This window comes from Heterodontus francisci, chromosome 26 (genome assembly GCF_036365525.1).
Source record: "Heterodontus francisci isolate sHetFra1 chromosome 26, sHetFra1.hap1, whole genome shotgun sequence".
Taxonomy (NCBI): domain Eukaryota; kingdom Metazoa; phylum Chordata; class Chondrichthyes; order Heterodontiformes; family Heterodontidae; genus Heterodontus; species Heterodontus francisci.
Window position 1 is genome coordinate 38,567,849 of NC_090396.1, and position 123,536 is coordinate 38,691,384.

The 123,536-nt window shown below is 43.6% G+C and overlaps 1 protein-coding gene across 2 annotated transcripts; it reads right to left on the minus strand.

The window, feature by feature from the left end:
* Positions 1-23,003: 23,003 nt before the first annotated feature.
* Positions 23,004-90,706, minus strand: LOC137384270 (bMERB domain-containing protein 1-like). 2 transcript variants are annotated; one of them, XM_068058049.1, is made up of 8 exons: positions 90,569-90,706; positions 90,345-90,423; positions 89,717-89,797; positions 78,457-78,577; positions 44,467-44,540; positions 39,723-39,837; positions 39,484-39,557; positions 23,004-30,602 (listed from the first exon to the last, which is right to left on the minus strand). In XM_068058049.1, exons 2-8 carry the CDS (start codon positions 90,376-90,378, stop codon positions 30,484-30,486), a joined length of 618 nt encoding a protein of 205 aa, XP_067914150.1. In that variant the 5' UTR covers positions 90,379-90,423; positions 90,569-90,706; the 3' UTR covers positions 23,004-30,483. The 2 variants fall into 2 exon arrangements, with proteins under 2 accessions (XP_067914150.1, XP_067914149.1); XM_068058048.1 differs by lacking the exon at positions 23,004-30,602 and having other exon boundaries at positions 38,996-39,557; positions 90,569-90,704.
* Positions 90,707-123,536: the final 32,830 nt, after the last annotated feature.

Below are 123,536 nucleotides of genomic sequence, written 5' to 3' on the forward strand. Positions count from 1 at the left end.
TAGGAAAATACATCAGATGATTGCGTGGCTGGAGAGATGGTGTAGGAGGGAGGGCTTCAGATTTCTGGGGCATTGTGACCAGTTCTGGGGAAGGTGGGACCTGTACAAGCCGGATGGTCTACACCTGAACAGGACTGGGACAAATATCCTTGCAGGAAGGTTTGCTAGTGCTGTTGGAGATGGTTTAAACTAGTCTGGCAGAAGGATGGGAACCTGAGTGCTGTCTCAGATAGGACAATTTCAGAGCAGGGAACGGGAGGTAGAATATTAGCGAGTGACTCTGAAAGACAGAAGAGGCATAGGTTAAAAAGTGCGCAGCACAGGAATTTGGCACTGGTAAAGGGTATTTATTTAACTGCAAGGAGTATAGTAACTAAAGCCAATGAGCTGAGGACACAGATAGACGCATAGCAACACAAGGGCATTGCTATCACGGAAACTTGACTTAAAGAGGGGCAAGAATGGCAGCTCAACATCTCTGGATATGGAGTTTTCAGGCGGGATGAGAGGGGGATAAAAAAGGAGGGGGGTCTAGCATTATTAGTTAAGGAATCAGTAACAGCTTTGAGGAGTGATGATATGCTAAATGAATCATCAAATGAGGTCATATGGGTGGAGCTCAGAAATAGAAAAGGGGCAGCCACACTACTAGGAGTGTACTATAGACCCCCAAATAGTGAGAGAGAGATAGAAGAACAAATATGTAGGCACATTTCTGAGTTCAAAAGCTATAGGGCAATAACAGGTGGGTATTTCACCCTAATATCAACTGGGATACAAACATTGTGAAGGGCACGGAGGGCACAAAATTCTTGAACTGCATTCAAGAGAACTGTTTTGGCCAGCACGTAACAAGCCCAACGAGAGGGGGCGCAATTCTAGATTTTGTCTTTGGTAATGAAGCTGGGCAAGTGGATGAAGTAACAGTGGGTCACCATTTTGGAGATAGTGACCATAATACAGTTAGTTTTAGCATAATCATGGAAAAGGACAAAGATAAAACAGGAGTAAAAGTTCTAAATTGGGAGAAGGCAAATTTTACAAAACTGAGAGGAGACCTGGCGAAAGTGGACTGGATACAGCTACTTGAAGGAAAATCAGTGGGAGGCATTCAAAAGCGAGATGCTACAGGCATAGTGTAGGCATGTCCCCACAATGATAAAGGGTGGTACTGCCGAATCTAGAGCCCCTGGTTATCTAGATGCTTACAGGATAAGTTAAAGCAGAAAAAGAAAGCTTATGACGATCACAAAAAACTTAATACTTTAGAAAGCCTAGAGGAGTATAGAAAGTGCAGGGGTGAAGTAAAAAAGGAAATTAGAAAAGCAAAGAGAGGACATGAAAAATTATTGGCAGGTAAAAATCAAGGAAAACCCGAAGATGTTTTATCAGCACATTAAGAGCAAGTGGATAACTAGGGAAAGGGTAGGTCCTATCAGAGATGTACAAGGGAACTTATGCATGGATGTAGAAGATGTGGGCAGGGTTCTTAATGAGTTTTTTGTCTCCGTCTTCACAAAGGAGAGGGATGATGCAGACATTGTAGTTAAAGAGGAGTGTGACATATTAGATATGATAAGCAAAATGAGAGAGAAGGTACTCGAGGGTCTGACATCCTTGAAAGTGGATAAATCGACAGGGCTGAATGGATTGCATCCCAGGTTGTTAAAGGAAGCCAGAGAGGAAATAACGGATGCGCTGAGGATCATCTTCAAATCCTCACTGGATACGGACGAGGTGCCAGAGGATTGGAGGTCTTCAAATGTTATACCATTGTTTAAAAAGGGTCCGAGGGACAGGCAAAATAATTATAGACCGGTCAGTCTAACCTTGGTGGTGGGTAAATTATTAGAATCAATTCTGAGGAACAGGATAAACTGTCACTTAGTCACGGATTAATCAGGGATAATCAGCATGGATTTGTTAAGGGAAGGTCATGTCTTACTTACTTGATTGAGTTTTTTTGAGGAAGTAACAAGGAGGATTGATGAGGGTTTATGTGGTCTACATGGATTTCAGTAAGGCATTTGACAAGGTCCTGCATGGCAGACTGGTCAGTAAATTGAAAGCCCATGGGATACAAGGGAATGTGGCAGGTTGGATCCAAAATTGGCTCAGTAACAGGAAACAAAGGGTAGTAGTCGACGGATGTTTTTGCAAATGGAAAGCGGTTTCCAGTGGCGTTCCAGAGGGCTCAGTGTTGGGTCCCTTACTGTTTGTGGTATATATTAATGATTTGGACTTAAATGTGGGGGGCGTGGTTAGGAAATTTGCTGATGACACAATAATTGGCCTTGTAGTTGATAGTGAAGAGGATCGCTATAGACTCCAGAATGATATCAATGGCTTGGTTGAATGGGCGGAAAAGTGGCAAATGGAATTCAATCCAGAGAAGTGTGAGGTAATGCATTTGGGGAGGGCAAAGAAAGTGAGGAAATACACAATAAACGGGAGGATATTGAGATGGGTAGAAGAAGTGAGAGACCTTAGAGTGCATGACTACAGGTCCCTGAAGTTGGCAGGACAGGTAGATAGAGTGGTGACGAAGGCATATGGAATGCTTTCCTTTATTGGCCGAGATATAGAATACAAAAGCAGGGAAGTAATGCTGGAACTGTATAAAACGCTGGTTAGGCCCCAGCTGGAGTACTGTGCACAGTTCTGGTCACCACATTACAGAAAGGACATAATTGCTCTGGAGAGAGTACAGAGGAGATTTACAAGAATGTTGCCAGGGCGTGAAAGTTGCAGCTATGAGGAAAGATTGGATAGGCTAGGGTTGTTTTCCTTAGAACAGAGGAGACTGAGGGGTGACTTAATTGTGGTGTACAAAATTATGAGGGGCCTAGATAGAATAGACAGGACCTGTTTTCCCTAGCGGAGAGGTCAATTATCAGGCGGCACAGATTTAAGGTGATTAGTAGAAGGATTAGAGGGGACACTTTTCACCCAGTGGATTGGTGGGTGTCTTGAATTCACTGCCAGGAATGGTGGTAGAGGCAGAAAACCTAAACTCATTTAAAAGGTGCCTGGACATGCACCTGAAGTGCTGTAACCTGCAAGGCTATGGACCAGGTGCAGGAACGTAGGATTAGATTGGGTGGCTAGTTTTTTTGGCTGGCACGGACACAGTGGACTGAATGGACTCCTTCTGTGCCGTAATTTTTCTATGGTTCTATGGTTCAGTGGCTGCAGGGCATTAGCATGTGCCTCTGGATTACTGGTTCAATGACATTACCACTAAATCACTGTCTACCCTAAGCCAACATAGCAGCCACGTTGTACACAGTAAGATCTTACAAACAACAAATGAATCATTGACCAGATAACTTACGTTTGGTTATGTTAGTTGAGGAACACTGGAAAAACTGCCTATTCTTCTTTGAATAATACCTTATGATTTTTTACATCCACCTGAGCAGGTGGATGGGGCCTCAGTTTAATTTCTCATCTGAAAGATGGTACCTTCAATCATACATTACTCCCTTAGCACTAAACTGAAATGTAAAACTAGATTATACGTTCAAGTTCATAGTGGAGCATGAGTGATATTCAGAGGAAAGAGTGCTGCTAATTGTGCCAAGCTGATACTATAAAATATTCCTCAGCAATTTACAAAGTACACATTATATTTTAAATCCACCAAAAAGATTCTACCATTAACTAATTAGTATTAAAAAGGCTGCTTTCTGAGCATCAGGAATTTTAACTCTAATCTAGTGCCATATGGAAAATAGACTTATAAAAATACGTCTTTCTGTTGTGCCAAGTCATTTGGTTTCTTGAAGAATTTGACAGTGTCTGCTGATGAATGAAACTCCCAACTGAACCAGTTAAGGAGCAGAACCAATTAATTTTTGACAGTTAGTGAATTGCATTCTGATGACAGTGTTACAACTAGGTGAGAAAGAGGTCTAGGGTTCCCCCTCAACCTTCACCTGTTCTTACTGTAACAGGGTTTAATTTTAAACGCACCATGTTTTTAGCTCCCTTTTGGTGAATCCTTGTTCACTGCTTTCCAATTATAAGACAAACAGACCAGCACAAACAGATTTTCTTAGGTTTAAAGAAGAAAAGTTGAAATTTATTAAACTTAAACTCTAATTCAGTTAACGCCTATGAATACATGATGCACCCCATGCCAGCATGCATATGCAATGCACACATGCAAATGGAGACAGAAAAGAGCAGAAGAAAAATAAAGTGGAAAGGTTTGAGGCAATATCTGAAGAATCTTTGTTACAGTTCTTCAAGCTCACTGGAGAGTCCTTGATTGTAGGTAGATCTTGCTTTCTGTTGGGGCCCAGTTTTCTTAAACCTTGTTCGCTGTAGGAGACGTTTCTCTCTTGGGGTTCATGTGTCTTCAGTAGATTCAGTGGCTTGTCAGAAAGAGATGGGAGCAGACAGACAGAGAGATCTTCTCAGTCCAGGAGCAAAGCAGCTTTCTACAGGCTCTCAGTTCAAACTGTACAATTCAGAAACACCCAGGATGCCAAGCAGGTTAATCATGTGACTAACTGGTCTGACCACGTCTTGGCTCTGTGTATTGTATCATCTTAGCAGGGAATGGAATGTGCTTCCCTGCCTTCAATGTCTGTTAGTATGTAAATGTTTTTCTTCCGCCAAGGTCTGGCAATCCTTGTAACAGGCCTTCTCTTCTTCCCAGCAACAATTTGAAATTTAATGTCCCTGTGGTGAAATTAATATGCCTCATTCTTGGCACGTGGGGGCCTGCATGACAACAGTTCAATAGTATCACGGGAGGAATCTAAGCACTGTCCCCACAAAATAAACAACGCAGTATCCTGTGTCGCAGGAATGGACCTGCCAAAAGAGAATGTGTGGGAAAATGTGATGTGCAAATGGAGGAAGAGAGTCACAAGCAACTGTGGTAAGATCCATGGTCCAACAATTCAATTACTTAAAAGTGTCAGAAAAGTGATGCATCAGATGCTTGGAGTTCAGCAGGAAGATAATGCTAGAGCCTCATCGACCGATGCTGCCTTAGGTGGAGGCCCCTTAGTACAATCTAATGGAATACATGAACAGAAAGAGTCCCATCAATGGGTAGCTGTTCGTTGATCACCCAACCTGTAGGTCAAGCCTGCATCCCATGCAACAGCCATAATGTTTTCATTTTTAGACAATTGTCCTTGCGAGCTTATTTGAAAGCAAAGGCAGACTGGAAGGATGGGTCCTCAGAGAACAATGCTACACTCTGCAGCTCTGCCCAATGGTACAGTCACACCTCCCACAGACAGAAACAAAGTGCAGAGACAATGAGGTCCATGCAGCTGCTAGGATCATTATAGAGTAGGGTCTTGAAAATGCGAGGGCTGCAATCCCCTCAGCTTCTCTAATCATGTCTGCTGGTCCCAAAAGAATTTGCACCCTTCCACCTTCCATAGCAGCAATATACACAGCAGCAATAGTGGCTGAAAGAGAAATGGCTGAGTACCTCTTGAAAAATGCAAGCTTCAGCATAACATAGAGGCAAATTAAAATGTGTCACAATAGTTGGTTAACAAAAAGGCCTCAAAAATCACCAGCTACAATCCAACAACAAGGAGCTTTAAGGAAATCTCAATACAAATCAGGGCCATTTCTAACTGATGTACCAATTTAATATGTGCATGAAGCACACCATGGTCGGGATCTTATCTGGTCGACGGCAGTCTCAACCAACAGCAAAAGCGCCAACTAGAGCCCCATGTCGCCTCTGCTGGGGAAGACACATACATACTTAAATGGACAGCCACGGGCCTTCCCCAGGATCAAGGACCCCGGCGACGGACGTCCTGCATGCTAAGAGCTGCCAGCCAATCAGAGACTGGCAGCTCTTTAACTGAGCAGTGCCACCATGGAGGCAGTGACTGCTCCTGGCATTGGACTCACCCGAGGCCCTGGTCCCAGGCCACAGATGAGTCATGGCGCGAGGGGTTTTGCAGAGTGGGGGTTATGGGGGGAGTGTCAGAGGGTCGGCAGCAAGGGCAGGGGGAGTGGCTCTCAGAAGGCCCCCTCCTTCCTGATGCTGGGTCCCTCGTACAGGCACTAAGTGGCTTTTAACAAAGGACCTCCCCTACCACCCCAGAGCCAGTAAGTAATCTGCACAGGTTTGCTTGTCGTGCTCCCCATGTGGCGACAGGCCCACTAGCCACTGGACTAATTCTGGCAGCAGGGTATGAGGCCTTTAATTGGGCATTAATTGCCCACTTAAGCGTCTCAATTGGTGGCAGGGTGGGAAGGCTGTTCCCTCCCTGGATGTAATTTGGCTGTTCACAGGTCTCCTGTCCTGGACTTAATTTGGGTGGAGCTGGGAAGGTGGAGGTGGGAAGGTGGAGGGGTCCCCCCCCCACCACCATCCCACTTATTATGTGCTCTCCCCACCTCCAAACCCAATGCAGGAGACAGCATAAAATTTCTCGCCATGGGTGAAACCTCATCTCAAGTTGAGATTTCCAATGTGGAACCTAATTACCATAATTAAAACATTAAAAGGAGGGTAAATAATGCCCTGCAATGAGGTCTGCTTTTTGCTACCAAAACTGTGCCTCAGAAAATCATAGACAACACGAACCAGGCATCTGTGTCCACTGGTCCTATTCCCTCAACCTTACTCACTGTCACTCACACTCCATGCTGCCTGCACAACATTGTTGAATGATCCAATGTAACCCAGCCTGACAATGGCCTTATAATAAATAGTTTTAGTGCTTCATTTGGGTGTCAGCTTTGGCTCAGAGGCTGCACTCATCCCTCTGAGTCAGAAGATCTTGCATTCAAGAATTACAGGAATTTAGGTACTCAATCTAGGCTAATACTTCATTACTGTACTGAAGGATTGCTGCCTTTCAGACAGGATGTTAAACCTAGTCTGCTTACTCGGATGGATGTAAAAGATCGGGTGACATTGTTGAGAGAAGAACAGGGAAGTTCTCCTGCTGCCCTGGTCAATATTCCTTCATCAATTACCATCACTACAAACAGATTATCTTACTAAAAATAAAAACCGAAAGTGCTGGACAAACTCAGCAGGTCTGGCAGCATCTGTGGAGAGAGAAGCAGCGTTTAACGTTTCAGGTCAGAAGGGTCACTGACCTGACACGTTAAACTCTGCTTCTCTCTCCACAGAGGCTGCCAGACCTGCTGAGTTTTTCCAGCACTTTCGGTTTTTATTTCAGATTTCCAGCATCCACAGTATTTTGCTTTTAGATTATCTTTTTGCTGTTTGTGGGAACTTGCTGTGTGCAATTTGACTATCGTGTTTCCTAGACCTTCAAAAAGTACTTCATTGTCTCTGATCCACTTTGCAGCACCCTGAAGTCATGAAAGGCACGAGACAAATCTAAGTTATTTCTTAATTTATGGTGTTTTTCTTTCTCTTGTCATCATCTCAGCTCAACCAAACATATTAGAGTGATTCTAATAAGGGGTAGTGACGTGACTGTAAAATTTCCATTCAAAAGAAGGTTTTGTAGCTCATTTCATGGCCTAATAATCAGGTTCTGTCAAAGGTACATACCATTGGGAAAAAATATTCTCCGTAACATGCATTTATTTACAATGCAAGTTTATTCTAATACTGGGCAATTCTCTAATGAGTCACGAGAGTGCCAGTTATTATGATTTATTCAAATATTTACCAGTATGCTGACATTAACATATGACAGTATAACATTCACAATACAGCTTAGAACTCAGGAAAATGCTCGTCTGAAGAATGATTAACACCCTATACAGTTTATACCTATCCCCAGTGCACTGATTTTACGTGGGATAAATTAACCGTCAAAGTAATTGTCAATCTAATTTGTCTGAATGAGGATAACTATAATTAGTATTTTATTCCTATCTATAATTACAGGAATAAACTCAAGTTAGCAGCTTTAGAGCTTCCTTTGATAAACCATGTATAATTTGTATGTTCAGGGGATTTGCAAATTGTTTAATTTGGGAAAACTAAGAGGGTTATAATAATTAATGTAATTGCACTAGGGTTTTACGCAATAAAGTCCTAACTCAGGGACTTGGAGTAGCTTGAAAGTGTCGAATCACATATTCCAAAATTGCAAAGTTACAAATGGTCACATACAAGCTGTTTGTTTTGAGGTAAGGATGAGAACAAGGGTTAGCTTTAGGTTTTGAACTGGCAGTTCCATTTAATAATGGGTCAGTGTTCATAATGATCAAACTGGATATCTGCAGATTTTCTTTTAAGATGCTGAAGAATCTGGATGAACAGAGATACATTTGGGGTCATTACATAGAAATATCTATAACATGGCTGATGTATTTTGAAGTGATTCTTTTTGCAACTAAATAATATTAATGTGAGGAAAAGTTACAATATTCAAATGAAATCCCATTATTGGCACTTCAATTTCATCTTGACAAAATGAAAGTGGGAAAACTAACATGGAAATGGTGAAGATTGAATCCTAAATCTGTAGAGTCCTCAGCTAAACCCATCTCAAACAGGAGACAACCCAACCATCTCCCCTTAACCTACATTGCTGAATCCCTGGCTACTAGCATCTTGGGAGGGTGGGGGAGCATGGGGGTGGGGAGAGGGGTCACCAATGGCAAGAAGATAATTGGACTGGCCATAACAATACTGTGCCTACAAGGACAGGGGTGAGCCTGGGCACACAGTTATGAGACGCTCATTTCCTGGCTGCTCAAAGCTTCTCCACGCTTTACAAGGCTCAAGTCAGGAATGTGATGGATACTCACCACTCGTCTGGGTGGGTGCAGCCACAAACAATCAAAAATCTCAACACAATCCAGGAGACATGAATCCACTTGATCAGCGTCTTCACTACTGAAATCAAGTTTCAGCACCCCTATCACTGATACACTGTGGCTGCAGTATTTACAGTCGTCAGGATGCACTGCAGCAATTCACCAAGGTTACTTTGACAACCATTGCGACCTCACCATTGAAAACATCATGAGCAACAATGTCAAGGGAACACTATCATCTCCAACAAAAACAAGAAATGCTGGATTCACTCAGCAGGTCTGGCAGCATCTGTGGAAAGAGAAGCAGAGTTAACGTTTCGGGTCAGTGACCCTTCTTCGGAACGGTTCCGAGTTCCGAAGAAGGGTCACTGACCCGAAACGTTAACTCTGCTTCTCTTTCCACAGATGCTGCCAGACCTGCTGAGTGAATCCAGCATTTCTTGTTTTTGTTTCAGATTTCCAGCATTCGCAGTATTTTGCTTTTACTATCATCTCCAAGTTCCCTTCCACAACCCATATCTACCAGATTTGGACATATATTGTCATTCCTTCATAATCGCTGGATCAATATCCTGGAATTCCCTACCTCACACCATTGTGAGAGCACTATCACCAAAAGGACTACAGCAGATCAAGGAGAATTTATTGACCATTACCACCATTTTAGGTCAATAAATGCACCTTGCTAGTGTAAACCATTTCCCATGAAGAAAAATACAAGTAATGTATACCTTGACAATTCTAACAAATTGATCATGCATTAAATACATCAATGTTTTTGAGTATATCACACATTTTTAAATCATTTTTCATATTAAAGCCCCATTAAATGGTATTGACTATTTTTTCTTTGGCCTCCTTATCTCGAGAGACAATGGATAAGCGCCTGGAGGTGGTCAGTAGTTTGTGAAGCAGCGCCTGGAGTGGCTATAAAGGCCAATTCTAGAGTGACAGGCCCTTCCACAGGTGCTGCAGAGAAATTTGTTTGTCGGGGCTGTTACACAGTTGGCTCTCCCCTTGCGCCTCTGTCTTTTTTCCTGCCAACTACTAAGTCTCTTCGACTCGCCACACTTTAGCCCCGCATTTATGGCTGCCCGCCAGCTCTGGCGGACGCTGGCAACTGACTCCCATGACTTGTGATCAATGTCACAGGATTTCATGTCGCGTTTGCAGACGTCTTTAAAGCGGAGACATGGACGGCCGGTGGGTCTGATACCAGTGGCGAGCTCGCTGTACAATGTGTCTTTGGGGATCCTGCCATCTTCCATGCGGCTCACATGGCCAAGCCATCTCAAGCGCCGCTGACTCAGTAGTGTGTATAAGCTGGGGATGTTGGCCGCCTCGAGGGCTTCTGTGTTGGAGGTACGGTCCTGCCACCTGATGCCAAGTATTCTCCGGAGGCAGCGAAGATGGAATGAATTGAGACGTCGCTCTTGGCTGACATACGTTGTCCAGGCCTCGCTGCCATAGAGCAAGGTACTGAGGACACAGGCCTGATTGACTTGGACTTTTGTGTTCCGTGTCAGTGCGCCATTTTCCCACACTCTCTTGGCCAGTCTGGACATAGCAGTGGAAGCCTTTCCCATGCGCTTGTTGATTTCTGCATCGAGAGACAGGTTACTGGTGATAGTTGAGCCTAGGTAGGTGAACTCTTGAACCACTTCCAGAGCGTGGTCGCCAATATTGATGGATGGAGCATTCCTGACGTCCTGCCCCATGATGTTCGTTTTCTTGAGGCTGATGGTTAGGCCAAATTCATTGCAGGCAGCTGCAAACCTGTCGATGAGACTCTGCAGGCACTCTTCAGTGTGAGATGTTAAAGCAGCATCGTCAGCAAAGAGGAGTTCCCTGATGAGGACTTTCTGTACTTTGGACTTCGCTCTTAGACGGACAAGGTTGAACAACCTGCCCCCTGATCTTGTGTGGAGGAAAATTCCTTCTTCAGAGGACTTGAACGCATGTGAAAGCAGCAGGGAGAAGAAAATCCCAAAAAGGGTGGGTGCGAGAACACAGCCCTGTTTCACGCCACTCAGGATAGGAAAGGGCTCTGATGAGGAGCCACCGTGTTGAATTGTGCCTTTCATATTGTCATGGAATGAGGTGATGATACTTAGTAGCTTTGGTGGGCATCCAATCTTTTCTAGTAGTCTGAAGAGACCACGTCTGCTGACGAGGTCAAAGGCTTTGGTGAGATCAATGAAAGCAATGTAGAGGGGCATCTGTTGTTCACGGCATTTCTCCTGTATCTGACGAAAGGAGAACAGCATGTCAACGGTCGATCTCTCTGCACGAAAGCCACACTGTGCCTCAGGGTAGAAGTGCTCGGTCAGCTTCTGGAGCCTGTTTAGAGCGACTCGAGCAAAGACTTTCCCCACTATGCTGAGCAGGGAGATTCCACGGTAGTTGTTGCAGTCACCGCGATCACCTTTGTTTTTATAGAGGGTGATGATATTGGCATCGCGCATGTCCTGAGGTACTGCTCCCTCGTCCCAGCACAGGCATAGCAGTTCATGTAGTGCTGAGAGTATAGCAGGCTTGGCGCTCTTGATTATTTCAGGGGTAATGCTGTTCATCCCAGGGGCTTTTCCGCTGGCTAGAGAATCAATGGCATCACTGAGTTCCGATTTTGTTGGCTGTATGTCCAGCTCATCCATGACTGGTAGAGGCTGGGCTGCATCGAGGGCAGTCTCAGTGACAACATTCTCCCTGGAGTACAGTTCTAGGTAGTGCTCAACCCAGCGGTCCATTTGTTTGCATTGGTCAGTGATTATGTCCCCTGATTTAGATTTGAGGGGGGCGATCTTCTTGAAGGTTGGCCCAAGAGCTCTCTTAATGCCATCATACATTCCTCTGATGTTTCCGGTGTCTGAAGCCAGCTGAATATGACTGCATAGGTGTTGCCAGTAGTCGTTTGCGCAGCGCCTGGCTGTTCTTTGTGCAGTACTTCTGGCTGCTTTAAGTGCTGCGGATGTTAAATCGCTGGGGGCTTTCTTGTAGTTCAGCAGTGCAATGCGCTTAGCGGCTATGACAGGTTCCAGCTCTTCATTATGAGATTGAAACCAGTCTGCATTTCTCTTTGCACTTTTGCCGTAGATGGTCAAAGCTGACTCATAGATGGCGTCTCTGATGTGGGCCCACTTGGTCTCAGCATCCCCTGTGGGAGTGTATTGACAAGATAAATGATGCTGAATAGTTTCACTGTAGCCTCTAACATTCTTCCAGCGATTTTCCTAAGTATTTAACGCGACTTCACAACAAATAGATCCATGACAATAGAATAAAATTATTTGATCTTAGGTGTTTAAAATCAGCAAGAATCCAGTGAGTGCCAGGTCTGGAGCCCCAGGTGGGACCCACATCACCATTTGGCAACCTGGTACTGCCACTGATATTCTGCCAGTCATCACAGAGACTGGGTATGTGGGAACTCCGAGCATTGGATGTCCCAACTCCAGTTCTCCCACCACTGTTGGTACTGTTGTTCAGGGTAGGCAGAGACCCTTTTTTATTCATTCATGGGATGTGGGCGTCGCTGGCCAGGCCAGCATTTATTGCTCATCCCTAATTGCCCTTGAGAAGGTGGTGGTGGGCTGCCTTCTTGAACCGCTGCAGTCCATGTGGGGTAGGTACACCCACAGTGCTGTTAGGAAGGGAGTTCCAGGATTTTGACCCAGCGACAGTGAAGGAACGGCGATATAGTTCAAGTCAGGATGGTGTGTGACTTGGAGGGGAACCTGCAGGTGGTGGTGTTCCCATGCATTTACTGCCCTTGTCCTTCCAGTTGGTAGAGGTTGCAGGTTTGGAAGGTGCTGTCTAAGGAGCCTTGGTGCATTGCTGCAGTGCATCTTGTAGATGGTACACACTGCTGCCACTGTGCATCGGTGATGGAGGGAGTGAATGTTTGTAGATGGGGTGCCAATCAAGCGAGCTGCTTTGTTCTGGATGGTGTCGAGCTTCTTGAGTGTTGTTGGAGCTGCACCCATCCAGGCAAGTGGAGAGTATTCCATCACACTCCTGACTTGTGACTTGTAGATGGTGGACAGGCTTTGGGGAGTCAGGAGGTGAGTTACTCACCGCAGGATTCCTCGCCTCTGTCCTGCTCTTGTAGCCACGGTATTTATATGGCTACTCCAGTTCAGTTTCTGGTCAATGGTAGCCCCTAGGATGTTGATCGTGAGGGATTCAACGATGGTAATGCCATTGAATGTCAAGGGGAGATGGGTAGATTCTCTCTTGTTGGAGATGGTCATTGCCTGGCACTTGTGTGGCGTGAATGTTACTTGCCACTTATCAGCCCAAGCCTGGATATTGTCTAGGTCTTGCTGCATTTCTATACAGACTGCTTCAGTATCTGAGGAGTCACGAATGGTGCTGAACATTGTGCAATCATCAGTGAACATCCCCACTTCTGACCTTATGATAGAAGGAAGGTCATTGATGAAGCAGCTGAAGATGGTTGGGCTTAGGACACTGCCCTGAGGAACTCCTGCAGTGATGTCCTGGATCTCAGATGATTGACCTCCAACAACCACAAGCATCTTCCTTTGCACTAGGTATGACTCCAGCCAGCAGAGGGGTTTCCCCCTGATTCCCATTGACCTTAGTTTTGCTCGGACTCCTTGATGCCATATTTGGTCAAATGCTGCCTTGATGTCAAGGGCAGTCAGTCTCTGAGCTCTTTTGTCCATGTTTAAACCAAGGCTGTAATGAGGTCAGCAGCTGAATGGCCCTGGCGGAACCCAAACTGAGCGTCACTGAGCAGGTTATTGCTAAGCAAGTGTCGCTTGATGGCACTGTTGATGACACCTTCCATGAGAGTAGACTGATAGAGCGGTCATTGGCCGGGTTGGACTTGTCCTTCATTTTGGGCACAGGACATACCTGGGCAATTTTCCACATTGCAGGGTAGATGCCAGTGTTGTAGCTGTACTGGAACAGCTTGGCTAGGGGCACGGCAAGTTCTGGAGCGCAGGTCTTCAGTACTATTGCCCGAATATTGTCAGGGCCCATAGCCTTTGCAGTATCCAGTGCCTTCAATCATTTCTTGATTTGGAGTGATTCGAATTGGCTGAAGTCTGGCATCTGTGATGCTGGGGACTTCAGGAGGAGGCCGAGGTGGATCATCAATTCGGTACTTCTGTCACTCCTGCTGTTTACAAAACCTAACTGATGATGTGATGCTCATGGCTCCATTTTCAGCCCTTCCAGTGCACTTCCTGAATTATAGCAACAGTGCACTAGAATGGTGATCATGGGCTTTGTGCCCCTCTCTGTCCCAGTTACCAGTAGAGACTGTGCTGCCTAACACACCTCTCCCACTTCATCAGTTAATGTAACAATTAAGAAAATTCCTGTTCAACAGATACATTTGCCGAAGTGTTCAGCTGTACCTTCATTGAATTAACTCCAGCTCATTAAGCGAGCAAATTCCCATGAGGCCATTTTGATTTTTCCAAATAAAACACGATCATTTCATTCCCTGAAAGCTCATTAACAAGGCCTTAACAAGCAACAATGTTCAACAAGCAGGAAATCAGTTACCAATTTCACTCCTTTCTATCTCAGATGGTAAATAGTAGTGTCATCACTAAGACTGTCTATTTCCAACTCGGTAACATCGCCCGACTTCATCCCCGTCTCAGCTTACTGCTGCTGAAACCCTCATTCATGCCTTTGTTACCTCTAGACTTGACTATTCCAATGCACTCCTGGCTGGTCTCCCAAATTCTACTCTCTGTAAACTTGAGGTCATCCAAACCTCTGCTGCCTGTGTCTTAACTCACACAGAGTCCCATTTCCCTATCTCTGCTGTGCTTGCTGACCTACACTGGCTCCCAGTCAAGCAACATCTTGATTTTGAAATTCTCATCCTTGTTTTCAAATCCCTCCTTGGCCTCGCCCCTCCCTATCTCTGTAATCTCCTCCAGCCCCACAACCCTCCAAGATATTTGTGTTCCTCTAAATTTCTGGCCTCTTGTGCATTCTTGATTTTAACAGCTCCACCATTTGTGGCCATGCCTTCAATTTCCTAGGCCCCACGCTCTTGAATACCCTCCCTACACTTCTCCATCTCTCCACCTCACTTTCCTCCTTTAAGACATTCCTTAAAACCTATGTCTCTGACCAAGCTTTTGGTCATCTGACTTAATATCTCCTTTTGTGCTCAGTGTCACACTTTGTTTTATAATGCGCCTGTAAAACACCTTGGGACATGTTATTACATTAAAGGCGCTATATGAATATAAGTTGTCGTTGTTGAAAAACATGGAGGTTTCTGTTTCTCATGGTTTTCTCCCAGTTTTAACATTTGATCTTGTCGCAGCTGTGGTTAAAGAGCAGCAGCAACCATCCCTGTTTTGCTCCTGACAGATCAGATCTAAAACATCAGGTCAGGGAAGTGGTTAATGTCATATGTAGTCAGTGTTGCATGATTCACACAGACGCAATCAGTAAATCTGTAAGATACGTTCTTTTATTGAAGTACAAATGTTCACAGCAACACTGGGAAGTTTCTTTACTTGGATGTTATTGCTTTAGTTGCTTGCAGTGAATGCTCAGAGGTCACAAGGGTCTGTGCATCATATCCAGTCTGGGTGATAGACAGCCATTTAAGGTATGCCGCTTAAAGCAACACTAACATTTAAAGTAATATCACAATGCCCCCTTTTTTCCAATTCAAAATGTGTCATGAAATAATCGGATCAATTTACAATACAGCAATGAGTCATACAGTTATACACCACAGAAACAAGTCCTTCGGCCCATCGTGTCCGCGCTGGCCATCAAGCACCTATCTATTCTAATCCTATTTTCCAGCACTTGGCCCGTAGCCTTGTATGTTATGGCATTTCAAGTGCTCATCTAAATACTTCTTAAATGTTGTGAGGGTTCCTTCCTCTACCAACCCTTCAGGCAGTCTGTTCCAAATTCTAACCACCCTCTAGGTGAAAACATTTTTCCTCAAATCCCCTCTAAACCTCCTGCCCCTTACCTTAAATCTGTGCCCCCTGATTACTGATCCCTCCGCTAAGGGAAAAAGTTTCTTCCTATCTATGCCCTCACAATTTTGTATACCTCAATCAGGTCCCCCCTCAGCCTTCTCTGCTCTTAAGGAAAACAACCCTCGCTTATCCAGTCTCTCTTCTTAGCTGGAATGCTCCAGCCCAGACAACATCCAGGTGAATCTCCTCTGCACCCTCTCCAGTGCAATCACATCCTTCCTATAGTGTGGCGACCAGAACTGTACACAGTTCTCCAGCTGTGATCTATCTAGCATTTTATACAGCTCCACTATAACCTTCCTGCTCTTATATTCTATGCTTTGGCTAATAAAGGCAAGTATCCCATATGCCTTCCTAACCACCTTATCTATCTGTGCTGCTGCCTTCAGAGAAAGTCATTAAATACTAACAGCAAATAGTAATAAAGTTATGAGTCTCTGTACTATGTTGGGGGTTTGACGATATGCCCCAACCTGGTCAGTGTAGGTTTGGTTTGTGCTTACTGTATGGTCTCATGGTCTTGACTGTCAGTTGGAATGTTCAGTTTGGGTGGGGTTTTTCATTTTCCCTTGCCTGTCAAGCAATTTTTCTCCGCTCAACATTGCTGGTTACTTCTGGTTTGGTTCCGTGTTTCAAGTTCCAACATTGGTTGTTTGACTTCCTTCAGCTCAATCTGCAATTCAGTTCCTCTAAGGCGCACTGCCATCAGTTCGTTCTGTAGCTTGCTTATAACATTCTTCCATGATGGATCTTCCCATCTGCCAATAGTTCTAGGTGGATGGCGCTGCCAATAATCTTCTAAGTCTTTGACTTGCTGCCGAAATTCTTTTGAACCCATTAGTGCTTTTGCTTCTCTTGACCTTGTCTGCACTAGCTTCTACTCCAGTTGCAGAACAGAATTGTCACTGCAGCATGGGTAGTCTTTGAGCTGTATCACCAGGGCTGCAATTTTCTGTTGTAGCTCAACCACAGCTGCTATGGTACCTGCTTCTCGGAATCTCAGCGTCATCACATCTTCTTTGCAGTCCATCTCAGCTACTATTCATCCAGCCTCATTTAACTGAGCGAGTAGTCCCTTACTCTGGGCTGTCCCCTACCCTGGAGATATTACACCTTCTTGCATACGCCATTGCACTCTTCTCGATCGTCAGATCAGTTTCCAGCTGGACTCTGCACTGCCTTGTGGGCTGCTTGGATTTTCTGGATTTTAAGTGTGTAGCCCAGCACCTATGGTGCCTGCTCTTGCTGATTACAGACTGTCTGCATTTGCCTTTGCAGAGGCCCTTTACTGGTTGTTCTTGCTTTAGCTACTTGCAGTGAATGCTCAGAGGTCACAAGGGTATGTGCATCATATCCTGTCTGTCTGATGGACAGTAGTTTAAGGGACGCCCCTTAAAAGCAACACTGTAACATTTAACGCAATACTACAACTGTCGGTATCACTTGTGAGAGGGATATGGTGATCATCCAGCATCTGCAGTGTTTGCCAGAGAAGTAATTCAATATCAATTCTACCTCCTCAGATTCAGAGCGTCTACCTTGTAAAGCATGTCAAACAAACACAAGAGCCTCTCTCCAAGATCATAATGGGGTGGATAATAAAATGATGGGTGTCCAATATGCTTCAGCTCATCTGCTGCTCATTCTCAACATTATTCAATATTGTAGGTCCATTTGGTGCCTGAGGTGTCCAAATTGCCCCAATGTGGGCAGTGAGTGCAAGAGGTTTGTAATCCTGTGTCCAAGCTGTGTGGTATACATTACGCTCTTCATGCAAATTAGGCAGCCACTTCATAATGCAACTGGAACACCTGAGTATTTGACTAGATGCTGAAGGGAGTGAGGGGCAGGGGCTGCCGTTCAAAGCAGAAGAAAATTTGCCATCCTGCTCCTTGACAACCAGTCTCTTTGCTTGCTGCCCCCCCTCTGCTGAATCATGGCCAAATGTCCAGCACAAAAGTAGCATCCAGCAACCGTTCAATAGCTGCTGGTACCTAATATTGTTCATGACCACCTGGGTTGCAATGTGTCCAGAATGCCAGAAAATTATGTGAAAAAGCTTATTCTTCATAAGCAGTTCCTTGGGATCGAGGATGACTTGCTTCCACTCTGGTTCGATGGGTGCTGAGATGACTGATAAGTCCAATGTGTGATCTGCAGTCTGCTACAAGAGGGTCAGGTGGTGCTTTAAGCTGACCTTGCATTGTGTAGCAAGGTTGTTTTGCTTGTGCACAGGTCACATTACTGGTCCCAATCAGAGCTTCTATGTGGTGTGTGGATTGAGGTAACAAAGGAGGACCTGGAATAGATGACATCAGAGCTGCCTGGAATAAGACACTGTCAACAGATGATAGTAATGGCGCCTGTGGAATACAAGCAAGTGTTTTCTTTTAAAGAAAGCCCAAAAATATTACTTTAATTCATACAGTGAGTTAAGAAGCTGTTGCCTTCTTGTCATAATTTGCTAATCCAATTTATTTCAATTGGACAAGTCTACATTTAATTTTACAGAATATGATCCTGACCAAGTAAATTTAAAAGCCAACAGCGCTTAAGATTTTACCTTCTTTTGATCAAACAAAAACATTCTAACCTTAAATCTAATTGTGTACCTATCTCTGATGTACACAGTGAATACAGTACACAACCTCACTTCAGTGAGGACAAAAATCTGTCCTTGAAGATTTTTCAATAGAATATCATGGTTTGGAATAAAAACATTTCCAGCTTGGTTTGATTCAATTTCAATTTGATATCAGCATACTGACCTGTACTACTCCCAATTAATACTACTGTTTTTTTCCTCCGATACAATGCTTCTTTGAGGCAATCTATTCTCCCTGGAGTCCCGCATCAAAGCAGTCATCTTGTTTCTGAGGAGACTGCTTCTTTCTCCAATTATGCTCACACAAAATATGGCTAATCAGTTGTACAACATGATTATTACTGCTTCTGCAGCTGAATATAACTCTCAAGATCAGTATTACTTACAAAACTAAAAAATAATGGTCACAGTGTGTCCTTTGTATACTACATACTGAATCATGTATAGCCTGCTCTCTTATTAAATCTTGCAGTGCAACAGGGCTTATTATATGAGACTGAACTCCCCTTCAGGGATTCTGCAGCTTTTTGATCAACATCAAATTGGCTCAACTGAGAACTGCAGTAATGGCAAACGTTACTTTTAAATGAGGCTTCAGGGCTAATTCTGAACTTACTGCTACAGTGTAAATCTAGCACTGCAGATTAGGCAACCGTTACAGAAACCACCCGATGATAGGAAAACTGGACATTTTCTATAACCGGCAACTAACCTGAAATGCAGTTTTATGCTCCAGTGGCAAGTTGAAATTTACCTCCCCCAATATTCTTTTTATTTAGCCGGATTTCCTCTGTGTACTTTGTGCAACAAAATCATAATTCTGTTCTTTATAAACGGATTTTAAGATTAAAATCTTAAATTTTGCAACACAAGGAACATAGAGGAAAGCTTCACCATAGTTTTTGATGTTATCAGAGTGACTGAATTGCACTCCCAGGAATCAATTCCCAAACATTTAGACAAAATAAAGATAATTTTGTAGCAGATAGTTGTTGGAACAGGGAATGTTTCCCCACAGGAAATAGGGGAGGCAGACACTGTTACTTCTTTTGCAGGAAAATTGGATAAATTTTGAAGGACAGTTCAGAGAGAGCAGTGCAGCGGAACCAGTTTTGGATTGCTGCAGCAATGAGCCAGCATGAATATGATGGGGCGAGTAGCCTCCTTCTGCACTGTAAATTTCACTGGTTCTAAAATAGAGCATATACAGTAATTGACCACTGCAAATAATATTCATCATACTGTTCTTTCATCCAGGGGTAGGCTCCAACATGTTGCACCACAGATATTTGACAAAATGAATGACTCAGCTATGCACACAGGGGTGATTAATCTGTATATAAAGTATATATCTGATCTAATGCCATTGAAACACATTCCAATTTAAAACACATTTCTCCCTATAAATAAAGTAGCGAAGCATACAAATATCAATGGAGAGCAGCACAATTGTATTAGCTAGCTAGCTAGCTAGCAAAATAGTATGCAATGCCAATGTGAATTACTTTTGCTGCTAGGTTATTTTAACACAAGGTTAAAGACTTGAAGCAGGGGTGCCCAGCATTTTCACATGGGAAGCCACATTACAATTTCTGTCTCACATTGGGGGCCGGTGAGACAATTTCAGAAAGATAAAGGCATTCAAAATTTATCTTACTATTACTCAAAACAACAAAGGTGCATTTTTGTGAAGAAGCTTTAAATGAGAAGACTAATTTATTGACTTCCAGTTTGGTCACTATGTTGGACACTGATTTAGTGAGAGACCTGGCATTTTTTGTTTGCACAAGTAGTGAATATTTGCCTGTGATGCGGAGTATTCCGGATAGAAGTCTATTGTCAGGAGTGATCTTGAATACTCTCTCTCCCACTCTCTCTGTCGATCTCTCCACTTCCCTCTCTCTCCTTTATCCTCTTTCCCCCCCTCGCTCTGATAGTTGCAGTGAGCGGGAACTCTCAGCTTTGTGATTGGTCCGTTTAAAAAAAAAATCTCAGCTGTCACTTTCCCAGCTGACGAGTTTAGAGCGGGACTAGCGCTTCCAATTCGGACGTGTTTGGGGTTTTCCGGCAGGCTTTTTAATAAAATCAGAACCCGCTGGAAAACCCTGAACTTGTCTAAGTTGGAAGCGCTGGTCCTGCTCTAAACACGTCAGCTGTGAAAGTGACAGCTGAGTTTTAAAAAACTGACTGGTTGAAAGAAGAAGTCATTGGGAAATTTCCCATCCCTGAAATTATCAGTCACGGCCAGATTCCAAAATTTTTAACATGAACACTGGTGTCTGTGTACAGACACGTTGCTGGCCCCTGCTTTCATCTTTCTATTCCGAAGAAGGGTCACTGACCCGAAACGTTAACTCTGCTTCTCTTTTTACAGATGCTGCCAGACCTGCTGAGTGGTTCCAGCATTTCTTGTTTTTATTTCATCTTTCTATTGGTCAGTCCGGCACAGGCAATTGTAACCAAAGGGACCTCAATTTAAACATGGGCAAATCAAATTTATTGAGAATGCATTAAGTAGTTTACAGTTTCCTGATATGGATTTTACATTCCATGTAGACATCCCCACTTACCTAAGGCCAGAGAAAGGAACTGCAGGTTGTAAGATCTCAAGATCTAGTGATCCTCAATTATTTTAAGTTTAACTGCTAAAACTGGGGAGCTTATCATCACAGATCCCTCATAAGATTCCTACGGGCACACCATTCATTTAGCACTTCAGCCAGCACAAAAGAATTGGATTGCATGGTTAGCTGGAAGCAAGTGGGAAGAATCTCATCCTCCAGAAACAAACCTAAACACAAATTCCCATGAATAAAGCAGATTAGCTGATCCACAGTATGGAAAGAATGTTGCAGAGCTGCTTGGCTTAAGTGTCAGATTACGAAATCTGCCAGAGGATCAGCTTAGTTTCCGTTTCCCATTACCATCATGTTACCGAGCGCGTCTACCCTGAGGCACAGCGTGGCTTTCGTGCAGAGAGATCGACTATTGACATGCTGTTCTCCCTTCGTCAGATACAGGAGAAATGCCGTGAACAACAGATGCCCCTCTACATTGCTTTCATTGATCTCACCAAAGCCTTTGACCTCGTCAGCAGACGTGGTCTCTTCAGACTACTAGAAAAGATCGGATGTCCACCAAAGCTACTAAGTATCATCACCTCATTCCATGACAATATGAAAGGCACAATTCAACATGGTGGCTCCTCATCAGAGCCCTTTCCTATCCTGAGTGGTGTGAAACAGGGCTGTGTTCTCGCACCCACACTTTTTGGGATTTTCTTCTCCCTGCTGCTTTCACATGCGTTCAAATCCTCTGAAGAAGGAATTTTCCTCCACACAAGATCAGGGGGCAGGTTGTTCAACCTTGCCCGTCTAAGAGCGAAGTCCAAAGTACGGAAAGTCCTCATCAGAGAACTCCTCTTTGCTGACGATGCTGCTTTAACATCTCACACTGAAGAATGCCTGCAGAGTCTCATCGACAGGTTTGCATCTGCCTGCAATGAATTTGGCCTAACCATCAGCCTCAAGAAAACGAACATCATGGGGCAGGATGTCAGAAATGCTCCATCCATCAATATTGGCGACCACGCTCTGGAAGTGGTTCAAGAGTTCACCTACCTAGGCTCAACTATCACCAGTAACCTGTCTCTAGATGCAGAAATCAACAAGCGCATGGGTAAGGCTTCCACTGCTATGTCCAGACTGGCCAAGAGAGTGTGGGAAAATGGCGCACTGACACGGAACACAAAAGTCCGAGTGTATCAGGCCTGTGTCCTCAGTACCTTGCTCTACGGCAGCGAGGCCTGGACAACGTATGCCAGCCAAGAGCGACGTCTCAATTCATTCCATCTTCGCTGCCTTCGGAGAATACTTGGCATCAGGTGGCAGGACTATATCTCCAACACAGAAGTCCTTGAAGCGGCCAACACCCCCAGCTTATACACACTACTGAGTCAGCGGCGCTTGAGATGGCTTGGCCATGTGAGCCGCATGGAAGGTGGCAGGATCCCCAAAGACACATTGTACAGCGAGCTCGCCACTGGTATCAGACCCACCGGCCGTCCATGTCTCCGTTATAAAGACGTCTGCAAACGCGACATGAAATCGTGTGACATTGATCACAAGTCGTGGGAGTCAGTTGCCAGCATTCGCCAGAGCTGGCGGGCAGCCATAAAGACAGGGCTAAATTGTGGCGAGTCGAAGAGACTTAGTAGTTGGCAGGAAAAAAATCAGAGGCGCAAGGGGAGAGCCAACTGTGCAACAGCCGCAACAAACAAATTTCTCTGCAGCACCTGTGGAAGAGCCTGTCACTCCAGAATTGGCCTTTATAGCCACTCCAGGCGCTGCTTCACAAACCACTGACCACCTCCAGGCGCGTATCCATTGTCTCTCGAGATAAGGAGGCCCAAAAGAAAGAAAGAAAGAAAAAGAAACACCACTGCAGTTTGTATTTCAAAGTGGTAGCAAAGCTGTTATACGGCAGATTCAAGATCATTTTCTGAATGCACATTCTCAACAGACAGCACACAACTGAAAACTTCCTCCTGTAGTTCTTCTGACGTGAAGCATATAACCCATCTCTTCTGCAACAATTTTCTTTACCCGCACTTACTTTTCCACAGTTTATTTTAAAAAAGGAACCTGACATAGTACTTTTAGTTCAAAACTATTTATTACTCACTAACAGTAAGAATTACATCAAGGATCAAACACAGAACGATTCTTACATTGCTAATGTAATAATCACCAAGGGTTTGGTACATATTAGGCAAAAGATTATGGAATTGATTTTCCTGTGTTTTGTGTCAGGAATAATTTAATTCCCCAGGAACAAAGTGTAGAAAAAAAGGGCAGAGGTCTGTGATGCTGGGTCTCCATCCTCTTTCTGTTGCCCTGGGAGATCCCCCAAGCTGGAGAGGAATACCAGCACCTGCAATTACTGCACCCTAGAGACACAGTAGTGAGACAGAAGGTGGCATTCCCAGCTTTACAATCTCATTTTACTCCCCCAGTGCGGGAAAGATACCAACCTTCAGCAATATCCAGAAGTAAAGGGCTTTAGAGCCAAACTCTACTTGATGAGGGAGTAGGAAACTAAGCCAATAGGACCAAAGATAAGCTCCTCTTTTCTTCCAGGGAACAGATGGGTGATGGAAACCTACTGGTTACTACTTTGGTTACAGTGGCCATTCCCAATGTTGCAGGCCTGAGGGGCCTATAACAGCTCTGACCGTCCTCCCCAGTAGTCAGCTGTTGGGCCACGTCGGCGTCTAGGTCTGGCCTATGTAAATAGTCAGAAATACAAGCAAATTCAAATCCTTTCAGATGGAATACACATCAGATATGCATTACCTCATGAGCACCCAAGCACAAGGAGGACAAGAAAATCAGCCCCTACATCGCCACAGTTTTTTTTACTCAGGAGATGTTTAATGGATGGACAAGGTGGAATTTATGTGATGAAAGGCAATTTTATCATTTTGAGCATATTACTACAAAAACAATTGCACATCAGGTACCCAACCCCAAGTCATTAAAATTATGCTGAATTCATTACAATCATTTTTGCTCTTTGCTTCTCATTCTGTGTCTTGGCAGCCTGCTGTATATTCCTTTAAATTGTACGGGTGGTGATTAATTCCTTTGTAATTCACTATCAGAATCCATCAGGTGTTCTGTGAAGTCCTGCATTTCTTTGTATCGTTAATATGACATTTTGTGAAATCTTGTATCTTTTGCCTCATCACCCAAGGTGGCAGTGGTGTGGAAACAACATCAGCAGCAAATATAGTGACAGCAGCAGCAAGGGAAGAAATATCCAAGCAATATAAAATATACCGGATGGGGTAACAGATAATTTCAGGCAAGGAAGCAATCTTGGGGTTCAGGTAGCTAACATATCATTTCAAATTTGTCTTAATGGTTTATAGCATCACCTGAACCCCTCAGCTGGATCACTGCCATGTATACCACTGAAAGCCATCCAATAGTTTCTGCGGATACAGCATTCCATTCCTGAATAAAAACAATCTTTGCATTGCAAATGATCCCACTGAAGAACTCCTGCAAGATCAAGGCACTATCACATTATAATACTCTGGAGGTTGGTTTAAACAATGTACAATATATTTCACACACTTAACAATACATCTACACAAAACACTACTGGAATGCACTAGCTTTATTTCCTGTGTATAGGAAACATATGATTTTGAACAAGACCAAGCTGCACAGCAGGCATAATACTGTAATGTCTTACAATGTTTAGAACATTTAAAACACTTTTAAATACAGAACACATTTACAAGGGAATGCTATTGGGTAAATCTGCTTTTGAGTCAGCTATACTGAATGTCATATTGAATTGCACCTAATATAAGAGAGGAATGCAGTCTGTAGCTAGCATGAATCAACAATAACAGAGGTATTAATGGTATCTCATGCAGTTGGGAGAAAAGGAAGGGTGGAATCTACTACAATGCTAAAATGAATATATCGATGACATAATTATGAATATAGAAAATAAAAACATGTCTTTTTGTACAGTTTGATACTACTGATACAACACCCATGACAGATGGAACCAAAAGAATCTTAGCAATAGTGTATGAATCATAATATAAGAAAACTACGTGGGATACCATGCCATAAAATGCCCACACTCAAACTTGAAATTAAAATATACATGAAGGGAAACAAACTTTATTTGATATTATGCATCTTGGGAATCCAACTGAATAGAACAAGCGCCCAAATATACCACTGGTAATAATATGCACTCACATTATTTGCATTACACAGGTCATTCTCTATTAACTGGTAAAGGTTGCACAACAGATACTACCCTGAGGCCAAAGAACTGTAGAAATGAGCAGTCAGTCCTTAAGTGAAGTACTTATTCCTCATAATATGTTAATAACACATCTTTTGTGCACTTTTCATAACACTTATTAAATGGGGACTTCATTATTGGTTTTACAACAAGTGGTAAAACAGGCTCTTACAGAAACCAGTTGCTTCATTGTTGAAGTCTGCATTGTACAGCATACATAGCTTTACACAGTATGGTGTGAATTTATTCTATCCCACTTATTTAACATGGATTAGAATAATTTACCCAAATACCGATTGAACTATGTCACAAAAAATTGGGGGTCAGGAGTTGGGGGCGGGTTGTGGTTTATCAAGTTAAACAACTTACCCATGAAATATAGTGATTATAACACCGAAGGAACAGTGGACACTCCCTTACAGTATTGGATAATCATTATGTGCAAAGAGGATACACTTATCCCCAGAATTAACAGCATGCATCTCTGAGCTGGTTAGGTAGTCTTGCTCATGGGTCACCAATATTGCATCCTATTGTGTTGTGAGCAGTAGGACTAACTAAATTGCTCTTTGAAAGAGCTGCCACAGATTTGATGGGCCAAATGGCCTCATTCTGTCCTCAGCAACCTAACAAACCATAAAATGCTATAAAGTTGCAACGATTAGTTAGGATTTGGAATGCATTGCCTGATAGGCTGGTAGAAACAGTTTCATTTGCAGCTTTGAAAGGGGAAATGGGCAAATACTTGAAGGAGAAAAAATTCCAGGAACATGGGAAAAGAGCCGGCAGTGGGACTAACTGGATTGTTCTTCGAAAGAGCCAGTGCAGACTTGATGGGCTGAATGGCCTCCTTCTGTGATGTACTATTCTATAAAAATCCATATTGGAAATAGTGAGTAAATGCTTTCATAGCCCTAGTACAGTGCACAAGGTAAATGGGTGCATTCACATTTCTCATGTCTACATGAATATTATGATGTTAAATGTGATATATTTTGTTGTAAGTAATTTTATTCTGGAGATTGGATTTTCTTAAAAGAGATGTTAACTCTAAGTAAATACCACCAGTTGTACGAACGCACCCATAGGTCATTTTTATATTTGCAGATTTAAAAAAAAATCTTCATAGCTTCTCAGTATACTTATTCAGCAGTACAACTGAAGTAGATACACTAAAATATAACAAATACTGGATAGAAATGAGATGGTCTTTAAGCATTGATACCGAGCAGACACACTGAGTGCTACACAGCAAAGAGGTACCCTTGCAAAGTGTCTGCTCTGGTGCTGCTGTCTGAAGTAAGCACCGAGGAACCCTGGAAATGCAAATATTCCTATAAGTAAATCTTACCTACACTGTTTCCCTATTACTTTAAATAGATGAAGGTACCCAAAGCTCTTTACAATTAGGTGAGAATGTCCCTGTGAGGCACATGAAGAAATGTGGGAGCCCAAGAGGGGAGATGCCAAATTCTTTTATCCACACAGATGACGTGACATTTGGAAAAAAAAGTTAGATCAAAATCATGTGCAAACACAAGATGCTCTTCAAGCACAGCAGAAACGCATGCTGTATGTGCACAACTTATGAATGATGAGTGTAGGACCTAATTTAACACAAGGGTATAAAACAATATAATTAAATAAGACCAGTTAAAGCCAAGGACGCTCAGGCTTGGATTTTCACCTTATTGGTAATTAAAGACCGGTGAGCCTGACGTCAGTGGTAGGGAAGCTGCTGGAGAAGATACTGAGGGATAGGATCTATTCCCATTTGGAAGAAAATGGGCTTATCAGTGATAGGCGACATGGTCTTGTGCAGGGAAGGTCATGTCTTACCAACTTAATAGAATTCTTTGAGGAAGTGACAAAGTTGATTGATGAGGGAAGGGCTGTAGATGTCATATACATGGACTTCAGAAAGGCGTTTGATAAGGTTCCCCATGGTAGGCTGATGGAGAAAGTGAAGTCGCATGGGGTCCAGGGTGTACTAGCTAGATGGATAAAGAACTGGCTGGGCAACAGGAGACAGAGAGTAGCAGTGGAAGGGAGTTTCTCAAAATGGAGACGTGTGACCAGTGGTGTTCCACAGGGATCCGTGCTGGGACCACTGTTGTTTGTGATATACATAAATGATTTGGAGGAAAGTATAGGTGGTCTGATTAGCAAGTTTGCAGATGACACTAAGATTGGTGGAGTAGCAGATAGTGAAGGGGACTGTCAGAGAATACAGCAGAATATAGATAGATTGGAGAGTTGGGCAGAGAAATGGCAGATGGAGTTCAATCCGGGCAAATGCGAGGTGATACATTTTGGAAGATCCAATTCAAGAGTGAACTATACAATAAATGGAAAAGTCCTGGGGAAAATTGATGTACAGAGAGATTTGGGTGTTCAGGTCCATTGTTCCCTGAAGGTGGCAACGCAGGTCAATAGAGTGGTCAAGAAGGCATACGCCATGCTTTCCTTCATCGGACGGGGTATTGAGTACAAGAGTTGGCAGGTCATGTTACAGTTGTATAAGACTTTGGTTCGGCCACATTTGGAATACTGCGTGCAGTTCTGGTCGCCACATTACCAAAAGGATGTAGATGCTTTGGAGAGGGTGCAGAGGAGGTTCACCAGGATGTTGCCTGGTATGGAGGGCACTAGCTATGAAGAGAGGTTGAGTAGATTAGGATTATTTTCATTAGAAAGACGGAGGTTGAGGGGGGACCTGATTGAGGTGTACAAAATCATGAGAGGTATAGACAGGGTGGATAGCAGGAAGCTTTTTCCCCAGAGTGGGGGATTCAATTACTAGGGGTCACGAGTTCAAAGTGAGAGGGGAAAAGTTTAGGGGGGATATGCGTGGAAAGTTCTTTACGCAGAGGGTGGTGGGTGCCTGGAACGCGTTGCCAGCGGAGGTGGCAGACGCGGGCATGATAGCGTCTTTTAAGATGTATCTAGACAGATACATGAATGGGCAGGAAGCAAAGAGATACAGACCCTTAGAAAATAGGCGACAGGTTTAGATAGAGGATCTGGATCGGCGCAGGCTTGGAGGGCCGAAGGGCCTGTTCCTGTGCTGTAATTTTCTTTGTTCTTTGTTCTTTGGTGGGGGAGCAGCAGGGCAAGACTTCTGCCTGCCACTTTGATCCAGTTGTAATCATGCTACTTTTTCCTAGTTTGGAGTTCACCAGGCATGCAGCAAGACTGCAGCACCTGGAGAGCAGGAAGGGATTTAAAGGGGGCAGAAGAGCACTGAAGAGGAAATTTCTTTGTAGGCTTTGACCAAGTGCAAAAGTGCACCCCCCACCAATGGTTGTAGTCTAAAAGGAAAGATTAGGAGGCCATTTGTAGCCCCTCTACTTCTGCCCAATGATTTATAGCCCACACTGCCACGATACTAGAGATTACCTCCCACCCTTCTTCTACGGCGACATGGCTTAGTAATTGCTTAGGAGATAGGAGTCAGATAGCAAAGATAAATGAATGTACTCTGATTAGTGGGATGTGACATGTAGTATTCACCAGGGATCTCTACTGGGGCCTCAGCTTTTCACCAGATACATCAATGACATTGATGAAGGAATATTCAAGTTTACAGATTTAGGAGACACAATAAGTTGTGTATATGGGAGCAGTAAGTTACAAAAGGACATAAACAATTAAGTGAGTGGGCAAAAGTGTGACAGAATGACTTGGAGCTGCATTTTGAGAGTCCGCCGCCGAAGTAGGGGGGGCGGGCGCGCTGTCGCCGGCAATGGCGTCTGGCGCTAATGCGCAGGCGCCATTTTTAAAGGGTGTACAGCCCTCAATAGATATTTAAAAATTAAACGGCCAGGTAAGTGCAACAAAACAGAATTACATGATCTTTGAATGCATTTTCCCCACCTCCCACCAATGGCATTTCCGGCCATTCATGCTCTTTCCTCCCCCAAGAAAGCAAATACTGATAATTTGCCTTTTCCCCTTTTCCCCCCTCCAAAGTTTGGCAACTTTGCCCTTTACCCCTTCCCATCACCCCAGCCCCCCGACCAATCCGCATCCTTTTAACATCGCTCCCCCCACACCCACGCAGAGAGAAAATCCTCCTCCTTCCTCACCCCTCCCCACAGGTGTCACGCCACGTTTCCTCGAATGGGCATTCGAAGGCGCGGCACTGTCGACCGCCTGAATGAATATCGGTTCGATGATTTAGGAGGCAACGGGACCTTAATTAAATCAGGTATGTAAATTAGTTTACATATTTAAATAGGGGTCCCGTCGCCAAGTGGCAGGGTGGCCGCTACAAGGCCTCACCACCGCCGCTGCCGAGATCAGCACATCGGAGTCGTTGGTGGGCTTCTGCCGCACCAGTCTTCATTGACCCCCATCAACGTCCCTGACAGCGGAGGGGTTTTAAAATCCAGCCCTTAATTTGGGGAAGAGATGAGGAACTATTTTGGAGCAAAGGGATTTGAGTCCCCAGGTACACAATTCACGAAAATCTAGTGCACAGATATAAAAAGTAACACAAAGGTGAATGAAATGTGGGCGTTTATCTCAAGGGGGTTGCAATACAAAGTGGAGGAAGTTATGCTTCTATTGTACAGAGCTATGGCCAGACCTTATCTGAAGTACTGCATTTGGTTTTGAGCACTGGTCCTCATGAAAGATATATTTGCTTTATAAGGGATTCACCCGAATGATACCAGGGCTTAAAAGGTTAAAATATGACGACAGATTGTATAAACTTTGCTTTTATTCTTTCGACTTTAGACGGTTGAGGGGTGATCTAATTGAAGTGTTTGAAATGATAAATGATAGAGTAGATACAGATAAGGTATTTCCTCTGGTGGGAGAATCCAAAACAAGAGGGCACCACATCAACATTAGAAGTCGGCCATTTAAGAGTGAAATCAGAAAGCACTTTTTCAAACAAAGGGCAGTAGAAATCTGGAATTTTCACCACCAATAGGCTGTGGATGCTGGGTCATTTGAAATGTCCAAAATTGAGATCAACAGATTTTTATTCGGTAAGGGCAGCAAGGGATATGGATTAAAGGCATGTAAATGGAGTTTAGGTACAGATCAGCCATGATCTAACTGAATGGCAGAACAGGCTTGAAGGGCTGAATGGCCTACTCCTGTTCCTAGGTCACTGACTGCTAATCCCATAAATACATTACATTGCTGTACTTGAATAGAACAGAACTTTATACAAACATCTTTAATTCATCAGTTGGGGAATGATATATCACCGAAATGTTTATAATCCCACGCATACCACTGCAGAGATTCTTGCAAAACATTCAGTTTTTTTTAAACCTTTGACTTTTACATGATGGAGCAGGTGAATCCACAGCATTCCTTCAGCAGGGTCAGCCCAGTCTTTGCCATCAATGGGGTAGATGTCTGCTGTGCTCTGGATGTCATTTTCCTTTCTTTTGCAACATCTGTGATGAGACGATAACACTATTGGTGATCTGTTGTAACGGAACATTGTACTGCAATATTCACACACACATGATTAACCTCTCCTTTTTCACATAAACAAATAATGGATTCCAATAATAATCATTTGAGAAAGTGGCAATTAAATCCAAGTTGCAAATATAACTTTGCAACCAAAGTCATAATAGCAGGGAGAAACCAGGAAATGCTGCAAATACTCAGCAGGTCTGCAGTATCTGTGGAGAGAGAAACAGAGATGTTGCCTACTGATTATGTCCAGCACTTTTTTTTTCAGATTTCCAGCATCTGCAGTATTTTGCTTTTATCACAATAATAGGTTTGAGGAGTTTCTTCCACTCTCCCCTGAAATACACTTCCTCAAATCCATCGTAGGCAATAAAGTTAGATAAAATGAGATGCAAAGTATTATGAAATTTCATTTAGGTCAAGTCCCAAATGTCTGACCAAGATACCAGATTGTTAATAAGAAGAAATTAAAATCCTTAGATAGGAATTCTAAAATTAAATCGCCATCAGTTTCAAACCATCCCTGGTAAAATAATTTCCTGTGTCAGTTTTGTCAAATGAAACTAATGTTATACCCTGGCGATCTGATTTGAACAATTTCTCATTAAAGCAGAGCAATTAACTTTTACCACCATTTTTATCCGTTAGCTTTGATTCCACTCGGCACATTATGCTTGAAGATGCTCTATTACTATGTGCAGTTTTAGTCCCCTTACCTTAGGAAGGATATTATTGCCATAGAGGGAGTGCAACACAGATTCACCAGACTTGTTCCTGGGATGGCGGGACTGTCCTATGAAGAGAGATTGGGGAAACTGGGCCTGTATTCTCTAGAGTTTTCGAAGAATGAAAGATGATCTCATTGAAAACTACAAAATACTTAAAGGGATTGACAGGGTAGATGCAACTGAGATGTTTCCCCTGGTTGGAGAGTCCACAACCAGGATGAGGAGAAATTACTTTACTCAGAGGGTTGTGAATCTTTGGAATTCTCTACCCCAGAGGGCTGTGGAAGCTCAGTCATCGAGTATATTTAAAGCAGAGATTGACAGATTTCTAAATACAAATGACATAAGAGATTATGGGGATAGTGTGGGAAAAAGGCATTGAAGTGAATGATCAGCCATGATCATATAGAATGGCAGGGCAGGCTCAATGGGCTGAATGGCCTACTCTTGCTCCTATGTTCCTATTACATCATTGCATTTCAAAAATGCAAATTGCTGTTCAGTTTAAATTGATGTGATGAAGGAGGAAAATGATTAAAGAAGGAGAAATCAGCTATGGTGGATCTCAATAGACACATTTTGTTCCAAAGAACCAATTATCCCACTTGAGAAACTTAGAATTTACATAAATTTCATCTGTGCTGTACAACACAATACTATATAACATTTTAAGACAATGTTAAAATGTTAAAAGAAGAAAGGAGCACTTTGATAATTTTAAAAATTGCACTGTTTTAAAAATGAACAATTCTATGATGTTGCTTTGTTTGGATTTCAAAATACCAATAGGCCATTTAATACTTTCTATTTCAAACAGCTTTTCTCAGTCATCATAAAACTGTTTAATCAGCTCCACTTCATACTACCAGACAGAGAAGGCATAAAACCAGCTGTGGTATCAGGAGAGAATTAGATTCAATCCCATTATCATCCTTATCTCCTTCCATCTTGATTTTTTTTTAAAGCAGCTGCCACAGCCTCTTCATTTGTCAGCTCTTGAACAGTAGGATTGGCAGAGTAATTCCTGAAAATCTGCAACGGTCTTAAACACAGTTTGAGGGACATCAGCCAATAAATTGATTTCACCTAAAATAGCCTTTTTGTTACAGTTCTGCAGTGTGTATGGTTTCACTGGGTTCCGAATATAGTGCATTGCATCCAGTAAGATAACTTTTCTGGCAATCTTAACAGGCTTTTTATATTTTGGGTTTTGGGAGTGTGGTTAGTATTGGGTCCTCCATTCTAAGGGGGTTTAAAAACAACAGAAAAGGTGCAGGTACTTTCAATAGGACATTATAGGGATGTACAGTTATGAAGAGGGATCTGAGAAGTTGAGGCTTTCTTCATGGGACCGGAGAAGGTTAAGAAATGGCCTGATAGAAATCTTCAAGATTATAAAGAGGCGCGACAAAATAAATAGGTCAGTCCACTGGATAACAAGGTGAAAATAAGATGGCACAAATTTACAATAATCACTAAAAGAATTAAAGGGAAGTTTGGAAAAAGTTAAGAATTCTCTGCAACAAACCATTACTGAAGAAGAGTCCATGAAAAGAGAATTAGATTGTTTATTGAAAAAGAACATTAAAGGATATGGGGAATTTCTGTTGTATAATAGACTCTGCTAAAATGATGCTAACTGATCTTTGTGCATTGATCTCCCCCATGTTATGTGCTATCTGCGCATCTGTCCTACGACAGCCAATTTGAGGCAGATTCAGAAAGACCTAGCCTTCTACTTAAGTATTTATTTTCCAAATTGGTCTCTAATATGGCTATAGAACATGGGAGATAAGTATGTATAATTGGAATCCTCTTGTGGAATCAGATTAACTGAATTGTTAAAAAAATTCATAGACATACTGATACAAAAGGAAAATACTGCAAATTCTCTGTTTCCCACTCCACGGGTGCTGCCTGACCTGCTGAGCACTTCCAGCATTTTTTGTTTTTATATTTATGTACTGAACTGGCTCAGCAAATTCACAAAGCCATCTGTGGGAGGCAATAGTAGCCAGGAAAAAATATGGGTCTGTCGTACTGTCACTGAATGGAAGCAAGTAAGGTTATATTGCCGGTATTGTTGCCTTTGAGAGATCGGCACATCAGGAGTCAATGACAATTGAGTAAAGTGATTTCTGCGACATATCGCAAAGCAGCAACTAGGGCTCTGAATTTACTAATCGGCATTCATCATGTTGGGCGGAAGGGCAGAAACATGAGCAGATTGCACTTTAAAATCTTGAAAATCTAGAGGATGATTCAGAATTTTAATGTACATCAGATATAGCTGGTGACCTGGCAGATTCCAGCTGAACATTTTCACACCTCCACCAGCATGAATAGAAATGTCGACTGGGAGTAATTAAAGCCCATTGTCCAAGGCCTGACAGTTTTCACAGTTCTGCCGGAAGGATTGATCACACAGTTTAAACACAAATAAAACTCATCAATCCCTAACTGTTAATTGTCTTGTCTTACCAGAAGCGTGTAAATTAAGGTATTTTATACTGTGGCAACATTGCCAACTCCCAAGATATTGGTTCCACTCATTCGAGGGCAAAACAGGAGACCCAAATTTGTACTGCTGCCTGGGTTAGAGCTTCTGCTTTGGGCATAATCAGGAATCAGGGCACAAACTGTGTGACTCTCCTGACTCTCCAAAGTCTTTCCATCACCTGCAATGCACAAGTCAGGTGCATAATGCAAAAATCTCCACTTGCCTGGATGAGTGCAGCTCCAACACTCAAGAAGTTCAACACCATCTGCTTGACTGGCACTGCCTCCACACCTTAAACATTTATTACCTCCACCACCAGTGCAACATGCCTGAAGCGTGTACCACTGCAGCAACTTGCTAAGGCTTCTTCACTAGTAACTCCCAATGCCATGACCTCGAACACCTAGAAAGACAGGGCAGCAGATGCATGTGAACATCACCACCTGCAAGTCACACATCTGGTTTTCTCTCCTCAGCTAAGAAAAGATAGAAGGTAGTTCCACTGGAGAAGGCAGAAGTTGATGACATGGAGGTCAAGGAAGGGGTGAGTGCATGGTCACTTAACATGGAGTATCCCCAGCAGGAGATAGAGGGAGAAGTTTCAGGCTTCAGAAGACAGCTCGTGTCTTATGATGAGCGACTGATGGGAAGCCAGGGGACATCGTCAATGCTCCTTCCAAGGGGTGAACCCTCAACCCCACTCTTAGGCGACCCCCAAACAGCAACAGAGTCAACCAAGTCTCATCAGCTTTGCACCAGTATGGACATACACGATTGTGCTCAAAGAGTAATTCTGTGCCATGACAGCTCCCAGGCATCTGACACCAGCAGCACTGTGGTGCAGGAACACCTGGGGGAGGTAAAGAATGTGTCTGCTTCTCCAGTTAGACTGGCTAGAAGGCAGACATGGAACAGAAAGTCAGTGGAGCCTGAAATGTAGAAGCACTTGGTGTTGGAGCACCAGAGGAGCATCAGTTCCCTGGCCTTCATCGACGTCACATTGGGCAACCTTGCTGGCTTGGTCTTTGTTGCATAGGTCTGCATAACATTGGACAGGCAGCAGCTGTCGTCCAGGAGCCCATCCAGCAGTTGACTCACCAGTTGATTGCTGTCTTGGGTCATCCAACAAGGGGACAATAAAGTAGAAGTCAGGGTTTTCAAAGCAATGGAAGTTCAGGTTTCTGCAGTGCAAAACTTAGAAGACAACTGGATATCATTATAAGAGAGGGCTTACTGCCAGTCAATTAGACCTTGCGGGGCATTGCAGCTGCCATTGCTCCACCCATCACGGTAGCCGGTGAGATCATCGGCAAAATCCACACTGGTGAGTTGGCTTGGAGGGTTCATGTGGCTGATGCTTCCACCTCCAGGTGTGACAGTACCATCCTGAACTCCAACCTGTCAGCAACAGGCCCATTGCAAGCTGCACACAGCAGGCTGCGTGAAGAAGCTCATGACCTCAATCCTAGGCTGCAGGCAGCAGCATCTCTGCTGCAGGCCATAAAAGTCAGCAATTGTCAGGTCCTTGGTTCATCGGACATACATTCTTGCATCACACTGTAGGTAGATGCACCAGCCACAGCAGGCAGCCAGCAGATAGAAGCTCACCTGGGCATGGGAGCTAAGCAAGGTGTCTTGAGAGAGTGGGGGTATTTTTTTCTGCCTCTACTGCCTCCACTTTCTCCTCCTGGTTGGCCAAAGGAGGAGTTGACAGAACATTGATTGCACTATCACTAATTATTTATTTGCACGTTTCTAAGTTTTTGGAATAATTGTTTGCACTTCCTAAATGTTAAAATTTTGTAAATTTCTTAATAAATATTCCCACTCTTGTTTTTAAAAATATTTATAAAATGTAAGAAATATGAACAAGGAACAATTTTATCTATCTTTTTGAAATTATATTGGGCTGAATTTTACCAAGCCCGCGATGTCATGATCTGTGGGGGGAGGGCTTGAAGATGACTCCGGATGAGGCTGCCATGGACTCTGAAGGCGGCGGGACCTGGCTCGATCCTCCTGGTGGCGGCAGGGCTCCGTAGGAGTCCCCCGCCACTGGGCGACGGTAAAACAATTTAAATATGCAAATCAATAAAATTAATACATTTAAATATATTTCTCTCCAATCTTGAGGGCCCACCGCAATCTTCGGCCTGGTGGCTGGCATTCCCGCAACCTCAGATCCCCATCCGGGGAAAAGCAGCATCACACTGGTGAGGACGGATGTGGGGGGAGGTAAGTTTGTCAGTGCTGGGGCGGGGGTGGTGGAAACAGGGTCAAATACATATACTGGGTCTAGGGGATGGTGGGAGGGTTTGACCTTTAAACTTTGTGCATTTTGTTTTGTTGGGGGTGGGGGGGGGAGAGGGAGGTCAGATATGAAAGGTAAGTGCTTTGGGTGGGGGGGGGGGGGGTGTGGACAGGGCAAAGAGTTATTGTAACTGTTTTCTGAGGAGGGTGCGGTGGGAAAGGGGCATAAGAAATTTATTTATTTATTTTTGGAGGAATTCTTCTATAAAAATTTAAATATGCCGGCAGGGCTTGATAGCAACATAAAAAATAGGAGCAAGAGTAGGCCATTCGAGCCTGCACCATAGCTTAATCCATTGCCGATGACGGACAGCCTGCCCCTTCCAATGTGATTGGGTGGGGGGGGGGGGGAGCTGGGCCGCCCTGGCTCCTTAAATGAGCTGCCACCGTAAGACCGCGGTGGCTCTTTGGCGTGTGGCCCACGCGGGCGGGCCGCCATTGTTTGAGCTCGCCGTCGAGAACGGCAGCAGGCTCTTAAAATCCAGCCCATTCATTTAATGTTACTAGTTAACAATTACTCTCGAACTTTGATACTGAACCTTTCAGGCTGAACAATTGAACCATATGATTGTCTTCATTTCAACACAGAAACAGCTCAATAATCAAATCTGGTAGTGGTCAGTTCTTCTGCCCAGTTTTGTTAAAAACACTTCTACATGAATCATATCAGATTGAAGTCAGGCACAGTGACTCAGCTTTCTCCTCAAATTACACAACACCTTCATTGCAAAAGCCTGGCTTCACTTAACATGGCTTCAATAGAACCAACAGTATAGCCTCCTGTGCAATAGGAATTGGACATTTAATGGGGTAGATTTTAACTATTGCATGGCTGACTGGCAGAGTATGCCAGTCATTCTGAGGGCACGTTGTAGGTACCAAACAGGCTCCCTGCTGCATCTTGCCTGCAATATCAGGCAGTCTGGAAGCCAACCTGACCTTTAACAAGGTAGATCTCGGGGTGGGAGAGGCTGACAATCATGGAGGGGAGAAATGTGGGCTGCCGCAGACCACGTTATTCTTGCGGAGTCACAGGAGCATTCCTGTCCCTACAAAAGGAATTTTCAGTTTACTGTTGTTATTCTTGATCGGCCATACTGCTACTGGACGGAGTGTTCACGGCATATGCTCCACTCAATTGTCTGCTAAAATGGCGATTGGGTTCTTGCATATGTCATCGGACTCTAAGAGTTACATATTAAAAAGGCCTACTGCTTGAAACAGGCAGGCATTCCAGGCACTCAGAATGGTGTCATGGAATGGATCAGAATCGGGGACAGGTGGTAAGTTTTCACCAACTGATTTTCGGCATGATACTGCCCTTTATACTGCACGGTGAAGTCTGTGAAAATCTCTCCCAATATTTCCGATCTTTATTTAATCAACTTCAGTTCTGGTTGACCAACATGCTTCACAAACCACTGACCACCTCCAGGCGCGTATCCATTGTCTCTCGAGATAAGGAGGCCCAAAAGAAACTGCCCTTTATACTGCACGGTGAAGCCTGTGAAAATCTCTCCCAATATTTCCGATCTTTATTTAATCAACTTCAGTTCTGGTTGACCAACATGCATTTCCAAGTTCTTTCTGCTTTGACCCCATTGAAATAGTTTGTCTCTTGCATCTTTCTAATGTCAATCAGCGAATTACTTCACATAATTATATTGGGGTACCCATTACGTGACACATCAGAAGATCAAAGCCATTGCTTTCAGCCCCTATGAAACATTCTTTTCCCATTCCCAGCTACATCTTGTATAATGTACATAAGCTATTGCTGGGTAGATTATGTATACAGACATTACGCATCATCACAGGATGTGATGTCACGAGTCTGTACCTCATGCTGATCAGTGTTAATGTGGAGACCCTAGTAAGAAGACCCCTGTAAATAAACTCCTGTTACTTTGATCCAGAGTCTACTTTCCTTATTCAATACTAATAGCACACTGACAAGATAATACACTACTCATTCATGCTGAACAATGCTCAAAAACCTTGGTGTCCTGTTCAACTCACAGGTGATTGTCAAATCCCATATTCTATCCATTATGAAGGCTGCTTACCTACACGTACATAACACAGCATGCCTTTGCTCTTAATTCAGCTTATCCCCACTAATATCCTTATCCAGATTTTTTGTTACTGCCAACCTCAATTTTTCCCAGTGTCTTCCTTGCTGACTTCCAACCCAGCACTGTCCATATACAGAAACTTGTCCAAAACTCAGCAGCCCATATCCAATCCCACACGAAATCCTGCTTACCTATTACCCCTGTCCTCATTGATCATGTTGGCTCATCTCCATCTTTAAATAGCTCCATGGGCTTACTCCATGCTCTCTCCGCAACCTCCTTCATCCTTATATCCCACATTGCTTCCTTCAGCCCTCCAACTCTGGCCATTGCTGTATCTCTGGTTCCCATCACCCCATTTGTGAAAGGGAGGTTTGAGCCACTTCAGCCCTTCTTTCTGGAATTCTTACCGCAAGCCCCTCCACTTCTCCCTTACCTTTTAAAAAAAAAACCTTCTCAAAACTTGGGGTAGAATTCCCTGTGATGATGTCATTGGAAAGTTATTCCTGAAATTGTGCCCCATTCATGCAACCATTTTGGGATGTTAATTTACACCTAAATTTCCTGTCATTCTCATTAACATATGCCAGAACATAAAAATCGCCATAAACAAGCAGAAACCAGCTCAACAGTCTAAGCAAAGTGCAGAAGTTGAACCATATGTTTCTTCTTTAAATACAAAAACTTCAGTTTCAAGCTGCTTTGCCATCATTCACGCACTTTAGACACATGTTTAAAACATTTAATTTTGGGAGCATTTCAATTTTTAATATGATTCACACAGATGCCATAAAACTGCATTCAAAGTAACAGAAAATACAATGCAAGTCCCAGTGAGGAAATATACTTTAAGATGTCACTTTAATATAAGAAAAATCACAATTCGACACCAGAACAATGATATTGTTTCCTGCTGTGTCTACAATTCTGGGCATAATTTTACACCCTTGCAAACTAGTATAATTGCAGGAAATTTGCCTGTACAGGTCTTTAGCCTAGGGTGGAGCCATAATGATGAGCACAGATGCCTTCAGAAGTGGCGATTGATTTACAGGTTTATTAGATGCAGTACACTTGAGCCCAAGTTAACTGGGACAAAAAACACAAAGGTTTGATGGTGGGGTTGGGCAGGAGAGAACAGGGAAATCGGAGATGTGCAGAGAAAGTTTCTTTTTCCACAGCAACGTGAGATGTACAGTGATGATCAGGAAAGGAATCAGCAGCTTGACAATCAAACACCTACTTGTTCTTTTAGAGCTGGCCTTTGATAACTTTGCCTGCAGGAAATCAGCCATTTCTTTGTCTTCCTCTCTTTCTCTGTGATAAAAGCAATAAAATTCAGTGGTCACTAATTAAACACTGTTAGTGATTTATTCAACACATCTGCAACTATATCAACCAGCATTTGATAACTCAAGCCTCGAATCCTTCAATCCATGTCTGAATTTATTTCAAAAGCTCACTTAAATGAAGCTGATGTACCTCAGTCGTTCAAATTCAACATCATCTACAAGAAAGTCTCTTGTCTCCACCAGCTTGTGGATCTGTTGCAATAATTCTTCTTCCTTCTGCTTATCTTCATTTGATTTGTCCTTATCTAGATTTATAAATGAGAATGCCTGTTAGGTCCAGTTCCTTCATAGTATTTATAAAGTCATATGTAATGTCTCCAAGACACTCTACTGGTGACAATGAGCTGTTCAATATGTAGCTGAGTCACACAGACCAATAATGTCTCAATTTTAATGCTTGGTCTGCATAGAGTTAGCTGACCTAGTGTGGCAAAAGAAGTGCTACAATTAAGTATCTTTAGGATAGGTTGTGGCTGTGGCTCAGTTGGTAGATTTTTGCCTCTGATTTAGAAGGTTGTAGGTTCAAGTTCCTCTCCAGAGTCTCGAGTCCAAAAGTCTAGGCTGACACACAGTTCAGAACTCAGAAGTGCTGTCTTTAGGGTGAGATGTTAAAACGAGGCCCCATCTGCTCTGTCAAGTGGACATCAAATGTCCTACAGCACTATTTCCAAGAACAGCAGAGAAGTTATTCCTGATGTCCTGGCCAATGTTGATCACTGAAACAGATTAATTGGCCATTGTCACATTGCTGTTTGTGGGAACTTGCTGTGTGCAATTTAGCTGTTGTGTTTCCGACATTATAATAGTGACTACACTTCATGAAAGTACTTAATTGCCTGTAAAGTGCTTTAGGATATCCTGAGGTTATGAAATGCACTATAAAAATGGCAATCTTTCTTTAGTATCAGAAAGAGTTTAAAAGGCTGTGTTTGCTGACAACGCAGCCATTAGGTGGCGCAGTACTGGCACATGTGCAAATGCAGCCTCAGACAGAAATATCACTGTCTACGACGTCTCAGGCAGCTGCCAGTAATAGAAATGGTGCTGCTCAATTTGACACAAAAGAACAAATTGAACCCAAACCCCCTCGCCCCTCAAGGGTCATGATCGCCACATCCATACCTTCCCCCTCCCCCCCCAATAGTACCCCGCTCCCTCCCACAATCACTGCTCCTCAACCCTACGATCGGCACCTCAATCGACATATTCAGTTTCCCGCTCCCTCCCACAATCGCCACTTTTCTTCTCGCTGCTCCCGAATGCTCACCGCTCCATCCTGCCGTTCTTCCCCGCATCCGTCTGCTCGCTGTCCCCTCCCACCACTCGCTCCCCATCTCACTGCCCGTAGAAGCGATGGGGAGGAGAGAGCGGGGTGTGAACGGTGATGGGGGGGGCGGGGGAAGCAGAGAGGTGGGAAGTGAGCAGAGAGTTGTAGGGAGCGGCGAAATTGAGCGGTAAGCAAGCGGGCACGGGAGAGAGCGGGAAGAGAAATGGTGATTGAGGCGGGGCAGCGGGGTACTTGGGGAGGGAGAATGGAGGTGGCGATCGCAGCTTTTGAAGGGTGGGGTAACACCTGGAAGTCATAACGTCATTACGTGGTGACGTCGCCATGCGCATGCACAGAGAGGCAAGCTGGCAAATGTTCGGACGCACTGATGACATCAGCGATCGCTCTGCGCATGCTCTGCATTGTCAGGAGACTCTCCATTTAAATTATGGTAGCTATCTTGTTACTCCTGCGAAAAGTGCATTATGAAACAGGATCTAGTTATGTTGTGCTGAGATCATTAGCCTGCCTATGATCACTCTTGAGGTTCACACACAAGGACTTAGGTTGCCGACCCTCTAGAAATGTCCTAGAGTAATCTCCTGCACACTGCTGAGAAATCCAGGAGAAAAATCATAGGGCATTAAAAAGCGCGTTTTTTGCAAATTTTCTTTGAACACTTTAGTTATAAATATATTGGAAACGGAAAACAAAAGGCTGTTTGATTGGCAGGGTCGTTGGAGGTGGGTAATCATGTGATGAAACCTCCAGGAATATGTCCTTTGAGTTGGCAACCCTAATGAGTATTGGTCATTTGGATGAGGTATCAGCTAATAGTAGCTCTTATCGAACTGTACACAGCAAGGAATCAAAAAGAAGAGGAAGGGAGAAGGTAAACACTAGTGAGTAAAAAAAAAAGGCTGAATTTTACGAGAGGAGCTAGGACCCGGATGTCGGGTTAAAAAGCAGGTCCCGAGCCCGCACATGCCGGCAGCAGGACCGACTCAGCAATTTTACCACAGGGCAGCCTCCTAATTTGCTACTTGCGGGCGTGCCATCCAATTAAGGATAGTGGGTGGTCTCCTGATGCTGCTGGCCCAGAGGGCCGGCAGCTCTGAAGCCTCAGCAGTGCCACCGGGAGAGATGACTCTCCTAAGGAATGCAGGAGCCCCGGGGCCTACTCCAGGTATTAAAGAAATTTAAAAAAAAATCATGGGAGCCAAGGTCAGTGGGGAAACCCCTCCGGGAAAACCACTGGGGCTGTGGGAGCTGGCTTTCCTACCGACAGCCCTCTCCTTGTTCAATTAAAGCTTCCTTCCCGGCTGCTGTTGAGAGGCTGCCTCTATTTAGTCTCCCTACATGGCATGGGGGGGTGGGGGGGAGTCGCTGCCATCAGCTAAATGCTGATGGCACCATAAAATGGCCCTTAATTGGGGCTTTAATTATGGAAATTGAAAGCAAAAATTACAATCGTGAAACCCAAATTAAGGACCAGTAATAATGTTGATCCTTTCAATAGTATGAACAGGACTTGGCTGTCTGTTACTCAATCCATTTTCTCTTGTAGTGCTGTTGGCATGGTCAACATATTTAAATTAAGTAATCATGTGAGGAGACTGGGACATACTTGGGATTGAAATCAATCCAGTCTGATAGGACGGAAGGCCCCGACAGGCATAAAGGTTCTGTGTGAACGGAGTTTGGGCCAACTCAGCTCAGTTCCTGAAACCTTACAACATTATACATAAATTCAAAACTAGACTGTCTTGCAAGATGGCTGGTGTGGGTTGTGGAAAACAAGTTACCCAGATTGACTGGACACATACTTGAAAATACCCTGAACGCAAGTTAGCTAATTAATTAGTACACTGTAAAATTATTTTATGTGCTTTTGTAACTGTTAATAACCTATTTAAATAAAATGGCTTAATCTCTTTGTTAAAATACTAATAGGAATTTTGTACAAATTCATTAACCAAGATATTAAAAACAGAGCTCAGAGTGATTCCCAATTCATTGCTGGGCTAGAGTAAATAGTTATCCTACAACTAGGATGTTCATTATCTGTTCTGAGGGTCTTGGTACTGATTTTGCTCAATACTGATAATCATGAAAAAAAATCCAAAAAGAGAAACCAATTTTTCTGCTCCAAAAAAAAAGGCCTAAAGGTATGTTTTCGAAAAGGAACACAATGCTCCTTGTCTCCAAACTATGAATGCAAAATTTAGACTTATTTTTTGGCTGCTTTAATGGAAAACATGGCAGAAACATTGGAGGAAAATTAGAAAAGTACATTTTTTTTTAAAGGTTAGAGACTGGGGAATGTCCGTATTTAGAGGGACCTGGGTGTCCTTGTACACAAATCACAGAAAGCAAGTACATCAAGCAATTATGAAAGCAAATTGTACATTAGCCTTTATTATAAAGGGATCGGAGTTTAAGGGTAAAGAAGTCTTATTACATTTATATAGGGCTTTGGTGAGATCACAACTAGTGTACTGTGTACAGTTTTGCTCTCTTACCTAGAGGGAGTGCAACCAAGGTTCACTAGACTGATTCTTGGGAATGAGGGGATTGTCCTATGAGGGAAGATTGAGTAGACTAGGCCTATATTCCCTAGAATTTAGAAGAATGAGAAATGATCTCATTGAAGCATATAAAATTCTTAAGGGGTTTGACAGAGTAGATGCTGGAAGGATATTTCCACTGGTTGGGAAGCCTAGAAATAATGGTCACAATCTCAGAATAAGGGATCTGTCATTTAGAACTGAGATGAGGAGCATTTTCTTCACTGAGAGGGTTGTGAATCTTTGGAATAAGTCTACCCCAGAGGGCTGTGGATGCTCAGTCTGAGTATATTGAAGATAAATATCGATAGATTTTTGGATACTGATGGAATCAAGGAATATGGGGATAGTGCAGGAAGGTGAATTGGAGGTAGATCAGCAGGCTCGAAGTCTGAATGGTGTATTCCTGCTCCTATTTCTTGTGTTCTTATGTTCTAATTGCTCTTCTTGTCTGTTTTATTTATGCTGAGAACACAGTTCTACATTTATAGGTCATTTGTAACTGGTGAAGCAAAAATCAGAGAACCCACAAGCTAAACTGGTTTCATTCACTTTGCTGCATGATGCACAACAGGCTTCATTTCTAACTCTTGCTATCAGGAAAATAACATCAAAGCCTGTGCTGGAGCACATTTGTTTCACCATTCCGTCCAAGAGCAAATTATAGTTATTGCAAGCGTTAAAGCAATGCATTAAAAGGACAAGTTGCTAGTTTTTCATTTAGGGTGATAAAATTTCATTTTTAAAATCACTTCATTTGACAGGCAGTCCATAATTCTGTGACACTCACTGGAATAATGAATACTGTGATGAGTATATGTCCATTTCAGGAATGTGGAGGCGGAAACAATCATTGATGTAATCAGTCCAAATTTTGTGTGTAGCGGAAATAGCATTTGTATGTGGGAATGTGAAAATGCTTAATCACTGTACAGTAACTGTTATCGATGCTGGGTTCCTGATTTGCACTGAAAACACGGTTGGTTGGTTGTTCTATCTTTTCATGTCTAACTACACAAGACTTAGGCAGATTCACTCACCTGGTATTGATACCAGTTTCTGCAGCTCTTTCTTAAGTCGGGTTATTTCTTTACACAGTTGTATATCATCCATCCTAGAAAAAATGTCAGAATAACCATAATACATGATTCTACATTGGTAATATGATAATTCACAGAAATGTAGTATGAAAGAAGAATATTTTCTTCAGAGTGTTATCATCCCTACAAATAGACAATACTGAACTCTGGTAGACAGCTTTTCCTTTCAAATGTAAATAGGATAGGAAAATCCAATGAGGAAATCTTTGAGACAATATAATGCATAGAAAATTAACTAATTAGTTCCACAAGGTATTAATAATAAAGGCAATCAAAACTGTGGGCAACATTACTTCAAAAGGTAAGCAACATTTTCCTCACCATAATTTACATTTTGTATTTCTTAACAGTGGATTCAATGCTCTCATGAACATTCTCCCATTTATCTTATTGTTTTTATAAGATCATTTTACCTTTAACTGGTGGGCCTCCTCATTACTGATTTTCTTAAATAGAATGTGTTGCTTCACTAATCACCACCACTTTGGCTACAGAATCTTACTACTTGGTGTTACATGACATAACCATAAAGTACATATAGCTTTGTAGGGAATGAATGTTACTGGACTCGTAATCCAGAGGCCTGGACTGATCATCCGACAACATGACTTCAAATCCCACTCATGGGAGATGGGGAATTTAAATTCAGTCAATAAATAAATCTGGAATTAAAAAGCTAGTATCAGTAACGGTTATCATGAAACTACCAGATTGTGATAAAAACCCATCTGATTCACTAATTAGAATGTCCTTTAGTGAAGGAAATCTGCTGTCCTTACCCAGTCTCTGGTTCGGCCACAACTGGAGTATTGCATCTAGTTCAGGTCACCACACTTAAGGAGGATTTGAGGGTCCTTGAGAGGGTGCAGAGGAGATTTACCAGAATGATTCCAGGGATGGGGGATTTTAGTTGCAAGGTTAGGTTGGAAAAACTGGGGTTGTTCTCCCTGGAGCAAAGATTGAGGGGAGATTTAATAGAAGTGTACAAGATTATGACAGGCTTAGAGAAGTTAGACAAGAAAAAATTATTTCCATTAACAAATGGTACAAGGACTGGGGGACACAGATTGAAAGTTTTGGGCAAGAGATGCAGGGGAAATAGGAGGAAGAACTTTTTTTACGCAGCAGGTAGTAATGACCTGGAACTCGCTGCCCACAAGGGTGGTAGAAGTGGAGACAATCAATGACTTCAAGGGGAAATTGGATGGCCACTTGAAGGAAATAGACTTGCAGGGCTACGGGGACCGAGCCAGGAAGTGGGACTGACTGAGTAGCTTCGTGGAGAGCTGGCATGGACCCAATGGGCCAAATGGCCTCCTTTTGTGCCGTAAATGGCATCAGGTCTCTATGACTCTGGCCTATATATGACTTCAGACCACAGCAATGTGGTTGACTGTTAACCTCTATGAATGAATAAAAAATAAGCAATATACTGAAAATGATTTTAAAGTCCCCTCTATAATCAGCTCCCATTATCTGACTACTGTAGGATATTGAGCAAAGAAGTGGAAAAAAGATCAGCAACATACAAAATAAAATTGCAACATTAAATAACTAGTTAATGGATAGCTTTTAAAAATTCCCTCTAAAGTTCATATATTTCTCATGAAGAATTTAATCTAATAAATTATTTTGCACATAAACCGGGACGTGCTTTATTGCTGAACTATAACCAACAGTCGTGTTCCATTTAAAGGACAATTTTCGAGTCCCATGAATTACAGTGCAAAAAATTGACAATTTTCTAATCTGGTACCATTTCTAAAATTGTACTTTCCATTACGAAATTGTTTGCTCATTGCATTGATGCCACTATACTGGAAGTGGTATTGGTCTTACTCTGACAAAAATAACAGCCCGAATTTTGCGGTCAGCGGTGGTGATGGCACTTGCTGCTGACCTCAAAGGAAACTGCCCACAATGATCTAGTGATCTATGTGGCATGGATTTCCGCTTTCCTGACATTAGTTTGATTTTGGCGCCGTCAAGGGGATCTCCAGGTGTTCAGCAATAGTGATGTGATCAACCAGGCTAAGCAGCCAACCACTTTGAAGAATTCTCAAAGACAGCAAACCAGGAAGTAAAATGCACTGATTATTCTTTACTTCTTATAAATCTTACAAAGGGTGAAATAAAGATTGTGATATACAATAGGAATGTTAGAAACTGAAATATCAATAATTAAAAAGCTTTGAAATTATCATGTGAAAATTAGACATTCTACAAATATAAAACTAGTTTTTCAGAGCTAGAAAGGTTGTTCAGTTATGACTTAATACATAGTTAAAAACCAAGTTATATCTCATTCACCTAGACTTAACAATATCCTTTTTTGTAGCGATATTATAGCATAAAAGGGGAACTTCACGTTGGTTCAAGAGATTTCTACAGATTGCTGACTGTAGGGACTTCAACAGCGTCCTCTATGAAGGAGCAGGGAATCATTGGCAGCAACTTCTGGATTTCCACATTTAACTGTGCATGCGTGGATGCCAGAAGCTGCCGTCAGTTTCACAGTTGTAAAGACAGTGAAATCTGACACTTTTGTCATCATTACAACTGCAAAATCTGGGCCAATGTTTTTGGATATTTTCAAGCTAAAAAAAATTATGGAAAAAGAACTGGAAAAATTTAATGTGTCGTCTTTCAGAAAATGTCAGCTGATACAACCAGACACTTTTATTGCTCAAATGACCCTGCCATCCCTCTGCACATGCATCTATTCTCCTCCCTTGAGGGGGAGGAGAGGGGCGGGAGGAGAAAAATACTCAATGCACACAATCATCATTAAAATTCTCTTTCGGGTAAAGAGAAGCATCAACCAAATGTTTGCAGGGACTCCCAGCTTTTGACTCCAGCTTCTAACTCAATTAAAGAGTCTCAACTTCAGTAATGAAGCACAGTGGGAAAAGAAACAGATCCAAATCATAGCAGAAGGGGCCTCTGAGAGGTGTTCAATTATAGTTGCTGGAAATTATTACATAGCTGTAATCCAGCCATGTTGTGATATCTGTTTTATACTGCTTCAGTTTCACTCTTGTGGTTTTATGTCATCTAAACGCCTCTATTAGAATAATGTGTTGTAATTAAACCCAACAAAAAAGTGATGGGCTGAGAGTGGGTTCACAGGAGCTATTCAATTCAATATTATGAAATACAATAGTAGGAGAGAATCCAAAAGACCTAGTAGTTCTGGATAATATTTTGGAACACTGGAGTTTTGCGTTTATGGTTTATTTTCTTAGTCAAATCCCTCAAGTATTTGTAGACTCATATTATATACAAAGGGGACTCAAACCAGCCTGCATCAACATTCCCAGATAAAAACAAGATATGAAAAGAATTCTCCTCCTTGTTCAGCAGAAATAAATTCCTCTGAAATATTACAGAATGGGAACAAGCAATTATCTAATATGTGCTTCTGTCATGTGTCAAAGCAGAAAATCTCCACTTAAGTTATGAGCAGTTTAGAGCTCCAGCCATGGAAGGTAATTGAAAATACATTTTATCAGGGTTCTACATCACTGCTAGGCTGGATGTCTCTTCCTTTGCTGTTTGCTAGTGGTTTCCATCATTTCAGTAATTATGGATGAAATGCCCATTACAACAAAAATGGATAATCACCTATTTTTCTTTACAAGCGAAGACCCACTAATGAAGTTGGCAATCTTACTTTCATGGAATCTTCCTGTACAGAAGGAAGCCATTTGGCCCATTGTGTCTATGCCAGCTCTTTGAAGGAGCAATCCAGTTAGTCCCACTCCACCCACCCCCTCTTTCCCCATAGGCCTGTAAATTTTTCATTTTCAAGTATTTATCCAATTCACTTTTTTAAGTTGAAACTACTTCTACCACCTTTTCAGGCAGTGCATTCCAAATCATAACACACTGAATAAGAAACAATTTCTCCCTCACTTCCTCCACTTCTTTTTGCCAACTATCTTAAATCTGTGTCCCTTAGTTATTGATGATCCTGCCAGTGAAAACAGTTTAACCTTATTTACTCTATCAAAACCCCTCAATTTTGAATGCATCTATTAACTCTCCCCATAACCTTCTCTATTCTAAGAATCATCTCGACTTCTCTCGTCCCTCCTCATAACTGAAATCACTCAACCCTTTCAAAGACAAATATTCTGCAATTATGGAGGAATCAGGCAGTCTCCCATGTTTCAGGATGTAAATTTCTGTTTACCACTGAAAAGAAATGCATAAAAATCCTGTTCACTGCACTGGGTACCATTTATCTACATATTTACATTATAGAGAGTAATATATGCATTTTGAGGCAGTAACAAATATTGGGGTGTAGCCGAGAATGGTTTGACCCTGGCTATTAAAGTTAACAATATCAAATAGACCACTCCTTGTCCTTCCTAACACATTGCCATGTATGAGGTGTTCTCCATGAAACACAATTCCACTTCTGTGCTATACTCCGTTAAAAACAGGTTAAAGAGATGGATTTCATACAGAATTGTTAAGCATTCATAGACTCATATCCTGTTGTGTAACTCCAAAGGCTATAATATCTAATTATTAAGGTATCTAATAGAGGGAATCTAGTCCCAGAGGTACTGCTGCAATTCATTTAGTAAATTCCGAGATGAGGTGTAGAGAATCAAGAAGAAATAATATACCAGTTGAAACATAGATCTCACAAAGATAATTATGGATGTGGAATGTGATTCAGCCCAGCTAAATTCATTCATCCAGAAGGATCCTAAATTGTCTCAATATTAGCATCCAATTGTTTCAAAGGATTCCAGGTTTGTTGCCTCCACTACTCTTCCTGGAAGACCATTTCATGTCTTGATCACTGTGTGAAAAAGAATTCAGTACTAAATTTACCTTTCACTAGTTTGAAACTGTATCCCCTTGTCGTACTCTCAATTTAATTTCAAGTAAAACTCTGGATTTTTAACATTTTCATTCTCTGTAGTATCTTATATACTCCTAACGGATCATCTCTCAGATGCCTCCTTTCCAGGATGTAAAACTCAACATTTCCAGTTTTTCCTCATAACTCAGATCTTTAACAATAGATATCAACCTTAAGGCTCTTCTTTGTACTGCCCCCAACACCTCAATATCTCCCTTACATTTTGATGACCAGAACTGGACACTATAGTGAAGATGTGATCGAAAATAGTTGGGTCAAGATTTCTTTTGACTTTGACTCTGCTGTTTTGGCAGTGTAGTTTTATGTTCTATTGGCCAGGTTGATTGCTGCTCTGTATTCATTGAAGACATGAAGTGTCACTAAGATTCCTGAGTATCTTTAGCTTAATTCTTAGCTCCTTGAAGAGCATTGAGTACATAGGGCAGTTATTTATTCTTCTGATATGTAGTACTCTACACTTGCGCCATTAAATTTTCTCTGACATTTTTCTGAGCTTTTACATATTTTGTCCAACTCATTTTGTAAGTTGAGAAGCTTCTTCTGATTCTACTGTCCCCTTGTTTACTATCATTTGCAAATTTGACCAATCTGCATTGAGTTTCTGGGCTGTATTTTACCAGCCCCTCGATGCCTTGGGTTGTGGAAGGGGGTGGGGAGGCCCGTAGAACGGTGTGGGGAAAGGCCCGCCTCGACCCCCGACACATATTACCAGCAGCAGGGGGACATCAGTGGGGCCTCCCCACTGCTAGGTGGCGGGGCCTTGATCTAAATATTTAAATGAACATAAAATAGATGTAAATGAATTTACCTGCTAGCAGCAGCCATCCCACGCCGATTTTAGGGCCGCCGATCGCACCTCGCGTACTGTCGGAACTCCATACGGAGTTCCAAGGCGAGAACCTGGTGGGGAGGGGGGAGGAATAAAATTTTCAGGGTGGGAGGGGTGGGGGAGCAGGGAAAACAATTTTTATTATCTGTGGGGGATGGTGGGAAGGGGTTGAGGGTCAAAGGGAACATATTTCGTGGGGGGTGGGGGGAGTTCAGGATATCAATAAGTTTATTATGGGAGGCGAGAGTAATTTATGAAAATTATCCATTGGGGGTGGGAGACGGGATTTAGAGTTGAAATAAAATTTTATTTTTATTTCCTGCAGACCGGGTCCTTTAAATATTAAAATGTTACTGAAGGGCTTGAAGCCCTTTAAAAATGGGACTGGCGCTTGTGTGGTGGTGCCAGATGCTGTTGCTGGGGACATGGTGGCCAGCCCCCGATGATGTCATCGGGGCGGCCGCTCCACCCCCTCCATTTAAATGTGCCCCCGCGCATAATATCACGGGGGCTCGGCGGTGGCACTTCAGTGTCGGAAAGCCACCGAGCTCAAAGCGCGCCGCCGCAGAGCTCGGTGCGCTAATAAAATTCAGCCCTCTGAATCCAGGACTAGTCCTACCACAAAGCCTTGTGGCACTCCACTCAGCATCTCTCCCACCCCACTGTGACTCTAATAAGTATTCATTGTACTTTTCCCTTCAGCCAGTTTTTTATCCATTCCCATGGTTTTGGCATTGACTGATAGCTTTTTATATGTGACTGCTGTCAAATCGATTCTGTGCTCTCAGTGTGGAGCACTGCACAGCAAGACACATACTGCAATATTGGGCACAGGGTGGAGCTTGCCTACTATGCAACCTTCCCCTGGGTGACTGTACTGATTCAGTTCGCAATCAACCTCTATGCACCTCAGCTATGGGTAGCTTTCAGCCCTAAATAGGAGATCTTCTTTCCGGTGCTTTTCCTATAATTCTTCAGTATCAAAAGAAGCAATTTTGCCAATATTTCTACTTGTAATGTGCCATTCTGAACAACTACACACCACAACCTTCCATTTAAAGGTGGAGAAATTTTAGGAGAGAGTGCCAGTGGACAAGAGTGTGTTTGCAGTTGGAGCAAGTTTTGATTCACCCAATGCTTGAGGATAGATGTTTACCTTTACCACATTTTGAAAACATGGCTGTTGTAAAAATAATGATGGAATAATAGGTATAGCATCTTCATACCAATCTGACCCCAGCATCTATCAGAATAATCATCCAGCTTAGTCCATGCTGTTGTTATTCGACCTTCTCCACACTACCTCGAGGCTATTAACAGTTTTATTTAGTTTTTTAAATTTCTGATTACTTTTGTTTTTAATACCACTTTGGCTGATTTTAGTAAGGAATTATTTGGAGATCATTTTTGACCAGAGGTCTTTTTAAAGGTTCCATATGATCTTAGATCACTAGAGTTATTGACATTATTAGAAAACACCTTTTTTGTCTCCATGTCTCACACACAATGATAAATAACATAAGTGCTGTATCTCTAATCAAGAAACTGATGAAATGTAAAAAATGCATTCATGAATACAAGGTTATCCGGATGTGAAAGCACTGGGGATGGGTTGTCTCTTTTGATACACCATCCATTTATCATTTTCCACTGTACTACCATAAACATCTGCTTGCAGATGCTAAGCCAATCCTCTAGTGGAGAGAACAAGGTTATGAACTCCACATATTCCTATGTCACATGCTGTACGGATCAGTCAGTTATGTTAAGTCAGGAATAGATTCAGGACAAGTCATAGAGTGGAATAGTTCACCTGCTCCCTCATAAACCAATTTTATTTACACCTGCTTTGTTAGGTATATTGAAGATTTGTTTTCCAGTGGAAGTGAAACTTGGACCAGAATTTAATGTCCCCCCCCACTCCGGGAGCGGGCTAGGAGGCGTTGGGGGGGGGGGGGGGTGGCGGGGGCTCCGTGCCTGTTACTTACCCAACCCACAGCAGCCAGGGTTGGGGGGGCAGTGGGGGGGGGTGACAAATGGTCTGTCCGTCCTCAGGCCAATTGAGGCCCTTAAGTGGCCAATTAATTGCCACCTAAGAGCGTTTTCCTGCCACCGCTGGTATTTGACCAGTGGTGGACGGGCACTTCGGCACCTAAGGCGACTGCTTGTTAATACATGGCAGCTTCCTTGTGGGCTGGAGTGGAGGGGGACCCTCCTGTTCAGGCATCCTGTGCCCCATGGAGAGCACCCCCAACAGCATGAGCTGCTCCTGCTAAAACAATCCCCCGTCCTACAGTCCAACACCAACCCCCCAACTTTGCTGTGGCAAAGCCGATTGTACCCGGCGGGGCCTGACCCCCACTTACCTTTTTGGAGGCCAACATCCATGCTCCTCTTCTTGCTGGTTTCAGTCCCAGCAATGGCCACCAGTCCCGGTGGCGCTGCTGGGACGGAAGAGCTCTGATTGGCCATCAGCTCTTGGAGGTGGGACTTTCTGCCTCAGAGGGGTGGAAGCCCTGACTGAAGCCAATTAAAAGTCTGAATCATGCAAAATAGCAACGTGGCTTTCAGGCCTGGCTGAGGCAGGCTTGCCCTCAGCTTTCCAGCTGGTGGGTGGGTCCACCACCTCACCATTCAATTCCAGCCTTGGAGTCATTAGGTTTAAAGTCAGTTCTTCTAATTATTTTAAATAATTGTATAAGGGAACAAAACTGCTTTACTTCCCTTCTCACCTCACATCTTCCGACCCGCAGATCTTGCTAGGCCATAGGCCTCCTGTAGACAGGAAGGCAGATGGGCAACCTGGTGCCAGGATTCAACCAATCCTGTTCAGCTACCCACTAAGAGAAATGCAATAGCAGCCAATTGGCAACTTAATTATTCCTGCTCTTTCCCTTGGAGTGGAGAATTAGGTTGTCTGTGCTCACCATCTCCCTACCACCAAAACTGAGAAATCAGTACAACAGGGAGATTGAACCCATGTCTCTTCACTCTACACTGTAGAGATATGTATGATTTTGGAGAACTCAATGGCTCAGAGTTTGCTGTTGTAGTGACGGCGAAACTGTTAACGGGAATCCAAAAGTTGTCGTCAGTGATTCCCTGCGCCTCCATGGGGTGCGCTATTGATGTCACCGCAGATAGAAATCTTTAGAAGTCACTTGAATTGACATCAACTTCCACCTTTTGCGCGCTAATCTTGCTGTAAAAGCACCCAAAGTTATGTCCTGTTGACTGTGGTGTAATTGGGGTTTTAATGGCATACCAAGTCATACCTATTGCTGAACAATCTCTCTGGCCCTGAAAAAGTAATTCTATATTTGTGGAATGTCAAATTTCTCCATTATGATAAAATTCCATAGTTATTAATAATTTTTTTGATGTTTATATTTCAGCTTCTACCTTCATCTCATGTTTATCCAATCTTTATTTAACTCTCTGTAAAATGATTAAAAGGTGCAAGATAATCAGTGCCTTTTACTTGCTAGTTTGCTGTCTGAGAATTGTTCAATGTGATTGACTGCTTGGCCTGCTTGATGGCAGCTTTGTTGTTGGTCATCAGACCTCCCCTATAGTTGGTGCTAGAATTAAATTAATGTTGGAAAAGGTGAAATCCACACCACATAGATCGCTAGATCTTTGTGGGCAAATTTCTTCAAGGTCAGAAGCGAATGCTATCACTTCGTTACTGACCGCAAAATCCAAGCCAATTTGTTTAAAAAACACCGATTTGATTTTATGCTTGGCTAAAGTGAAGAGGGCAACAATAGCAGGAAGACAATACTCAAGTAATGGGAAGAATTTTCTTCTTGCAGTCAAATATTCTTGATTCTGGAATGTTGGCCTTTAGCTAACACCTCACAAAAGTGAGGAAGTGATACTTCAATTACTGAGCCTTGATTTGACACCATCTGGAGTACTGTGCTGAGCTTTGGCCACCAAACCTCAGGAATGATATATTGGCCTTGGAAAAGCTACAACTCAGTTTCACCAGAATGATAAATGGGCTTAAAGAATTAAATTATGAGGACAGATTTAGATTTTAGATTTAGATTTAGAGATACAGCACTGAAACAGGCCCTTCGGCCCACCGAGTCTGTGCCGACCATTAACCACCCATTTATACTAATCCTACACTAATCCCATATTCCTACCACATCCTCACCTGTCCCTATATTCCCCTGCCACCTACCTATACTAGGGGCAATTTATAATGGCCAATTTACCTATCAACCTGCAAGTCTTTTGGCTGTGGGAGGAAACCGGAGCACCCGAAGGAAACCCACGCAGACACAGGGAGAACTTGCAAACTCCACACAGGCAGTACCCAGAATTGAACCCGGGTTGCTGGAGCTGTGAGGCTGCGGTGCTAACCACTGAGCCACTGTGCCGCCCATATTTGCATAAATTTGCTTTGTATTCCCTTGACTTTAGAAGGCTGAGGGATGATCTAATCAAGGTCCTTAAAATGCTAAAAGGATTTGATAAGGTAGATGTGGAGAAGCTATTTCCACTGTGGGGAAATCCAAAACAAGGGGCCTTCATTTTAAAATTAGAGAAAGCTCATTTAGGAGAGAAATTAGGATGTATTTTTCCCACACAAAGGGTAGTGAAAATCTGGAACCTGTTTGCCCAAAAGACTTTTGATGCTAGGTCAATTGAAATTTCAAGACAGGTCTTTGTTACACAAGAGTATCAAGGGATATGGAGCAAAGGCAGATAAATGGAGTTGAGGTACAGATCAGACATAATAGACTGGCAGATGAGGCTCAAGAGTCTGAATGGCCTACTCCTATTGCTATATGTTGCTATGTTTCTCTCTATTTAGACCATAGGTCTTAGGTGTCCAAAAATTCTTCAGTTAATTCCTGATCATCTAGTCATGTCATACGTGATGTGTACAAAAGGATGTGTTCAATTTCGTTATCTTGGATTTACTCTTATTAAAGCTAACAAAGTTTTATAATTGAATATAATGCTTTACATTTCATTAACATTTAAAAGCTTTGACTTTTTCCACAATGATTTCATATTTCCCCCAACACAGAGTGTGGGTTTCAAAGCATTTTTACAATAACGTCAGGAAATGTCATAAATGGTTTTCTTTTTCAGAGGCTGCTTCAAGAACAAGATGTTCATTGGACAACTGTACACTTCTTTCTCACCCATTCTAGGTTATAAGTACACGATGTTCTTTCCAAATCAGAAAATTAGCTTGTTTGAAAAAAAAAGACATAACCTCTTCCCTCGAACATTTTCTAAAACTAATGTAAATCTTTTTCACACAGCAACACATGGCAAATAAAACGTAATAGCACCATACATTACAACCAAGATACAACAACAATGGGGCAGTATCAGAGTATAAAATATTGTCTGAGCGCAGCACAGAGAGGAACACCGGGTGGGATTCCATGCTCATAATGGAGCTCACCCAACATTCCTTTCAATTAAATTAATAAAAAGAAAATTGTATGGGTTCTGTTATGGCTGCGATCTTCTTTGCCCACTTCTCTTTGTGCTGTGCTCAGGTGAGGCTTTGCTGTCAAATAGTGAACTCTTTAATTAAAGCACCGCTTATATGTCCTATATCTGCAGTTTAACAGTTAACCTCTAATCACAGAATATTACTCATGGAGAATCACAGAAGATATCCACCATGCCCTCCTGTCTCTTCCAAAAGACAGGAAATAACATGCAATAGACCAATGGATACAGGTTAAAACCACCTTAGTTGGGTGTATTTACAGGTTTAGTACACAGAAGATAAATGATACAAGATTTTGAAAAAGTACAAAATTAATAAAATGTAAATAATTTAGCGAAGTATCATGTCCCATTTGGAGCACATTTCTAAGTAGAAATTTAGCGAAGTATCATGTCCCATTTGGAGCACATTTCTAAGTCTGAGGGGAGCAAATACAAGTGTATCCCAGATCAACTGGCAGAACCTTCAATCACCAGATCCGGCCTGACCATATGCTTCCACCAACATGCTTCGTTTTGCTAAGCCAAAATAACCAACTATTCCAGGAATATCCTGCAGGGCAAAAATAGGCTGATATCACATTTAACTATGAGCCTTTACTCTCATCCACTTGTTTCACTTAACTGCAAATAGCTCATGGATTATTTTTTTTATCACCATCTTTGCAGCTACCTCTGCTGCCACCACCACTTCCTCATGGTCCTGTGCCCCGGCCTTCTCTGAGGCTCCCTTTTTCTCTCGACCTGAACACCCTTCTCTCTGCAGTTTTGTTCTCAACACCCCTCCTGTTTTTCCATCCAAGAAACTCAGCTGTTCCCTCAATCCCTTTACCAGTGAACTCCTATCCTGATGCCATGCTAGCTGATATTTTGAATGAATCCCTTTCTCCACTTCAGAACCATTATCTTTACCCATTCTTAAAAAAAAACACCCTTGGCCCTCAAGTTCTTGCCAATTACCACCCAATCCCCAACTTCCCATTTCTTTCTAAAGTCCTTAAATTTGTCATTACCTTCTAATTCCATGCTCATCTCTCCTGTAACTATGTTCAAGTTCTTCCATTCTGGCTTCTGCCTTCTCGTAGCACTGAAACAATCCTAACAAACTACAGAATTGACATCCTCTGTGCCTGTGATAATACAAACCCTCATCATTCTCAGTGCCTCTATAGCATTTAATGATTCAATGTTTTTCCTCCATTGCCAACTCTGGAACAGTGCTTGCATTGCTCCGTTCCTATCACTGCCAACATGTCCACAGTGATTATTTCTCTTCCCTCCACCACACTTACTCCCCGTGTCCCAAAATATCTATCTTTGCTACCTCGTCATTATCTACATGCTGTTTCTCAGTGACATCATTTGCAGACACAGTATCTGTTTCCACAGTTACGCTAATGACACCAAGCTCTACATTTCCTCATGTCTCCACAGCTATGTCCCACCTTTACTATGCAACCTGTTTATTCCTACAACCTCTTTCCGAACGTTTTGTTCATCTCACTCAATACTTTTTTGCATTCCCCCACCCCTTCACTTCAATATTGGTGGAAATACCAACAGCTGCCTGGGACCAACACTTTGGAATTCCCTCCCTAAACTCATCTATTATTTTCCGCCTCTATCTTAAAAAAAAAAATTTCTCAAGACTTTCATTATTTTGCCCGAACCTTGGACACCCCTGCCACTTCTTGGCTTGTTTTTCATTTTCTTCACACCTATCTGTGAATTGCTATGGGGCAATTTTTATGTTTAAGTTGCTATATAAATGTAATTTACTGTTATTGTTAACTTTTGAATAAAATTAGAATTAGAATTAGAACATTACAGCGCAGTACAGGCCCTTCGGCCCTCGATGTTGCGCCGACCTGTGAAACCATCTGACCTACACTATTCCATTTTCATCCATGTGTCTATCCAATGTCCACTTAAATGCCCTTAAAGTTGGCGAATCTACTCCCATCTCTCTCTCTCTCTATCTATCTCTCCCTCAGCCCATCTCTCTCTCTCTCTCTCTATCTCTATCTCTCCCTCAGCCCATCTCTGTATCTTTCTCTCTCTCTCGCTCTCTCTCCCTCAGCCCATCCGTCTCTCTCTCCCTCACCCCATCTCTCTCTCTCTCTTTCTCTCTCCCTCAGCCCATCTCTCTCTCTCTCTCTCTATCTCTCCCTCAGCCCATATCTCTCTCTCTCTCCCTCAGCCCATATCTCTCTCTCTCTATCTCTCCCTCAGCCCATCTCTGTATCTTTCTCTCTCTCTCTCCCTCAGCCCATCCGTCTCTCTCTCCCTCAGCCCATCTCTCTCTCTCTCTCTCTCAGCCCATCTCTCTCTCTCTCTCTCCCTCAGCCCATCTCTGTATCTTTCTCTCTCTCTCTCGCTCTCTCTCCCTCAGCCCATCCGTCTCTCTCTCCCTCACCCCATCTCTGTAATAATAAGGGTTGTCTTATTATATGTGGACAATGAGAATCTTGGTTCATCAACACAAGTCAGAATTCTTATCAGAACAACAGCTGAGCAATTAGAGCTGTGATTTATACCATGGGATGTTTTTCACGTTATTGTCATTCCTTGATGTAAACAAATAGACTGAAAGTTTGACAGATCTCAGACCCTGTGAAGTGAGGTGTTAAATGTTAATTCCTGACATCCTTCATTTGGCATGGTGTTAAATATTGCCTTCTCCATAATTATTTTCTTAATAGTTCAACATTAGGGAGATTACAATTGTCAGTTCCATCATCTGCCAAAGTGTAGAAATTAGCATCTGAAATAGGCTGTTGTAGCCACCAAGCAATTTTTTGAGTTTTCAAACAAAAGCAATGAAACAAATAATGAAATTTCATTTAGCACAGAAGTTTCCCACTGAATATCTTATCAGAACCTGAGGGCTGGATTTTGTGTTGGAGGAGGGGCTACCAGCACCAGGCTGAAAAGACGGGGGAAAGCCTGCCTCTGTCTTTTCATGACCCCCACCCCCAACATTTTTAAATCAAAGTTTCGGGAGCCCCATTCCTTTAAAGACGAGGATCCTGCCTCCAAGAGCTGCCGGCCAATCAGAGGGCTCAAACCCAGGCCCAGTGCTGGAACCCCAGATCCAAGGTCAGTGAGGCGGGGTTACTGGGGCCAGTCTGGAAGGCCTCAGGGAAGGGAGGTGGGGGGTGGTTATGCAGTCCGGGGGGGGGTGAAGAGAGATCCCGGGGTGCAAACTGGTTCCCGGCAAGGCTCCTCCATGGGCTACAGATTGCCCACAGAGGAGGGACACCCCCTACGCCCACAGGGAGGGTGCCTTGTTTTACAAGGCATCCTCCCTGAATGGCAGAGGCATCCCCGCCGCTGGTATAATCCCAGCAGTGGCAGGAAGAGGCCCTTAATTGGTCACTTAAGGGCCTCAGTTGGCCTCTGGGCGGGAAGGCCGTCATTGGCCTATCCCACCCCCAGGAAGATAGCTTGGCAACGGGAAGGTGATGGGCCCTCCGACCCCCACCCATCGTGATACTGCGTGCCCTCTGCCTCCTCACATAAAATCCGAGCCTCATATGCAGCTCCAGAAGAATAAGTCCATTCAGAGACACAACCAACTGAAGGCAAATCCTAAACTGAATTTAACATAACCATATGACATAGCATAAAATACAAACTTTGTTCAGGAAAAAAGAAAGCCTTCAGGACTTGTACAAGCAGAAAATCTTACTTATACAGTGTAGTCTAGTAATCCCTGGAGCTATTACTTATTGGAAAAAGAGGCACTCAGTTTTTTTTTATTAACAGAGATATTTATTTCATGAACAAATGAATAAGAAAAGTGATCAACACTGCAAATTACCAGAAGATACAAGTTAGGAACAACAGAGGATATGAAAATTGAATAGCTTTAGGTTTGAACAGTGCCTTCTCAAAAGTGTAAGAGGTTATAGTTCCCTCTAAGCTGTGCGGACAACTTGTCGGTTCCTGTGCAGGCTGTTATGGTCAGGCGAGGAGGGGACGAAGGGCTTCCGTCTTTGCCCTCTCCTTGTTTGACCACAACAGGTTTGATTCTTTTTTAAAGTGGATGTAGTGGCCAATTCAGTAGGTGTTTGATTACTTACTTGCTATGATCATAACTAGAACCAAATGGACATATTTTCATGAGGTTAACAAAGAAAGAGATTGACTTTATTGTACTTAAATCAAACTAATTAAAATAATAAACCATCCGTCAACTTGCACACACGCACTCAGGTTAGTCGGGAAGGGTAGATTGGTTGAGTTAGAGTCCATAGTAAAAAGGGTACGAAATCTGTGAAGTTTGGTGATTCGGCTGGCGTCTCGCTGAATTCGGTGGTCGTGAGGCTTTTAGCTTGAAGAGGTAGATGACTGATTTTGTAGGTCTCTTGGAGATAACGATGCTGATGATTTCCTCCAAAGGAGTTTCTGATTGTAGCCGGAGTATGCAAAGGTGGTCAAACAACAGGCAGGGTTCGCAACTTGCGAGCTGGAATGGAGGGAGAGGAGGGACCCCCACTTGGGTCTGCACATGTCAGAGTCAAGATGCATCTCCTTGCTGCTGTAGAGAAAACACCAGCTTAAAACCAGAGACCACGAGGCGGGGGGTGGGGGGGGGGGGGGCAGGGTGGAGAATGGGGGGCTGTCACATGACAGTCACCCCATGATTCAAGCATGGTAGTTAGCAGTGTATTTCTTCTTGATGAAAAGAACAGGCAATTCCCTTAAACTTCCTAGGTCTTAGTTCGTGCTGGGATAAGCAGTCATTTCGTCTCCACCTCACAGGCCTTGTAATGTAGGGTACAGTGTTGCAAAGTCATCTTTTATCTGCTCCTTTTTAAAATTTCTTTAAAAAATATAAATTCAGATCTTCAGTCAGGGGATTAAAGAAAATCATCATTCAACAAAGCACATTGGTGTGACACCTCCCCACCACGCGAAATGAAATGTGACAACAGGGTATCAATTCATACTCTTTGCCACTCTGTATGGGCCACTGAACCGGGTTTTCAATGGTTCACCTTGTATTGATAGTAATCCTAACACATGGTCTCCGGGCTGAAACGTTCTGGCCTTGGCATGTTTATCCTCCTCCTTTTTCATAGCTAGGTGGTTTTGTAGGTGTTCCTGAGCAACTGCACAGGCTCTCATGAGCCGTAACCTGGAGATGTAGTTTAACAGGGAAGGTTCGTCCCTGTGTCCGAAAAACCCCTCCTTGATTAGTTTTGAGAGGACCTCTTACCACATGTCTATAAACTAACTCAAAGAGTGACTAACTAAAGCCAGTGGACTCATTGGGTGAGTCCTTGGTAACAAACAGAAGAAATCCCAGCCTTTTGTCCCAGTCATGGGGTTACTCATAGCAGTATGCTCTGATTATTGCCTTTAGGATCTGGTAGTACCACTCCAAAACCTCATGAGTGTGGGTGGTAGGTTGAGGACTTTAGCTGGGTTATGCTCATATTACCCATAACCTTTTGAAAACTACTGGACATACAATTCGTGCCCTGATCCGACTGGATCTCAGCAGGCAGCTCATACTGGGTGAAGAATTGGGTTAGCCCTTCAACCACAGTAATCATGTGTGCACAGCCAGGTAAAAAAAAATTTAGAGGGACAGCACACTTAAATGAATAGGCCGTGCACAACCAAAAAAAATAGAGGGAACAGCGATTAGAGTTCAGGTTGGCATTCAACGTCGTATTGTATTTGTGTACACTATATGACAACTTAACCTGCCACTTAAGACCTTCCTCTTCAGACTGAAATTATTAAAAAAGGCTGGATTTAAGGTTAATGTTTCCATATCTATTGAATCAGCAGCTATATTCTCAAACTAAAGTTCAGAAGAATTACCACAAATGTAAGTCTGTAATACTTTAAGTTATTCTTGATGAAATTCCAAAGTTACTCCTATCCAGAGGGATCCATGAATCAAGAAGAAATTGTAGACCCTCCACACTCAGCTGTGGACTGTTGGAATTACAGTGAGTGTGCCTCAGAACTAATCCAACCTTTAGATTTAATTCAGATTAATCTACTCCATTCCACTGATCAGCAAAAATAGTAGATAGAACATCTTGTAATTTCAGGCCTATCAACCTCAGCTGGAAGGGAAAATATAACCAAACCAGTTAGGGATCTGTCTCATTTTCATTTAGCATAGCTGTTATTGCCCAATAACATTAAACAGTGCACTAGAGAACTATGTAATGTGCATTATTCAGTGCTGCTCAATCAAAAAGAATGGTTTTGAGCTTTGAATCCAACGATAAAGTAACAAAAGAGAGTAAATGTATTCTTTTAGATTGTACAAATGATTGCAAAATTAAATTGTTGCCTTATTGTCAGAGTTAGAGTTTGTCTCAGTAGAAGTCTGGTAATTAAAGTCTCCAATTTCTGGCCCATCTGCTTCAGGAGAAGGGGAAATATAACCAAACTCGGAGCTTGTTCTGATAAGGAGACTGGCATTCTGGTCACCACACCCAGTGTGTCGCTGTACCTTATGCTCACCTTATTTTTCAATCTATGAAGTAAGGGACAGGCACCTAATATTATTTGCAAATACTGCTTGCATCAGCAATAAAATCTGGAGACTTTATTATACTATAGGTTTTTCATAAAGTGTGACTTAATAACGTTGCATTATTTCACTCATGCCACATGATGACAGGAACTATACAAGACCATTACAAAATTATATGGCAATTGTGTTATTGCAATCGCAGACATTGGGTTATGAATATTAAAACATGAAATTTAGCAATCATAGAAGAAGCAAGCATTGCAAATGTCTTGAGGAACATTGACATACACTTACAGTTACAAATCTAATAAACATTTATCTAAACATCTATCTAACTGGCAGGTATAATCACTGGATATTAGAAAACATCTGACTACAGCAATCATACCTATAGTGTAACATAGTGTGCTGTAGATTTTCAATAAACCCAAGATTTTTCAGTTCAATATAACAGTGATGGCCTTTCATTCTAAATAGTGCTAACTCCACACAATTCTGTGGACTATTCGTTTTCACCTTGTTTTTTTCTAATCCAACAGCATGCATTTCTAATAATCATTATAGTTGGCAAGAAAAAGTGTGTCATTTTAATTTTTTTTTTCAGTCTCATTTCAGTTTATCACAAAATCAGCGATTTTTAATTGCATAAGACAATAAATTCTGTGCGAAGAGTATGGGATAGTGGGTCAGTCCATGAGCATCATGCAGAGTCTGTGGTCTAGTAGCTTTCCCCCTCAGATCATAGAATTATGCAGAACAGAAGACGACTGTTCCAGCTCTTTGAAAGAGCTGTCCAATTAGTCCCATTCCTCTACTCTTTCCCATAGCCCTACAAATGTTTCCTTTTCAAGTTGCTATCCAATTCCCTTTTGAAAGCTACTATTGAAACTTTCCATCATTTTTTCAGCTAGCGTATTCCAGATCATAATAACTTGCTGCATTAAAAAAACTAATTTCTGTTCTCTTTCTTTTGCCAATTACCTGAAATCTGTGGTCTCTGGTTACCAGCACACCCACCTGTAAGATTTCATGAATGGAGGCAGTGAAGCAGTGCGATAGGACACTGTTCCGCATTCACTCCTTTCACATTTGGAGTTCAATATCTCATGTAGACCATCGCATGAATGTAAATCTCTTTGCTTTTGAGATATTTATGCTCAGATTGAGCATTACAACTTGGGCTCAACATTTCCATTTTTTAAACCACCACTCTCCTCCCCTGTAGCCTTGCTCTCGCTAAATCTCAGTGGAGCTATCCCATTGTTACAACTGGACAGTTGACAGAAAACTAAACTGCAATTATTTCATCTCCCTATTGCCAGTTCCCATCTTCCCTCCCATTGTTAATCTTTGGTATTAAGCAGCATTTGCAGAGACTTTTTTTAAAAAAAGTAAAGGTATCTATATTCATGTTAGAGATAGCAAGCAAGTATGGGATGGCAGCAATAGAGTTGGGAAATTGAGTACTGAATCCAGTTTCTATTTTCACTTGTATTTCATACGTTTGCAAATTACCAGAAATACTGCTGATGAAATTTTATATGTTGTATTATATACATTGGAAAAAAGAATTAGAGAAATAAAAAGTGGTGTTGGACTAGCTAGAGTAGAGGCTTAAACAGATCTGGGACGAATGTTAGGCTTGAGGCATACAGTCTTTGTGGCGTAGCAAGGTATCAAGCAAACAGAAAGCTGTATAATTTTAAAATTGTATCTGTCAGGCTGTGCTCTGTGTACTGCATTGAGTTTTTATCGAAATGTGTGAACCAATCATGGAGTATTGTGGGAGAGGGAGAGTCACAATTTGACCAGGACTCAGCAAACAGTCAGACAGTCTTCGCAGGAACTGATCCCTGCTGCAAATTGGCCAAAATCTCATAGAACCCATGATGTACCCAGTGATGGCAGGTTGACTATGGCAGAGAGTAACAGACTGGTTTGAATGCGAGAATGTTACTAGTTATTTGTGACAGACTATTTTTCAAGATCATAAAGGAATTGAATGATACAATGCACAAAGAGACCATTCGGGCCATTGTGTTTGTGCTCTTTAAAAGAGCTATTGGTCATGAGCTCGTGCTATTCTGAATAATGATTTTTTAAATCCAAAAAATTTAATCTGAAAAGAGATTAAGGGCTGCATTTTAAGAGTCTGCCGCCGAAGTAGGCAGCGGGCGTTAAAAAAAAGGGGCACCCGCATGGGCACCGTGTCACGGAGCCGCTGCGATTTCAAATATGGCAGTTCATTAGCATGGGCGCGGTGCCCGCCCTCACAATGACGTGATGGGGGCGGGCAAGCCATCGCCGGCAACCGTGTCCGCTGCCAAAGTGCAGGCACCGGCACCATTTTTAAAGAGCTTACAGCCTTTAATGGAGATTTTAAAATTAAAGAGCTAGGTCAGTTCAATGACCAAAAAAAAGGACGAAAAATACCATTACATTCATTTTCCACCCCCCAACCCCCACAATGGCATTTCAAAACATTCCTGCCCTTTCCCCGCCGGAATTTGTTTATTAAGAATTTGACCTAACCCAGACAAAGCTCGGCACCTTTGCCCTTTACCCCTTCCCATCACCAACAACCCCCCTAACCCCCCGGCAGCAATGTCACCCCACTCCCACATTGAGAAACAATCCTCCTTCAACCCCCCCCACCCCCCCGCCCCCCACAGGTGTCGTGGCCACATTTCCTCGAATGGGATTTGAATGGGCAGCATTGTCGGCCGCCTGAAGGAAGATCGATGCGGTGATCAAGGAGGCGACAGGACCCACATTAAATCAGGTATGTAAATTAGTTTCCATATTGAAATGGGGGTCCTGTCGCCGAGTGGCTGGGCAGTCATCATCAGGCCTAGTCACCGCAGAGATCGGCACGGGGCCTGTCGCTTTCGGGGTTGGTGGCGGGCCTCCGCCACAACGATCTTCATTGCCCACTGCCAACGTTCTCAATGGCGGAGGGGCTTTAAAATCCAGCCTACAAGTATGGAAACGGTCAGCAGTGAGCTGAATGAATGAACAGAGATAGGGAAAGTATGCATTTCCCTCACAAAGAAAGTGATTGATAAAAATAGGCAATGTTAAAAGCAAGTTTTAGAGAAATTTCTGTTACGACCAGGTGAGGCGGGGTCTAGGGCTTTCCTCTCAGCCTTTTCCTGGTTTGGCCGTAACAGGGTTTAATTTTCTAAAATACCATGTTTTTAGCTTCCCCTCAGTGAATCCTTGCTCATTACTCTCTAATTGTGATAGCAAAGAAATCAACCAGACAGGTTTTCTTAGATTTAATCAAGAAAGGTGTAAGTTTATTAACCTTAAAACTCTAATTCAGTTAAAACTATTAAATATACACGACGCAACCATGCTAGCGATAAACACATGCGAATAGAGACAGAGGAGGAGAAAGAAGGAGGAAGGTTTGAAGTGGTAGCTGGAGCTCAATTACTGGTTTTGGATTGGATGCAAAGTCTTTGATTGAAGTTAAGTCTTGTAGTTCTCATTGGGACCCAGTGCACACTTTCAAACTTGTTTCACTGGTCTTCTGTCTTGAGACTTAAGTTACTTCCATGGGTCCCTGGAACTTTGCAAGAGGCAGAGAGATAGGGAGTCACTCTCTTCTTGAAGTTTATTTGCAGTCGCCTTCCAAACTTCTGTGTCAGGCACAATTTAAAAAAAAAACCCAGGTTGCCCAGGTTAGTCATGTGACTAGCTCCTTGTTTAGAGCAACCTCACTTGCGAGATTTGTGGATTCCTTCAAGCTCACCAGACACACTCAGTGGGGTGGGGGGGGGGGGGGGTGCGGGTGTGGTATGCTAGCTCAATGACTCTCAATGTCTCTTGATCACTATGGATAAAATCCATCTGTCTAATTGGATCAGGGAGTACTCCCATTGTCTTCTTCATGCAACTGTCTTTCAGAATGCAAATGTGCAGCCATGTTTACAGCCACTGTTGTGGTATGTTTAAACAAGTTATTTCAAGTCCAGTAACAGTTCAAAAATAATGTTCCATATGACGAAATTAATGTGTCTCATTTTGGCAGGTGGGGTTTCCGTCATACCTCCATATCCAGTGGAATGAAATGCGATATTAGGAGAGCATTTCATTATAAAAGTAGAAAGGAGAAAGTACAGGAAAACACACATGCATTCCTCCCATTCATTCAGAAATCCTAAAAATTGTTACAGTCTGTCTTTCCTTTATAGCAGTGCTGTTTTAAACCGTCCCTTTTCCCTCGAGGTTGGTCTCAGATAGTTAAGTGTTGCTCAAAGGGGTATGACGTTTCTTCAAAAGCAGACTGCAATACGCTGGGAATGGGCATCCCAATAAACATGTGATTTTTGGCAGAGGTTTGCAGTTTGCACATTTTCATGACTACCTTTGTTCCTGTTGAGGTCTGCAGGGCAAGGGTTAGATTTAATTAGCCCTGGTTTAGAGTTCTACTCACGAGAGTCGGCAGTGTGTAGATCCAGTCAGATCCCTCTTTCAGTGTTTTAATGAGTCATACAAGGGCTTTTCACTTCAGGGTATGGTCGGTTCCCTTTTCTCCTGACTGTGGGGGGAGATTCTTTCCTAATCTTCCCTTTGTTCTCGGGGACGCTCCTGCTTGCAGGTATTTGTCCAGATTCTACCGCACTCCCCTGTGGCACTTCAACTAGATGAGGCATCACCCTCACAGTTTCTCTGCACTTTTGAGGACTCTCTTTGTCCCTGCAGGTTTCGTTAAATGCTGTTAGCAACTCGGGTGGGGTACATCTAGTGTCTGCATTTACATAGGAAGATGTGGGGTCTAATTTTTCCAACATTTTGTGATTGGAAGACTGATCAGTAGGGGATATAATTTGGGAATCCTCTCGCATCTCCTTTAACCTGTCCTTTTTGTCCCTTTTTCTCCTTTCCTCTCTAACTTCTTGCCAGCCCTCTGCCTGTCTGTCCCCTTTTGTTCCCGGCAGTGGTCCCTTACAATTTACCAGCCCTCTGCTGGAGGATTTCCCAAAAGCCGATACAGGAATTAGGGGTGCAGATTTCACTGCAGGTTAGGGTTTTCCATCAAACTGGCACATGTGGCAACTCCTACAGTACCCCACCACATCTTTGTGGAGTTTTGGCCAGTCAAACTGCTGTCTTATGCGGGCTTTGGTTTTTCGTACACTGACGTGTACAGCCTTTGTAATCTCATAGGCCCTTCTTAATATTTCTCTCCAGAACCTCTGCTTTATTACAATGGCACCACTAACTGGTGAACCACTGTCCACTCTTTGCCCTCAAGTCTGTGAGGAGAACTCTATTTCTTCATCGGTACCTCATTCTTTAAATAATAGCAGCCAGGGACTCCCTCTGCTTCAATTTCAGACTGGGCAACTTGTGCTAACTCTCTCAGTACTTGGTCGACTCACTGAGCTTCAGCTGGGGAAGATTCATTTAATCTATTCCCTGAGTCCTCTAACTTTCCAAAGAAAGTTTCAGACAAACAGACCTCATGGTCATCTGCCTGCGGTGCCAATTCAGTCTCTCTGGGGGAGCTAGTTTGATCATGGCTTGATTGACTGTACATTCAGGGGAATAGCAGGGGACCATCTACGGCCACTGCCCTGTCTCTCTGACCTTCTGCAGTCTTTCTTTCACTACTGGGAAAGCTACCACCTTCGCCCTCACCAGATTACTGAGGAGCAGGTCAACCCCATCCACAGGCAAACTAGGGACAATCCCTATGGTCACCGGGTCGCACTCCAAGTGCACCCGGTGTAAAGGTACAGGCGTACACTGCCCTCCAATACCATTCACCACCATTCTGGTATTTACTGCACTCTCTGGGGAAAAGGTCAGGCCATTTCCCAGTAAAAGGGATCTCTTGGCCCCCGTGCCTCTGAGGATTACTATGGGCTTGCTTGCCCCACTCAAGGGTTATGGGGTTATTCTCCCTTCAGACACAAAATCCTGATAACCTTCAGGAATCCTATTAAATTTTCCTGCACCTACAGCAGTATGTTTTCTGGGCCTTACTATTGCTGCAGTTAAAGTCACAGCTTGTTCAGCTGTGCTTTCCATCAGGGTCCCTTCTCCGTCACTGAACGGGCGTGCCCTGATTAACCCAGCAGGTTTTCCTTTTAGTTTCCAACAGTCAGCTCTTAGATGACCTGCTTTATTACAATGGAAGCACACAGGTCTCCGGGTCACACTTCTACTTACATCATCTTCCTTTTTGGCTGGAGGACACCCTGTCTCTACCAGGACTGCTTGGGCTCCAATCACCTTCTCACCCTTTCCCCTTTTTGGATTTGTGGGGGTGACTAATTAAGGTTTTCGCCTGAAGAACTGACTTGTAAATTAGAGCAAACTCATCAGCCAGAACTGCGGCTTGCCTTGCTCTATTAACTTTTTGTTCCTCTACATGGGACTTTACGGAGAGGGGAAGAGAGTTTTTAAATTCCTCTAGCAAAATTACCTCTCTGAGGTTTTCATAGCTGGGCTGCACTTTAAAGAGGCCTCAACCACTGGTCAAAAGCCAGCTGCTTACTTAGAGTCATACAACATAGAAACAGGCCCTTCGGCCCACCACGTCCATGCCGACCATAATGCCTACCTATACTAATCCCACCTGCCTGCATTAATTCCATATCCCTCTATGCCTTGCTCATTCAAGTACCTGTCTAGATGCCTCTTAAGTGTTGCTACTGTTCCTGCCTCCACCACCTCCTCAGGCAGCTCATTCCAGATACCCACTATTCTTTGTGTGAAAATGTACCCCTTTGATCCCCTTTAAACCTCCTTCCTCTCACCTTAAATCTATGCCCTCTAGTTTTAGTCACCCCTGCCATGGGAAACAGACTCTGGCTCTCTACCCTATCTATGCCTCTCATAATTTTATATACCTCTATCATGTCCCCTCTCAGCCTCCTTTGCTCCAGGGAAAACAGACCCAGCCTATCCAATCTCTCTTTATAACTCAAGCCCTCCAGACCAGGCAACATCCTTGTGAATCTTTTCTGCACCCTCTCTAGCTTAATCACATCTTTCCTATAGTGCGATGACCAGAACTGCACACAGTACTCCAAATGCAGCCTAACCAACGTTATGTACAACTGTAACATGACGTCCCAACTCTTGTACTCAATGCCTCGGCCGCTGAAGGCAAGCATGCCATATGCCTTCTTCACCACCCTGTCTACCTGTGTTGCCACTTTCAGGGAACTATGTACTTGCACCCCAAGGTCTCTCTGCTCAACAACACTCCCCAGAGCCCTGCCATTCACTGTATATGTCCTGCCCTGGTTTAACTTACCAAAATGCATCACTTCACACTTGTCTGCGTTAAATTCCATTTGCCAATCCCTTGCCCACTTTCCCAGTTGATCTGTATCCTGTTGTAACCTTAGACAACCTTCTTCACTGTCCACTATACCACCAATTTTGCTGTCATTTGCAAACTTACTAATCATGCCTCCACATTCACATCCAAGTCATTAATATATATGACAAACAACGGAGGGCCCAGCACCGATCCCTGCGGCACACCACTGGTCACCGGCCTCCAAACTGAAAAACAACCCTCCACTACCACCTGCCTCCTATCACCAACCCAATTTTGTATCCAATTTGCTAGCTCACCCTGGATCCCCATGTGTTCAAACCTTCTGGACCAGCCTACCATGCAGGACCTTGTCAAAGGCTTTGCTAAAGTTCATGTAGACAATGTCCATCGCCCTGCCCTCGTCAATCTTCTTGGTCACCTCCTCGAAAAACTCAATCAAATTCATGAGACATGATTTCCCACGCACAAAGCGATGCTGACTATCCCGAATCAGACCATGCCTTTCCAAATGCATATAAATATTGTCTCAGAATCCCTTCCAATAACTTTCCCACCACTGATGTAAGGCTCACCGGCCTGTAGTTCCCTGGCTTATCCCTGCTGCCCTTCTTAAATAAAAGGTACAACATTAGCTATCCTCCAGTCTTCCGGTACCTCACCCGTGGCTAACGATGATACAAAAATCTCTGCCAGGGCCCCAGAAATCTCCTCCCTTGCTTCCCATAGCATCCTAGGATACATCTGGTCAGGCCCTGGGGATTTATCCACATTAATGTGCTTCAAAACCTCCAACACCTCCTTCCTTTGTAATGTTGATATGCTCCAGGATATCGTTGTTCCCTCCCTTGAACTCACTAGCTTCCATGACCTTCTCCATGGTAAATACGGATGAGAAATATTCATTTAAGACCCCGCCCATTTCCCGTGGCTCCACACATAGATTGCCACACTGATCCTTAAGGGGACTTAATCTCTCCCTAGCTACCCTTTTACTCTTAATATATTTATAGAATCATTTAGGATTCTCCTTTATCTTATCTGCAAGGGAAATCTCATGGCCCCTTTTCACCCTCCTAATTTCCTGCTTAAGTGTAGTCCTACATCACCTATACTCCTCGAGGGACTCGCTTGATCCCAGCTGCTTATACCTGACATATGCCTCCTTCTTTAGACCCTCAATGTCCCTCGTCAACCAAGGTTCCCTAAACTTGCCAGCCTTGCCCTTCCATCTAACAGGAACATGCTGGCCCTGAACTCTTCCTATCTCACTTTTAAAAGCCTCCCACTTGCCAGATGTCCCTTTACCTGTAAACAACTTCTCCCATTCAACTTTTGCGAGTTCCTGTCTGATGCCATCGAAATTAGCCTTCCCCCAATTTAGGACTTCAACCTGAGGACCAGTCCTATCCTTTTCCATAACTATCTTGAAGCTAATAGAATTATGGTCACTGGTCCCAAAGTGCTCCCCCACTGACACATCAACCACCTGACCATCCTCATTTCCTCAGGAGGAGGTCGAGTGTAGCCCCTTCTCTAGTAGGGCCATCCAAGTAAGTTTGATCAGCTCCTGAGGGGTCGAAACTTCTGGCAATAGGCTTCCGGTACTAGCTCATATGCCCCAAGGATAGCATTTTTTATCAGTTCATAATTGGATGAACTCTTACCTGGCAACAGGGAATAAACCTTTTCCTGTTAGTTCTTATAAAGTAAGCTAGGAGCAGGAGTAGGCAATTCAGCCCCTCGAGCCTGCTCCGCCATTCAATACGATCATGGCTGACCTCATCTCGGCCTCAACTTCACTTTCCTGCTCGTGCTCCATAACCCTTCAACCAAAATCTGTCTAACTCCTCCTTAAATTTACTCAATGTCCCGGCATCCACCGCACTCTAGGGTAGTGAATTCCACAGACTCACGACCATTTGAGAGAAGGAATTTCTCCTCACCTCTGTTTTAAATCTGCTACCCCTTATCCTAAAACTATGACCTCTTGTTCTAGATTGCCCCACCAGAGGAAACATCCTCTCTATGTCTACCTTGTCAATCCCCTTAATCATCTTATGTACCTCAATTAGATCTCCTCTCATTCTTCTAAACTCCAGAGAGTAAAGACCTAAACTGCTCAATCTCTCTTCATAAGACAAACCCCTCATCCCTGGAACCAATCAAAGGAGTTAACCTCCTTTGAACTGCCTCCAATGCAACTACATCCCTCCTCAAGTAAGGGGACCAAAACTGTACGTAATACTCCAGGTGCCGTCTCACTGATGCCTTGTACAGTTGCAGCAACACTTCCCTACTTTTATATTATATTCCTTTAGCAATAAATGCCAAAATTCCATTTGCTTTCCTTATTACCTGCTGTACCTGCATACTCGCTTTCTGCAATTCATGCACGAGGACACCCAGATCCCTCTGCACCGAAGCATTCCAAAGTTTCTCTCCATTTAGATAATAATTTGCCTTTCTATTCTGCTAACCAAAGTGGATAACCTCACACTTATCCACGTTAAACTCCATCTGCCAAATTTTGGCCCATTCACCTAACCTATCCATATCAATTTGTAAATTTCTTTATTGCAGCTTACTATCCCACCTATTTTATAGTGTAATCTGCAAATTTGGCTATAGTACCTTCTATCCCTGCATCCAAGTCATTAATATATATTGTAAATAGTTGGGGCCCAAGGACCCAACAGAGCCAATCCTCTATCCAAGCTAATAAATTGCCCCCAACCCCATGTGATTTTACCTGGTGTATTAACCTTTTGTGGCACCTTATCAAATGCCTTCTGGAAATCCAGATATACTACATCTACAGGATCACCATTATCTACTTTGCTTGTTACAGCTTCAAAGAACTTTGCACCAGAAGAGTCCAGTTCTCAGCTGGCCATTTTAACTGCCTTGCCAGTTTCTCAAAAGATACAAAAATTGCTTCCACGTCTCCCTCATTGAATTTTGGAATCAATTGGGAAAAATTTAGCAATTCAGTATACAGCCCTGAATTACTATTCTCCATATTGGTCATGCTTTCACTGGGCATACTTTGTCGCCCCCTAGTTAACTCAAGCCACCTCAGCTGTCTTTCCTCGCGTTCCTTCTGGAAATTTCTTTCTCTCTCTCTCTCTCTCTTCTAGGTCAAGCTTCCTCTGTTCCAATTGTATCGTTGCTAGCAATACCCTGTCAGAGTCTATTTCTAACCCTGTTTCTGATTCTTCAGGTTCGAGGGAAAAATGGTTGGCCACTAGTCTTAGGAGTTCCGATTTCCTAGCCTTGGCACGGAAAGTGACCCCACACTGCTCAGCCATATTTCTCAACTCTTCCATAGACAGTGCCTTTAACTTATCCCAAGTTACTTCAACCTGGCTTGGGAGTTACTGGCTTCAGTCACAGACATGTTAGTATTCCAGCACACACAACCACAAGAAAACCTGTATTGAAATCTTTTCTCTTTTTGATTGGATCAATTTGACTTCCCACTTCCAATTTCTCGTTTGTGTTTGGGTCCCATCCCGGACACTTGCCCCCAAATTTCTGTTATGACCAGGTGAGGCAGGGGTCTAGGGCTCCGCTCTCAGCTTTTTCCTAGTTTGGCCGTAACAGGGTTTAATTTTTAAAACATCGCGTTTTTAGCTTCCCTCTCAGTGAATCCTTACTCGCTGCTCTGTAATTGTGATAGCAAAGAAATCAACCAGACAGGTTTTCTCAGATTTAAAGGAGTAATTTTATTAAACCTTAGAACTCTAATTCAGTTAAAACTACTAAAAATATGTGATGCTACTACACTAGCATGCATACATGATAAACATACACACAAATAGAGACAAAGGAGGAGAAAGAAGGGGAAAGGATAGAAGTAATAGCTGGAGTTTAGTTACTGGTTTTGAACTGGATGTAAAGTCTTTGATTGAAGTTAAGTCTTGTAGTTCTCATTGGGGCCCAGTGCACACTTTCAGACTTGTTTCGCTGGTCTTCAGTCTTGAGGTTTAAGTTACTTCCATGGGTCCCTGGAACAGTGAGTGACTGAGTGGTGCTATCTTCTTGAAGTTCACTTGCAGTCTCCTTCCAAACTGTTCGGTGTCAGGCACAATTAAAAAAAAACCAAGGTTGCCCAGCAGGTTAGTCATGTGACTAGCTCCTTGTTTAGAGCAGCCTCACCTGCGAGATTTGTGGATTCCTTCAAGCTCACCAGACACTCTCAGTGGGCGGGGGGGGGGGGGGGCATGTGGGATGTTGGCTGAATTACTCTCAATGTCTGTTGATCATCAGTATTGATAAAATCCATCTGGCTAATTGAATCAGGGAGTACTCCCATTGTCTTCTTCATGCAACAGTCTTTTAGAATGCAAATGTGCAGCCATGCTTACAGTCACTGTTGTGGTATTTTTAAACAAGTTATTTCAAGTCTAGTAACAGTTCAAAAATAATGTTCCATATGACGAAATTAATATGTCTCATTTTGGCAGGTATAGTTTCCGTCACAATACAATTAATTCAATACTTGCCCGTTTTTAAAAGCAGAGGACAAATGTACAGGAAACAGCAAATACAGCATGGGGGGTGGGGGGGGGGGCAGGGATGGGAAAATGTTTATGTATCAAAAACAATTGGGTTGCTGAGGATATTTCTGGTGATTGGAGAAAGATTACAGAGGGAAACATAGCAGTTTAAGTTTTTTAAAAAAGGATACTTCATGGTGTACCCAATTCTGGGACTCATAGATTGGACTTTCCATTTACAAATGAGGATATACACCCTGTAATTATTTTTGGCCAACCACTTGAAAGCTTCTCGCAGACGCCCCCCCCCCCCCCCAACCCCCGCCACTTGAGAACCCCTGATCTGCAACATAGCACAAACTGGCCACCTGGCTTTAATCCTCAAAAAACATCATAAAACAGATTATCTGTTTATTACCACATTGCTGTTTGTGGGATCTAGCTATGCTTATTTTGGCTGCATGCAAGTCTTACATTACAACAGTGACTTCAAAAGTACTTAACTGGCTGTAAAGCATTTGGGGCATCCTGACACCACGATAGGTGGGCAATAAATGCAAGTTCTTTCTTTAATGCACATCTTCAAACCTTACAGACTTTAAACCTATGAAAATTTACTGTTTTAAACACACAAAAAATCCTGAAATTTGATGGTACCCTTGCTCAAACTGTATACTGTTCATTGGCCACTCTGTCCAGCTCAGATTATTGAAACATCGCATTTTTCATAAATATGCGTACAAAACATTCCCTACCAGCGTCAAAGCAATCCTCACTCTATTGTTCCAAATGTCACATCTGGGCTGCATAACCTTATGTTAGAAACTGTGAAATCTTGCTATGATGGGCCATGGTGATTCACATATAAAGAAGGAAGCAGGTAACATGCATCTGCTTCTAATATGTTATCAGATTGGCTAGGATTTGTCCCAGAAAATTCTAAGTAATTAGTTCCTGAGAGCAAGAATTGCCAGAAGCCACCAGAGCACAGAATGGTCCATCAAGTGTGGGTATGGAAAGTAGATGTAATACTCCTTTACAAGTTCAATTAATCAAGGCATCCTATTTTATGGAAAATACTCTGGTGTCAGGTCAAATGACTGCCTCACAGAGAGCTTTAAGTTTTAATACTAGTAAATTCCAGCAGCTGACAAATGTGCAAGCAATTGAACAATGATGTCCCTACGTCTGATAGGAGAGGGTATTGCTGAAACCCGTGTGTAATTTCTCTCATAACATCACACACAAGTGACATTTTTATGCCCCAATGAAGCTTTTTAGTGTTATTTTTATATTTTACAATTAATGTTGTAGTCATAAACCTTAAACATGAACATTTAAGTAGATCTATTACGGCAATATCAGTGTTTGTTTCAACATCATCACAGCACGTATTTCAATGGCTGTGAAGTGCTTTGAGACGTACAGTGGTCATGAAAAGCGCTATATAAATGTAAGTCTTTCTTTCTAATGAGCTAAAAGCTTTAAAAAAAAACTGAGATGCTAATCTCCCTGGACATGTCCACAACTTAATTGTTAAACTCAGGTTTAAGCTTCTATTGTTAGTCGTCTTTCAGTTAGAAACAAATTGATTTACAGTTCTCCATTAATTCCTGACCCCTCATATAGATAAAGGGACATCACCACCACCAGTCCACCAGATGTGTGAGGAATTAGCAGGACATGCTGGCTCCTCAGCTTTGTATTGTGAACTTTATAGGGTCTTGTATGAGGTTATAGCCTCCACCCAATCCAAACAAAGTCAGTGGCATTAGACCATTGATGTCAGTGTAATAAGCATTTGAATTAGCAGATGTTGGTCACACACCTGGAAAAGTCTGGCCATGAGTCATAGCCTGGACTACTCAATGATTGAAAGAAACTAAATTCCTGTAATTGCCCCGAACAGAAAAGGCTGAAGGGGGCTTTTTTTTTTTATAAAGATTTTTTTGAGGAATACCCATCACCATGCCCTCCCCAAGTTCAATGGCATTGAGTGGATTTTACAGAGGCTCATGGGAGGTGATGGGCCCAGATAAATCTCTAGTGGTGCCTGCTGCACCTGCATGCTTACTTTCAGCGATTGGTGCACTAGGACACCCAGGTCTCGCTGCACCTCCCCCTTTCCCAACCTATCGCCATTCAGATAATCATCCACCTTTCTGTTTTTGTCACCAAAGTGGATAACCTCACATTTATCCACATTATACCGCATCTGCCATGCATTTGCCCACTCACTCAACCTGACCAAATCACACTGGAGCTTCTCTGCGCCCTCCTCACAGACCACACTCCCACACAGCTTTGTGTCATCTGCAAACTTGGAGATATTACATTTAATTCCCTCATCTATATCATTAATATATATTGAGAATAGCTGGGGTCCTAGCACTGATCCCTGTGGTACCCCACTAGTCACTGCCTGCCACTCGGAAAAAGACCCGTTTCTTCCTACTCTTTGTTTCCTGTCAGCCAACCAGTTCTCTATCCATGTCAGTACCTTACCCCCAATTCCATGTGCTTTAATTTTGCATGCTAATCTCTTATGTGGGACCTTATCAAAAGCCTTCTGAAAGTGCAAATACACCACATCTACAGGCTCTCCCTTATCTATTCTAATAGTTACTAGAATGTCCTTGAACGATACAACAATGCAACATCCACACATACAAATGGAAGGAATATTGTAATTATACACAGTGCTCTTTGTCCAATCCTTCTGTATGTTGCTAAAAACTCCAAGGCTCCATCTGGAGTCAGTACTTCTTAAACCAAGGCAATTACATCTGCCTTAATGGTGCCAAGCTTCAAAGAACTGATCAAATACAGCAATATTTTTTAACTGTAGATATGCTTTGCTGAAAGTATTTCCAAAGTTATATTAATCAAATATAATTTATAAAACATATTTTCTAAAATACACACCAATTTCCTCAAAACAAGATTTTCATGAATTTGGCAGAAAATATGTATTTGCTAATGCTTTAAAAATAAACAAACTTTATAATGTGAGGGTGGGCAATTATCTTATTCATTTCAAAGCATTTTTTGTTTCTCCCCAAAATTTACTGCACTTGCCTCTTTACCTACCAGTCCCCAACCCTCTCTCACTGTTTCCTGGCTCGACCCAATGCCGCAATTGAGCTGGCATCCAGCTGATGGAGGAAACCAGGACTTTGCCAATGTTTCTCAGGCTATTAGAAGATGCATGAAGTGCCTGTTTGAATAATTGAGTACATTACATACTTTTGTAGCTGATGGAGTCAAGCAGCCTCTGTCAGTCAGTCAGCTACATGGTTTGTCAATGACATAACTGGACAGCACCAGTCCCACAGACACAGTGGGTTTAATTTTGTTACCCCGCTGCTGATTCTGACAGCGGGCGAAAAAAATGGCAGCCTGCGCGTCAAGAGCCGTCACATTTCCAAGCACGGTGGCTCATTTAAATAGCCGGGGTGGGCCGATCACGTGGAAGGGGCAGGCTATCCATCCCCGGCAATGGTGTCAGCTGTCTGTGCGCAGGTGCTGATGCCATTTTTAAAGGGATCTTAGTCCTACCGGCATATTTAAATATTTTTAAAAGATTAAATGAAAATAAATAAATATCTCTCTTTTCCCCCTTGCCCAAACCGCCCCCCCCCCCCCCCAATAACAAGTAAGTTGATTATTTACCCTTCCCCCCACCAAAAACACTTACCTTCACCATCTGACTCTCTTCCCACCCCCAAACTGCACAAACGTTAAACTTTAACCCTTCCCACCATCCCCTACACCCATGACATTAAGTTGACCTCGCCCCCCCCCCCCCCCACCCTCCCGCACTAACAAACCTACCTCCTCACCACTAGTGTTGTGCCTCGTTTCCCCGGATGAGGATCTGAAGGCGCGAGAGTGCTGGCCGCCGGGCCGAAGATCGCAGTGGGACATCAAGATTACTGGTAAGTACATGCAAATCTATTAATTTATTTTATCTGTGATTGTGCTCCAGTCACTGAACTGCAGTTGGGGGCAGGGGGAGGTGGCTGCCATGGTGCCCCGCCACCGCTGGGAGGATAGGGCCGGCTGTCAAGGTCCACGGCAGCCCTTATCGGGGGCCATCTTAAGGTCCCCCTGCCACGGATCCCGACGACGGGCACTCCTTAAAATCCAGCCCAGTGTTTTACACAGTGTGCTTCATGGAACGTTATTCAGAAAGATCAATGCGTAGTAAGGAAACTACTCCATATAATGCGAATAAGAGATGTGATTACCATGCCTTTGTCTGGTACTTCCTCTGATAGCACAACTACAATCAAAGACAGAAAAACTTGCATCCTCCCACAGCTTACTGGAGCACCAGCAGTGCACAATTTAGAGCCAGAATGCTATGTTAAAATAAAGGAAAAGTCTTATACTTACATGTATCGGAGTTCAGATTCTCTTCTAACCAGTATATCTCTTATCCTTTCAATTTTAAAAAGTTCATCTTCAATGTCATCCACTGTTATGGTAGACTCTGCCATTGATATAATATCTGTCTCTGCAATGCAAATGAAGGCATCAACAGTGAATATTTTGCACATTTGCATTACAGTGTCATCTACAAATCACTACATTGTCACTATTTAATTCAGATTTTTGAGAAAAGTTATATAATAACACATACAAATAGGAAATAATCTAATTTACTGGGGGAAGGGGAGAAGTTGAGTGGAAACTAGAAGGTAGAAGCATTTGTTTTCTATGTATTTTCCTATCTATTAATGGCCTTTAATAATTAGTGGTGGACTGTTCTAAATGTTTCATGGGAAGAGATCTATCATTAAAAACATAAATATAGTCCAAAGAAATCATCTGTTGTTTCAAACATAAATCCTGAGAAGTTAAAAGCTAACTTTAAAATTCACCAATATTGATGACACTTTGAACATTTTCAACAAGTTAAATATTCGGTACAACCACACAAAATGGCAAGTTGCCCATTATTTATATTCAAGTTTCTTGAATTTTCTGTGCAGTGGATACTAGTCACAATATATTAGTTAAATGGATAAAAGTATCATAAAGAAATCAAATGAGAGTTGTGGGGCTAGCATTAGATCAGATACTTGTTTCAACTATCCAACAGATGGCTGCTGTTTCAATCACTTACTATGATAAGACCCATCTACAAATGTGTTTGGCAGAGGATTGACGTCTCCCGCAGTGTTCTGAAGCTGTTCCGATTCATGATGTACATCAATAATTTGGAATATAGGGCTAGAGGGGGCCTCCTCTAGCCTCCAACTACCATGCCACCACCCCTAGAATTCTCCTTTCTTCTGACTCTGGCTTCTATTGCATCCCCCTCTTGCTTTGTCCCACCATTGGTAACTGTGCCTTTGGCTACCTAGACCCCAAGCTCTAGAATTTCCTTCCTAAATTCTTTTGTTTTTCCACCAACTTCTCCTCATTTAAGATCCTCCTTAAAATCTATCTCTTCGACCAGGCTTTTTCCTCATCACTTCCAATATCTCATACGGCTCAGCATCTATGCTTGCCTGATTATGCTTCTGTGAAACACAAGAGGGCATTTTTCTACATTAAAAGCAGTATAAAAAAAGCAAGTTGTTGTTTTTGATATCGCTTGTGCGGATGATAAACACCAACATCGATTGGTTAGACTGTTTCCATGTGTAATTTCTATGAAGTTCTATGTAAAAAGTTAGGGCAGCATTGAAATCACTTTTATATTTACCATCACAGCAAAACAATACCACTGACATCTGGGACAGGCGATAATTGCTATTCCAGGTTCTGAAATAACAATTAAATTCCTGAGCATTGTATGGCTGGCTGACTGAATCCTGGATCTAAACAATGAGTGTGATAAATATTAACCTGGAATCACAGATGCTTAAAAAAAATTACATAAGTGCTCTCTTCAATAGCAGTCAATGATCGGCTTCACTTCACAAATATAAAGAGTTTGTAACTTACAATGCCTACAGTGTTCATGACTAAGAACATTCTGTAGCTTAAGGACAAAATGTTTTTTGAAACTGTACACCGTAAATTTCAGCAGGGTTTTTAAATTTAGTTCTAGAATGCTGTGTACAGGTGGTTAATTTTTATAAGTAATACTTATGACAGTTTATGTTATTCACTCCTGTGAGTTATCAAATGATTTGACAATGCTAATTCTACTTCACCCTTGTCAAGTTCATTTTTTTCCTTCAAATACATTTCTAATGGGAGGTGCTTTGATGAATTCTACTTCTATTCTAAGAGGTCACTGGATCATGATATCTGTGTTAGGCTCATCATCATTTGTTACCAGCCTGCATTTGGAGAGGTCAATTTAGATTCTAAGTTTTTCAATTGGAAATTCTCTAAATTGAATCATATAAGTGACATGAAGCTTCTTAAAAAGGGTATCTTAATTCATTTACTACGTAACTAACTGAAAATATGTGCCACAGTAAGACTAGTTATTTAAACTGAAAACCTAGATTGCCATTTTCCTATTAGCCTAATAAAACATGCCTTGCAGATTTTATTTATTTTTTTATTTAGAGATACAGCACTGAAACAGGCCTTTTGGCCCACCGAGTCTGTGCCGACCATCAACCATCCATTTATACTAACCCTACAGTAATCCCATATGCCCTACCACCTACCTACACTAGGGGCAATTTATAACAGCCAATTTACCGATCACCTGCAAGTCTCTGGCGTTGGGAGGAAACCGGAGCACCCGGAGGAAACCCACGCAGACACAGGGAGAACTTGCAAACTCCACACAGACAGTACCCAGAATTGAACCCGGGTCCCTGGAGCTGTGAGGCTGTGGTGCTAACCACTGCGCCGCCCTTCAGAGACTCCTTGCTGAAATGGGCAAGTTCAAGCTATGTGCCACAGAGTAAATCATGGGAGATATCCCACATGCTACAACATCTCAGCATATGACACTGGATGATGGATAATGCCTATTGGTTTGTGTCATCAAGACATGATTCTTAAGAAATTACGAGACATCAAGAATCAGAATCTTTTTATAATGATTTTGGGATGCAATCATTTAATGTTGCAGAAAAAATGAAAGAAGTTGCACTTATATAGAACATTGCACAACATCAGGGTGTCCAAAAGCATTTTACAGTCAATTAGGTACTTTTGAAGCGAAATCATAATTGTATCACAGGAAACACAGCAGCCAATTCATCCACAGCAAGGTCCCACTAACAGCAATGAGATAATGACCAATCTGTTCAACAGCTCCTTCATGATAACAATAAAGTCTTCACTAATCTCATCCTCCATTTCTCTTAGTACCTGGAGATATATGCCATCTACTGCTAGAAACTTGTTAAGCCCTTTTAGCCTGACTGGGGTTTCCATTCTCAATTATATCAAAGTAAATCATTGTCCATAAGTTTTGGCTTTTTATGGAGAGTATGTTGCTCGTCTTCCTTTGGAATAAACAACATTCAGAATATTGACAGTTCATAATAAAACTAACTCATGAAATTTTTATCCTTATCTTTGAAAGTTTATCTGCAGCTGTTCACCTTTCTTGTAAGATTAAACTTGTTGGGAAGAGTTTATAATAGAGCAAAATATATCTGAAGAAGTTGGATGGTCTGCACCATGTTTAACAGCCAAATATCTCCTTGCTTTACAGCAGGCACAAGGAAAAATGTATTAATATTCAACATGTATTAATTGCAATTCACAAGTGAACAGTCAAAGCAGATTTCAAACAATAAACAGAATGGTTTTATTAATTAAACAGGAAATATTTTTTTTATTACAGATAGGGAAATGGGGGTGGGGACTAGAGTCCGAGAGAAGGGGGAAGGGTAAGATAAGGGGGAAGAGGGCAAGTGAGTAAGTGACTGCATAGGGGAAAATTGATGGTAAAAAATTTAAATGACTTTAAAATGTGTTTTCAAAAGGTATATTTTTGAGGCTCTAATTTTAAATTGATTAATTTTGAACCATTAATTTTCTTGAAGCAAATATCAGTAAAATAATTTCCTAATGTATTAGCATACAGGTTTCAAAATATTTGAAATAAGGATAATGGATTAGTGTGTTGTTACAACCAGGTGAGAAAGGTGTCTAGGGGTCTTTTGCTGTCTTCACTTGGTCTTATTGTAACAGGGTTTAATTTTAAACACACTGTGTTTTGAGCTCCCCCTTTTGTGAATCCTTGTTCACAGCTTTCCAATTATAAGACAAAGAAATGAACACACCAGGTTTTCTTGAAGTTTAAAGAAGAAAAGTGAAATTTATTAAACCTTAAACTTAAACTGTAATACGGTTAACGCCTACTGATATACGACGCGCCCACGCGAGCACGCACACGCGATACACACGTACAAATAGGGACAGAAAAGAGAAGAAAAATAAAATGGAGAGGTTTGAGGCAGTCTCTATAGGGGGTTTCTTGTTACTGTTTCTGTGGTTCCAGCTTGCCCGTAGATTCCTTGATTGTAGGCAGCTCTTACTTTTCGTTGGGGCCCAGTATTCTTCTTAAACCTTGTTCACGTAGGAGATTTTTCTCTGAGTTTACATGTCTTCAATGGTTCTTCAGTTCTGTGAGAAAGAGATGGGAGCAGACAGGAGAGAGATGTTCTCAAACCAGGAGCTTTCTGATGTCAAACACTGTTTTCTCCAATTTAAAACTCTCAGGTCAAACATTTGCAACAGCCAGTTAGTCATGTGACTAAAACTGGTCTGACCACTTCTTGTGTGTATTGGGGAAGCAACGACTGGATCCCCATTTTTCCAACATTGTCTGTTACTATTGCAATTTTAAGCTTGAATGTTCATGTGATGAAATAATGTGCGTCTCAGTCTTGGCAGGTGGCAGGCTTGCCTGACAGTGTTAAAAACTGATGTATGGCGCTGCAGGTGTCAATTTGAAACTGAAATGTCAGGATGTAATTCAATAATCAAAGTGTTTCCAGTGGACTAGCAGAAAAGGGAAAATAGCCTACACTTATTCAAACATCCTACATGCCAATATCAAAGTATAGATCCTGGGAGTGGTTGTTCACCCAGTTGGTTATAGGTGGATGTATGGAGTTCACAGCATATGACCCACAGCAAAACAAAGGGCAGAAGAGGAGAAATTTGTAAGAGGAAAGAAGAAAATCCCTTTACGATCAAAATTCATCAAGATGGTATTTTCTTTATATTAGTAATACAGCACACATTGGCCTATTGGAATGTTACAAAAGCAAAAAGATAGCGAAGAACATATTTACCGAATATATTGCAAATATTTTTGTAGTCTAGTGCACAATGATTGGATATTGGAAAACCAAACTGAGGCAGCTTAATTAGCCTAATTCATCAAGGAATTAGTGGGCAGAGTTTCTGCTTTGGGCATAATTTGGAAATTGTGCCCAAATGTGCTTGAAATTGAGCTGGTTAGGTTACAGTTCAATTTCTGCTAAAATAATTCGCATAATCACAAATGTGAAAAATTCTGGATACTAATGACATCAAGGGATATGGGGATAGTGTAGGAAAGTGGCATTGAGGAAAATGATCAGGCTGAATGGCCTACTCCTGCTCCTCTGTTCCTAATAAATGGCAATATTGATTGCACTGGTTCAATCAGGCAGGGTAATATAAGGCAATTGTTTCTTTTTTCTTTCCATGAAAAAGTATTCCTTGACGTATTTCAGAGTGCTATTCTGGTGTAGTTTTAATCAATACAGTTGAAATTGGAATTATCAGAAAGAAAGCATTTTAATAAAGGGTTACCTGTGGGAAACGTGTTTAAAAATTACTAAAAATGACTTTAAAAAACTATACTGACCATTTAATAGTTTCATTGGTGTACACAAGTCAGGGTTCTTAGCAAATCACATATTCTTTGATTTGAAAAGGCACGCCTATTAGTGTGCACCTAACAAAATGAACGCAATTTGAAGAACCTTCCCGTCCCAGGACAATTGGTGGAATCTTGCAATTCTAACTTGGGGACAGGGCCAATTTTGTGGGCAGGGCCTGATTCGGGTGAACTGAATCTGAACCAGCGTAAAGGATCACAGAAAACGCAAGTACGAGTTGTTTTGGACATAGCCCACTTACATTTAAAATTCCGCAAATTTTTTGCACTGGTTCTGGCAATTCCTCCAGGATTGCACTGATACTACCAATGAAAATAAGCAGGAGCTCTACTCCAAGACTAGCGAGCTGAAGAGAATTATCTTTTTCAGAAGCCCTCGATCTCTGGAAAAATGTTCTCTCTCTGCATTCTGTCCCTTCCTCTATATTTATTCATGGCACTAGCAAGAATCACCTCCATCTAATCAGTGAATCATTTTCCAAGTTACTATAATCACAATGTACAAAAGAAAGTGGCTTCAGCAGTTTGTTCAGATTTGAAAGGCATTAGCCATCTCATTATGCCAGAATTTCATCGATTTGTACAGCACAGAAGGAGGCCATTTGACTCATCATGCCTCTGTCAGCTGTTGGAAAGAGTCGTCTAATTAGTCTCACTCCCCTGCTCTTTCCTCGTAGCCCTGGAAAATTTCCCTCTTCAATTATTTATCCAATTCCCTTTTGAAAATTATTGTTGAATCTACTTCCACCACCCTTTCAGGCAGTGCAATCCAAATCATAATTTGTTTTTGCTCATGTCTTCACTGGTCCTTTTGCCAATTATGTTAAATCTGCGTCCTCTTTTACCAACCGTTCTGCCACGGGTAACAATGACTTTGAAGATCTCTATCAAATTTCCCCTTAACCTTCTCTACTCTAAGGAGTACAATCTCAATTTCTCCATGTAATTGAAGTCTTTCAATCCTGGGACCATTCTAGTAAACCTACCTTAGCTAAGGTCTTGACATCCTTCCTAAAGTGAGGTACCCAGAATAGACCAAAATACCCCAGATGGGGTCCAACCATTGTATGATATAGGTTTAGCATAACTTCCTTGCTTTGTACTCCATAACTATTTATAAAGCCCAGGATTCCCATATGACTTTCAACAGCCTTCTCAATTTGTCCTGCCACCTTTAAAGATTTGTATACACCAGATCTCTCTGTTCCTGCATCCCCTTTAAAATGTACAGTTTACTTTATATTGTCTCTCATTTGTTCTACTAAAATGAATCACTTCACACTTCTTTGCATTAAATTTCACCTGCCATATGTTTCTCCGGTCTGTTTATGTTCTCCTGAAGTCTGTTACTATCCTTTTCATTGTTAACGACTTCCAGAGTTTTGTATCATCTGCAAACTTTGAAATTATGCCCCATATACCCAAGTCCAGATCATTAATAATCAAAAAGAGCACCACTGCATACTTCCCTCCAGTCTGAAAAACAACCTTTCATCATTCCTCCCTGCTTTCTGTCCCTTAGCTAATTTTGTATCCACACAGTCACTGCCCTTTCAATCCTATAGATTTTCTCCATTTACCACAGGTGATCTTGAATACTTCACCAATTGGAGTGGCTTCACAGGAAAAATAAGCTGCAGGAACCTTTGCAAATACAGAAATGTAATGATTATGTAATATAACAATCCAGATGTTGAAAGTTCAAATCTCACTATGGCAAGTTGTCAAATTAAATTCAAATCCCTATGGACTAGCATCGGAAAAAAACGACAATAAAGCTGCCAAATTGTCATTAAAAACTGCCTGGTTCATTAGTGTCTTCAAAGAAGCTTTAAAAGCAATCACTGCTTCCTAAGATGGCCCATCACCACCTTGGCAATGAGGGGCAGGCAATAAGTGTAGCCTTTCCAATGCCACTCACATCCTGAGGGGCGGCACAGTGGTTAGCACCGCAACCTCACAGCTCCAGCGACCCGGGTTCAATTCTGGGTACGGTGTGGAGTTTGCAAGTTCTCCCTGTGTCTGCGTGGGTTTCCTCCGGGTGCTCCGGTTTCCTCTCACATGCCAAAGACTTGCAGGTTGATAGGTAAATTGGCCATTAGCAATTGCCCCTAGTATAGGTAAGTGGTAGGGAAATATAGGGACAGGTGGGGATGAGGTAGGAATATGGAATTAGTGTAGGATTAGTATAAATGGGTGGTTGATGGTCGGCACAGACTCGGTGGGCCGAAGGGCCTGTTTCAGTGCTGTATCTCTAAACTAAACTAAAACATAATGATTGGCGGTTACAATGGCTAATGTGAAACAGTACAATTTATACTGTACCAGGAAATATGCTGTGTATATTTTTTTCCCTGAAGCAAATTTGCTAAGTCAGGTCCCCGAGCTCCATAACATTCACAGATCGAGCTGGTAAAGGGTAGTTTGCGTTTTTTTTCCTCAGCCAGTTGATGTGCTGTATCAGCTCAGTTTGAACTGCAGGCAAGTGCCTGGATTGACTCCCAGAGATCAGGTGCTGCGCTCCATGGGTAACCGCAGACAAAAAGCTACATTCCGCTGACCTGTAGCATGATGGATTTGCACAACAAAATGGAATACCATCACACTCTCAATTTTAACAATTTGGTCTTTCAAAGCTCACTGTTAGAACACTGAAATTAAGAGTAAATATCCACTTTAAAGAAAGTCAATCCATCTCCTTCAGTTGTTTACAGTATTCTGTCTGTTATAGTCACAATAGTCATTGGAGAATAAAACACATAGCTACCTCTGATGATGGTGGCGGAAGATGCTATACAAGAAAGATAATAATAGAGTTTAGACTGCACATTATTTCCAAAATATATTGGGTTAAAGTAGGGATTTATCCTAATATTTAGTGGCACTAGTCACTAATATAGCATAGCAATCCTATGGTCAAAATTCTCTTGCATAATGTCTGCTGTTGCAGGAAAGGCCAGAGGTTATGCACAATAATAGTTACCATTTGTGCAAACTTTATAAAAGGTGCAATAAATAGTTGTAACTTATTAGTGCTTCAATAAATGTAAAAGTTGCAGTTGAAAAGTATCAGCCCCTGTGAATGTTCATATTTTTACTTAGTTTACAGATTTTACTCACCTTTACTTCCGTTATATGATAAATTTGTAAATTAGAATCTGTCCTTACTCAATGAGGAAGCAAATATCAGATTGCTCACTCCATGGCCAATTAGGCATCAAGCTGAGTGCTGCTGGTCTGTAGTGCAATAGGTTTGCACACTAAAGCACTGTGTCATCACATTGGCCCAGACTTTGCAGTCATAATGATGGTAAAACTGTCAGTGTTTGTCATCATTACTCTCTGAAATTGACAGCAACTTCTGGTGTCCACACCTTCAAATTAAACACAGAAATCCAGAAATTGCTGTCAATGATTTCTCACTCCGCAACAGGGTGCTGTTGAAGTCCACACAGATGGAAATCTTAGAAATTGTTTGAATTGAGGAGAGCTTTCACTTTGTATGCTATTAGTACTGCTGTAAAAAAACCCTTGAAAAAAAGTTACACCTTGTTGAAAGAGGTGTAACTAGGTTTTAAAATGACTTGCTATGTCATAATGACTGAATAACCTCTCTAGCCCTGAAAAACTAATTTTTATATTTGTGGAATGTCAAATTTCTCCATTCCAAGATAAAAGTTTCATTGATTAAAAAAAAGTTTGTTTTGGATATTTCAACCTCGACATTCATCCCATGTGTATGGGCCAATCTTTATTTTACTTTCTGTAAACCACTGACCACCTCCAGGCGCGTATCCATTGTCTCTCGAGATAAGGAGGCCCAAAAGAAAGAAAATTTATTTAAAAAGCGAATGATAAAACCTACTTGTTATTTCCTGATTTGCTGTGAGGATTCTGCAGTGTGATTGGCTGCTTAGCCTGCTTAATGACATCACTGCTGCTGGATGCAGGAGATCCCCTATAATTGGCACCAGAATGAATTTAACATTGGGGATGGTGAACGCCACAGAGATGGCTAGATCTTTATGGGCAATATTTTTGGTGTCAGCAGCAAGCGCCATCATTTGTCGCTGACTGCAAAATCCAGGCTGTGATACGTGATCTTTTGGTGCCTCAACCAACAAGCCATAAACCAAATAAAAACAGCTTCTAATGTACTGTGTGTGAAGATAAGCTCACTAAATGGGAGGCTGGTGATCTGTCCTGAAAGTGTAACTTCACTGAGTAATTTGCTGATGATTTTGTAATTTGTGCTGAATAGGAGGCAAATGACTCTTTTACAAATGAGCACAGAAACAGAGACCAGCAAAACAAAAGTCAAGCAGCTAGTTTCAAAAAATAATCTTTTTTACATTCAAAAGCATTTCAGGCTAAATTCTCAATAACTTATGAAACTATTCAAAAATGTTGACGTGTTAAGCAATGCAGCAGGTCTATTTGGTTGACAGTTTCTTACCAAGAACTTATTTAAATGAAATTACACAGAAAATAGATGCATTTTTTGCACTCAAGATAAGCAATGCTAATGTTGTAGCACAAAGCACGTACCTATTTCATAGAGAACCAACTTCAAGCACTCCCACATTAGTTTCTGGCACAGCCAGCTATAAATCTTTGGTATTCTGCCTCATCCTTCAAAGGGAAGACTCTAACTGCACCAGTCATCTGAGAAAGAGGTTGCCAACTTAAGGACAGAGTTGTTTTGTGGGGCACCAACCAGGAAACATTGACCAGGTTCATGTCACAGTCAATCTCTTAGGCTCACTGAAAACAAATGCAGGTACCAATCCACAGTACCACTCAGTCCTCTTTTGCAATATAATTTTGAAAAATAGTTTTATTACTGATCTTCCTCACACTTCCTGACCTACTTACTAAAACCTTCCTAACTTGTTAAAAATCCTCTACCTACCAGAAAAAAAACTGATGTACTAAAAATGATCCAAGCTTGTTCCATTGTGTTAAGTGCAAATATCACACTGCACAGTGGTGCTCCCCAGTCAAAAGCAGGTTAAATGGCACACTCCTCCAGCATTGATGTGAGCACCTAATCCTATATACAACCATATCCAAAATCACATGTTGTTAAATAGAGAAATGTTACTGGGCAATTGATCCAAACATTACCATTCAGCCTGTGATGAAATTAGTTGTGGTTAACCTATGTGAGATTTTGAAGATACGGGCCATTATTTTGGGCTGAAATGAACAATGGAAGCCCAAACGCTTGATTCAGCAGGTTTGTAATGTTTGTTTCTCTGCCCAGTTGGTGTAAAACGCAGGAATCTCCGTAGATGTGAGAGTATTGAACATGTTGCCATCATTTATGCTGCTTTTCAGCCTCGCAAACATTTTAACTCAGTCTTTATACTAAAAGGGGGTGGGGCGGGGGATCCATCCAACAAACATCGAAAAGGAGACGAATTTTCAAAAAGAGCGAACTTTTGTTTGAGATTTTTTTTAAAAACCGACGCAGCTGAGAGAGATCGTGATCATTCCTAAACACAGACGTTTTAATACGCTGCAAAACGGCGTTTAGAATTGACATATTTGTCTCGAACCAGGAGACCCTCACACGTATTTCAAAACATTCACCGTATCTACTAAAAATAAACAAAATACACAAATAAATGCTATGTGGCAATGACGAGTGCAAGGCAACTCAACAAGCTAATTTTAACTTTGTCAGCAAACCAAACAAGGCTCTGTTATACATACCTATACCGGAGTGATACTGATAAGAAATTGTTTTAATATTGATTTTCTCAGCACTCTCTCGTTTCAGTCTCTGTGGAAGAACCGCGAATAAACATCTGACATTTTATCTTTTACCTTTTACCATGTCTGCGTTCCACGTAGTTGATTCAAGAGATCCATAATGTTTTGCGCATGCTTTTTCATTCTCCATTATTTCTAAATTTAATAATAAAACACAGTTACTTTTCTTCCCCCCCCCAGATCTTTTGGCCAGTAATGCTAAAGAACTAGATTCCTACAATACCATGACCGATTTACACCCATTATTTAACCGTGTTCAACATTTCAGTGAAATTAGCCCGAGAAATCAGAAGCACTTAGGACCGTAGCGATGTGCATCTGATGCTTTGGTGTGTTCAAAGCTGAGATTGACCACGGCCAAGCTGCTCAGGTTTCTCCACAGAGGTGAGTTTCAGAGACACCTGCTGGATTTTGTCGGAATTGCCGCCGACAGGAACATCTATTGTTTCTCAGCCGCAAATCCTGTGCTCTAATGAAAAAATAACATTTACTTTTTTTTTTAGCAACCTCAAGCATGCCTTTATTGTAGTAGAGTAAATTGGAAACAAAATTGCAGGCTACATCTGATCATTTTCTATTATAATAGAACTTTCTCTTATCAGTGCTCCATTTTTATTTATTAAATTGCTAAATTGGCAAAAGAAATTCCCGAATTGTATTTCTTCTTTAAGTCGCTCATTACCTATTGTAGGTTTATATCTATCCTCGTCTGGCATGTCCTTGTGATTTAGGCTGCCTTCATAATACAGCCAGATTGGTACCTGCAAAGTGCAATGTCAAATATAAACATGCGAATATCTGGAATAAGAAAAAGCCTTTCGGCCCATTATGTCCCTTCCATCCACAATCCATTTGTAATTATTTTATCACGAGCTCTCCCTGCTGCGTCACCTGTTGATCCTTTACCTCAAGGAAACATGTTCATTCCTCTATGTCCTCTGGTTACAAAACAAATGTACTATAATCTCTAATCCGTTTTAACTGATACCAATCAAGCTCTCTTTCAAAAGGTTTCAATTGCCCCCGAGTCAACTGCCTTTTCTGGAAATCTAGTCGTAGGTCCACTACCTGCTAATGTGTAATCTTTCTTGTGAATTTTGTACTCTGCCCTGATCATATGTTCCCATTTCTGGTACATGCTGTGTCAACCAAACTGTTAGTTGAATATTGCTTAAAGGGGTGAGCCACTCCAGATCTCATGTAGGCCTCCTTTTTTAAACAACTTATGTTTATATATTTTCTCACACAAATATTTCCAATCCACTGGAAGTGTAGCAATTAGCAGTTCAGTATACTACAATAACTTGCATTTAGTTTGTGCCCATCCTGTAGAAAAATATCTCGGGCACTTTAGAGTAGAGGAAAAAGCATGATGGAAACAGCAGATGGGAAAGGCTGGGGGCAGAGGCGAAAGCATAGTGGAAGAAGGAGATGCTTAAGAAGTTTTGGAGGAAAGGAAAGTGACAAGGCAATATGATCTTGGAAGGGAATTCCAAAAAGCAGGGACAGGACGACCGAAGGATTGGCCTCCTTTGGGGGGGAGCAGGGGAGTCAGAAGATGCAGGCTGGGCGATGTAACCAGGGAAGGTTAGACAGTGAAGGTATTTGAACATGAGATCACGACCTTGAAGTCGGTGCACTGACAGCAGCTCGGCAGGGTCAGGCATCACAGAAGCGTGAGAGAAATCAGGCTGCGGATTTTGGGATCAGTTGAAGTTTGTTGGGGGAAGCCAGCAAGGAAAGCATCTGAAAGTGTCCCTGTGTGGAATTTGAAATTACATCACCTTCATTGAATTAGACAGTCATATGGCAATTAGACAGTTATCTTTACTTTTACTTTAGCCCCGCCTTTATGGCTGCCCGCCAGTTCTGGCGATCGCTGGCAACTGACTCCCACGACTTGTGATCAATGTCACAGGACTTCATGTCGCGTTTGCAGACGTCTTTAAAGCGGAGACATGGACGGCCGGTGGGTCTGATACCAGTGGCGAGCTCACTGTACATTGTGTCTTTGGGGACCCTGCCATCTTCCATGCGGCTCACATGGCCAAGCCATCTCAAGCGCCGCTGACTCAGTAGTGTGTATAAGCTGGGGATGTTGGCCGCCTCGAGGACTTCTGTGTTGGAGATACGGTCCTGCCACCTGATGCCAAGTATTCTCCAGAGGCAGCGAAGATGGAATGAATTGAGACGTCGCTCTTGGCTGATATACGTTGTCCAGGCCTCGCTGCCATAGAGCAAGGTACTGAGGACACAGGCTTGATACACTCGGACTTTTGTGTTCCGTGTCAGTGCGCCATTTTCCCACACTCTTTTGGCCAGTCTGGACATAGCAGTGGAAGCCTTTCCCATGTGCTTGTTGATTTCTGCATCTAGAGACAGGTTACTGATGATAGCTGAGCCTAGGCAGGTGAACTCTTGAACCACTTCCAGAGCGTGGTTACCGATATTGATGGATGGAGCATTTCTGACGTCCTGTCCCATGATGTTCGTTTTCTTGAGGCTGATGGTTAGGCCAAATTCGTTGCAGGCAGCCGCAAACCTGTCGATGAGCCTCTGCAGACACACTTCAGTGTGAGATGTTAAAGCAGCATCGTCAGCAAAGTGGAGTTCCCTGATGAGGACTTTCCGTACTTTGGTCTTCGCTCTTAGACGGGCAAGGTTGAAGGGCTAAAGTGTGGCGAGTCGAAGAGACTTAGCACTTGGCAGGAAAAAAGACAGAAGTGCAAGGGGAGAGCCAACTGTGAAACAGCCCCGACAAACAAATTTTTCTGCAGCACCTGTGGAAGAGCCTGTCACTCTGGAATTGGCCTTTATAGCCACTCCAGGCGCTGCTCCACAAACCACTGACCACCTCCAGGCGCTTACCCATTGTCTCTCGAGATAAGGAGGCCAAAGAAGACATTTATATGCTCACCGCCTCTGGTCCAGTAAACCTTCTCAGCATCTATGCTCCAACGCTCTGCTCCCCACCTGAAGTTAAAGACTAGTTCTAAGAGGAACTCCATAACATCACTAGTAGCATTCCCAATACCGAACGTTTGTTCCTGCTGGGGGACTTTAACACCAGGGTTGGGGCCGACCATGACTCATGGCCCTCCTGCCTTGGGTGCTATGGCATTGGAAGGATGAATAAGAATGGACCTATCACAATCTCTCACCAACTCGTTCTTTCATACTAAACCCTGTCATGGAGGTACCCAAGATCATGTCGTTGGACCCAGCTGGACCTCATTGTCACAAGGCGAGCCTCTTTAAACAGTGTCCAAATCACATGCCGTTTCCACAGTGCGGACTGCGACACTGACCACTCCCTGATGTGCAGCAAAGTTAGACTCAAACCAAGAAGCTACATCACTCCAAGCAGAAGGGCTGCCGCACATCAACACTAACAGAATTTCTTATCCACAGCTGTTACATAAGTTTCTAAATTCAGTTGAAAAAGCCCTTCGAAACACGTCTGCAGGGGATGCAGAGACCAAGTGGGCCTACATCAGAGATGCCATCTATGACTCAGCAATGACCACTATGGCAAACGTGTGAAGCGGAATGCAGACTGGTTTCAATCTCACTTTGAAGAGCTGGAACCTGTCATAGCCGCTAAGCGCATTGCACTGTTGAACTACAAGAAAGCCCCCAGTGAGTTAACATCCGTAGCACTTAAAGCAGCCAGAAGCGCTGCACAAAGAACAGCCAGGCGCTGTGCAAATGACTACTGGCAACACCTATGCAGTCGTATTCAGCTGGCCTCTGACACCGGAAACATCAGAGGAATGTATGATGGCATTAAGAGAGCTTTTGGGCCAACCATCAAGAAGATCGCCCCCCTCAAGTCTAAATCAGGGGACACGATCACTGACCAACGCAAGCAAATGGACCGCTGCGTGGAGTACTACCAAGAACTGTACTCCAGGGAAAATGTTGTCACTGAGACCGCCCTCAATGCAGCCCAGTCTCTGCCAGTTATGGATGAGCTGGACGAACAGCCAACAAAATCGGAACTCAGTGATGCCATTGATTCTTTAGCCAGTGGAAAAGCCCCTGGCAAGGACGGCAATGCCTAGCCTGCTATACTCTCAGCACTCCATGAATTGCTTTTCCTGTGCTGTGGGAGCAGTACCACAGGACATGCATGATGCCAATATCATCACCCTCAAGAAGAACAAGGGTGACCGTGGTGACTGCAACAACTACTATGAAATCTCCCTGCTTAGCATAGTGGGGAAAGTCTTCGCTTAAGTCATTTTAAACGGACTGCAGAAGCTGGCTGAGCATGTCTACCCTAAGGCACAGTGTGGCTTTCGATCAGAGAGATCGACCATTGACATGCTGTTCTCCCTTTGCCAGCTACAGGAGAAATGCCATGAACAACAGATGCCCCTCTACATTGCTTTCATAGATCTCACCAAAGCCTTTGACCCCGTCAGCAGACGTGGTCTCTTCAGACTACTAGCAAAGATTGGATGTCCATCAAAGCTACTAAGTATCATCACCGCATTCCATGACAATATGAAAGGCATAATTCAGCATAGCGGCACCTCATCAGACCCCTTTCCTATCCTAAATAAAAACAAGAAATGCTGGAACCACTCAGCAGGTCTGGCAGCATCTGTGGAAAGAGTTAATGTTTCGGGTCAGTGACCCTTCTTCGGAACCTTTCCTATCCTGACTGGTGTGAAACAGGGCTGTGTTCTCACACCTACACTGCTTGGGATCATCTTCTCTCTGCTGCTCTCACATCCATTCAAGTCTTCAGAAGAAGGAATTTTCCTCCACACAAGATCAAATGGCAGGTGTTCAACCTTGCCCGTCTAAGAGCGAAGTCCAAAGTACGGAAGGTCCTCATTAGGGAACTCCTCTTTGCTGATGATGCTGCTTTAACATCCCACACAGAAGAGTGTCTGCGGAGTCTCATCGACAGGTTTGTGGCAGACTGCAACGAATTTGGCCTAACCACAGCATCAAGAAAACGAACATCATGGGACAGGACATCAGAAATGCTCCATCCATCAATATCGGTGACCACGCTCTGGAAGTGGTTCAAGAGTTCACCTACCTAGGCTCAACTATCACCAGTCTCTCGATGCAGAAATCAACAAGCGCATGGGAAAGGCGTCCGCTGCTATGTCCAGACTGGCCAAAAGTGTGGGAAAATGGCGCACTGACACGGAACACAAAAGTTCGAGTGCATCAAGTCTGTGTCCTCAGTACCTTGCTCTATGGCAGCGAGGCCTGGACAACGTATGTCAGCCAAGAGCGACGTCTCAATTCATTCCATCTTCGCTGCCTCCGGAGAATCCTTGGCATCAGATGGCAGGACCGTATCTCCAATGCAGAAGTCCTCAAGGCAGCCAACATCCCCAGCATATACACCCTACTGAGCCAGGTGCCCTAGAGATGGCTTGGCCATGTGAGCTGCATGGAAGATGGCAGGATCCCCAAGGACACATTGTACAGCGAGCTCGTCACTGGTATCAGACCTACCGGCCGTCCATGTCTCCGCTTTAAAGATGTCTGCAAATGCGACATGCAGTCCTGTGCCATTGACCACAAGTCGTGGGAGTCATTTGCCAGTGATCGCCAGAGCTGGCAGACAGCCATAAAGGCGGGGCTAAAGAGTGGCGAGTCGAAGAGACTTAGCAGTTGGCAGGAAAAAAGACAGAAGCGCAAGGAGAGAGCCAACTGTGTAACAGCCCCGACAAACAATTTTATCTGCAACACCTGTGGAAGAGTCTGTCACTCTAGAATTGGCCTTTATAGTCACTCCAGGCGCTGCTTCACAAACCACTGCCCACCTCCAGGTGCTTACCCATTCTCTCTCGAGACAAGGAGGCCAAAGAAGAAGACAGTTATATGAAAAGGAAGAATATGCAGGGTTATGGGGAGAAGGCAGGGGAATGGAACTGAGGGAGTTTTTCTTTCAGGGAGCCGGTGCAGACACGATGGGACGAATAGCCTCCTTCTGCGCTGTAACCATTCTGTGATTCAATGAACCTGATGTTTTCTACCAAGCTGGCAACTGTAAACCAGAGGTGTGACCAACACATCAGGTTTTACACTGCATTCCAGGCAGCTGTTTGAAAAGGACACACGATAAAATACTTGATTGGCCAGAAGTAGAATTTCAATTTATAATACTGTAAGAAGTACATTTGTAAATGGCACCAGTGACATCTAGTGCCCCAAAAAAAATCAATGCTGCAGCTCTTTCAGGATTATCAAGTTTCAATTAATCAAATAACTATAGATTCACGTTATTTCCCCCACTTTCCTTCACCCATATCTATAGGGGGGAAAAAAACTTGTCAATAAAGAAAATAGACAGTCCAGCCAGTATCACTTTGAAAAGGTTGTTTACTCTGCACTGCCCTTATTATACCTCAGGGCTTATGCATTTGATCACTAAGATTCCAATATTTTGCTTGTATTTGTGAGGCACTCATACAAATCTGCCTAAGCAGACTTAACAAATGGGGCAAGTTGTACTGACTGGCAGCAGTCCCAATACCTATGAAACTTCCAAACCATTAACATTTCTTAGAAATTGAATGCACATATACATATATATATGTTATATATGCCAAACAAATCTGTGCATTATACATCTGAGCATTTTCCAAAGGTAGGTCCCTGTGAATAAAAAATGCTAATTCTAATAGAGCACTAGTAAATTTCAAGGCCATATCAAATGCAGTGTGAAAGAAGCATGAAATATGTTCGAGAAAAGAAACTAAGTAGAGTACAGATAATTTCAATAGAACCAATATAATAGCGTCCTTGATTTATTTTAAAAAATTGTTTCACAATATCATTTTAGAAAGTACAAGTCAAGTGCATTAACTCCAGCATAAATTTGATCTGGAAAATTAATTTACATTAATAAGGTATTTCAGACAGTTAAAATGACCAATTACAAGTATTTGATTAGTTAATATGTGTAATGCGAGAATGGAGATTATACACTGACAAGAAAAAATTGTCTCAGTAATTTACATTTAGAATAAGAGATTCCTTTAGTAACAAAGAGGCAGAATGTGTGGGCTAAATTAAATAGATCAAAGTAGACAATTATGGTGCAATTATACATGGCATTATTTAGTTCTCTACTCACACTTTGTCGCATTTTAATTTCATATATGGCCAATGCAACTGAAGAAATTAAATGACCAGACAGGTTCTCTAACACTCTCATTCTAACTCAGTTCATTATACAAAGCATTTTATCTCTGTGCTACCATGACAACAGCATTCCTGTACGTAGAGAACAGTGACTATTCATGAAACCATAAATCTTTCAATCCTGTGACACATACTACCAACAACATATAATCCCGTCTAAAAAAACTGTAAATACATATTGAATGAATTTCAAAACATGAAGTTAATTAAGGCTTAAAACATAATTAGTTTGGGCCCAACTGTATATGATATTTAATAATTAAGTAGCTTTAACTGACCTGTGGCTTCATAATTGTTTAGATGGATCTGCTACAGGATTAATGTTGCAATGTGTGTCAACTAAAGGTGTATTCCTTGTGTGTAGAAAACATGCATATACATAAACTGATTTCATTCAATTACTTACTACTGGAACTACTTTCGAACATAATAGTTACTGTCATTTCAAATGATATAATGGATTTTTTTCTATTCATCTGCAGGCAGAGATAGCCTCAATTTAACATATCTCAACAATGCATTACTTCACTGAACTGTCAGTCTAGATTTTACATTGAAATCACACTTCAGGAAAAATATATTCACCTTGCAGGGGCTGCAGCAGCTTCATCAGAATGATACCAGGGTTAAATTAGAGAGAGATACATACAGCATTGAAACAGGCCCTTCAGCCCAAGTCTGTGCTGACCAACAACCACCCATTTATACTTCTTTCTTTCTTTCTTTCTTTTGGGCCTCCTTATCTCGAGAGACAATGGATACGCGCCTGGAGGTGGTCAGTGGTGTTTTAGTCGCTAGGGGCAATTTACAATGGCCAATTTACCTATCAAACTGCAAGTCTTTGGCTGTGGGAGGAAACCAGAGCACCCAGCAGAAACCCACACGGTCACAGGGAGAACGTGCAAACTCTGCACAGATAGTACCCAGAACCGAACCCAGGTTGCTGGAGCTGTGAGGCTGCATTGCTAACCACTGCGCCACTATGCCGCCCACTGCACCATTAAGGAAAAGTTGCAGAGATTAGGCTTTTGTTTACTGAAGTAAAGACAACTAAGTGGTGATATAATTGAAATATTTAAGATAATTCAAGATTTTAATAGGACAGAGAGAACCTTTTTTCTCTGGTGGGAAAAGTCTGAACAAGGGACCATAACCTTACAATTAAAGCTAGACTATTCAGAGGCAATGTCAGGAAACACATCGTCACACAAAAAAATGGAAATCTGGAACACTCCCTGAAAAAGCAGTTGAGGCTAGGCCAGTTGAAAATGTAAAATGTTTTTGTTAGGCAAAGGTATTAAGGGATTTGAAACCAAGGCAGGTTAAGATACAGTTCAGCCATGATCCAATTGCATTGGAAGAACAGGCTCAAGGGGCTAAACAGGTTACTCCTGTTTCTTTGTTCTTAAGTCCTAGGTGGGGCTTGAGCTCAATTTAGGATTCAAGGCTGCAGTAATACCAACTGAACCAAACAGAAGTATTACACAGTAACTGTAGAAAATCTGACTTCAGACTTACTCTTGACCACATCTTTTCAAACATTTCAGTGTACCTTTGCTCAGTCTCATGCTCCCAAAAATAAGTTCTACTTGCTTCTTCTTTTACCATTGTAAATCAAGAACAGTGCTATTCTCAAAAAGGAAACACCAGAGAACAATTTGAAAGTATTCCTTCTGTTCAAAAAGGACATGCCTTTCTCACTGATTGTCCTCCTGCTCAATCTGTGGGAGGCAAACATAAGAATATCAGAAGCAAAATACTACAGAAGCTGGAAATCTGAAATAAAAACAGAAAATGCTGGAAATACTCACTAGCATATGTGGAGAGTGTTACTGTTTCAGGTCGATGACCCTTCATCAGAACTGGGAAAAGCTAGAAATGAAATAGGTTTTAAGTAGGTCAAATGGGGGAGGGCAGAAGACGGGGGACATTAAATGACGAAAGAGCCAAAGGGAGTAATAATGGGACAAGAGACAAAAGGTGTGTCCAGAGAAGGTGTGAATGGCAGAATAATGAACAGCTGCCATTGAAAGCAAAAACAAGGGAAAACAAGATTAAGACCAAAACATGCAAAGGAAACAAAATAGAGGGCAGAAATACCAGTCTGAAATTATTGAATTCAATTTTGAGTCCAAAAGGCTGTAAAGTCCCTTACCAAAAGAGGTGCTGTTCCTCGAGCTTGTGTTGAGCTTCATTGGAACACTTAGAAGGCCGAGGACAGAGATGTCAGTGTGAGAGCAAGGCCAAGAATTAAAATAGCAGGCCCGAGAAGTTCGGGGCCATGCTTGTGTACTGAACAGAGGTGTTCTGCAAAGCAGTTTCCATTCACCACCCCCCTCCTCCACCTGACTGAACTTGTTCTCTCATTGAACAACTTCTCCTTAACTCATCTCAATTCCTCCAAATAAAAGGTTTTGCTATGGGTACCCACATGGGTCCTAACTATGCCTGCCTTTTTGTGCGATATATTCCAGTCCTACTCAGGGGCCCCTCCTTCAACTCTTTTTCCAGTACATTGATGGATGTATCAGTGCTGTTTCCTGCTCTCGACCTGAACTGGAAAACTACATAAACTTTGCTTCCAATTTCCACCCTTCTCTCACCTTCATATGGTCCATCTCAGACTCTTCCCTTCCCTTCCTTGACTTCTCTGTCTCCAGTTCTGGGGATAGGCTATCAACAAATATTCATTATAAGCCCACTAACTCCCACAGCTACCTCGACTATACTTCGTCACACTCTGCTTCCTGCAAGGACTCCATTCCGTTCTCCCATTTTCTCAGTCTCTGTCACATCTGTTCTGATGATGCAATCTTCCACAGCAGCACTTCTGATACGTCTTCCTTTTTCCTCAATCGAGGATTCCCCCCACCCCACCATGAATGACAGGACCTGATCACTTCCCGCACTTCTGCTGTCACTCCTTTCCCTCCCTCCCTCCCTCCCAGAACCATGATAGGGTTCTCCTTGTCCTCACATTCCACCCCACCAGTCTCCATATTCAAAGGATCATCCTCCACTATTTCCACACCTGCAGCGTGATGCTACCACCAAACACATCTTCCCCTCCCCTCCTCTTTCAGCATTCTGAAGGGACCATTCCTCAATCACCCCCAAATGCAGGGCTGGGCAATAAATGCTGGCCTAGCCAGCGATGCCCACATACCTCTCTCACCATCCAAGGCCCCAAAACACACCTTCCAGGTGAAACAGCAATTTATGTGTACTTCTCTCAATTTAATATACTTTTAAAAATTTCTTTCATGGGATATGTGCATCACTGCCAAGGCCAGTTTTTGTGACCCATCCCTAATTGTCCTTGACAAGGGATTGGCTTGCTAAGTCAAAGGGCAGCTAAGAGTCAACCACATTGCTGTCAGTCTGGAGTCACATGTAGTCCAGACCAAGTAAGGACAGCAGATTTCCTTCCCTAAAGGACATTAGGGACCAGATGGGTTTTTTTTTTTTAAAACAACAGCTGATGATAGTTTAATGGCACCATTACTGAGACTAGCTTTCAATTCCAGATTTTCATTAATTAATCCAATTTAAATTCCATCAGCTTCCCTGGTGGGACTTGAACCCCTGTGCCCCTGGATTACTACTCCAGTGCCACCATACTGTATTCAATGCTCATAATGCGGTCTGCTCTACATTGGAGACACCAAACACAGATTGAATAACCGCTTTGCAGAACACCTCGGTTCAGTCTGCAAGCATAGCCCTGAGCTTCTCGTGGCCTGCCATTTTTATGCTCGACCTTGCTCTCACACTGACATCTCTGTCTTCAGCTACTGCGGTGCTCTATGAAGCTCAACGCAAGCTCGAGGAACAGCACCTCATCTTTCAATTAGGCACATTACAGCTTTCTGGACTCAAAATTAAGTTCAATAATTTCAAACCATAATCATTGCCCTCCATTTTGTTTCCTTTTCTTTGCATGTTTTGGTTGTAATCTTGTTTTTCTTTTAGTTTAGTTTAGAGATACAGCACTGAAACAGGCCCTTCGGGTCTGTGCCGACCATCAACCACCCATTTATACTAATCCTACACTAATCCCATATTCCTACCACATCCCCACCTGTCCCTATATTCCCCTACCACCTACCTATACTAGGAGCAATTTATAATGGCCAATTTACCCATCAACCTGCAAGTCTTTTGGCTTGTGGGAGGAAACCGGAGCACCCGGAGAAAACCCACGCAGACACTTTCTTTTATTTTGCTTTCAAATGACAGCTGTTCATTATTCTGCCATTCACACCTCCTCTGGACACATCTTTTGTCTCTTTATCCAACCCATTACCATTCCCTTTGGCTCTGCCCTACCTACTCTTTTGTCATATAATGTCCCCCATCTTCTGCCTACCACAGACCTTCCCTTTTGCTTTTTTTCCACCCTCCCCACTTTGACCTACCTAATTTTTCTAACTTTTCCTAGTTCTGATGAAGGGTCATTGACCTGAAACGTTAATGCTGTTTCTCTCTCGCCACACATGCTGCCAGACCTGTTGAGTATGTCCAGCATTTTCTGTTTTTATATTAAAAATATTGGAGTTTGATTAAATAGCAATAGAACAGTGCAACAGATGCAGTTGAATATAAGACAGTGAAGGATTTGACCAGCAATCTTGGCTTTCAATCAGTTGGCCTATCTTGTTCTGGTTAGATTACATCTTCAGTGCTGTATCTAATTCTGGTTGCCAAGAGAAAGGGAAACTTTCAAGCACTGGACACAGTGCCAAGTTAGCCACAATGTTAATCCCCAGTCTTAGATGGCAGAGTTACAAACAAAAACAGGAGAAACTTTGGCTCTTTAACCTGGAAAGGGCAAGTCCGTAACATTAAAGTAAATTGCAAGCGAGCAGAATGTCAAACTCGTAAAAGGCAAATTTAGGACTGACAAAGGACTTTTTCTCCAATCAAAAATTATCAACAGAACAGACTCCCAAACAGAGAAAAGGAGGCAAAAGCCCTGGAATTATTGGAGAAACTTTAGGGTGCTGGTGGAGTTGTTGGCTGCAAGGCAGGCAATGGCTGTAGGATACAGCTAGATGGATAATTAAAAAAGACTGAATAGATTCCTTTATCTGTAAGTGCCTTGATATTGTGACATGCAAATATGTTGTTAAAGATAAGGCAGGGTAGTACTTTCTATACAAAGTATTAGTATTATGCATTAGTATATGCATTTGTTTTTATAGTTTAACTTCAGCTCCACGGTTTCTGCTTTGCTCATAAGCTTTTCAGTGATGTAGGTGATGTGAATGGTTCTATTGACTTTAAAGGATTCAGATGCTTGTCTAGCCTGGGGACTGATCTGGAGGTATCCATGCCAGGAAAATCACTGGCTGCTTTATCAACTGGTCTTCTTACCTGGCTGTAACCAATTCTAGAGCTTCAGGCCAGGGAGTGCATAACACCGTTCGGGTGGTGGTGAAGGACAAGGAAGGAGGTGCACCGGTTGATCGTACCTTCTTCATCAAGAAAATCCTCATCGATTGATGTGGATTCCAAGCTACAGACATCTTCTGCTTGTAGGACTCCCCCAGCAGTGGACATTTCGATGCGACGTTCAAGAATGTGGCGGATGCATCAAGTTCCTGAAGGTGTACAAAGAGAAGGGAAACCTGGCGCCGCTGTCCCTCCTCAAAGCGGAGCCACCCTTCATGCTGCCGTCACAACATGACTGGGTGGTGACAATTCACCTCTACAACCCCCATATTCCGGCGGTGGATGTACTCACCTTTCTTGCCAGGTACGTCGAGGTGGCTGGCAGCAGCACTGATGTCAAGGACCCATTTGGGATTTGGACCAGCAAGCGGCAGGTCAAGGTGACCTTGAAGGTCGATGCCAACTGAACCATCATCCACCCTCCCTCCAGCTTCGCTATCGGGGGAAGTTGAGGCTTCTTGGTCTGCGCTGGGCAGCCCAGAGTGTGTCGCACCTGTGGTAAAACTGGTCACGTGGCAGCGAACTGCAGCACAGTCGTCTGCAAGAACTGCAAGAAGGAAGGCCATCAGACCAAGGACTGTAAGCAGAGTAAGTGTTGCAACCTATGCGGTGAGGCAGGTCACCTCGACAAAACCTGCCCCAGTTATGCTCAGGCAGCAAGGTCCAAGGAAAGGCCTGGAGAAGGAACGGCGAATGTGTCTGGTGCTGGGAAGGAGACAAGCAACCCTCTCCACAGCAAGGAAAGTCTACCTGAGAAGGAGAAGAAAGGGGAGGCAGCTGAAACCAGTGACCCAACACCTACCCTGTCCCTCCTCCACAGACAGAACCAATGGAGGAGGAGGCAGCAAATGGACAAACAGGTCAGTGGCAAGTGGTAAAAAAGGAAAACCACAAAGAAAGAAATCTCCAAAAGCGGAACATGCCACCACCCAAACCAGTGGCAAAAGGAGGCTACCGTCTGAGACAGACTACAGCAGCTCTTCCTCACTGGACGAGGAAGTGCTGGAACGACGGCACCTGCAAAAGAAGCAGAGCTCAAAAGGAGCTGGAAGATAAAGCCCCCCAGCCCTCGGGCACTGGAAGCTGTGATAGGCCCAGCACGCCTCAAACCCAAAGCGCAGAGCCTAGCGACATGCCCAGCGCATCCCAGCTCCGGGACACTGAGAGCAAAGACACATCTGGCGCACTTCAGCGCCGGGAAGCCGGGAGCAATGATGTTTTCGAGGTTGAACAGAGGAGAACAGCAGACGACAGCCCAATCCTTGCTGCCTACAAGACCCCACCCCCCGATGTCATCCCAGTGAAACAAACCCTGCATGAGAAACCAGGAGGGATTTCTGAGTCCAACGAACGTGAAACAGCTTGTGTACACCATGGGTATGCAGGAACATACCGAAGGACTGGGACCAGCAAGGACAAATGGCATGGGAAGCAAAAACTAACTTAAAAAATGGGTATCAAGATTGCTTCAATTAACGTGCGTAGCATTAAATCCACTGCGCGATGTGTTTCAACCTTGGACTACGTTGCCAAGGTCAAAGCCAACCTACTGTTTCTGCAGGAGTGTGGAATACTACCTATGGGTAGGCGGTGGCGTAGTGGTATTATCACTGGACTAGTAACCCAGAGACCCAGGGTAATCCTCTGGGGACATGGGTTCGAATCCCACCACAGCAGAAGGTAGAATTTGAACTTAATAAAAAAAAAAATCTGGAATTAAAAACTAGTCTAATGATGGCCATGAAACCATTGTCGATTGTTGTAAAAACCCATCTGGTTCACTAATGTCCTTTAGGGAAGGAAATCTGCTGTCCTTACCTGGTATGGCTTACATGTGACTCCAGACCCACAGCAAAGTGGTTAACTCTTACATGCCCTCTGAAATGGCCTAGCAAGCCACTCAGTTGTACCTAACCGCTACGAAGTCTATAAAAAGGAATGAAACCGGACGGACCACCCGGCATCGACGGAGGCAACGGAAACGACAACGGCAAACCCAGCCCTGTCGACCCAGAATCATACCTAACAGACAATGTCCCAGACACTGCCATCACCATCCCCGGGTACGTCCTGTCCCACCGGCAAGACAGACCCAGCAGAGGTGGGGGCACAGTGGTATACAGTAGGGAGGGAGTTGCCCTGGGAGTCCTCAACATCGACTCCGGACCTCATGAAGTCTCATGGCATCAGGTTAAATATGGGCAAGGTAACCTCCTACTGATTACCACCTACCGCCCTCCCTCAGCTTATGACTCAGTACTCTTCCATGTTGAACACCACTTGGAGGAAGCACTGAGGGTGGCAAGGGCACAAAATGTACACTGGGTGGGGGACTTCAATGTCCATCACCATGAGTGGCTCGGTAGCACCACTACTGACTGAGCTGGCCAAGTCCGAAAGGACATGGCTGCTAGACTGGGTCTGCGGCAGGTGGTGGGGGAACCAACACGAGGGAAGAACATACTCGACCTCGTCCTCACCCATCTGCCTGCCACGGATGCATCTGTCCATGACAGTATTGGTAGGAGTGACCACCGCACAGTCCTTGTGGAGACGAAGTCCCACCTTCACATTGAGGATACCGTCCATCATGTTGTATGGCACTATCACCGTGCTGAATGGGATAGATTTCGAACGGATCTAGAAAATCAGAACTGGGCATCCATGAGGCACTGTGGGCCATCAGCAGCAGCAGAATTGTACTCAACCACAATCTGTAACCTCATGGCCCGGCATATCCCCCACTCTACCATTACCATCAAGCCAGGAGACCAACCCTGATTCAATGAAGAGTGCAGGAGGGCATGCCAGGAGCAGCACCAGGCATACCTCAAAATGAGGTGTCAACCTGGTGAAGCTACAACCCAGGACTACTTGCATGCCAAACTGCATAAGCAGCATGTGATAGACAGAGCTACGCGATCCCATAACCAACGGATCAGATCTAAGCTCTGCAGTCCTGCCACATCCAGCCGTGAATGGTGGTGGACAATTAAACAACTAACTGGAGGAGGTGGCTCCACAAATATCCCCATCCTCAATGATGGGGGAGCCCAGCACATCGGTGCGAAAGATAAGGCTGAAGCATTTGCAACAATCTTCAGCCAGAAGTGCCGAGTTGATGATCCATCTCGGCCTCCTCCTGAAATCCCCAGCATCACAGATGCCAAACTTCAGCCAATTCGATTCACTCCATGTGATATCAAGAAACGACTGAAGGCACTGGATACTGCAAAAGCTATGGGCCCTGACAATATTCCGGCAATAGTACTGAAGACCTGTGCTCCAGAACTTGCCGCGCCCCTAGCCAAGCATTTCCAGTACAGCTACAACACTGGCATCTACCCTGCAATGTGGAAAATTGCCCAGGTATGTCCTGTACACAAAAAGCAGGACAAATCCAACCCGGCCAACTACCGTCCCATTAGCCTATGCTCAATCATCAGTAAAGTGATGGAAGGTGTCATCGACAGTGCCATAAAGCGGCACTTGCTTAGCAACAACCTGCTCAGTGATGCTCAGTTTGGGTTCTGCCAGGGCCACTCAGCTCCTGACCTCATTACAGCCTTGGTTCAAACATGGACAAAAGAGCTGAACTCAAGAGGTGAGGTGAGAGTGACTGCCCTTGACATCAAGGCAGCATTTGACAGAGTATGGCATCAAGGAGCCCTAGCAAAACTGAGGTCAATGGGAATCAGGGGGAAAACCCTCCGCTGGCTGGAGTCATACCTAGCGCAAAGGAAGATGGTTGTGGTTGTTGGAGGTCAATCATCTGAGCTCCAGGACATCACTGCAGGAGTACCTCAGGGTAGTGTCCTAGGCCCAACCATCTTCAGCTGCTTCATCAATGACCTTCCTTCAATCATAAGGTCAGAAGTGGGGATGTTCGCTGATGATTGCACAATGTTCAGCACCATTCGCAACTCCTCAGATGCTGAAGCAGTCTGTGTAGAAATGCAGCAAGACCTGGACAATATCCAGGCTTGGGCCGATAAGTGGCAAATAACATTCGCGCCACACAAGTGCCAGGCAATGACCATCTCCAACTGACATTCAACGGAATTACCATTGCTGAATCCCCCACTATCAACATCCTAGGGGCTACCATTGACCGAAAACTGAACTGGAGTAGCCATATAAATACCGTGGCTACAAGAGCAGGTCAGAAGCTAGGAATCCTGAGGCGAGTAACTCAACTCCTGACTCCCCAAAGCCTGTCCACCATCTACAAGGCACAAGTCAGGAGTGTGATGGAATACTCTCCACTTGCCTGGATGGGTGCAGCTTCAACAACACTCAAGAAGCTCGACACCATCCAGGACAAAGCGGCCCGCTTAATTGGCACCCCATCTACAAACATTCACTCCCTCCACCACCGACGCACAGTGGCAGCAGTGTGTACCATCTACAAGATGCACTGCAGCAATGCACCAAGGCTCCTTCGACAGCACCTTCCAAACCCGCGACCTCTACCAACTAGAAGGACAAGGGCAGCAAATACATGGGAACACCACCACCTGCAAGTTCCCCTCCAAGTCACACACCACCCTGACTTGGAACTATATCGCCGTTCCTTCACTGTCGCTGGGTCAAAATCCTGGAACTCCCTTCCTAACAGCACTGTGGGTGTACCTACCCCACATGGACTGCAGCGGTTCAAGAAGGCAGCTCACCACCACCTTCTCAACGGCAATTAGGGATGGGCAATAAATGCTTGCCTGGCCAGCGACGCCCACATCCCGTGAACGAATAAAAAAAAACATCTCAGGACCTACAGGCAATGGTTGAGATGGTGGGCCCACGGGCCATCGATCTGGTCAGGGGGTAATGATTCCCGTTCCTCCGGCCTGGGTATTCTGCTGCTGGGAGGTAACTTCACCATCTCTGAAGTTAAGGTGGTGGTGGGCGGTCACCTCCTCGTAGCAGATGTAATGTACAAAAATGCTCCACTCCGGTTGATCAATGTGTACGCCCCGGTTCAATGCAGCGAGCGGATGACCGTCTTCCAGCAGCTCCCACTGCTGCTGGCGACACCCAGGCCGGTCATCCTAGGCGGTGACTTCAACTGCATCATCGATGCAGCTGGACGATCCGGCAGTGACGACAGCAAACTTGACGCTACGTCCAGATTCCTAACAGAAACAGTAAAAGATGCCAAGCCGCACGATGGCTTCAGCAAACCTGCAGATGGAGCGCAGCGTAGATACACCTGGTCAAGACTGGACGGGTCTGCCCGTTCCAGGATTGACTTCCTGTTTGTGTCCCGTGCAGTCACGGTCAGATCCACTGACATCAAGCCAGTGTTCTTCTCCGACCATTGCCTCTTACTGGCCGACTGTCACTTACAGGATGACCAGCGGGTTGGCAGGGGGACGTGGAAGCTCAATGTTACACTGCTAACCCCAGAGAACGTTGAGGAACTCAAAAGGGATTACAAAGGTTGGAGAACCGTGAAACCCCTCTGAGTCTCCAGTTCACTGGTGGGAGGCGATCAAGGAGAACATAAAGAGGTTCTTCATCTTCAAAGGTGTTCAGTGGGCGAGAGAGAGACAGAGGGAAATTTCCCGACTCCAGAAAAGTATGCGAAATCTGCTCCAGCTGCAGTCGATGGGGGTCGAGGTCAAGGAGGACCTCCATGAGGTGAAGAGCCAGCAAGCGTCGCTCTTTGCCACGGAGGCCTCCAAGATCATCTTCAGGTCCAGAGTCCGCTCCATTGTGCAGGATGAGACGTGCTCGCATTACTTCTTCCAAAAGGTCCACAGAGAGAGCTCTGTGATCAGTAGCCTGAAGGAAGAGGATGGCTCGGTAACGTCTTCGCAGTCCGACATACTAAGGATCAGCAAATCCTTTTATGCTGGGCTGTGTGATGCGAAGCCCACAGACAGCAGAGCCTCCCAGGTCCTTCCTGTCGTCTATCACAGAAGTCTTAGATGACAGCATGAGGGAGAGACTGGACAAGCCGTTAACTCTGGATGAGTTCACAAAGGCTGTCAAGTCCTTTGAGATGAGTAAAACTCCCAGAAGTGATGGCTTACCGGTTTAGTTGACCTGCTGGAAGTATACGAGAGTATGCTTCTGGCTGGCAGCATGTCAGAATCCATGAGGAAAGGCATCATCACCCTAATTTACAAGCAGAAGGGGGAGAGGGCAGAAGTCAGAAATTGGTGGCCCATCTCACTGCTTAATGTTGACTACAAGATTCTGTCCAAAGTCATAGCCAGTCGAGTCAAGTCTGCTCTGGAGTTGGTGATTCACCCCGACCAGACCTGCACTCTACCCAGCAGGAAGATCGCTGATCGGCGATCGTATCCCTGAGTAGCACGAGACTATGTACAGGACAGGAGGATGGACACCTGCATCATCAGCCTGGACCAAGAGAAGGCTTTTGGCAGGATATCGCACACCTACATGATGGACGTGCTTTCCAAAAGGGGGTTTGGGGAGGGAATCTGCAATTGGATCAGATTGCTCTACACAAACATCAGTAACGCAGTCTCAGTCAATGGGTGGGAATCAGAAAGTTTCCCGATCCAATCTGGAGTCAGACAGGGCTGTCCTCTCTCCCCAGTCTTGTTTGTTTGCTGTATTGAACCCTTTACTGAGTCTATTAGGAAGGATGCGGGCATAAGAGGGATGACAATCCCAGGCAGTGGAGGCACTCAGGTTAAAACCTCCCTGTACATAGACGACGTCGCCTCTTCTGCTCGGATCCGCTGTCCATTCGCAGACCGATGAGCATCTGCGACCAGTTCGAACTGGCCTCGGAAGCCAAAGTTAACCAGGACAAGAGCGAGGCCATGTTCTTTGGGAACTGGGCTGACCGATCCTTTATCCCCTTCACCGTCAGGTCAGACTACCTGAAGGTGCTGAGGATATGGTTCGGAAGGGACGGGGCGTGCACCAAAACCTGGAAGGAGCGAGTAGCCAGGATACACCATAAGCTAAGCATGTGGGAGCAGCGATCGCTCTCCATTGTGGGTAAGAACCTGGTCATCAGGTGCGAGGCATTCACGTTGTTGCTGTAGGTGGCGCAGGTCTGGCCCATACTCCACTCCTGTACTGTGGTGGTCACCCGAGCCATTTTCCACTTCATATGGGGATCCAAAATGGACCGGGTCCAGAGGGACACGATGTTCAAACCTCTGGATATGGGCGGGAAAAATGTACCCAAAGTCGCCCTCATCCTGATGACCATCTTCATTTGCGACTGCATCAAGCTGTGTGTAGATCCCCAGTACGCAAACACCAAGTGTCACTACGTGCTGAGGTTCTATCTGGCCCTGGTGTTGCGAAGGATGGGCCTGGTCACATTGCCGTGGAACACTCCATCCAGTTGGACCGTGCCGTACCACCGATCCTTTGTGGAAAAGTTTCTGCGGAAAAACACATTTGACCACCAATCTATCAGGCAGTGGTCTGCATGGAATGTCCTCAAGGCCCTACAGGAAAAGGAGATGGTGGATCCTGTCGGATGGTTCCCCGAGCAGACTGCCAAAGTCATTTGGCAGAATGCCTCATCACCAGAACTTTCAAACAAGCACCAAGATGTAGCTTGGCTGGTAGTGAGAAAAACCCTCGCCGTCGGATCCTTCCTGCATGCTCGGAGTCTCACACACTCCGCACAATGCCCACAAGGTGGCTGTGGTGGGGAAGAGACGGTTGCCCACCTCCTTCTGGAATATGTCTTTGCAAAACAGGTGTGGAAAGAGATGCAGTGATTTTCGTCGAGGTTCATCCCATGCAGCTCTCTAACACAGGAGTCTGTGCTCTACGAGCTGTTCCCAGGGACGCACACCGAGATAAACATCAACTGCTGCTGGAGGACTATCAATTTGGTGAAAGATGCTCTTTGGTGTGCCCGAAACTTGCTGGTCTTCCAGCGCAAAGAGTTGTCCACGACCGAATGTTGCAGACTGGCACATTCCAAGGTCCAGGACTACGTGCTGAGGGGTGCACTAAAGCTTGGGGCAGTCGCGGCAAAGGCGCAATGGGGAAAGACCACTGTGTAAGATCCCCCACCAAGCTGAACTGAGGGGCTGGATCCATGGAAAACCCCTCTAACATTAATGGACCTAATGGACCAGATCTGGAGGGACACGATGTTCACACCTCTGGATAAGGGCAGGAAAAATGTACCCAACGTCACCCTCATCCTGATGACCACTTTAGTGTGCAGCTGCATCAAGCTGTGCGTAGAGCCCCAGTACGTAAACACCAAGTGTCACTACGTGCTGAGGTTCTATCTGTGCCCGGTGTTGCTAAGGATGGGTCTGGTCACATTGCCGCGGAACGCTCCATCCAGAGTTGAACCGTTCCATACCACCTATCCTTCATGGGAATGTTTCTGCAGGAAAACACATTTGACCACCAATCCATCAGGCAGTGGTCTGCATGGAATGTCCTCAAGGCCCTACGGGAAAAGGAGATGGTGGATCCCGTCAGGTGGTTCCCCCTGCAGACTGCCGACGTCATTTGGCAGAACGCCTCATCATCAGAACTTTCAAACAAGCACCAAGACATAGCTTGGCTGGTGGTGAGAAGAGCCCTCCCAGTCAGATCCTTGCTGCATGCCCGGAGCCTCGCCCCCTCCACACACTGCCCTCGACGTGATGGGGAAGCAACAGTTGTCCACCTCCTTCTGGAACGTGTCTTTGCAAAGCAGGTGTGGGAAGAGATGCAGTGGTTTTTGTCGAGGTTCATCCCAAGCAGCTCTAACACAGGAGTCTATGTTCTACAGGCTGTTCCCAGGGTCATCATCAGGTGCAAGGCGCTCACGTTGTTGCTATATGTCGCTCAGGTCTGGCCCATACCCTGCGCCATGGTGGTCATCCAAGCTATTTTGCGCTTTATCTGGAGATGCAAAATGGACCGGGTCCGGAGGGACACGATGTTCAAACCTCTGGATAAAGGTGGAAAAAATGTACCCAGCATTGCCCTCATCCTGATGACCACCTTCGTGTGCAGCTGCATCAAGCTGTGCGTAGAGCCCCAGTGCGCAAACACCAAGTGCTTAGGTTCTACCTGTCCCTGGTGTATTGAAGGATGGGTCTGGCCACATTGCGGTGGAACGCACCATCCAGTTGGACCGTGCTGTACCACCTATCCTTCGTGGAAAAGCTTGTGCAGAAAAACACCTTCGATCACCAATCCATCAGGCAGTGGTCTACAAGGAATGTTCCCCGAGCAGACTGCCAAAAATCATTTGGCAGAATGCCTCACCAGAACTTTCAAACAAACCCCAAGACATAGCTTGGTCGGTGGTGAGAAGGGCCCTCCCCATCAGATCCTTCCTGCACGCCCGGAATCTCACCACCTCCGCATGTTGTCCTCAAGGTGGATGTGGTGGGGTAGAGACTGTTGCCCACCTCCTTCTGGAATGTGCCTTTGCAAAGCAGGTGTAGAAAGAGATGCAGTGGTTTTTGTCAAGGTTCATTCCAAGCAGTTCTGCAACACAGGAGTCTGTGTTGTACAGGCTGTTCCCGGGGACGCACACAGAGATAAACATCAACTGCTGCTGGAGGATAATCAACTCGGTGAAAGATGCTCTTTGCTCTGCCCGAAATCTGCTAGTCTTCCAGCGCAGAATTTCCCACGACCGAGTGTTGCAGACTGGCAAATTCCAAGGTCCAGGACTACACACTGAGGGACGCACTAAAGCTTGGGGCAGCCGCAGCAAAGGCTCAATGGGGAAAGGCCACTGTGTAAGATCCTCCCGCCCTAGTGAACCGAAGGGCTGGACCCATGGAAAACCCCTCGGGCTGTATACACCAAATGTAGTTTTGCTCTAAAATGTACATTGCATGTAAAATGGAATGGAAGGGTTGTGAGGCAACTCAATCCTATAATTGAAGAAAACTGATTTCCTTTGCACTTTCTGGCATGTCAACTTGGTGCTGTTTTGAACTGCTTTGTCATGCATTTTTCAGATTTTTATGAATAAGTTGTTGAAAAAAAATCATGGATGCAAAGGTCTGTGCTCTACGGTCTGTTCCCAGAGTTGCACACCCCGAGATAAACATCAACTGCTGCTGGAGGATCATCAACTTGGTGAAAGATGCTCTTTGGTCTGCCCGAAACTTGGTCTTCCAGCGCAAAGAGTTGCCCACAACCAAGTGTTGCAGACTGGCACATTCCAAGGTCCAGGACTACGTGCTGAGGAACACACTAAAGCTTGGGGCAGACGCCGCAAAGGCTCAATGGGAACAGGCCACTGCGTAAGATCCTCCCGCCATAGTGAACCGAGGGGCTGGAACCTGCGTAAAACCCTTCGGCTGTATGCACCAAAATATGGTTTTGCTGTGTAATGCAAATATACATTGCATGTAAACTAGAATAGAAGGGTTGTAAGGCAACTCACATTCTGTATTGAAGAAAACAGATTTCTTTTGCACTTTCTGGAGTGTCAACTTGGAACTGTTTTGTGATTTTTTTTTTTATACATTTTTATGAAGTATAATCTGTAATATTTAACTCATCCATGTTGATGAAATACAGCTGGCTTCCTTGCCATTTTATAAACCAGCCAATGAAAACATTGTTACAAATTATCACAACTTTTTTTTGCACCTAATTTACTGAAACATGTTGTATTTTTGAAATCACAGAACTAAACTTTATGCATTACCACTCTTTAGATGATTGTGTTGTAATTTCTACAGAATTTAGGAAATATAATTTTCTTCAATTTTCCCACTTCCCTGTTATGCTGGCAAATCTGATTGGTGGCATCCCCAATTGTACCTCACTCACATAACCAGTGTGCGCACCACGGGATCATTAATGTTGATAAGGCAGTTTTATTCATAAGGCACCATATGCAACCATTCTTTTGAAAGATATATAGGACATAAAACAACGAGGCTAGTGCATAGTTGACATTTTTGTGTAATATTGAAAGCTGGCCTCAACAAAAGCTTACCATTAGAGGCCGTATGTGTTTTAATTATACTATGCTGAGATCAGACCCACCAGCCGTCCATGTCTCCGCTTTAAAGACGTCTGCAAACGCGACATGAAGTCCTGTGACATTGATCACAAGTCACGGGAGTCAGTTGCCAGCGTTCGCCAGAGCTGGCGGGCAGCCATAAAGACGGGGCTAAAGTGTGGCGAGTCGAAGAGACTTAGCAGTTGGCAGGAAAAAAGACAGGAGCGCAAGGGGAGAGCCAACTGTGCAACAGCCCCGACAAACAAATTTTTCTGCAGCACCTGTGGAAGAGTCTGTCACTCTAGAATTGGCCTTTATAGCCAGTCCAGGCACTGCTCCACACACCACTGACCACCTCCAGGCACTTACCCATTGTCTCTCGAGATAAGGAGGTCAAAGATTCAGATGCTGAGATATTGGGCTTCAGGTCAGAATGAGCATCTCTAAAGTTATAAGAAGGAGTGGTTTACAATCAGTAATATATTGGGCTGAATTTTGTGGTCAGCAACGAAGTGATGGCGCTCACTACTGACCTTGAAGAAAACAGCCCACAAAGATCTAATGATGCAGATTTCACCTTTCCCAACGTTAGTTGGAATCTGGTACTAAGTCAAGGGGATCTCCAGGCGTCCAACAGTGATGTCATCAAGCAGGCTGCACAGCCAGTCACACTGAAGAATTCTTGGACAGCAAGCCAGGAAGTAAAATATACTGATTAAAAAAAATATATAAAAAGTGAAGGATAAAGAGAGCAAAATAAAGGATTGGGGCATACACATTAGAAGCTGAAATATCAAACTTAAAAAATTAAAAACTTTAAATTATCAGAAGGGAAAAATTTCACAGTACACAAATAGAAAATTAGTTTTCCAGGGTTAGAGAGGTTCTTCTGCAGTAGTTATGACGTCATGCACTGTTAAAAACATCTAACAATGTATAATTTTTTTGTGGGGTGGCTTTAACAGCAATATTACAGTATAATAGGGGAAGTTATCAATTCAGTGATTCCTAATTAATTGCAGTCTGCGGGGACTTCAACAACACACCCTGTGGAGAAACACTGAATCACTGCCAGCAACTTTTAGATTTGTGCATTTAACTGCATATGTACAGACTTCAGAAGTTGCCATCAGTTTCAGAGGAGTAATAATGATGAACGCTGTCATTTTGCCATCATTCCCATCACAACATCCAGACCAGCATGTTTTGGTAAGAAGATTGTGATCAAGAAATGTATGCAAAATTACATTCATGTTTTATATAATTTGGGACAAAATTAATAGTCACATGGACAAATGTGAGTTAATTAAGGAAAGCCAGCATGGATTTCTTAAGGGAAAATCATATTTAACTAACTGGCTGGAGTTTTTTGAGGAGGTAACAGAGACGGTTGATGAGGGTAATGCTGTTGATGTGGTGTACATGGACTTTCAAAAGGCGTGTGATACAGTGCCACACAACAGACTTGTGAGCAACCTTGTAGCTCATGAAATAAAAGGGAGCAATATGGATATGAATTTGGCTGAGTGACAGGAAACAGAGTAGTGGTTAATGGATGTTTTTCGAGCTGGAGGAAGGTTTGCAGTGGAGTTCCCCAGGGATCATTGTTGAGATCCTTGCTTTTTCTGATATTAATGACCTTGGTGTACAGGCACAACTTCAAAGTTTGCAGATGATACGAAACTTGGAAGCATTGTGAACTGTGAGGAGGATAGTGTAGAACTTCAAAAGGACATCGACAAGGTAGAACAAGGCCCCTAGTGTAAATAGTATTTTTTAATTAAGGGAGTAACTAATTAACCTAAGGGTAAGTCATGGCAGGAGAGCTCAGCCCCATGATATGCTCCTCCTGCGCTATGTGGGAAATCAGGGACGCTTCCAGTGTCCCTGGTGACCACCTGGGCAGGAAGTGTATCCAGCTGCAGCTACTGGCTACCCGCATTACGAAGCTGGAGCTGCGGGTAGATTCACTGTGGAGCATCCGCGATGCTGAGGACGTCGTGGATAGCACGTTTAGTGAGGTGGTCACACCGCAGGTAATGGCTGCACAGGCAGAAAAGAGATGGGTGACCACCAGATGGAGTAGTAGGCGCAGGCAGGTAGTACAGGTGTCCCCTGTGGCCATTCCCTTCTCAAACAGATATACCGCTTTGGATACTGTTGGGGGGGCGGGGGGGTGACCTCCCAGGGGAAAGCAGCAACAGCCAAGTTCGTGGCACCACGGAGGGCTCTGCTGCATAGCAGGGAAGGGAAAGGGTTGGAAGAGCTATAGTGATAGGGATTCTATCGTAAGGGGTGCGGATCGGCGTTTCTGTGGCCACAAACGAGACTCCAGGATGGTATGTTGCCTCCCTGGTGCTCGGGTCAAGGATGTCTCAGAGCGGCTGCAGGACATTCTGAAAGGGGAGGGTGAGCAGCCAGAGGTCATGGTCCATATTGGTACTAACGACATAGGCAGGAAGAGAGATGAGGTCCTGCAAAGTGAATATAGGGAGTTAGGCAGAAGGTTAAAAAGCAGGACCTCCAGGGTTGTAATCTCAGGATTATTCCCTGTGCCACGTGCTAGTGAGAGTAGGAATAGGAGGATAAGGCAAATGAATGCCTGGATGAAGAGCTGGTGTATGCAGGAGGGCTTCAGCTATTTGGATCATTGGGATCTCTTCTGGTGCAGAGGTGACCTGTACAAGAAGGACGGGTTGCATCTAAACTGGAAGGGGACCAATATCCTTGCAGGGAGGTTTGCTAGTACTACTCGGGAGGGTTGAAACTAGTCTGGCAGTGGTGGGGGGGGGGGGGGGGGGGGGGGGGAGGGACCCAAAGTAGTAGTCTCTCCGATGAGATAGTTGAGGCAAATGTAGAGGTTAAAACAAGTCCAGTATGTAGGCCGGGCAGGAGCATGACGGAGTGTGGAAGGTCTGATAGGCTAAACTGCAATTACTTAAATGCAAGAAGCCTTACAGGTAAGGCAGATGAACTCAAAGCATGGATTGGTACATGGGATTGTGATATTATAACTATTCCGGAAACGTAGTTGAGAGATGGTCAGGACTGGCAGCTCATTGTTCTGGGGTACCGATCCTTCCGGCGTGACAGAAGTGGAGGTAAGAGAGGAGAGGGAGTTGTACTATTGATTAGGGAAGACATCACGGCAGTACTTGGAGAGGATATCCCGGGGGAATGCCTCTTTGATGGGATTATACTATAGGCCCCGCAATAGTCAGAGGAAAGTGGAGGAGCATATATGTAGGAAAATCACATAGGTGTAGGAATTATAGAGTTGTAATAGTAGGTGATTTTAACTTCCCTAATATTGACTGGGACTGCCTTAGTGCTAAGGGATCAGATGGGGAAGAATTTGTTAAGCGTGTTCAGGATAGTTTTCTGAAAGAGTATGTGAATGGTCCTACTAGAGGAGGGGCTACACGACCTCCTCTTAGGAAATGAGGATGGGCAGGTGGTTGATGCGTCAGTGGGGGAGCACTTTGGAACCAGTGACCATAACTCTATTAGCTTGAATGAGAGGAGATCTAATTGAGGTACATAAGATGATTAAGGGGATTGACAAGGTAGACATAGAGAGGATGTTTCCTCTGGTGGGGCAATCTAGAACAAGAGGTCATTGTTTTAAATCTGCTACCCCTTATCCTAAAACTGAGGTGAGGAGAAATTCCTTCTCTCAAATGGTCGAGAGTCTGTGGAATTCACTACCCTAGAGTGCGGTGGATGCCGGGACATTGAGTAAATTTAAGGAGGAGTTAGACAGATTTTGGTTGAAGGGTTATGGAGCACGAGCAGGAAAGTGAAGTTGAGGCCGAGATGAGGTCAGCCATGATCGTATTGAATGGCGGAGCAGGCTCGAGGGGCTGAATTGCCTACTCCTGCTCCTAGCTTACTTTATAAGAACTAACAGGAAAAGGTTTATTCCCTGTTGCCAGGTAAGAGTTCATCCAATTATGAACTGATAAAAAATGCTATCCTTGGGGCATATGAGCTAGTACCGGAAGCCTATTGCCAGAAGTTTCGACCCCTCAGGAGCTGATCAAACTTACTTGGATGGCCCTACTAGAGAAGGGGCTACACTCGACCTCCTCCTGAGGAAATGAGGATGGTCAGGTGGTTGATGTGTCAGTGGGGGAGCACTTTGGGACCAGTGACCATAACTCTATTAGCTTCAAGATAGTTATGGAAAAGGATAGGACTGGTCCTCAGGTTGAAGTCCTAAATTGGGGGAAGGCTAATTTCGATGGCATCAGACAGGAACTCGCAAAAGTTGAATGGGAGAAGTTGTTTACAGGTAAAGGGACATCTGGCAAGTGGGAGGCTTTTAAAAGTGAGATAGGAAGAGTTCAGGGCCAGCATGTTCCTGTTAGATGGAAGGGCAAGGCTGGCAAGTTTAGGGAACCTTGGTTGACAAGAGATATTGAGGGTCTGGTCAGGACAAAGCAGGAAGCATATGTCAGGTATAGGCAGCTGGGATCAAGCGAGTCCCTCGAGGAGTAGAGGGGATGTAGGACGACACTTGAGGAAATTAGGAGGGCAAAAAGGGGCCATGAGATTTCCCTGGCAGATAAGATAAAGAAGAATCCTAAAAGATTCTATAAATATATTAAGAGTAAAAGGGTAGCTAAGGAGGTCCCCTTAAGAATCAGTGTGACAACCTATGTGTGGAGCCACGGGAAACAGGCGAGGTCTTAAATGAATATTTCTCGTCCTTATTTACCGTGGAGGTGGTCATGGAAGCTAGTGAGTTCAAGGGAGGGAACAGCGATATCCTGGAGCATATCAACATTACAAAGGAGGTAGTGTTGGAGGTTTTGAAGCGCATTGAGGTGAATAAATCCTCAGGGCCTGACCAGGTGGATGCTATGGGAAGCAAGGGAGGAGATTGCTGGGGCCCTGGCAGAGATTTTTGTATCATTAGCCACGGGTGAGGTACCGGAAGACTGGAGGATAGCTAATGTTGTGCCTTTATTTAAGAAGAGCAGCAGAGATAAGCCAGGGAACTACAGGCCGGTGAGCCTTACATCAGTGGTGGGAAAGTTATTGGAAGGGATTCTGAGAGACATGATTTATATGCATTTGGAAAGGCATGGTCTGATTAGGGATAGTCAGCATGGCTTTGTGCGCGGGAAATCATATCTTACGAATTTGAGTTTTTCAAGGAGGTGACCAAGAGGATTGATGAGTGCAGGGCGATGGATGTTGTCTACATGGACTTTAGCAAGGCCTTTGACAAGGTCCCACATGGTAGGCTGGTCCAGAAGTTGCGAACACATGGGGATCCAGGGGGAGCTAGCCAATTGGATACAAAATTGGCTTGGTGATAGGAGGCAGAGGGTGGTAGTGGAGGGTTGTTTTTCAGATTGGAGGCCGGTGACCAGTGATGTGCCGCAGGGATCTCTGTCGTTTGTCACATATATTAATGACTTGGATGTGAATGTAGGGGGCATGATTAGTAAGTTTGCAGATGACACCAAAATTGGTGGTGTAGTGGACGGTGAAGAAGGCTGTCTAAGGTTACAACAGGATATATATCAACTGGGAAAGTGGGCAAGGGTTTGGCAAATGGAATTTAACGCAGACAAGTGTGAAGTGATGCATTTTGGGAAGTTAAACCAGGGCAAGACATATACAGTGAATGGCAGGGCCCTGGGGAGTGTTGTTGAGCAGAGACACCTTGGGGTGCAAGTACAGTTCCCTGAAAGTGGCAACATAAGTAGACAGGATGGTGAAGGCATATGGTATGCTTGCCTTCATCGGCCGAGGCATTGAGTACAAGAGTTGGGACGTCATGTTACAGTTGTACATAACGTTGGTTAGGCCGCATTTGGAGTACTGTGTGCAGTTCTAGTCGCCGCACTACAGGAAAGATGTGATTAAGCTAGAGAGGGTGCAGAAAAGATTCACAAGGAAGTTGCCTGGTCTGGAGGGCTTGAGTTATAGAGAGAGATTGGATAGGCTGGGTCTGTTTTCCCTGGAGCGAAGGAGGCTGAGCGGGGACATGATAGAGGTATATAAAATTATGAGAGGCATAGATAGGGTAGAGAGCCAGAGTCTGTTTCCCATGGTAGGGGTGAGTAAAACTAGAGGGCATAGATTTAAGGTGAGAGGGAGGAGGTTTAAAGGGGATCAAAGGGGTAAATTTTCACACAAAGAATAGTGGGTATCTGGAATGAGCTGCCTGAGGAGGTGGTGGAGGCAGGAACAGTAGCAACACTTAAGAGGCATCTGGACAGGTACTTGAATGAGCAAGGCATAGAGGGATATGGAATTAATGCAGGCAGGTGGGATTAGTATAGGTAGGCATTATGGTCGGCATGGACACAGTGGGCCGAAGGGCCTGTTTCCATGCTGTACGACTCTATGACAAGATGGTGGAATGGGCAGATAGGTGGCAGATGGCGTACAATGCAGAGACATGTGAAGGGATTCATTTTGGGAGGAAAACAATAAAAATAAAGGGTACAATTCTAAAGGGGGTGCAGGAGCAGAGGCACCTAGGTGTATATGTGCATAAGTCATTGAAGGTTGCAGGACAGATTGAGAGAGCGGTTAATAAAGCATACAGTATCCTGGGCTTTATTAATAGTGGCAGAGAGTACAACAGCAAGCAAGTTATGTTGAACTTGTAAAAGACACTAATTCGCCCTCAGCTGGAGTATTGCATCCAGTTATGGGCACCGCACTTTAGGAAAGATGTGAGGGCATTGGAGGGAGTGCAGAAGAGATTCACGAGAATGGTTCCAGGGATGAGGAACTTCAGTTATGAAGATAGATTGGAGAAGTTAGGATTGTTTTCCTTGCAGAAGAGAAGGCGGACAGGTGATGTGATAGAGGCATTCAAAATCACGAGGGGTCTGGACAGAGTAGATAGAAACTGTTCCCACTCATGAAAGGATCGAGAATGAGAGGGCACAGATTTGAAGTATTTGGTAAGAGAAGTAATAGGGATGAGGAAAAACTTTTTCACACAGCGAGAGGTTAAGGTCTGGAATGCACTGCCTGAGAATGTGGTGGAGGCAGGTTCAATTGAAGCATTCAAAAGGGAATTAGACAGTTATATAAGGAAGAAATGTGCAGGGTTACAGGGAGAAGGCAGGGGAACGGAACTGAGAGAATTGTGCTTTGAGAGCCAGTGCGGACACAATGAGCCAAATGGCCTACTTCTGCGCTATAACGATTCTGTGATTGCGTTTTGGAATAGATACTTGTCTTTGGCCTCCTTGTCTCGAGAGACAATAGGTAAGCGCATAGAGGTGGTCAGTGGAGCAGCGCCTGGAGTGGCTTTAAAGGCCAATTCTAGAGTGACAGACTCTTCCACAGGTGCTGCAGATAAAATTGGTTGTCGGGGCTGTTACACAGTTGGCTCTCTCCTTGTGCTTCTGTCTTTTTTCCTGCCAACTGCCAAGTCTCTTCGACTCGCCACTCTTTAGCCCCGCCTTTATGGCTGTCCGCCCGCTCTGACAATCACTGGCAACTGACTCCCACGACTTGTGGTCAATGTCACAGGACTTCATGTCGCGTTTGCAGACGTCTTTAAAGTGGAGACATGGACGGCCGGTGGGTCTGATACCAGTGACGAGCTCGCTGTACAATGTGTTCTTGGGGATCCTGCCATCTTCCATGTGGCTCACATGGCCAAGCCATCTCAAACGTCACTGACTCAGGAGAGTGTATATGCTGGGGATGTTGGCCGCCTCGAGGACTTCTGCATTGAAGACACGGCCCTGCCACCTGATGCCAAGGATTCTCTGGAGGCAGTGAAGATGGAATGAATTGAGAAGTCACTCTTGGCTGACATACGTTGTCCAGGCCTCGCTGCCATAGAGCAAGGTACTGAGAACACAGGCTTGAAACACTCGGACTTTTGTGTTCCGTGTCAGTACGCTATTTTCCCACACCCTCTTGGCCAGTCTGGACATAGCAGCGGACACCTTTCCCACGTGCTTGTTGATTTCTGCATCGAGAGACAGGTTGCTGGTGATAGTTGAGCCGAGGTAGGTAACTTCTTGAACGACTTCCAGAGCATGGTCGCCGATATTGATGAATGGAGCATTTCTGATGTCCTGACCCATGATGTTAGTTTTTTTGAGGCTGATGGTTAGGCCAAATTCGTTGCAGGCAGCCGCAATCCTGTTGAGGAGTCTCTGCAGACACTCTTGTGTGGGATGTTAATGTAGCATCGTCAGCAAAGAGGAGTTCCCTGATGAGGACTTTCCATACTTTGGTCTTCGCTCTAAGACGGGCAAGGTTGAACACCTGCCATCTAATCTTGTGTGGAGGAAAATTCCTTCTTAAGGCTTGAACGCATGTGAGAGCAGCAGCGAGAAGATGATCCCAAACAGCGTAGGTGCGAGAACACAGCCCTGTTTCACACCACTCAGGAGAGGAAAGGGGCCTGATGAGGCACCGCTATGCTGAATTGTGCCTTTCACATTGTCATGGAATGAGATGATATGTAGTAGCTTTGGTGGACATCCGATCTTTTCTAGTAGTCTGAAGAGACCACGTCTGCTGACGAGGTCAAAGGCTTTGGGGAGATCTACAAAAGCAACATAGAGGGGCATCTGTTGTTCGCGGCATTTCTTCTGTAGCTGGCAAAGGGAGACCAGCATGTCAATGGTGGATCTCTCTGCTCGAAAGCCGCACTGTGCCTCTGGGTAGGCACACTCAGCCAGCTTCTGGAGTCTGTTTAAAATGACTCGAGCAAAGATTTCCCCCACTATGCTGAGCAGGGAGATTCCACGGTAGTTGTTGCGGTCACCCTTGTTCTTATAGAGGGTGATGATATTGGCATCGCGCATGTCCTGTGGTACTGCCCCCTCATCCCAGCATAGGCAAAGCAGTTCATGGAGTGCTGAGAGTATAGCAGGCTTCGCACTCTTGATTATTTCAGGGGTAATGTTGTCCTTTCCAGGGGCTTTTCCACTGGCTAGAGAATCAATGGCATCACTGAGTTCCGATTTTGTTGGCTGTTCATCCAGCTCATCCATGACTGGCAGAGACTGGGCTGCATTGAGGACGGTATCAGTAACATTTTCCCTGGAGTATAGTTCTAGGTAGTGCTCCACCCAGCGGTTCATTTGCTTGTGTTGGTCAGTGATCGTTTCCCCTGATTTCGACTTGAAGGGCGCGATCTTCTTGATGGTTGTCCCAAAAGCTCTCTTAATGCAATCATACATTCCTCTGATGTTTCCGGTGTCAGAGGCCAGTTGAATACGACTGCATAGGTGTTGCCAGTAGTCATTTGCACAGTGCCTGGCTGTTCTTTGTGCAGTGCTTCTGGCTACTTTAAGTGCTACGGATATTAGCTCGCTGTAAGCTTTGTTGTATTTCAACAGTGCAGTGCGCTTAGGGGCTACGACAGGATCCAGCTCTTCAAAGTGAGATTGAAACCAGTCTGCATTCTGCTTCTCACCTTTGCCAAAGGTGGTCATTGCTGAGTCATGGATGGCATCTCTGATGTGGGCCCACTTCATCTCTGCATCCTGTAGGAGTGCTTTGAAGGGCTTTTTCAAGTGAATTTAGAAACTTACGTAACAGCTGTGGATAAGAAATTCTGTTAGTGTTGATGCACGGGCGTCCCTTCTGCTTGGTGTGATGTAGCTTCTTTGGTTTGAGTTTAACTTTGCTGCATACCAGGGAGTGGTCAGTGTCACAGTCTGCACTGTGGAAGCTGCGTGTGATTTGGACAGTGTTTCTTGGGGCTCGCCTTGTGACGATGAGGTCCAGCTGGTGCCAACGCGATCTTGGGCGTCTCCATGAACCCTGGTGACAGGGTTTAGTATGAAAGAACAAATTGGTGATGCTGAGGTTGTGATAGGTACACAACTCCAGCAGTCTCTCCATTCTCATTCATCCTTCCAATGCCATAGCGCCCAAGGCAGGAGGGCCATGAGTCAAAATTAGCTTGGACAAAATTATCTAAACTGAAAGTGTAGCAGCTTTGTCCACATTCCTGTGTTAATGAGCATGGAACCAAGGCACCTGTTATTGGGGGGCATAATCTGGCCAACTTTGGGGTTTTAGGCAAATCATTCATTCATGCTCAACCATAAAGATCACTCCTGCAACGGAGTTCTTGTTCCCTTCAAGATAGAGTGAGACTTTGGACGTGTGGTATCTGGTAGAGTGGTATGCCCAGGATCAAACTTTTTATTTTCGTTCATGGAATGCCAACATTGGCGGCAAGGCCAGCATTTGTCGCCCATCCCTAATTGCCCTTGAGAAAGATGATGGTGGTGAGTCGCCTCCTTGAACTGCCGCAGTCCATGTGGTGTAGGTACACCCACAGTGTTGTTCGGGAGGGACTTTGGC

Bases quoted from the DNA above. Each gene is read 5' to 3' on its own strand.
- LOC137384270 (XM_068058048.1), bottom strand. From the start codon at position 90,378: ATGCCAGACGAGGATAGATATAAACCTACAATAG. The intron at 89,798-90,344 runs GTAATGAGCGAC...TATTAAATTTAG, and splicing joins TAGATATAAACCTACAATAG to AAATAATGGAGAATGAAAAA. The intron at 39,558-39,722 runs GTACATCAGCTT...CTTTTATCACAG, and splicing joins GTTGAATTTGAACGACTGAG to AGAAAGAGAGGAAGACAAAG.